Source organism: Bufo bufo, chromosome 9 (genome assembly GCF_905171765.1).
Source record: "Bufo bufo chromosome 9, aBufBuf1.1, whole genome shotgun sequence".
NCBI classification, from domain to species: Eukaryota; Metazoa; Chordata; class Amphibia; order Anura; family Bufonidae; genus Bufo; species Bufo bufo.
In genome coordinates this window covers 104,801,517-104,945,695 of record NC_053397.1, presented here as the reverse complement: position 1 = coordinate 104,945,695, position 144,179 = coordinate 104,801,517, and the positions used below count along the sequence as shown (strand labels likewise).

The window sequence follows — 144,179 nt, the reverse complement described above, 5'->3', positions numbered from 1 at the left end:
CCCCGAGCCTCAGATGGATACATTCCTGCGCAGTCTATTATGCCCTTTTGAAAACCCATGAGTTCAAATATCTTTGCTGAGCTTTTACCAATGGGTTACCCTGACAGTAAAACCACTCTAGCCTCAGGCTCTAAGATGACGCCGCTGACGTTACCTCGCCTGGCTGCTGCATGCTCAGTCCAGTCAGTCCTCCTCTCCTCTTCCGGTCAGAAAAAGGAGGAGCCGCAGCAGTAGAGCGGTAATATGTGTAGGCGGCGCCACGCTGAGCCGCACAGGTCGCATCATCTTGAGTGTGGGCATTAGTGTGGGCATTAGTGTGGGCATTAGTGTAGGCATTTTGCCGGCGGCAGGGTGAGCGGGTGCTGAGCGGACATGAGCGGGGGCACAATAATTGCTGCGCGGTCGCGCACCCGCGCAGCTTAGAGGGAACACTGGTTGCAACTTGCGGTAAAATCTTTTGTGCCGTATTTCGGTGGAAAAACAAATTGTATTCAGCATTCAGCGCTGTAGTAATATGCAGTAAAATGTTTTTGTGACTTATTTTGGTGGAAAAACAAATTGTATTCAGCGTTTAGCACTGCAGTTATATGCGGTAAAATCTTTTGTGACTTATTTTGGTGGAAAAGCAAATTGTAACCAGCGTTTAGCGCTGCAGTTATATGTGGTAAAATCTTTTGTAACGTATTTCGGTGGAAAAACAAATTGTAATCAGCGTTCAGCGCTGCAGTTATATGTGGTAAAGTCTTTTGTGATGTATTTAGGTGAAAAAACTAATTTTATTCTGTGTTCAGTGCTGCAGTTATATGTGGTAAAATCTTTAGTGACTTATTTCGGTGGAAAAACAAATTTTGTTCAGCGCTGCAGTTATATGCGGTAAAATCTTTTGTGACTTATTTCTGTGGAAAAACAAATTTTATTCAGCGTTCAGCGCTGCAGTTATATGCAGTAAAATCTTTTGTGACGTATTTCGGTGGAAAAACAAATCTTATTCAGCATTTAGCGCTGTAGTAATATGCAGTAAAATCTTTTGTGACTTATTTCGGTGGAAAAGCAAATTATAACCAGAGTTCAGCGTTGCAGTTATATGTGGTAAAATCTTTAGTGACTTATTTCGGTGGAAAAACAAATTTTGTTCAGCGCTGCAGTTATATGCGGTAAAATCTTTTGTGACTTATTTCTGTGGAAAAACAAATTTTATTCAGCGTTCAGCGCTGCAGTTATATGCAGTAAAATCTTTTGTGACGTATTTCGGTGGAAAAACAAATCTTATTCAGCATTTAGCGCTGTAGTAATATGCAGTAAAATCTTTTGTGACTTATTTCGGTGGAAAAGCAAATTATAACCAGAGTTCTGCGTTGCAGTTATATGTGGTAAAATATTTTGTGACGTATTTTGGTCGAAAAACAAAATTTATTCAGCATTCAGCGCTGCAGTTATATGCGGGAAAATCTTTATTGACGTATTGCGGTTGAAAAACTAATTTTAAGTCAAGACAGGAGACTCCATTATGCTTAGATCTTTCTTTTTACTCCCAGCAGCAAAATAGTTAATATAAACAGAGAACAAAAAATATGTAAATCAGCATTCAGGAGTAGCCAATGAGCAGGCAGCGTAGGTTATATAAGGTTTAGTCCAACATACCGTAGTAACGTCTTTCTTTCTTGCTGCTGACTCCCAGAAAGATACGTATTTAAAGATTTTCCTCCTATAATTATTATTATTTATATATATATATATATATATATATATATCCAGAAAATAGCAGGGCAGCACTCCTAGCTTCAAGTAGTTCAGGTGCCAGCGTTTTCCCCTGGGTCCTGTGGTGGAGGTACATAGACGACGTGTTCCTTATCTGGACAGGAACCCAAGATGCTCTGTTAAAGTTCCATTTGTTCCTTAATAGTATGGATGAGCATATCAAGTTTACATTGGTGGCATCCAGTGAAAGAGTACAATTTCTGGATACACAGGTGTACATAAAGAACGGGCAGTTACATACAGATTTGCACATTAAGGAAACTGATAAAAATACCTTGCTACAATTTACAAGCTGTCACCCGACTAGGATGATTAACCCTTTCAGGACCAAGCCATTTTTTACCTTAAGGACCAGGCTATTTTTTGCAAATCTGACCAGTGTCAGTTTATGTGTGAATAACTTTAAAACGCTTTTACTTATCCAGGCCGTTCTGAGATTGTTTTTTCGTCACATATTGTACTTCATGACACTGGTAAAATGGAGTAAAAAAATTTCATTTTTTTTAATAAAAAAATACCAAATTTACCAAAAACTTTGAAAAAAGTTTCAATTTCTCTACTTCTATAATACATAGTAATACCTCTAAAAATAGTTATTACTTTACATTCCCCATATGTCTACTTCATGTTTGGATAATTTTGGGAATGATATTTTATTTTTTGGGGACGTTACAAGGCTTAGAAGTTTAGAAGCATTTTTCAGAGAATTTCCAAAACCCATTTTTTAAGGACCAGTTCAGGTCTGAAGTCACTTTGTGAGGCTTACATAATTGAAACCACCCAAAAAAGACCCCATTTTGGAAACTACACCCCTCAAGGTATTCAAAACTGATTTTACAAACTTTGTTAACCATTTATGTGTTCCACAAGAGTTATTTGCAAATCGAGATGAAATTTCAGAATTTCAATTTTTTTGCAAATTTACAATTTTAATCCATTTTTTCCAGTAACAAAGCAAGGGTTAACAGCCAAACAAAACTCATTATTTATGGCCCTGATTCTGTAGTTTACAGAAACACCCCATATGTGGTCGTAAACTGCTGTACGGGCACACGGCAGGGCGCAGAAGGAAAGGAATGCCATACGGTTTTTGGAAGGCAGATTTTGCAGGACTGTTTTTTTTTTACACCATGTCCCATTTGAAGCCCCCCTGATGCACCTCTAGAGTAGAAACTCCATAAAAGTGACCCCATCTAAGAAACTACACCACTCAAGGTATTCAAAACTGATTTTACAAACTTTGTTAACCATTTATGTGTTCCACAAGAGTTATTTGCAAATGGAGATGAAATTTAAGAATTTCAATTTTTTTTGCAAATTTACAATTTTAATCCATTTTTTTCCAGTAACAAAAGCAAGGGTTAACAGCCAAACAAAACTCATTATTTATGGCCCTGATTCTGTAGTTTACAGAAACACCCCATATGTGGTCGTAAACCGCTGTTCGGGCACATGGCAGGGCGCAGAAGGAAAGGAATGCCATACGTTTTTTGGAAGGCAGATTTTGCAGGACTGTTTTTTTTGACACCGTGTCCCATTTGAAGCCCCCCTGATGCACCTCTAGAGTAGAAACTCCATAAAAGTGACCCCATCTAAGAAACTACACCCCTCAAGGTATTCAAAACTGATTTTACAAACGTTGTTAACCCTTTAGGTGTTCCACAAGAATTAATGGAAAATAGAGATTCAATTTCAAAATTTCACTTTTTCGGCAGATTTTCCATTTTAATATTTTTTTTCCAGTAACAAAGCAAGAGTTAACAGCCAAACAAAACTCATTATTTATGGCCCTGATTCTGTAGTTTACAGAAACACCCCATATGTGGTCGTAAACTGCTGTATGGGCACACGGCAGGGCGCAGAAGGAAAGGAACACCATATGGTTTCTGGAAGGCAGATTTTGCTGGATTGTTTTTAGACATCATGTCCCATTTAAAGCCCCCTGATGCACCCCTAGGTTAGAAACTCCAAAAAAGTGGCCCCATTTTGGAAACTACGGGATAAGGTGGCAGTTTTGTTGGTACTATTTTAGGGTATATATGATTTTTGGTTGCTCTATATTACACTTTTTGTGAGGCAAAGTAACAAAAAATAGAAATTCAGAAATTTCATCTCCATTTGCCATTAACTCTTGTGGAACACTTAAAGGGTTAACAAAGTTTGTAAAATCAGTTTTAAATATCTTGAGGGGTGTAGTTTCCAAAATGGGGTCATTTTTTGGAGTTTATACTCTAGAAGTGCATCGGGGGGGGGGCTTCAAATGGGACATGGTGTCAAAAAACCAGTCCAGCAAAAACTGCCTTCCAAAAACCATATGGCGCTCCTTTCCTTCTGCGCCCTGCCGTGTGGCCATACAGCAGTTTACGACCACATATGGGGCATTTCTATAAACTAAAGAATCAGGGCAATAAATATTGAGTTTTGTTTGGCTGTTAACCCTTGCTTTGTTATGGGAAAAAATGGATTAAAATGGAAAATTTGCCAAAAAATAGCTGTTTTGGCACTGTTTTTATTTTTTATTATTTACAACGTTCATCTGACAGGTTAGATCTTGTGCTATTTTTATAGAGCAGGTTCTTACGGACGTGACGATACCTAATATGTATACTTTTTTATTTATTTAGGTTTTACACAATAATATCATTTTTGACACAAAAAAAAAACATGTTTTAGTGTCTCCATAGTCTGAGAGCCATAGTTTTTTCAGTTTTTTGGCGATTGTCTCAGGTTGGGTATCATTTTTGCGGGATGAGATGACGGTTAGATTGGTACTATTTTGGGGGGCATATGACTTTTTGATCGCTTGCTATTACACTTTTTGTGATGTAAGGTAACAAAAAAATAGCTTTTTTGACACCGTTTTTTTTTTTTTTTTTTACAGTGTTCACCTGAGGGGTTAGTTCATGTGGTATTTTTATAGATCAGGTTCTTACGGACATGGCAATACCTAATATGTCTACCTTTTTATAATTTATCAGGGTTTTACACAATAATATCATTTTTGAAACAAAAAAAAATCATGTTTTAGTGTCTCCATAGTCTGAGACCCATAGTTTTTTTATTTTTTGGGCCATTGTCTCATGTAAGGGCTCATTTTTTGCGGGATGAGGTGACGGTTTGATTGGTACTTTTTTGGCGTACATGCGACTTTTTTTATCACTTTTATTACCTTTTTTGGGAAGTAAGGTGGGCAAAATTTCAATTTCCTCATAGTTTTTATTTTTTTATTTTTATGGCGTTCACCGTGCGGGGAAAGTAACATGACCGTTTTATAGATCAGGTCGTTACGGACGCGGCGATACCTAATATGTGTAGTGTATTTTATTTTTTTTATTTTTATTCAGTGATAAATGTGTTTTTTTGAAACTTTATTTTTTTCACTTTTTTGAACTTTTTTTTTGACCCAGACCCACTTGGTTCTTGAAGATCCAGTGGGTCTGATGTCTGTATAATACAGTACAGTACAATATATATTGTACTGTACTTTACATTTGTCTGAACAGATCTATGCCTTTTAGCACAGATCTGTTCAGCACCATGGACAGCAGGACGCCTGAGAGGCGTCCTGTTGCCATGGGAACCTTCCCCGTCTGCTCAGTACTGGTCAGAACTGCGCAGACAGGGAAGGGTAAGCACAGGGCTGAGGGGGGCTCTCTCCCTCTCCCATAGGGGGGCTGCAAAGGCACAGCAGCCCCCCGATGGGAGAGGGAGGGAGCTCCCTGCGCTGTTAACCTTTTCCATACAGCGGTCCGTACGGACCGCTGTATGGAAAGGGTTAAACGGCTGACATCGCATCGCAGATGTCAGCCGTTTATACCAGGGTGCCAGCAATGTGCTGGCACCCTGGTATACCCACTAGACGCCAACGATCATTCAAGGGGAGGCGGGCGGGGGATCGCGATCCCGCCTGCCGCACCGCCCGCCTCCCGCACCTTACCACACCTCCTGCACCGCCTGCGACACTCCCCCTGCACCACCCGCCCACATAATATCATTCAGGGGTGCAGGGGGGGTGAAAAATCTTTATTTGGGACATACTAAAGTTTCTGATCAGAAACTGCAGAAAGCGCTACAAACCGCAGGTCTGAATTGACCTGCGGTTTGCAGCGATCGCCGATAGGGGGGGGTCACAGGACCCCCCTCGGCATTGACCCAAGGTGCCTGGCTGTGTGTAACAGCCGGGATCTCAGCGCTGTCACCATGTCTGCAGACATGGTGACAGTTGAATGCCATGACGTGTATACTCATCATGGCGCGCTAAGTAGCAGTGCTCCATGACGAGTATACTCGTCATAGGTCGGGAATATTTTCATACTCTCTCCTACTCTGATCGCTTCCCTGACAGGAATTGGGGCGATCAGAGAAGGAAAAGCACATAGTCCCTCCCTAACCCCCCCTTACCTGCCCCGATGCGCTGCGATTGGTCCCTCTGCAGTAATGGACCAATCACAGCGATCGCGGGCGGGTCAGAGCACCTATACAGTTCCTGCCGGCTTCTCTGGTTGCCTAGCAACCCCAGCTCGCCGGCTTCACTGAACCTTCAGCGCTTCGCTCCCTGCGCTGACACAGAAAGCCGATCACGTACATGCACGTGGGGATGCGGTGAGGCACCACATTCCCCCACGTACATGTACGTGATGTTGCGTGAAGGGGTTAAATCGCTCCCATATAGTCAGATGCTATGAGGTAAAAGGATAGTAGATGAGGAAGAACATTTAAATAAAGCCTTGGAAAAAATGGGGGACTCCTTCCTAGAAAGGGGATATCCCTTAACATTAGTAAAGGGACATATTAATAAAGTAAAATCAATTCCTCGGGAGGAGGTGAAAAAATCATGCCCCAAGAAAAGTCCTAACCGGATACCATTTGTATCCACATACAATGAGGACAGTTCAAAGGTGGAACAAATCATTAGAAGGCACTGGGGTATACTACAGAGTGGATACCCTAATATGTTGGCTTTTAAAGAGGCCCCATTGATGTCTTATAGAAGGAAACGAAACATTAAAGATAGAGTAGTGAGGACGAGTGTTCCAGAACAAGTACGCTTACGACAGACTTTTTTTAAAACCAAAAACAATGGCAGTTATCCTTGCCTGAATTGTGTAAATTGTAAATTGATGCAAAAAGGGAAGGAATTTGTACACCCATCAACAGGAATAAAATGTATAATTAGACATTACCTTACCTGCGATTCTTCGTGGGCGATTTACATCTTGTGGTGCCCCTGCAAGCTGCTGTATGTGGGGGAGACTACCACAGACGTAAAGACACGTCTGAACAATCACAGGTTCAGTATTAGAAACAGGAGGAAAGACCTCCCGGTATCTAAACATTTTAGTGAGTACAAACACAAAGAACAGGAACTTAGATTTATGATACTTGATCATGTTTCTATGCCAAAGAGGGGCGGAGACAGGGTGTCCCTCCTAAAGAAATGTGAACTTAGGTGTATCCATCGTTTGGACACCCTTAAACCTAAAGGGTTAAACATAGAATTTAGGGTGACCTCAGGAATGATTAACTGAGGTATGTAGTGGGTGGCCCACAATGTGCCGCGACCCAGGTGTATATGATACATTATGATATAAGGATTGTGCAACTTAAGTATGGTATTTTTTATATTCCGCAGTTACTTATTGAGAGTTGTGGACACCTACGGGAGAGATCGCTTATCCAGGTTTTATCCATTTCAGTTACCTTATAATATTAATCGTTACCATTATTATAGAGAGATTTTAATATGTAGTATATGTATGTAAATGCTTATATGTCAAGTATACCGGGAAGTATTCCGGGGGGTTGTATAGGTTGTGGTCAATACTATATCTAGTCCTCAATAAATATAGGTAATGATTATAATGATTTTATAACTTAGGCTGGTGTCATTACAATGCTTTTACTGTTGCCTTAAGTGAATACAGCGCTTGGATGTGTGGATCCAATATAGATAATGTTAGGTGACACAGAGGTGTTGCGTGATGTAATACGGACAATTGACCAGGTTTCCACATATGGCAACTTTGGTGCTCCTTTGGGGTTTGCCCTGTCATACACATAGTGCACAGGGCAGGAGGCTGAGTCAAACAAGTGTCGGGTTTATGATGCACTGCGGTGCGATAGCAGCGCAGGCGTAGTAAGCAGAGAGACACGCCAAGGTAGGGGAACGCTCCATCTTTGACATAGCGCTGTGAGAGCATGTTGCGATATTGGCCAGCCTCGAGTGCCGGGTGATGATGCACTACGGGACGATGGTTGCGCAGGCGCAGTAAGCAGCGCTTCATCTTTGATATAGCGCCGTGCGAGTTATAAGGTAACTGAAATTTATGGATTCCTGTGTTGCGGTTTTCTTACAGGTGTGAATTGTGTTTTTAACCACTATCACAATTTGGGGAAACATGAGTATATATTATATGAAGCACTATGAAATTGAGGAGAATCAGGGAAATTAGATGCACTATACATGAGGGTATTAGATGGCTGCTACACCATGAATTATCACAAGAGAATGAATTGTTTTTTGTGGAGTTTTTATATGCACCAGTATGTAATTAATCAGGAAATTAGCACTGATTACTTCCTGAAATGTTTCTATATATGCACAGTCACTTTATTGTGTGTTTCACTTGGCTTGATAATGGCTCTGTGAGAGAGCTGAAACGTTGCCTGTATCAACATGTGTTAAATAAATATCAAATTTTTTACTTTTTACCCAAGGAGTGCTGCGTTACATTTATTTGGATTATATATATATATATATATATATATATATATATACAGTACAGACCAAAAGTTTGGACACACCTTCTCATTCAAAGAGTTTTCTTTATTTTCATGACTATGAAGGCATCAAAACTATGAATTAACACATGTGGAATTATATACATAACAAACAAGTGTGAAACAACTGAAAATATGTCATATTCTAGGTTCTTCAAAGTAGCCACCTTTTGCTTTGATTACTGCTTTGCACACTCTTGGCATTCTCTTGATGAGCTTCAAGAGGTAGTCACCTGAAATGGTCTTCCAACAGTCTTGAAGGAGTTCCCACTCTCCTTCATGGTCAAATAGCCCTTACTTTCAAAGTTTTCCCAATTTTTCGGCTGACTGACTGACCTTCATTTTTTAAAGTAATGATGGCCACTCGTTTTTCTTTACTTAGCTGCTTTTTTCTTGCCATAATACAAATTCTAACAGTCTATTCAGTACGACTATCATCTGTGTATCCACCTGACTTCTCCTCAACGCAACTGATGGTCCCAACCACGTTTATAAGGCAAGAAATCCCACTTATTAAACCTGACAGGGCACACCTGTGAAGTGAAAACCATTTCAGGGGACTACCCCTTGAAGCTCATCAAGAGAATGCCAAGAGTGTGCAAAGCAGTTATAAAAGCAAAAGGTGGCTACTTTGAAGAACCTAGAATATGACATATTTTCAGTTGTTTCACACTTGTTTGTTATGTATATAATTCCACATGTGTTAATTCATAGTTTTGATGCCTTCAGTGTGAATCTACAATTTTCATAGTCATGAAAATAAAGAAAACTCTCTGAATGAGAAGGTGTGTCCAAACTTTTGGTCTGTACTGTGTATATATATATATATATATATATATATATATATATATATATAGTTTTCACTTATATATGCATTATATTTTGTGCCTATTTGCTTGGCATTTGCCCGCTTCATGATCCTGTGAAGCGCTAGTTAAATTAGTGATTGTTTTCCTATGTTTCTCACATTATTGTATGTATTTGGTCGCACATTCTGTTCTCCCCTATTGGTGGCTTGGTCGTTTAGTTTTTTCGCTGCATTCCTGTTACTTTGCCCTTCTTGTCGTCGTCACTGCTCACTTTCGGTTTACCTCACCGCTCCATCTGCAGTGCGCACACGGCGGCTGGTCCTCAGCCTGCGCGCCCTTTCTCCTCAGTAAAGGATTTCTTCTAACCCGTTCGGTTTTCCTGTCAGCTTCAGCACTACCAGCTGCTTCCAACTCGGCTCATTCTCTATACTTGACTGCCACCTTGTGGTAATTCTTCATAATATCCTTTACATGTATTTCCTATTACTGTGGGCAAATTCATGATCTTTCAGTATTATATATTTTACAAACTAGCTTTTCATTATATTCCTTAACTGTGCATACATATATATATTTTCAACCGACATGTCCGCGGAAAACCTCAATAAAATACCTGAAACTCCAAAACAGGCAAAATCCGTACAATGTGCGGTCAATACAGCCATGTCATCATTACAAAATGTCATCACACAATCTGTGGCTATGGCTATTACCAATACGCAAACTGCGCAAAATTCCAAAGACCCTACTACCCCGTCCGACCAATTTTGGTCCATGGAGGAATCCACTTCCCGTTTAGCGGAAGGTTTAAATAGGGGAAAAACTGCCTTACAAAAGGCACTTTTTTACCGATCCCACTCCAAAAAAGGTGCAAAAATTACAGGATAAATGGGATCAGGACAAATCTAAAGCTTTTTCAAAAAGCACACTTACCACTACTAAAGCAGTTAATGTTGAACCCTCTGCCCCTGAGGTTGTCGGCACGAAGTGGGCACCTAAGGCTTTAAGAGTTAAGCCGGACTCATACAACTCTTCCCCTTCTGAATCCTCCTGTGAAGAGGATAATACTTCTGACAGTGAGAATATGTCTTTATATGAGGACATTTCCGATGAGGGAGTAAAAAAATATCCTAGGTCAGGAAAATAGGTACCATTACAGCAGGTGTCCAAATTAGTTTCTTCATGGCTCAAAAAGCCATTAGAAAAATCTGCAAGAAACAAATTACGATCAGAATGCCCTAGACCCACTCTCCCTCATAAAATGTCGGACACTCCGGACATTGATCCAACCCTTGTAAAATTTTTGTCAAAATCGGGAAAAAAAATCCAAAAAAAGAAGTAGATCGTTCCTTTAGGTCGATCCAAGACAGATTATTAGACGCTGTTGGTCCTTTAACAAAAATCTTAGATTTAGCCGAACAGGCTTCCACCTCGGGCAATCCAGTGGACTTATCAGTCCTGAAAGGTTGGTCTCAAAGGGCAATATGTTTATTGGGCAACACCAATGCAACTATATGCACAGAAAGAAAGAGGTCTATCTTCATGAGATTAGACCCACAACTAGCATACCTTGCCACTGTACATCTTGTTAGATTTGAGTGTGTTTGGACACTCTGTTGCACCTGGTAACTTCCATCACATGGTCTGGCATAGGTGTGGCTCACGGCCTGGCCTCATTCACATTGTACTACCACAGTATTCATGCTGGGCCTTTGTGTGGAGGCTTGGCTGTGTGCTGAATTATATCACCCCCAGACCATGTTCACACCATAGTTAGAGTAGCGGCTAGGACCCTTTGCCATGCTGAGTGACCGTGACGTGGTGCATTGATGGGCTCCGATATCTTCCTGACTGGAACATATTGGCGAAAGTCTCAGCTTTTAATACCTGCATGTATGACTTCCCAGTATAGTCAGTAGCATTTCTGTTTGGTGCATTTCCTCTCTGTGTTTCACTGTACATAATAGCCCAGATAATAACCCATCTTCCGATGGTTTACTCTTCAGAGACTCTTTTGTAAAAGACATAAATAAATATGTAGGGCTATTTTCATCCCTGGATAAAGCCCAAACTTCTTTAAGGCGAGTATTTCAAAGCCGTGTTTTTGGAAGGGCTGGGAAACGAAAGGGCCGGTTTCCCAGCCGAGGGTCCAATGAGAGACAATATTTTAGAGCCCCCTCCCTTTCTCAACAGGAATACTCTACCTTCCCAACCACCTCCTACACCACCACCCCTTTCTTTCCCACAAGAGGAAGACCATGGCGTCCCAGAGGCAATAGAGGATTCCCAAGGTCAAGATCCCCTGCAGGTAAGGAATCTTCTTCTACATTCTTCCAACATTCCCTTGGGAAGTCGGATAAAACATTTTATCCACATCTGGGCTATGATTTTAACAGATGCATGGATATTAAACACTGTGAGAGGTTACCAAATCGATTTTTGCTACAATCCAGACAGACCAGGGTCTGATACAATCGGAAATCAAGGAACTATGTTCCAAGGGCGCTTTAATAGAAATACCCGTACAATCTCCGGGTTTTTTGAGCAACCTCTTGTTAGTGAAAAAGACGGATGGCGGTCACAAACCAGTAATCAACCTAAAAACCCTCAACAATTATGTCAGTTACAGACATTTCAAAATGGAGGACCACCATTTACTGAGAGATCTACTTTTACAAAAAGATTGGCTAGCAAAAATAGATCTGAAAAACGCCTATCTCACTGTGCCTATGCACCCAATATCTAAACCTTGGAAGGGTCACAATTATCAATTCACCAGCCATTCGGCCTATCTTCCGCTCCATGGTGTTTCACAAAATTATTAACACCAGTGGTAGCAACCCTTCGAACACGAGGTGTACGTCTCATCATTTATTTAGACGACATCCTCATCATGGCTCAATCTCTTTCATTAATTCATCTTCATATCCACTGGACGTTAACTCTTTTGACCAACCTGGGGTTTTTAATCAACCACAAAAAATCGGTATTAACCCCATCAAGACAGATGGCCTACTCTCGGCCTCAATCCAAGCATTTTTCCTGCTCCCTTACACAGAGCTCTCCAATGTTTAAAAGCTCAACATTTAAGGGAGAGGTTAGGCTATTCGGATGAAAATAACCCTAACCCCGGATACCAGGGAGGAACTGCTTTGGTGGCTACGACATATCCAGAACTGGAATGGGAAAACTATATTCAATTCCGTCCCAAATATAATTATCGAGTCGGACGCCAGTCGATTGGGTTGGGGTGCTCGGTGTGGCTCCCTTTCCACAGGAGGGAAATAGTCCGAAGAAGAATCTTCCCTTCATATCAATTGCTTAGAACTCTTGGCAGGCTCTTTTGCCCTCAAAAGCTTAATGAAACACAAGTCCCATTGTTGCATCCTTCTTCGGATAGACAATATAGCGGCAGTACAATACATCAACCGCTTGGGAGGAACCAGATCAGAGACGTTAGCCAACATTGCCAAAGAATTTTGGCATTTCTGCCTAGACAAACATATCACTCTGAAGGCAAAATACCTTCCGGGTTTATCCAATACCATTGCAGATTGGAATTCCCAATTTCTCTCAGATTCCAGCGACTGGAAACTAGACCCCTAACCATGTCACAACAATCAACTCTAGTATTAATAACCTGACTCTGGACAACTCAAACCTGGTTTCCCCAGATACTGGCAATGACCATAGATTATCCCCGGATCCTTCCGATTCATCCGTCAATCCTTTTAAATCCGACAGGACAACATCCTTTGATTCTATCGAACCTTCTATACCAAATAGCCTGGTTCTTCTCCGGCCGTCAGGAGTTAATTTCGAAACTTCACAATCAGCTAGCAACATCCTCTCTGACGCCTGGGCTCCAGGCACCCGATCTTCTTACAGATAAGCCTGGAAGATTTGGTCTGACTGGTGCAGTCAACGGTCTTTGGATCCCGTATATGCACCGTTATATCAGATTATAAATTTTCTGTCTGATTCTTTCGACACAGGGAAAGCATATAGAGGTGGATACTTCCATTTTTGGAGCACACTCCACTAGAGGAGCTATGTCTACTAAAGTTAGACAATCCGGAGGATCTTTATCTGACATTTTAAAAGCAGCCAACTGGACCTCCGAATCAACTTTTAAAACTTTTTATTTTTGACCGGAATGACACGTTTACATGGTATTGTTCAATAACCAGTAACTAGGTCTTAATAACTTTTTATAGTCATATCTTAGAACATAAGCTTTGAACTTGCATAATGGAGTCTCCTGTCTTGACTTAAAATTGAAGATTTTCCTAGTTTTAATGAAGGAAAATATAGATTTTATGAAAGACAGGAGACGAACATTATCCCACCCTATTGACCCGACCCTTGTTGTTTATCTTTTCTTTTTTCCTTTTAGTTTAAAACACCTATTATATTCAAGATCGTTTGGTTTTTAACAGGTCATCGAATCCAAATTTAGTCTCTGACTGTATTTACGATGGATGTTTATCTTCCTAATTTTCCTGCTATCCTTCACCATATCATCAAGAAAGAAGGGTGTTACTATGTTGGACTTAACCTTATATTACCTACGCTGCCTGCTCATTGGCTACTCCTGAATGCTGATTTACATATTTGTTTGTTCTCTGTTTATATTAACTATTTTGCTGCTGGGAGTAAAAAGAAAGATCTAAGCATAATGTTCGTCTCCTGTCTTTCATAAAATCTATATTTTCCTTCATTAAAACTAGGAAAATCTTCAATTTTATTCAGCGGTCAGCGCTGCAGTTACAGTTGTGTTCAAAATTATTCAACCCCCAATGCTGTAAAGGGTTTTAGGGAATTTAGTGTACATTTGTAATTGTGTTCAGAATGAAATCTTACAAGGACTTTTTAAAGAACCAAATGCAACTAAAATGACATCAATTGTTTTTGTAATACAGTATTAAATGTTTTTTTTTTGTGATTTCTTCATTGACAAAATTATTCAACCCCTTAAAGACTACCACTCTTAAGAACAGAGGTTCATTCAAGTGTTTTCAAGTGTTTATTGAAGTGTTTATTGAAAACACCTGTGGATGTCAAGGAGCAGCAATCAAGCATAATAAGCACCAATTAGGCAGATTTAAAAGGACTGTGATACTCAGCTCCTTCTAGACATTTACTGGTGTGTTTACAAACATGGTGAAGTCAAGAGAATGGTCCAGGAAGACAAGAGAAGAGGTGATTTCTCTTCACAGGAAGGGCAATGGCTATAAGAAGATTGCAAAGATGTTAAACATACCAAGAGACACCATAGGAAGCATCATTCGCAAATTCAAGGCAAAGGGCACTGTTGAAACGCTACCTGGTCGTGGCAGAAAGAAGATGCTGACTTCGACTGCTGTGCGCTACCTGAAGCGCAAAGTGGAGAAAAGTCCCCGTGTGACTGCTGAGGAACTGAAAAAAGATTTGTCAGATGTGGGTACTGAAGTTTCAGGTCAGACAATAAGGCGCACACTGGGTAATGAAGGCCTCCATGCCAGAACTGCCAGGCGCACCCCCTTGCTGTCTCCAAAGAATAAGAAGAGTCGACTGCAGTATGCCAAAAGTCATGTGGACAAACCACAAAAGTTTTGGGATGGTGTTCTGTGGACTGATGAAACAAAATTAGAATTGTTTGGGCCCATGGATCAACGCTATGTTTGGAGGAGGAAGAACAAGGCCTATGAAGAAAAGAACACCTTGCCTACTGTGAAGCATGGCGGGGGGTCAATCATGCTTTGGGGCTGTTTTGCTTCTACAGGTACAGGGAAGCTTCAGCGTGTGCAAGGTACCATGAATTCTCTTCAGTACCAGGAGATATTGGATGAAAATGTGATGCAGTCCGTCACAAACCTGAGGCTTGGGAGACGTTGGACCTTTCAACAGGACAATGATCCCAAGCATACCTCCAAGTCCACTAGAGCATGGTTGCAGATTAAAGGCTGGAACATTTTGAAGTGGCCATTGCAGTCACCAGACTTAAATCCGATTGAGAACCTCTGGTGGGACTTAAAGAAAGCAGTTGCAGCGCGCAAGCCTAAGAATGTGACTGAACTGGAGGCTTTTGCCCATGAAGAATGGGCGAAGATACCCGTAGATCGCTTCAAGACACTTGTGTCAAGCTATGCTTCACGTTTAAAAGCTGTTATAACTGGAAAAGGATGTTGTACTAAGTACTAAGATTGAATGTCACTTGGGGGTTGAATAAAACTGATAATGATGTGAGCACAGAAAATACATTTGTGGTTATTTCATTATAAATGTTATGTTATATTTGTCTGACTTACAAGTGCCTCTTTGATTTAATTGTAAACAAGATGACTGAAATGATCAAAATCAATGTCAAACTGGCCAAAACACTCAATTTCAGTGGGGGTTGAATAATTTTGAACACAACTGTATATGCGGTAAAATCTTTAGTGACGTATCTTGATGAACTTTGCAACTCTTCCGGGCTAAAAGCTATCTTTACGCTTTGTCTTCTCATTGTCTGTAGCTACTAGAGGCCTGTTCATGACAGGCAGGTTCCCCCAGAAGTATCTTGGTCGATCAACGCTCTGTCATTGTGCCATTCTGTGGCTTCCTCATGCTGCTAGCACCTCCACACTCGGTCATTGGGCCACTCTGTGGCCTACTCATGCTGCTGACACCTCCAGACCTTGTCATTGTGCCACTCTGTGGCCTACCCATGCTGCTGCCATTCTGTGGCTTTTACATGCTGCTGCCACCTATAGACTCTGTCTTTCTGCCACTATGTGGCCTACTCATGCTACTTCCAACTCACCACCATGTCATAGGTCCACTCTGTGGACTTCTCATGCTGTTCCCTCCCTTGCTCACTTCTTGACTGGGCCACTTTTTTGCCTTTCGGCCTGGCTGACATCATCATTTATTTGACACTTATTCTGATCTGTCAGAAGGAAGGAAAAATGAGACGCACAACGGATCCTGTCTGTGTAGCTGCTTTAAGGCCTGTATGGTCCCATCAGAATTGGCTTATAATTTGGTAGCCAAAAGCAGGAGTGGGTTGAAAACATGCAAATATTCAGTTCACGTGTCATCTCTGTTTTAGATCCACTCCTGTTTTTTTTGGCATTAGTAATACTGATGGATTACTGACTAAATGCTGACAGAGTAAAGGCAAATGCTCAACAGACAGGATCAGTTTTTTGAGGGGTTATTGTTGTGATGGATCAGAGGAAGGGCAAAATAATCAGTGACGTCAACACAAACTTACTGCTGACACCCTCTCTACTCTTTCAGGGGGGCTCTACTTTTATAAGCATTTAATAGAACAGGTTCTGTAGACATCTATGTGGAATCATCTGACGAGGGTGTAAAAGAAGTGCGCTTCTTCTTGATGCTAACATCTACCTGTAAGGCTGAGTTGATACTTGAGTTATTTGGTCAGTTTTGGCCCTGTGACTGCCCAAATAAGTGAAGTATGCAGTAATTCTAAGAGAGACACCTGTCATCTGCGTGTCATACTGACTCACATTATTGTTTCACTACCACAGCAGACTCCCTATGCATGTTACTGCAAAGCATAGTGTTCTACACCCCTATAAAGGCTCTCTGCAGCCTGGAAATAGCAGTTTTTTTTAACGTGATTCACCATAATTAAATTCGGAACAAAGCAAATTTTTCCGAAAAATTTAACGAATCGGCAAAACCGAATTTTTGAAAAATTTGCTCATCGCCAAACAAAACTCAATATTTATTGCCCTGATTCTGTAGTTTACAGAAACACCCCATATGTGGTTGTAAACTGCTGTATGGACAGACGGCAGGGCGCAGAAGGAAAGGAATGCCATATGGAAGGCAGATTTCACTGGGATGATTTTAAGTTGCCATGTCACATTTGAAGACCCCCTGATGCACATACTCCAAAAAAGTGGCCCCATTTTGAAAACTACACCCCTCAAGGTATTCACAACTGATTTTAAAAACTTTAACTCTTTAGGTGTTTCACAAGAATTAAATGAAAATGTAGATGAAATTTCCAAATTTCACTTTTTTGGCAGATTTTTCATTTGAATCCATTTTTTTTTACGCTAACAAAGCAAGGGTTAACAGCCAAACAAAACTCAATATTTTTACCCTGATTCTGTAGTTTACAGAAACACCTCGTATGTGGTCGTAAACTGCTGTACGGGCACACGGCAAGGCGCAGAAGGAAAGGAACGCCATATGGTTTTTGGAAGGCAGATTTCACTGGGATTAAAGTTGCCATGTCACATTTGAAGACAAACTAATGAACCCCTAGAGTAGATGCTCCAAAAAAGTGACCCCATTTTGGAAACTACGGGATAAGGTGGCAGTTTTGTTGGTACTATTTTTGGTTGCAATATATTACACTTTTTGTGAGGCAAGGTAACAAAAATAGCTGTTTTGGCACAGTTTTGCCAATATTTTGTTATTTACAACGTTCACCTGACAGGTTAGATCATGTGGTATTTTTATAGAGCAGGTTGTTACGGACGCGACAATACCAAATATGACATATTTGTTGAAATTTGTTTCAGTTTTACATAAAGCATTTTTTTGTGTCTCCATATTCTGAAAGCCATAGTTTTTTTTTTTTGGGGGGGCGACTGTCTTATGTAGGGGCTCATTTTTTTCGGTATGAGATGACGGTTTGATTGGTACTATTTTAGGGTGCATATGCCTTTTTGATCGCTTGGTATTACACTTTTTGTGATGTAAGGTGACAAAAAACTTTTTTTTTTTTTACACAGTTTTTTTGTTGTTTTTTTACGGTGTTCATCTGAAGTGTTAGTTCATGTGATATTTTTATACAGCAGGTCGTTATGGACGTGGAGATACCTAATATGTATGCTTTTTTATTTAAGTTTTACTCAATAACAACTTTTTTAACATAAAAAAAATCATGTTTTAGTGTCTCCATAGTCTGAGAGCCATAGTTTTTTTTATGGCTCTCAGGTAGGGTAGGTAGGGTATCATCTTTGCGGGATGAGGTGACTATTTGATTGGCACTATTTTGGGGTGCATATGACTTTTTGATTGCTTACTATTACACTTTATGTGATTTAAGGTGACAAAAATGGCTTTTTTGACACTGTTTTTATCTTTTTTTACGGTGTTCACCTGAGGGGTGAGGTCATGTGGTATTTTTATAGAGCAGGTTGTTACGGATGCGGCGATATCTAATATGTAATTTTTTTTTTTTTTTTTACATTTAACACAATATAAAGCATTTTTGAAACAAAAAAAATCATGTTTTAGTGTCTCCATAGTCTGAGAGCCATATTTTTTTTAATTTTTTAGGTGATTGTCTTGTCTTAGGTAGGGGATCATTTTTTGTGGGATGAGATGACAGATTGGTACAATTATGGGAGGCATATGCCTTTTTGATAGCTTGGTGTTGCACTTTTATTGATGTAAGGTGACAAAAAAATGTTTTTTTTTTAGCACAGCTTTTATTTTATTTATTTTTGACGGTGTGATATTTTTTTAACTTTATTTTGGGAAAAATACGCTTTTTTTTTTACTTGAAACTTAAATTTTTTTATTATAAAAAAACACTTTTTTCTCACTTTTTTTTTTACTTTTTATTTTTGTCCAACTGTGGGACTTCACCTTTTCAGGGTTTGATCTCTGTTTAAATTCAGTACAATACATTATGTCACATCACGTACATGCACATGGGAATGCCAAACTAATTTAATCACATGGGAATGTGGTAAGGCACCACATTCACCCACGTACATGTACGTGATATTGCGGGAAGGGGTTAAAATAGTAAATAGTTGCAAAATAGTAAAACGTAAAAAAAATGATATGTACAGTACAGACCAAATGTTTGGACACACCTTCTCATTCAAAGAGTTTTCTTTATTTTCATGACTATGAAGGCATCAAAACTATGAATTAACACATGTGGAATTATATACATAACAAACAAGTGTGAAACAACTGAAAATATGTCATATTCTAGGTTCTTCAAAGTAGCCACCTTTTGCTTTGATTACTGCTTTGCACACTCTTGGCATTCTCTTGATGAGCTTCAAGAGGTAGTCCCCTGAAATGGTCTTCCAACAGTCTTGAAGGAGTTCCCAGAGATGCTTAGCACTTGTTGGCCCTTTTGCCTTCACTCTGCGGTCCAGCTCACCCCAAACCATCTCGATTGGGTTCAGGTCCGGTGACTGTGGAGGCCAGGTCATCTGGCGCAGCAACCCATCACTTTCTATCATGGTTAAATAGCCCTTACTTTCAAAGTTTTCCCAATTTTTCGGCTGACTGACTGACCTTCATTTCTTAAAGTAATGATGGCCACTCGTTTTTCTTTACTTAGCTGCTTTTTTCTTGCCATAATACAAATTCTAACAGTCTATTCAGTAGGACTATCAGCTGTGTATCCACCTGACTTCTCCTCAACACAACTGATGGTCCCAACCCCATTTATAAGGCAAGAAATCCCACTTATTAAACCTGACAGGGCACACCTGTGAAGTGAAAACCATTTCAGGGGACTACCTCTTGAAGCTCATCAAGAGAATGCCAAGAGTGTGCAACGCAGTAATCAAAGCAAAAGGTGGCTACTTTGAAGAACCTAGAATATGACATATTTTCAGTTGTTTCACACTTGTTTGTTAGGTATATAATTCCACATGTGTTAATTCATAGTTTTGATGCCTTCAGTGTGAATCTACAATTTTCATAGTCATTAAAATAAAGAAAACTCTTTGAATGAGAAGGTGTGTCCAAACTTTTGGTCTGTACTGTATTTGGTATCACTGTAATCGTACTAACCCAGAGAATAAAGATATGTTATTTATACCGAAAAATGAACACTGTAAAATGTATAATGTAAAAACTCAGTGACAATATTACTGTTTTACCCATCTCCCTCCCAGAAAGAGTTAATAACACACAGTGATGTGTCTTCAAATCTCATGGACTGGCACCTGCTCACTACATTCCTTTTGTGGGCTATTGCCATAGGGATGTGTTCTGTGCAGCCACGGAGGCAAAAGCCCACCAAAGGAGCTCAGGAGCTGAAAACTCAGCAGAGGGTGTCTTCTTGAGATTTGAGGACATGTCACTGTGACGTTGGGGAGAGGTGAGGAAGGCTTGGGAGAAGCAGACACTGGGGAAAAGTAGCAAGCTTGGGCACTTTGAGAGATGGGTACTAGGGATCCTATGTCCATATGAATAAAAGTTCATATGGACATAGGACATTCACTGATCACCCAAATGACATACAGGTATGTTGAGAACACTTATACCATGCACTGATGGCCATTGCTGGTACTTTTATTAGTAAAAAGTCAGACTCCCTCTAAGAAAAGCTGAAAGTATTGGTCATTTGGAAGAAGGATAGCAGTAGCAAACCTTAGCGCCCTCAGTGGTGGTTCACTGTAAGATCATATGGATACGGTGTGGATTTTTGTGTGGGAAAGCCGCAACCTAAGGGTGCTGGCACACAGTGCAGTTCTGACATGCATTCAGGATGCAGTTTTCCATTTAACCAGGTTAGCAGCCTCATTAAACCCTGGTGTTCTGCATAGTGGGAATGATTTAATTAATTTTAGCTACTGTATAATAAAAAACTGCATCCTGAATGCATGCGCCAGCACCCTAATACAGTACCAGCTAAGCAGACGAGATTTTCAAAATCTCAACTACATGGTGCAGAAATTTTCCATGCATAAACTGACCTGCAGAGTGGATTTTTAGATTGCAGCATAATAAACCGTTTGTGCAGATTTTTAGTGCAGATTTCACTCAATGCAACAAAATCTGAATGTAACACATGTAGATTTTGGTGTGAAACAAGCTTGGAAATAATGCGAAATCCACACGAATATCTACAAGGAAGATATGCATAAACTACACAACTGTGTGTATGTTGCAAAAAAGCAAAGGAGTGAAAGATAGACAAATGTTAATACAACCAGGCATATTGTATAGAGAGAAGAAGAAACTGTATAAACCAGGGATGCTAAACCTGCGGCCCTCCAGCTATTGCAAAACTACAATTTAATTATATTCCCCTAAACTATAAGAAGCAATCTCTGTCAGGCAGAGCAAAGACACAAAATTTTAAAAAGGCTAATTTCCCTGGGTTGAGGGCAGCATTTCAGGGCATAGACTTGGAGCAGGTACTGTCACATAATAATACTGAGGATAAATGGGAGAGCATTAAATCCACATTGAGTAATTGCACAAAAAAATGGATTTCTTTAGGTAACAAGTATAAACGGCTTAAATGAAACCCCCCATGGCTTACAGCTACTTACAGAGTCACTGTGGGTAGAGATACATGGAGCTAAAAACAACAATAAATTACTAATAGGAGTTTACTATAAACCACCTAATATACCAGAGTCCACAGAAAATCTACTACTAAACGAGATAGACCAGGCGGCAAATCATAATGAGGTGGTTATTATGGGGGACTTCAACTACCCAGATATAGACTGGGAAACTGAAACTTGTATATCTCATAAGGGAAACAGGTTCTTGGCAATAACCAAAGACAATTACCTCTCCCAACTGGCTCAGGACCCGACTAGAGGGACGGCCATACTGGACTTAGTATTAACCAATAGGCTTGACAGAACAACAGACGTGCAGGTTGGTGGACACCTGGGAAATAGTGACCATAAAGTAATAACCTTCCAATTATCATTCAAAAGAGCGTTTCTACAGGGAGGAACAAAAATACCAAACTTCAAAAAAGCAAAATTTAGCCAACTAAGAGAGGCCATAGGCCTAACTAACTGGGACAAAGTCCTCAAAAATAAAAATACAGCCACAAAATGGGATATCTTTAAAAACATCTTAAAATCTCATTGTGAGAGGTACATACTGTATGGGAATAAAAGGTTAAGGAACAAAAAGAAACCAATGTGGATAAATAGAACTGTAAAGAAAGCAATAAATGACAAAAGAAAGCATATAAATCACTAAAACAGGAGGGTAGCACGGAAGCACTGAAAAACTATAAGGAAAAAAATAGAACATGTAAAAAACAAATAAAAGCGGCCAAACTAGAGACCGAGAGATTAATTGCCAAAGAGAGTAAAACTAACCCTAAAATGTTCTTCAATTATATAAATGTTAAAAAGTATAAATCTGAAGGTGTTGGCCCTTTAACCCCTTAAGGACACAGCCCTATTTCACCTTAAGGACCAGGCCATTTTTTTGCAAATCTGACCAGTGTCACTTTAAGTGCTGATAACTTTAAAACGCTTTGACTTACCCAGGCCGTTCTGAGATTGTTTTTTCGTCACATATTGTACTTCATGACACTGCTAAAATTGGGTCAAAAAAGTTATTTTTTTTGCATAAAAAAATACCATATTTACCAAAAATGTGGAAAAATTAGCAAATTTCAAAGTTTCAGTTTCTCTACTTCTGTAATACATAGCAATACCCCCAAAAATTGTGATGACTTTACATTCCCCATATGTCTACTTCATGTTTGTAGCATTTTGGGAATGATATTTTATTTTTTGGGGATGTTACAAGTCTTAGAAGTTTAGAAGCAAATTTTGAAATTTTTCAGAAATCTTCAAAATCCCACTGATATGGACCAGTTCAGGTTTGAAGTCACTTTGTGAGGCTTAGATAATAGAAACCTCCCAAAAATGACCCCATTCTAGAAACTACACCCCTCAAGGTATTCAAAACTGTTTTTACAAACTTTTTTAACCCTTTAGGTCTTCCACAAGACTTCATGGCAAAAAGACATACATTTTAAGAATTTTGATTTTTTGGAAAATTTTCCAATATAATCAATTTTTTCCTGGAAAAAAACAAGGGTTAACTGCCAAACAAAACTCAAAATGGGTTGCCCTGGTTCTGTAGTTTGCAGAAACACCCCATATGTGGTCGTAAACTACTGTTTGGCCAAACGGGAGGACATAGAAGGAGGGGAACACCATATGGGTTTTGCAAGGCAGATTTTGCAGGACTAGTTTTGTTTATACCATGTTCCATTTCAAGCCCCCCCTTGCACCTCTAGAATAGAAATTGCAAAAAAGTGACTCCATCTAAGAAAGTACACCCCTCAAGGTATTCAAAACTGGGTTTACAAACTTTGTTAACCCTTTAGGTGTTCCACAAGAGTTAATGGCATATGGAGAAACAATTTAGAAATTTCTATTTTTTGGAAAATTTTCAATTTTAACCCATTTTTTCCAGCAATAAAGTGAGGGTTAACAGCCAAACAAAACTCAATATGGGTTGCCCTGATTCTGTAGTTTGCAGAAACACCCCATATGTGGCCGTAAACTACTGTACGGACACACGGCAGGCCGTAGAAGGAAAGGAGTGCCATGTGGTTTTTGGAAAGCAGATTTTGCTGGACTAATTTATTTACAACATGTCCCATTTGAAGCCCCCCTGATGCACCCCTAGAGTAGAAACTCCATAAAAGTGACCCCATCTAAGAAACTACACCCCTCAAGGCATTCAAAACTTGTTTTACAAACTTTGTTAACCCTTTAGGTGTTCCACAAGAGTTATTGGCAAATGGAGATGAAATTTGAGAATTTACATTTTTTGCCAAATTTTTTATTTGCTCCATTTTTTCCAGTAACAAAGCAAGGGTTAACAGCCAAACAAAACTCTAAATTTATTGCCCAGATTCTGTAGTTTGCAGAAACACCCCATATGTGGCCGTAAACTACTGTACGGGCACACGGTAGGGCGTAGAGGGAAAGGTGCGGCGTGTGGCTTTTAGAAGGCAGATTTTGCTGGACTGGTTTATTTACACCATGTCCCATTTGAAGCCCCCCTAGAGTAGAAACTCCATAAAAGTGACCCCATCTAAGAAACTACACCCCTCAAGGCATTCAAAACTTGTTTTACAAACTTTGTTAACCCTTTAGGTGTTCCACAAGAGTTATTGGCAAATGGAGATGAAATTTGAGAATTTACATTTTTTGCCAAATTTTTTATTTGCTCCATTTTTTCCAGTAACAAAGCAAGGGTTAACAGCCAAACAAAACTCTAACTTTATTGCCCAGATTCTGTTGTTTGCAGAAACACCCCATATGTGGCCGTAAACTACTGTACGGGCACACGGTAGGGCGTAGAGGGAAAGGTGCGGCGTGTGGCTTTTAGAAGGCAGATTTTGCTGGACTGGTTTATTTACACTATGTCCCATTTGAAGCCCCCCTGATGCACCCCTAGAGTAGAAACTCCCAAAAAGTGACCCCATTTTAGAAACTACGGGATAGGGTGGCAGTTTTGTTGGTACTATTTTACGGTACATATGATTTTTGGTTGCTCTATATTACACTTTTTGTGAGGCAAAGTAACAAAAAATTGCTGTTTTGGCACCATTTTTATTTTTTGTTATTTACAACATTCATCTGACAGGTTAGATCATGTGGTATTTTTATAGAGCAGGTTGTCACGGACGCGACAATACCAAATATGACAACTTTTTTTAGTTGTTTGTTTCAGTTTTACATAACAAAGCATTTGAAGAAAAAAAAAGATTCTTTAGTGTCTCCACATTCTGAAAGCCATAGTTTTATTTATTTTTTGGGCAACTGTCTTGTGTAGGGGCTCATTTTTTTCGGGATGAGATTATGGTTTGATTGGCACTATTTTGGGGTGCGTATGACTTTTTGATCGCTTGCTATTACACTTTTTGTGATCTAAGGTGACAAAAAAATGGCTTTTTTTACACCGTTTTTATTTTTTATTTTTTACGGTATTCACCTGTGGGGTTAGATCATGTGATATTTTTATAGAGCAGGTTATTACGGACGCAGTGATACCTAATATATATACTTTTTTTTATTTATGTCAGTTTTACACAATGATTTCATTTTTGAAACAAAAAAAAATCATGTTTTAGTGTCTCCATAGAATGAGAGCCATTGTTTTTTCAGTTTTTGGGCGATTATCTTAGGTAGGGTCTCATTTTTTGCGGGATGAGATGACGGTTTGATTGGCACTATTTTGGGGTGTGTATGACTTTTTGATCGCTTGCTATTACACTTTTTGTGATGCAAGATGACAAAAAGTGCTTTTTTTACACCGTTTTTATTTTTTATTTTTACGGTCTTCATCTGAAGGGTTAGATCATGTGATATTTTTATAGAGCAGGTTATTACGGACGCAGTAATACCTAATATATATACTTTTTTTTATTTATGTCAGTTTTACACAATGATTTCATTTTTGAAACAAAAAAAATCATGTTTTAGTGTCTCCATAGACTGAGAGCCATAGTTTTTTCAGTTTTTGGGCGATTATCTTGGGTAGGGTATGATTTTTGCGGGATGAGATGGCGGTTTGATTGGCACTATTTTGGGGTGCGTATGACTTTTTGATCGCATGCTATTACACTTTTTGTGATGTAAGATGACAAAAAATGGCTTTTTTTACACCGTTTTTTATTTTTTATTTTTACGGTATTCACCTGAGGGATTAGGTCATGTGATATTTTTATAGAGAAGGTTAATACGGACGCGTCAATACCCAATATATAAATATTTTTTTTATTTATTTAAGTTTTACACAATGATTTCATTTTTGAAACAAAAAAAATAATGTTTTAGTGTCTTCATAGTCTGAGAGCCATAGTTTTTTCAGATTTTGGGCGATTGTGCTATGTAGGGGCTCATTTTTTGTGGGATGAGGTGACGGTTAGATTGGTACTATTTTTGGGGGCATGTGCCGTTTTGATCGCTTGGTGTTGCACTTTTAGTGATGTAAGTTGACAAAAATGGCTTTTTTATACACAGTTTTTATTTTTTATTTTTTATGGTGCCTATCAGATGGGGTGGATCATGTGATATATTTATAGAGCCGTTCGTTACGGACGCGGCGATACCTAATATGTGTGTTTTTTCTTTTTTTTTCAATTTTTTATTAGAAAATCAGGGGAATGGGGCGTTTTTTTTTTTTTTTTACTTGAAACTTTATTTTTTTATTCCAAACACTTTTTTTTTACTTTTTTTTTTTAACTTTATTTCTGTCCCACTCTTTTAGGGGTCTGATCCTTTCTGCAATGCATTACAATACATCTTTATTGTAATGCATTGCCTGTTAGTGTATGACACTGAGTCATACACTAACTGGTTGCCTAGGAGACCCAGCCTGAGGCTGGATCTCCTCGGCTCCCGTAGAAGGCAGTTCCTGATGCCGTGCAGGGCATTGGGCAGCCTCTGCACGGCATCGGGCTGCCTTGTCACACATCGGGTCCCCGCCACAGCAGCGCGGGGACTCGATGCGATCACTCACCTGCCGCAAACAACTTCTATCTCGCGGTCAGCGCGGACCGCGGCATAGAAGGGGTTAATCCGCCGGCATCGCTGTAAACAGCGATGCCGGCGGATACAGCAGGGGCCCGGCTACCAGGGACTGCCGGACCCCTGCAGTGATCGGGTGCGCACCGCTCCGGTGCCCGCCCGATCATCCCGCCGTACATGTAAGGCGGAATGCATTCTGGCAATGCATCCCCCGCCGTACATGTACGGCGTTCTGCACTAAGGGGTTAAAGAGTAATGAGGGGGGAGTCGCAGAGAGCGATGAGGAGAAAGCAAAGCTGTTAAATATTTTTTTCTCCAATGTATTCACTGAGGAAAATAAACTGTCAGATGACATGCAGAATGTAAAAATAAATTCCCCATTAAAAGTGTCCTGTCTGACCCAGAAAAAAGTACATCAGTGACTTAAAAAGATTAAAATAGACAAATCGCCAGGACCGGATGGCATACTAATGTCATAGCCAGACCCTTATTTCTGATATTTGCGGACTCTATACTGACAGGGAATGTCCCACAGGATTGGCGCATGGCAAATGTGGTGCCAATATTCAAAAAGGGTCCAAAAACAGAGCCTGGAAACTATAGGCCGGTAAGTTTAACATCTGTTGTGGGTAAACTGTTTGAAGGTTTTCTGAGAGATGCTATCTTAGAGCATCTCAACGGAAATAAGCAAATAACGCCATATCAGCATGGCTTCGTGAGGGATCGGTCATGCCAAACTAATTTAATCAGTTTCTATGAGGAGGTAAGTTCTAGACTTGACAGCGGCGAATCAATGGATGTCGTATATCTGGACTTCTCCAAAGCATTTGACACTGTACCACATAAAAGGTTAGTATATAAAATGAGAATGCTCGGACTGGAGAAAACATCTGTATGTGGGTAAGTAACTGGCTCAATGATAGAAAACAGAGGGTGGTTATTAACGGTACACACTCAGATTGGGTCACTGTCACTAGTGGGGTACCTCAGGGGTCAGTATTGGGCCCTATTGTCTTCAATATATTTATTAATGATCTTGTAGAAGGCTTGCATAGTAAAGTATAAATTTTCGCAGATGACACTAAACTGTGTAAAGTAATTAACACTGAAGAGGACAGTATACTACTACAGAGGGATCTGGATAGATTGGAGGCTTGGGCAGATAAGTGGCAGATGAGGTTTAACACTGACAAATGTAAAGTTATGCACATGGGAAGGAATAATGCAAGTCACCCGTACATACTAAATGATAAAACACTCGGTAACACTGACATGGAAAAGGATCTAGGAATTTTAATAAACAGCAAACTAAGCTGCAAAAACAGTGTTAGGCAGCTGCTGCCAAGGCCAATAAGATAATGGGTTGCATCAGAAGGGGCATAGATGCCCGTGATAAGAACATAGTCCTACCACTTTACAAATCGCTAGTCAGACCACACATGGAGTACTGTGTACAGTTCTGGGCTCCTGTAAACAAGGCAGACATAGCAGAGCTGGAGAAGGTCCAGAGGAGGGCAACTAAAGTAATAACTGGAATGGGGCAACTACAGTACCCTGAAAGATTATCAAAATTAGGGTTATTCACTTTAGAAAAAAGACGACTGAGGGGAGATCTAATTAATATGTATAAATATATCAGGGGTCAGTACAGAGATCTATCCCATCTATTTATCCCCAGGACTGTGACGAGGGGACATCCTCTGCGTCTGGAGGAAAGAAGGTTTGTACACAAACATAGAAAAGGATTCTTTACGGTAAGAGCAGTGAGACTATGGAACTCTCTGCCTGAGGAGGTGGTGATGGTGAGTAGGGATCGACCGATATTGATTTTTTAGGGCCGATACCGATACCGATAATTTGTGAACTTTCAGGCCGATAGCCGATAATTTATACCGATATTCTGGGAATTTTCATTTTTGAGAAGAAAAAAAATTCCTACACAAATCTGCTGAAAATTGATAGGTTTATTGTTAATGTGTATTTTTTTTGTTTATTGTTAATGTGTATTTTTTTTTTTTATAAATCTTTTTCATTTATACTTAATATTTTTGTGTTTTTTTTTTTACTAACTTTTAGCCCCCTTAGGGACTAGAACCCTTGTCCTATTCCCCCTGATAGATCTCTATCAGGGTGAATAGGATCTCACACTGTCCCTGCTGCTCTGTGCTTTGTGCACACAGCAGCAAGGTTACTGACTATGGCAGCCAGGGCTTCAATAGCGTCCTGGCTGCCATGGTAACCGATCGGAGCCCCAGGCTTACACAGCTGGGGCTCCGATCGGAGGAGCAGGGGAGAGGGGATCCTGTGGCCACAGCCACCAATGATTAATACTGGGTGGGTGGGGGAGGGGGGGGGCGCACTGCGCCACCAATGTTTTTACTATTGGCCGGGATTGGGATGGGGGTGGGGGGCGCACTGCGCCACCAATGATTAATACTGGGGGACGCACTGCGCCACCAATGAAGATAAGTCTCTCGATCATTCATATACAGGAGGCGGGAGCTGGCTGCAGAATCACATAGCCGGCTCCCGACCTCTATCAGCAGTAGCTGCGATCCGCGGCACCTGAGGAGTTAACTACCGCGGACCGCAGCTATTGCTCATAGAGGTCGGGAGCCGGCTATGTGATTCTGCAGCCAGCTCCCGCCTCCTGTATATGAATGAATGAAAGGCTTATCTTCATTGGTGGCGCAGCGGCCACAGCCCCTCCCCTCCTCTTATGTTCTATCCCCTCATTGGCGGCAGCGGCAGCAGCAGCACAGGGGGAGGAGACACTGCTTCCTTCTCCCCTGTGCTGCGGAGGGAACACAGAGAGCGCTGAGAGCAGCGCGATCCTTGTTCCCCATACGTTATCGGAATATCAGCAAAATAGATGCCGATACCGATAACGTTCAAAATCCTCAATATCGGCCGATAATATCGGCCAAACAGATAATCGGTCGATCCCTAATGGTGAGTACAATAAAGGAATTCAAGAGGGGCTTGGATGTATTTCTGGAGCGTAATAATATTACAGGCTATAGCTACTAGAGAGGGGTTGTTGATCCAGTTATTCTGATTGCCTGATTGGAGTCGGGAAGGAATTTGTTATTCCCCTAAAGTGGTTTTTTTTTGCCTTCCTCTGGATCAACTTTCAGGATAACAGGCCGAACTGGATGGACAAATGTCTTTTTTCGGCCTTATGTACTATGTTATGTACTATGTTACATCCAGTAATATACTCAATTGGCTAATTGTAGATATGGTCCAAGATAAGTTAAATAAGGTAAATGTGAACAAGGCTCCGGGTCCAGATGGATTACACCCAAGAGTGCTTAAAGAGCTCAGTTCAGTCATTGCTGTGCCCCTATTTATAATTTTTAAAGATTCTCTAGGTACTGGTACTGTACAGTGCCAAGTGATTGGCGCTAGGCAAAGTGGTGCCCATATTTAAAAAAGTACACAGGTAATTACTTCACAGGTAATTATAAACTAGTTAGTTTAACTTCTGTTGTGGGAAAAATATTTGAAGGACTATTAAGGGACTATTATATTTTTTGCCCTATAAGACGCACCGGCCCATAAGACGCACCTAGGTTTTTAGAGGGTGAAAATAGGAAAAAAAATATTTTGAACAAAAGGTGTGTTAATAATGGGCAACATGGGGTTAAAGCATGAGGTACATGAACAGTCACTTGCTATAAATGTTATTGGCAAAGTCTTATGAATTTTGACTTCCATCATTCCATGTGCCTCACATTAATAATAAGTGGCCTGTATGCTGTAACTCACATTAACACCCACGTTGCCCATTATTTGAGAAGGTGCGGTTACTTACTATTAATGTGAGGCACATGGGGCCCACTCCAAAAGCATGTGCCCAGCCTGATATTAAAAATAAGTGACCCCCATTCATGTTTAAAACATGGCAGTGGCAAGATTGGGGTTAATGAGTCACATTAACTGGCTGCCTGGTACATACCATATGTTTTTGCCTTCCTAATTTCAGGCAGGCTAATAACTTTTGTACTGGGGGATACCTGCTATGCTGCTGAGTGTACACAATATAAAATATAAGAGCCCTGCATCACAGAAAGAGGATCGTGTTTGTGCTATCGCAGAACCTCATATTCTACACTACATTCTAGCAAAACCTCAGATCGGACACTTCAGTCTAGCAAAACCTCAAATCCGACACTACATTCTAGCAATAGAGCTTTCCCATAGGGATGGGTGCAGTTGGTGTGCATGTACATGGCTCTGGGAGGCTGGGGCAGGTCCTAGGAGGATTGTGGTTGTTGATGTCCCGCCATAGAAGTGCCAGGCTCTTCCCTCTTCCTCAGTAGGTACTGTACATGCCAGGATCAATGTCCGGTACATCGCAGGCTGATGTCCTTATGCAGTACAGTCTGCGATGTATCAGCAACATGCAAACCGCCGGCTATTCAACCGCCCCCACTGTATTTGTCCTATAAGATGCATTATAATTTTCACCCCACTTTAAGGGGGGGGGGAATGCGTCTTATAGGGCGAAAAATACGGTATATACAGGAGTATACAAGTGATAACCAACATGGGTTTACCAAGGACAGAAGTTGTCAGACTAACCTGATTTGTTTTTATGAGGAGGTGAGTAGTAGCCTGGACAGAGGGGTGGCTGTGGATGTAGTGTTTCTGGATTTTGCAAAGGCTTTTGATACTGTCCCTCATAGACGTTTAATAGGTACAGTAAGGTCTATAGGCTTGGAAAGTATAGTTTGTAATTGGATTCAATAACTGGCTGAAGGACTGTGTCCAGAGAGTTGTAGTCAATGATTCCTTTTCAGAATGGTCTGGGGTTATAAATGGTGTACACCCCAAGGTTCAGTGCTGGGCCCTCTATTATTTAATTTATTTATTAATGATATTGAGGATGGGATTAATAGCACCATTTCTATTTTTGCAGATGACACCAAGCTGTGTAGTACTGTACAGTCTATGCAGATGTCCATAATCTACAAGCTGACTTGAACACTCTGAGTGATTGGGCATCAACTTGGCAAATGAGGTTCAATGTGGATAAATGTAAAGTTATGCATCTTGGTAGTAATAATCTCCGTGCTTCATACACTCACCTAAAGAATTATTAAGAACACCATACTAATACGGTGTTGGACCCCGTTTTGCCTTCAGAACTGCCTTAATTCTACGTGGCATTGATTCAACAAGGTGCTGATAGCATTCTTTAGAAATGTTGGCCCATATTGATAGGATATCATCTTGCAGTTGATGGAGATTTGAGGGATGCACATCCAGAGCACGAAGCTCCCGTTCCACCACATCCCAAAGATGCTCTATTGGGTTGAGATCTGGTGACTGTGGGGGCCATTTTAGTACAGTGAACTCATTGTCATGTTCAAGAAACCAATTTGAAATGATTCGAGCTTTGTGACATGGTGCATTATCCTGCTGGAAGTAGCCATCAGAGGATGGATACATGTTCTCATTCTGTTTACGCCAAATTCGGACTCTACCATTTGAATGTCTCAACAGAAATCGAGACTCATCAGACCAGGCAAAATTTTTCCAGTCTTCAACAGTCCAATTTTGGTGAGCTCGTGCAAATTGTAGCCTCTTTTTCCTATTTGTAGTGGAGATGAGTGGTACCCGGTGGGGTCTTCTGCTGTTGTAGCCCATCCGCCTCAAGGTTGTGCGTGTTGTGGCTTCACAAATGCTTTGCTGCATACCTCGGTTGTAACGAGTGGTTATTTCAGTCAACGTTGCTCTTCTATCAGCTTGAATCAGTCGGCCCATTCTCCTCTGACCTCTAGCATCCACAAGGCAGTTTTGCCCACAGGACTGCCACATACTGGATGTTTTTCCCTTTTCACACCATTCTTTGTAAACCCTAGAAATGGTTGTGTGTGAAAATCCCAGTAACTGAGCAGATTATGAAATACTCAGACTGGCCCGCCTGGCACCAACAACCATGCCAAGCTCAAAATTGCTTAAATCACCTTTCTTTCCCATTCTGACATTCAGTTTGGAGTTCAGGAGATTGTCTTGACCAGGACCACCCCCCTAAATGCATTGAAGCAACTGCCATGTGATTGGTTGACTAGATAATTGCATTAATGAGAAACAGAACAGGTGTTCCTAATAATTATTTAGGTGAGTGTATGTCCTAGGTGATGTAACAGTGGGAGAGTCACTTATAGAGAAGGATTTGGGAGTCTTTGTAGATGGTAGATTAAATAATATACAATGTCAATCAGCTGCTTCTAAGGCCACCAGGATATTGTCATGCATTAAACGAGGCATGGACTCGCGGGGCACGGATGTAATACTACCACTTTACAAAGCGTTGGTGCGGCCTCATCTGAAATATGCAATTCAGTTCTGGACACCAGTCCATAAAAAGGACCCTCTGCAGTTGGAAAAAGTACAGAGGAGAGCGACTAAACTGATAAGGGGAATGGAGGGTCTTAGTTATGAAGAAAGATTAAAAGAATTGAATTTATTTAGTCTTGAGAAGAGACATCTAAGGGGGACATGATTAACCTATACAAATATATAAATGGGCCGTACAAAAAATACGGTGAAAAACTGTTCCATGTAAAATACCCTCAAAAGACAAGGGGGCATTGCCTCCGACTGGAGAAGAAAAAGTTCAGTCTCCAGAAGCGTCAAAGCTTCTTTACTGTAAGAACTGTAAATCTGTGGAATAGACTTCCTCTGGACATGGTCACAGCTGGAACAGGAGACAGTTTAAAAAAGGGTTTAGATGAATTCTTAAACGTAAACAACATTAATGCGTATGAAAACGTATAGAAATCTGAGTCTCACTTCCCCACCTATCCCTTGGTTGAACTTGATGGACTTACTGTATGTCTTTTTTCAACCATATCAACTATGTAACTATGTAACTCCCAGCATGTCCAGACAGCCTATAGCAGGGCATGGTGGGAGTTGTAGTTTTACAACAGCTGGAGTGCCGCAGGTTGAGCATCCCTGGTATAAACCATAATTATATAAATAATAGCACTGACTAAAATGATTTTAGTTATGAGACACTGAAAATTTATTTACTTAACTTGAGCTACTATAAAGAAAAAAATACTTTGCCAACAAAAATAACATTTGCATTGTCCGTTTCTTTACAGTACAACAGTTTTTCACATTTTGCAGCCAATCTTTCCAAAACTTTTGATGGAATAGGTGTTCTAGCAATATGTAATAAATATCCAACTAAAGTATGTCACTGGACATCAGTTTGGTGCCCCACTTAAAATGGTGCGGTAAGTACTACCTACCCTCTGAACAGTTCACCAGATTCCAATTCAGATGAACTTTCAACAGTCTGTGGTGTATTCTAAGCAGTAAATGTCTCTCAGCTGACTCCAGGGACTACATGGCTTTTATTCTGGCAGATATACATAAATAGCGTCAGACTATTAGCTGCATGAGCCTCTCAGCCAATTGGCCACATTACCGTGCATCTATCAACCGGATCCCATCAGGATCTAACTGACTGCATCTGCACCCAAAGCAGAGCTTTATTTAGCCATATAATAGATGTCCACACTTAAAGAGGTTAGCCCATCTCCCACATCGCTAGGATATGCTACCAGTGTCAGATAGGTGCGGATCCCATAGGTGAGACTTGAACATAGCTCTATAATGGTGCCCCTAAAGTGAAGGAGTGTGCACCATGTATATGCTGTGTCTTTATTCACTGCTATGGAAGTGCTGAAAAAAGCACACTCAGCTTTTTTCTGGAAATGAGTGGAGAGTGCACTGCACAAGCATGGTCACCTTTGCATTCACCGCTACTGGACTTACGTAAATAGCCACACTAGTGCTCGGCTATTTTCGGCACCCCCATAGAAGTGCAAATGAGGATGGTCTAGGTCTTAGAGGTGGGACCCACACCTATGCCACCAATGTGTGAGATACTCCTTTAAAGGGTATATGCAAATTTGTCATGTAAACAATTCTTAGATATATATTTGTGCACAAGGAGAAGTTTTGGGGCTGATTAGATGCAAATTAGATGCTCAGTGGCTGTTCCTGTGGACAAGAGTTATGGCGATTTCTGTCAAAAGCTGCAGCTCACATATCCTGCTACGACCATTGGTATATCTGCAGTGCTCATAAGGAGGGGGAGTAAAGGGTGCATTACACCTGCTGATAGTAACGTTCATAGTAGTGCTCGTTAGCGATCATCTGGCAGTTTAATACTGCTGCCGATTGTCCGATGAAGGGGCTCGTTCATCAGGTAATGCAAATTTTTTGACAGGTAAAAAAAAAACTTGTTTGTAGGCAGCAGATCGTGGTGTCTAATCACAATCTGCTGCCGGAAAACAATGATAGGGAAGAGTGATCGTTTATCACTGAGGAGGAGATTGCAGCATTTAATAGCAGCGGTCTCCTCCGCTAGCGAGTAGGCGATTGCCGGGAAGGAACGTTTCCTTCCCGTCAATCGCCTGTTAAATCAGGCTGTCTAATACACCCTTTAAGGGCCCATTTATACTGCCAGCTTTTCTTATATTTTTTTATAGCAAGTCGATGAAAACTCATTTAGCTCTATTTACATTGAACAGTTATCATCACTGTATATTACCAAGTTATTTGTTGATGTGATCTTTCCTTCCCATACAATTTTATTACCGGCAGCACATCCCCATTTACACAGGACAATGTTCTGCCAGGAGACAATAACTTTGATGTCCACCTAAAAGGTGGTGATCAGCTGACCAACAATCTTCATTTTTCTTATTTCCCATCTTATGAAGTGATGGAATCTCCTTTGGACATGCCATCCCTTTATGATTGTCACAAGAATGAAGGGGTCACAGCACTGGTTTAGCTCTGTGTCCTCTACACTTAGGATACACACTGCTAGATATCACCTTCATTCTCAGGATCGGTGAGGATTCCAAAGGTTGGGCCTCCACCAATATGCCATCATTTTATCATATGGAAAAACTCTTTAAGATGCATTTCATTAAAGAAAACATGGTTGAAATAGTGAACATGTCCTTACCCTACAGAAAAGTCCTGTATGTGAATGTCCTTTGAAAGAATAGCATAATGTCAAACACAACAAACCTTGACCCTAAATATTTTCTAATATCCCATAAATGCCATCCTTCTATTGAATTATTTTGATAATCCTGGAGACACTGATGTAAAATTGGTTACTTTAAATATACATTGTGTTGGCATGTCCTGAAAATATGGAGTTGAGTCATGTGATTAGACTCTTGCTAAAATGGAAATGTGTTTATTAGAAATCTTTCCCTAGTCACGGGTCAATATTTTGCTCCATAGTAAACCCACAAAGAAAGTAATAAGCAAAACACAAATAACACTTTCTAACGTGTTCATGAAAAGAAAAGACCACAATGAATAAAAAAGATGATGCAAATGTGAGCTAGTGTGCATTCAAGTTACATTGGTCAAATCCTGGACTACAACAATCAACACACAAACCAATACTATGCTAGGGAGGAGGTCTACATAACAGGTGTGACTCTTTTCAGCTCATGCTTTTTATCTAGCTTACAAACTGAACTTCTCTGACATTTGCTATAGTCCTCCATGGTTAGCCTGTGGCCATCTGCATGAAAATCTTGACAGATGGCTTCTAATACAGGCTGAAAATAGTGGTCCTCAAACGGTTCACTTTGACATTAAGAAAACAGCGTCTATATCATATAAAATATAGGATGTTGTCTTTCCAACTGCCTGCAAATAACTCTCCTGGATTTTGAAGGTATGGGTGCAATCCATACCTGTGGGTTTTTTGATGAATTAACATTTGGGGACTCTTGGTTGAGGTTGCTTTCAGAGGTCCTACTGCTTATGAGTGTGCCACGTATTGCTTCTTCTAACACATGACATTGAATGCCAAGCGATTTAGTCGACTTGGAAATATTGGCCATTACTTTCTTGTTTTTTGTGCCAAAAACTGGATCAGTTTGTGTGGACTTATGAACTTGGCCTGGGAAATAATCTGTCATAGTACCAATGGATCGTGTATGACTTGTGCGGCCGGTACCTTTTCTTATGAATCCTCTGCTACGATGTTCTCTAGAAGACTGATGTATTGGTAATTCTATAACCGTCACTGCAGTTTCTTCTGATAAGCTTTGTTCAGAATCAACATCTATCACATCAGAAGGAGAAGCAATGGACACAGATATTGTACTAGAACATAAAAGAGTCGGTGATCGAGCATATAAATGATCAAAATTATCAATGCCTGCAAAGCTGCACATTGGCCTTTCATCTTTTTTGACACTTTTAGATTTCAAAGTTTTATTGATGCACAATTCGGATGGAAATATAGTAGGTATTGCATTTTTCTTTAAACATCGAGTTGTTCCTCTGACTTCGTAGCACTCAAAACTGAAGTGTTTTGAGCAGATACGAAAGGCTCCTTTTGCACTAAGGAAAATCTTTTGAGACAAGGCATCTATGTCTTCAAACTCCTGCGGTGTCTCTAACAGCCATCTTTTAATTATATCTATATCCCTTGGAAAAGAATGTAGAACTAAGTCAGGATCTTTGATCTTCCATGAGCTGTTACATCCATTTACGATGCAGGACGGCATGCTGTAAATAAAGAAAATAACAGTTTTATTACTCTGATTCACACTGTACTTAAAATGCGAACAACAAGTCATATGGTCCAAAGTCTTTAAAGGCAATCTGAAATGCAACAAAGGCAGCTCTAAGGCACTCTGCAACACCTTGCTTCTGCTAGCCACTCCCTCTCTTTCTTGATGGCCAGGATCAGGTTCCTGCACAGTCATCTCACCTAGCCCTGTCAATTAAGAAGAAAGCAGGAACTTATGAATAACCAAGTCTCATCTCAGGCAGCCATGACTCTATTCCAAGCTTGGGATGCGATGATTATACTGCTGGTTCTTGGGAAAGTTAACCCTTAGGATACCGGAGGTTTTTTTCGTTTTTGCGTTTTCATTTTTCTTCCCTATCTTCCTTGATCCATAACTACATAAATAACAAAAAATATAAACAAGATGGGCATCACCGAGACCAAAAACGCCCGTACTATTCAAATATAAAAATAGTTTTTCAATACAGCCAATGGTGTAACGGAAAAAAGGGTCAAAATGCGCAAAATTGCAACTTTTTCATCGCTTCTCTTACCCCAAAAAAATGTAAGAAAATGTGATAAAAAAGTCACACACACTCCAAAATGGTATCTATAAACTTCCAGATTGTCCCACAAAATATAAATATAACTATAAAAAAAGTTATGGGGGTCAGAATATGCTGATGTAAAAAAAATATAAATATATGTATATATATATTATTTCAAAGTTTAAATTTACTTTTACACTATTTAGACATAAAAAAATATATATATGTGGTATCGCCGTGGAAACAAAACCCGTAAAACCGAGGAATTGCTTTTTTTCAATTCCACCCCATTTGGAATTTTTTTCCCGCTTCCCACTACATTGTATGCCATATTAAATGGTGATATTAGAAAGTACAACTTGTCCTGCAAAAAATAAGCCCTCAGCCTGCTATGTGAACGGAAAAATAAAATAAAAAAGTTATGGCTCAAGGAAGATAGGAAAAATGAAAACGCAAACAACCTCCCGTATCCTAAGGGTTAAACTCACTTTTAGATAATTGAAAAATTGTCTTGTAGGCCAACGTAAGGTTTATCTATGACTGCCAAATAAACCTCACCTAACCACATTTGTTTGTTTAGAGGTTTACAAAAAGCCATTGTCTCTTTGCACCTTTTTGATGAAAACTGTTGTTATTCCTCTGAATCTGTAGAAAACAAAAACAAGCAGCAGCGTTTGCCGACAGGTTTGCCTGCCTGGAGGAACCATTGATTTTCCTAAAATAGAGTAGAGAAATTATCACCCTTCCGTTCCCACAACAAAACAGAAGATATAAACTGCACTTCTAGGCACCTGATCCACTGGTGACTTTGTGGTAAATCTGAAGGAATGAGAAGCTGTTACTCCACAGGTATTATACCAAAGGCTGCAGCTCTTTAGATCAGCGCTCCTGACTGTATTTGTAGTATATCAGTTTGCCACTAAGGGCACATTTTATTTGTCCTGATGTGGACCAGTGTAGAAGTGGCAAGTAAGAATAAAACAAGTTATTTCCTACAAATGATTCAGCCCCATACACTCTACATTACTGTATGTTGGCAGCACATCCCCCATCTACACAGGAAGATGAGCCGCCAATCAGTGCACATTCTTTTATGCTTACATAGGAGATCAATCAGCTGACAAACAAGGAAACAGGGGGGAAATTAGATGGGCTGACAATAGGTCCACAAATGTTTCTTTTTTAAAAGGGTTTTCAGGTACTTTTATATTGATGGCATATGTTCAGGATAGGCCACAAATTTCTGATTGGAGAGGGTCCAGGACCCCCCCCCCCCAATAACAGCTGTTCGGCAGTATCCACACCGCTCCCTCCATTGTGCAGTGGATAGAAGGAGCTGGTCACTGCAGTGCTGCACTTATTAAAATGCGTGGGAGCAGCACTGCAGTAACGTTCACTACACAATGGACGGTACCAACACTACTTCAGAACAGCTGATCAGCGGGGTGCAGGGCGTCGGATCCCCACCAATTAGATATTGATGGCCTATCCTATGGTATAGTATAAAACATGCATTGAAAATCCAGGACACTTTAAGTGGAAGTAGAAACACACAGGCAGGTGAAGTATTGTCTTCCCCCTTTTCCCTCTACCATACTGATAATACTAATATTTTGGACATCACTATTCCATGCAGTCCTCCTAATGAACTGTGGCTCTGAAGCCTCCCCTACAGCTATATTAGTTAGGGTCTATTCACACGTCCGCATCCGTTCCGCAATTTTCATGCAGACAGCACACCGTTTGCGGTCCACATCCGCACTTACATTCCGCGGCCCTGCAAAAAAATAGAGCATGTCCTATTCTTGAGGCATGTCTGGCTAGCGTCTCCCATCTCCATTGCAACATAAGGACGACCCACTCACCCCATTTAGCTACTGTGTGTGTGCAGGGAAGGTTTGTCCGTGACAGGGATGACATGGACTCACCTGACTGACACACCTGCAGGGACTGGTGGGTGGGACCACGTTTATACTGTATGTATCCAGGGGGCGCTATGGTGTGTTACTATCCACAAATGTAACATCCAAACTAACACCCGACAGAGGAGCAGGCACTAAAGAAACTGCTGCAGCCCCGACAGCCCCCACTGATCCGGCCTGCTTCTGGCATTAGTGCCAAGATTTGGCCAGATAAATCCTGCTGCAAGCAGCAACTGTGTGTGGCAGAATCCCAGCACTAATGCCGAAAACAGGCCAAATCCCCCCAGGGCCCATTCCAGTTAATGGGCTCCGAAAGTGAAAGGTAGTATCTGGCTATGCCGGACTCAATGAACTGTTTAGCGCTCGTGTGAAACTAGCCTTATATATGTCCTCTTGAGCTAGTATATACCCAATATCCTTACTAATATTGTGGTACAGGAAAACATGGCCTGACTATTTCTGCTGTGATTAGGCAGCCTATCAGCATCTCTCCAGGACCCATAGTCCCCGATTTCTGTGAAAACCATGGCTATCACGTCATGGTTTCCTTAGTAATCAAAAAGGGACAACCCCTTTTGAGCACTGCCGTTCACACTGACTGGTGTTTTCTCACTGAAAAAGCGAAGACCAAAGATTCTACCAGTCTCTAAAAGAAAACTATCTATAAATCAATTCAAGTATAGTACATTGCACACCTATCTTTAGCAGGAATTGCAGCCTTGTGTCTATGAGGAAAATCTCTTAATAATTTTGGATTTTCTTTATTTTTTATTAGGTTCTGTACTACATTGAAAACAAATTCTGATATATCCTCTCCAGAACACTAAAGGGGTTGTTTAGCCTCGCCGCAAACTTAATCTGTGCCCAAAAATTGTGCCCCAAGAACAAAAAGTAAAAAAAAAAGAAAAGACAAACACACTTACCTCTTCACAGTCAATCCATTCCAGCGTCACGTGTCCTGTCCTAATGCAATTGATAACCTGTTGAACGGGGGTTTTATCAGGATAGATCTGATTGGTGGGAGTGCAACACCGTGGACCCCCCGCTAATCAACTGTCTAAGAAGGCAGCAGTGCTCCTGTGAGCACCGCGGCCTTCTCGCTGCTTTTACGAGGTGAGGGACGACATGTTCATTGTTCACGTGGCCTAGGAGCAGCACAGCACTATTCAAGTAAATGGGGCTGAGTGCAATACCAAGCACAGCTGCTATACAATGTACTGCACTGTGCTTGGTGAGCACGGAGAAGTCGGCGGCGCACACAGGAGCGCCTATTCCTTCTCAAGAGAGGTGATCGGCACGGGTCTCAGGTGTCAGACTCATACCGATCAGTATACAAATCTCAGAAAAACCTTTTAACCATTTCAAGATACAGCCATTTTTCACCTTCACAACCAAGCCTTATTTTGCAAATCTTACATGTCACCTTATTTGGGCAGCATGGAGTTTGTATGTTCTTCCTGTCCTTGCGTGGGTTTCCTCCACGTCCTCCGATTTCCTCCCACACTCCAAAAAGACATGCTGATGGTGGGCAGCACAGTGGCTCAGTGGTTAGCATTGGTACCTTGCAGCACTAGGTCCTAGGTTCAAATCAAACTATGTACAACATCTGCATGGAGTTTGTATGTTCTCCCTGTTGCGTGGGTTTCCTCCAGGTTCTCCAGTTTCCTCCCACACTCCAAAGACATACTGATAAGAAGCTTAGATTGTGAGCCCCACTGGGGGGCAGCTTGATGCTAATGTCTGTAAAGCGATGCGGAATATTGTAGCGCTAAATAAATTTGTATAATAAATACGGCAATAACTTTTGAGTTCTTTTATTTATCCAAGCCATTATGAGAATTCTTTTTGTGGTAAACTTGTGTTATGTTTTACCTTTATTTATAAAAAAAAATTAAAATTTTGCTGCTCAGCGGTGTACGGAGCACGGGCTGTAGACACTTTATGAATAGGGCCGCAGCAGCAGTGCGTACAGGCAGGGGCGCATATTGCTGCTCCTGCCCGTGCCTCCCGGAGGTTTACTAACTCCTGGCATAGCACATGAGTACTCTGTAACCATGTGCAATGCCAGGATTAGCTGAGAGGGCTCCTGTTTCTGCCTGCTCTGCTACGCTAAGAGCTGACATGCAGGACTCTTAGCGAAGCAGGCAGAAGCTTTCATAAATGTTCCTCAATAAGTTATTTTCTGATGACACATTCCCTTTAACCCATTACTGACCAGCACCGTCTTTAACGAGAGGAGTGACACCATAGATGCGGTATCGCCGGTTGCGGACATTTAACCCTTCGGATGCTGTGGTCAATCCTGACGTCATCCGAGCTTGCGAAAACCCTGAAGCGCACGCTTCGGGGTACGCTCCATCTCCCTCCGGCAGCGATCGGACGAGCCGGAGCATGTGTGCAGCAGAGCAGCCCCTGTCATAGAGAATGACAGGAGGCTTCTGCATAGTATTTCCTATGGAGCACTGCTACATTTCTCATAGACTAATGCATTGGAGTCTATGAGAATAGCACACTAATAATTGCTTGTTACGGTTCCCTATGGAAACTATAAAAAAAAGTGAAAAAAAATACTAAAGTCTTTAAAAATAAATAAAATTAAAAAAATATAAAAATTCTAATAACTCCCTTTCTCCAAAATAAAAACAACCTAAAAATATAAAAAAATACACATCATGGGTATCACCACGTGTGAAAATGATGATTACACTTACCGGTAATCTGATTTTCCAGACCTCACGATAGCACCACAGAGAGAGGATCCACCCCAGGGGCAGGAGACCTGCAGAATAAAAAGGTGGAGCCTCTCTTCCACCTCAGTGGTTTACAGAGCGTGAGAGTGACTCCAACCCAAGTTAGTTTAACCAATATATAACATTTACATACTTTTTTTTTTTTTTTACTACACCCAGTGCAAAAATAGGAACCCATGAAACACCAGGGAGGGAATGAGGAAGGGTGCTGTTGTGGGGTCTGGAATATCCAATTACCGGTAAGTGTAATCATTTTTCCCTTCCCCTATGACAGCATCACAGAGAGAGATTACAAAGAACACCCCTTCCTTACGGCGGAGCCAACACTTGTAGAACCTTAGTACCGAACAGAAGATCAGATGCAGAATTAAGTTGGAGCCGATAGTGTCGGTAGAAGGTAGAAGGAAAGGACCACATAGCCGCCTTACATATTTACTCAATAGAGACATTGGATCTTTCTGCCCAAGAAGTGGAGATTGCCCGCATAGAATGTGCTCTAATAGACAGAGGCAGAGAAATTCCAGACGAAGTGTAAGTTAGGGAAATAACTGTCTTAATCCATCTGGCTAGCAAGCTTTTAGAAGCTACCTTGCCCTTATTTACATCTGAGAAAAGGACAAATAGAGCAGAGGATTTTCTCCAATCTCTGGAGACTTCTAGGTAAAAGACATCTCTAGACAGTGGAACTCCCTTTCTTTCTCGTTTTTTGGGATCATCAAAAAAGGTTGGAAGCACTATCTCCTGGAGTATATTTTGATGGAGCCTATGGTAAAAAGGAAGGATCTGGTTTAAGACTACCCTATCATCAAAAATAAACAGAAAAGGGGGGTTGATAGAGATAGCCTGGATCTCACCAATTCTTCTTGCAGAGGTTAAAGCCACCAATAGAACTAACTTGAATGTAAGAAGCTTTAAAGAGCAAGTTGACAAAGGTTCAAAGGGGGGCCTGGTCAAGGCATTTAGTACTAGATTTAAGTCCCATGGGGCCATACTGGGTGCTTTAACTGAAAGCATTCTGTCTACTGCCTTGAAGAACCTTACTATCCACGGGTCAGTGGCAAAGTTACTATAAAAGAGGGCAAAAAGAGCAGATACTTGAACCCGAAGGGTGCCCTTTGCTAGCCCCATAGACAATCCCTTCTGAAGAAATTCCAGGACCTGAAAGACCGTAGTCTCTGATCGTATTGAATCTGATCCCCCCAAAAAATCTAAGAATTTTTTCCAAATCCTGGCATAGATCGACACAGTCACAGCTTTTCTACTTTTTAACAAGGTAGATACTAGGGTTTCTGAAAACCCCAATTTTATTAATAGCGCCCTTTCAAATTCCAAGCCATAAGGTGCAGACCTCCGACATTCGGATGACAAACTGGACCCTGCGTGACAAGGTTCGGGATCTCTGGAAGGATCCAGGGGTCGGTTATCGACATGGATCTTAGAAGGGAGAACCATGCCTTCTTTGGCCAAAAGGGGGCTATAACAATCATCTTTGCACCCTCGTCTCTGATTTTTTTCAGAACTAGAGGAATCAGCTGGAAAGGAGGGAATGCATAACCTAAGGGGAAATTCCATTTTAGAAGTGGAGCATCTGCCCCATACGGGAACTCCCTTGGATTGAGAGAACAAAATGTTTTCACTTTTTTGTTTGCTCTGGTGGCAAAAAGATCGATGGAAGGTAGTCCCCACATCTTGGTTATCTCTGAAAAGACTATCGGATTTAGAGACCATTCCCCCTGTCTTAACTGATGTCGACTCAGGAAATCCGCCTGGAAGTTCTCCTTGCCTCTTATATGGACAGCAGAAATGTGACTGACCTTCCCTTCCAAGCTTTGAAACAAAAGAGTTGCTTCTTTCATGAGGGAAATTGACCTTGTTCCCCCCCTGATGATTTATGTAAGCAACTGCTGACTGATTATCTGACATTATCATTATGTGTTTTGAACGAATAAAAGGCATTGCATCTCCAAAGCTAGTCTTACAGCTAGCAACTCCTTTCTGTTCGAGGAAAACGTTCTCTGCACTGGAGACCACCACCCCTGAATGACTTGGTCAAGAAAATGTGCCCCCCACCCAAAGGGGCTGGCATCTGTTGTTAACACTACTGGATTGGCATGATTCCAAGTAACTAACTCCCTGATTCAGATTCGACTCTTGGTCCCACCAGGTCAGATCTTTTAGAGTCCTTTTGGAAATCACTATCCTTGACTCCAATGAGTTTCCACTCTTTTTTAGTACAAAAAGGATCTCTGTCTGTAGACCCTGAGCATAGAACGGAGCCAATGTGACCGCAGGAATACAGGAGGTTAGCGTCCCCAATACTGACATTGCTTTCCGAATAGATAGATTCTGTGAGGATCTTAGCATATTTATTTTTGCTTGTACACGAGAGATCTTTTCCTCGGTCAGGAAAACTTTCTGGGCAACCAGGAGCAGACCCAAGAACAAGTCTTCGGTATAACTCAGTATTTCTTTAAATTTATCAGCCAACCTAATTCTTTTAAAATGTCTGTCACCTTCTGCACTGCCGCCACACAGTCCTGATGAGAGCTTGCTATAATCAGAAAATCGTCTAGATAAGGTAGGAATAGAATATTGACCTTTCTTATGAATGAGGCTACTTCTGCAATCACCTTTGTGAAAATTCTGGGAGCCATAGAAAGGCCAAACGGAAGCGCCTGAAACTGAAGGTGACGAATTTACTCCCTGATGACTACTGCAACCCTGAGGAACTGTTGATGCAAGGGGTGTATGGGGATGTGATAATACGCATCCTTCAGGTCTAGGACTGCCATAAAACAATTTGGACCATTTTGAACTTTCTCAGATGAAGGTGTCTGTTTAACTGCTTTAACCGCTTTACGTCCGCCCATAGGATATAAACGTCCTATGGGTGGATGTCTATTTCTGAAAGCACGTTTTAGAACGTCCTTTCAGAAATAGCAGCTGCACGCTAATCGTGCAGCTGCTGATCGGGTTGCCCGCTGTCAGTGACAGCAGGGCAACCCTAAGACAAGGCAGGGACAGTGCCCAGGTGTCCCTGCCTTCCGGATCGCTGAAAAAAAAAAAGTGAATCAAATGTCCCCCAGAGGTCTTGTATGACCTTATGGGGGACGAAAAGTGTAAAATAAAAAAAATAAAAATAAAAGGTTGAAAATAAAAAAAAGTTTCACATGTAAAAAAAAAAAGTCCCCAAGTAAGGAATGAAAAAAAAAAGTTAAAAATAGAAAAAATAAAAAAAAGTATACATATTAGGTATTGCCGCGTCCGTAAAAACCAGCTCTATAAAAATATCACATGACCTAACCCCTCGGGTGAACACCGTAAAAAAAAACAAAATAAAACTGTGTCAAAACAAGCAATTTTTGTCACCTTGCATCACAAAAGGTGCAACACCAAGTGATCAAAAACGCGTATGTCCCACAAAATAGTACCAATAAAATCGTCACCTCATCCCGCAAAAAATGAGCCCCTACATAAGAAAATCTCTCAAAAAATAAAAAAACTAGAGCTCTCAGAACATGGACACATTAAAACATAATTTTTTTGTTTCAAAAATGCTATTATTGTGTAAAACTTTAATAAATGAGAAAAAGTATACATATTAGGTATCGCCACGTCCGTAACAATCTGCTCTATAAAAATGTCACTTGACTGAACCCCTCAGGTGAACGCTGTAAAAATAAATAAATAGAAACTGTGCTAAAACAACCAATTTTATGGTCACCTTGCCCCATAAAGTGTTATAATGAATGATCAAAAAATCATATGTACCCAAAAATAGTACTAATAAAACTGGCACCTTATCCCCTAGTTTCCAAAATGGGGTCACTTCTTGGGAGTTTCTACTGTAAGGGTGCATCAGGGGGCTTCAAATGGGACATGGCATCTAAAAACCATGTGGAGTTCCTTTTCTTCTGCGCCCTGCCGTGTGCCCATACAGCAGTTTATGACCACATCTGGGGTGTTTCTGTAAACCGCAGAATCTGGGTAATAAATATTGAGTTTTGTTTGGCTGTTAACCATCGATGTGTTAAAGAAAAAAATTGATTAAAATGGAAAATCTGCCAAAAAAGTGAAATTTAAAAATTTGATCTCCATTTTCCTTTAATTCTTGTGGAACGCCTAAAGGGTTAACAAAGTTTGTAAAATCGGTTTTGAATACCTTGAGGGGTGTAGTTTCTACAATGGGGTCATTTATGGGGGTATCCACTATGTAGGCCCCACAAAGTGACTTCAGACCTGAACTGGTCCTTAAAAAGTGGGTTTTGGCAATTTTCTTAAAAATTTGAAGAATTGCTTCTAAACTTCTAAGCCTTCTAACGTCCTAAAAAAATAAAATGACATTTCCAAAATGATGCCAACATAAAGTAGACATATGGGGAATGTTAAATAATAAATATTTTATGAGGTATCACTTTCTCTGTTTTAAAAGCAGAGAAATTGAAATTTAGAAAATTGCGAATTTTTCAAATTTTTGGGTAAATTTGGGATTTTTTCATAAATAAAAGGTGAAATATTTTGACTCAAATTTATGACTATCATGAAGTACAATGTGTCACGAGAAAACAATCTCTGAATGACTTGGATAAATAAAGGCGTTCCAAAGTTATTACCACATAAAGTGAGATATGTCAGTTTTGCAAAATTTGGCCTGGTCAGGAAGGGGGCAAATGGCCCAGGTGGCAGGTGGTTAAGTTTACAATAGCACAAAGCGAGTTGTCCGGTTTTTGTACTAGAAAAAGAAGAGAGTAGTATCCCTTTCCGCGTTCTTCCACTGGAACTGGGGTTAGCACCTGTTTTTCTAATAAATCTAAAACCTCTGACTCTATTGCCGACAAACCTGAAGATGATGCCTGAGCTTTTGTGACTATAAATCTTTGAGGGGGTTTTGTATGAAAATCTAGGTATAAGGCTTCTCCTATGAGCCTTTGGACCAATCCCCCTGCTATCTTTTCCCATACGGAAAGGAAGAGCTTTAAGCTTCCTGCCACTGCACTTCTGGCGTCACTGCTGGGACGTTTTTTTAGGCTGAGAGTAAGAATTTCCAAACAAGAATCCTGTCCTCCCAAAACCTCTGGACCTATAATTCTGTTTTTTGTCGCTAACTTGACCTCTTCCTCGAAATCCAGCTGAGGAACGAAATTGGCATCTGGATCTGAAAAAGGAGGTGGAGGAAAACCCCGTTGCCAGACACCGCCAGCTCTCTGAGAAGGTCTGGCAGACGTTCTTCTGTACCTCTTGCATGATGTTCTTTGTTTTGGTTTCACTTTGTCATCTCCTTTCCTTCTCCCAGCTGTCATCTATTTACACTGATCACCTCCCTTTATATTCCCTCCTATACTGCCTTACTTTGCGGTTTATACTACTTCCTGGATTGTGTTCACTGCTGGAGGCTGCAACTGCTGATTTCTCAGATGTCTTTTTCCCTTTATTTGTGTTTTCTTGCTGGCTTGATTCTAGGTGACCCTGACTCCGTCCGTATTAAGTGCAGGGAGCCGGTGGTCGTGTCCCCTCACTATTATAGGGTTTTCAGGTGTCACACAGTCTAGGTACGAGGGCATGCAATCGTCTACCATAAAGACCTTTGCATGGGCATAGCAGTCAGGGAGAGCTCTAGGGGTTTTATAGGGCTCACCCATATGTTCCTTAGTTTGGGATCAAGTCAGTCGGATGTTTATTTATAACTTCCAGTTTTCTGCAACACTGTCCGTGACATTATAAACCGCCAATACCGTCTTAAGCATGGATCCGGTTTCAGCCTTGATTGACCGCATGCAGGGTCTTTCACTGGAGGTAGCAGATCTCCGTAAAACTGTGTCTCAGATTCAGGTGACCGGTTCTGCTTGTGTTCATGGAGTTTGTTCCAAGCCTAAGATCTCGCTTCTGGATACGTTCTCCGGGGGTAGTGAGAATTTTGTTCGCTTTAGAGAGGCTTGCAAACTCCATTTTCGCCTACTTCCCCATTCCTCTGGTGATGAGGAGCAGAGGGTGGGGATCATCATCTCGCTGCTCAGGGATAACGCTCAGTCTTGGGCCCTTTCGCTGCCGGTGGGGGCACGGCCCCTCCGATCGGTGGATTCATTTTTTGTAGCCCTGGGGCAGATATATGATGACCCGGATCGTATTGCTCTGGCTGAATCTAAACTGCGTCTTTTATGCCAGGGTAAACAGTCCACAGAGATATATTGTTCCGAATTTCGGAGATGGGCAGCTGATACTGGTTGGAATGATGCTGCACTCCGAAGTCAATTTTGCCATGGTCTATCGGAGGGATTGAAAGATGCATTTGGCTTTCATGAGAGACCTGCCTCATTGGAGTCTGCCATGTCTCTATCTATTCGTATTGACAGGCGTCTTAGGCCTCATGCACACGACCGTATTTTTTTGCGGTCCGCAAAAACGGGTTCCGTTTTTCCGTGACCGTTTTTTTCGTCCGTGGGTCTTCCTTGATTTTTGGAGGATCCACGGACAGGAAAAAAATGTTGTTTTGGTGTCCACCTGGCCATGCGGAGCCAAACGGATCGACACAATATGGTACAATTTCAAACGGATCCGTCCCCCATTGACTTTCAATGTAAAGTCAGGAGTTAATATACCATAGGATCTGAGTTTTCTCCAATCCGATGGTATATTTTAACTTGAAGTGTCCCCATCACCATGGGAACGCCTCTATGTTAGAATATACTGTCGGATAGGAGTTAGATCGTAAAACTCAAATCCGACAGTATATTCTAACACAGAGGCGTTCCCATGGTGATATACTAAAAGAACTGTGTATATGACTGCCCCCTGCTGCCTGGCAGGTGCTGCCAGGCAGCAGGGGGCAGCCCCATCCCCCCTGTAGGTAACACATTGGTGGCCAGTGCGGCCGGCCCCCCCTCCCTCCCCTGTAGTTAACTCATTGGTGGCCAGTGGGCCCCCCTCCCTCCCCTGTAGTCAATTCTTTGTTGTCCAGTGCGGCCGGCCCCCCTCCCTTCCCTGTAGTTAACTCGTTGGTGGCCAGTGGGCCCCCCCTCCCTCCCCTGTAGTTAACTCGTTGGTGGCCAGTGGGCCCTCTCCCCTCCCTCCTAATTAAAATCTCCCCCCCTATCATTGGTGGCAGCGGAGAGTAGCGATCGGAGTCCCAGTTTAATCGCTGGGGCTCCGATCGGTAACCATGGCAACCAGGACGCTACTGCAGTCCCGATTGCCATGGTTACTTAGCAATTTGTAGAAGCATTATATTTACCTGCGAGCTGCGATGTCTGCGTCCGGCCGGGAGCTCCTCCTACTGGTAAGTGACAGGTCATTAAGCAATGCGCCGCACAGACCTGTCACTTACCAGTAGGAGGAGCTCCCGGCCGGACGCAGACATCGCAGCTCGCAGGTAAGTATAATGCTTCTACAAATTGCTAAGTAACCATGGCAACCGGGACTGCAGTAGCGTCCTGGTTGCCATGGTTAGCGATCGGAGCCCCAGCGATTAAACTGGGACTCCGATCGGTACTCTCCGCTGCCACCAATGATAGGGGGGGAGATTTTAATTAGGAGGGGGAGGGCCCACTGGCCACCAACGAGTTAACTACAGGGGAGGGAGGGGGGGGCCCACTGGCCACCAACGAGTTAACTACAGGGGAGGGAGGGGGGCCGGCCGCACTGGCCACCAACGAGTTAACTACAGGGGAGGGAGGGGGGGGCCCACTGGCCACCGAGTTAACTACAGGGGAGGGAGGGGGGGCCGGCCGCACTGGCCACCAATGTGTTAACTACAGGGGGGGGCTGCCCCCTGCTGCCTGGCAGCACCTGCCAGGCAGCAGGGGGCAGTCATGTACACAGTTCTTTTAGTATATTCTAACCTGGGAACGCCTCTGTGTTAGAATATACTGTCGGATCTGAGTTTTCACGAAGTGAAAACTCAGCTCTGAAAAAGCTTTTATGCAGACGGATCTTCGGATCCGTCTGTATTAAAGTAACCTACGGCCACGGATCACGGATGCCAATCTTGTGTGCATCTGTGTTCTTTCACTGACCCATTGACTTGAATGGGTCCGTGAACCAATGTCCGTCAAAAAAATAGGATTAGGTCATATTTTTTGGACGGACAGGATACACGGATCACGGTCTCGGCTGCAAAACGGTGCATCTTCCGATTTTTCCACGGACCCATTGAAAGTCAATGGGTCTGCGAAAAAAAACGGAAAACGGCACAACGGCCACGGATGCACACAACGGTCGTGTGCATGAGGCCTTAGAGAGAGAGGAGAGACCACTCCTTCCTGTCATATTCAGTCCAAGAACAGTGGGGCGGTCTCATTCAGTGCGCAGGGGCCTCAGTTTCTCTCAATTCCCTCTGAGCAGGAGGCCATGCAGCTGGGTTTGCTTGCCTCTGATAGTAGAGGATTCAGCTCTCAGAGGAGGGTTTGTTTCTGTTGTGGGGGTATAAATCATTTGGCAAATGTTTGCCCCTCTTGGAGATTCAGGGAGTTTTCTGAGGGTAATAAAGAAACAAAAAGAAAAAAACCCTCTAAAAACTTTCCATCTGTTACTATCGGCAAGGTTGATGCGGAAATTGAAGGTTTGCCGTTTGCTTGTAGTTCCCGTTTTGTCCTACCTGCCAGGGTGGTGCTAGATAGCAAGAACATTGTTTGTGAGATTTTTGTAGATAGTGGAGCAGCTGTCAATCTCATTGATAATCAATTTGCTATAACATATGGTTTCCAGGTATGCACTTTGGGAAAGGATATACCTGTTTTTGCTATCGATTCCGCTCCACTTTCTCAAAAATCATTAAAGGGCATAGTTCACAATATCCGTTTGACTGTGGGTGATGCTCATGTTGAGGATATGTCATGTTTCGTCCTAAGCGGATTACCTACACCTCTAGTGTTGGGGCTACCCTACCTCACTAAACATAACCCCACCATTGATTGGCAAGCAAGGCAAATAAATGGCTGGAGTGACTTTTGCAGAGAGAATTGCCTCATGGCGTCTCTTTCAGAGGTTTCTACCAAGACTCTACCATCTTTTCTCTCTGAATTTCCGGATGTGTTTTCAGAGAGTGGTGTCCAGGAGCTGCCCCATCACCGGGAGTACGATTGCCCTATTAATCTCATCCCAGGCGCCAAGCTGCCAAAATCACGTTTATACAATCTCTCCCAACCTGAAAGAGTCGCTATGCGTACTTATATCTCTGAGAGCCTGAGAAAGGGACACATCCGACCCTCGAAGTCACCTGTTGCCGCTGTTTTTTTTTTTGTTAAGAAAAAAGATGGTTCTTTAAGACCATGTCTGGATTTCAGGGAGCTGAACTGTATCACAATTCGTGATCTTTATCCGCTTCCTCTGATCCCGGACCCGTTTAACCAGATTGTTGGGGCTAAAGTTTTTTCTAAGTTGGATTTAAGAGGGGCATACAACCTAGTCAGGGAAGGGGACGAATGGAAGACGGCCTTCAATACCCCTGAGGGCCATTTCGAGAATTTGGTTATGCCCTTTGGTTTGATGAATGCTCCAGCCGTCTTCCAACATTTTGTGAACAGCATTTTTTTATCATTTAATGGGGAAATTTGTACTGGTGTATCTAGATGACATTTTGATTTTTTTCTCCTGATTTCAAAAGTCATAGGGACCACCTACGTCAGGTCTTGCTCATTCTGCGGGAAAATAAATTGTACGCTAAACTGGAAAAATGTGTGTTTGCGGTTCCGGAGATTCAATTTCTGGGTTTTCTTCTCTCCGCTTCTGGTTTTCGCATGGACCCTGAGAAGGTCCGCGCTGTGCTTGATTGGGAGCTTCCTGAGAATCAGAAGGCGCTGATGCGGCTTTTGGGTTTTGCCAATTATTACAGAAAATTCATTTTGAATTATTCCTCTGTTGTTAAGCCACTCACTGATATGACTAAAAAGGGGGTAGATTTTTCCTCCTGGTCGGTAGATGCGCTTAAGGCCTTTTCTAGTATGAAAGAGAGTTTTGCTTCCGCTCCTATCTTGGTACAACCTGATGTCTCTCTACTTTTCATTGTTGAGGTGGACGCTTCTGAGGTGGGTGTGGGTGCGGTCTTGTCTCAGGGTCGCTCTCCTGTCAAATGGCGACCGTGTGCCTTTTTCTCAAGGAAACTCTCCTCCGCAGAGAGAAATTACGATGTGGGAGATAGGGAGTTGTTGGCCATCAAATTAGCTGTTGAGGAATGGTGCCATTGGCTAGAGGGAGCCAGACACCCTATTACCGTGTTTACCGACCATAAGAATCTGGGCTACTTGGAATCGCCAAGCGTCTGAACCCGAGACAGGCCAGATGGTCTTTATTCTTTTCTAGGTTTAATTTTGTTGTCACGTTCTGCCCTCGGGTTAAAAATGTGAAGGCTGATGCCCTGTCACATTGTTTTCCAGGAGGGGGGAACTTTGAAGACCCGGGTCCCATATTGGCTGAAGGGGTGGTTGTCTCTGCTCTTTATCCTGATTTGGAGGCAGAGGTTCAGGCAGCCCAGGCAGAGGCTCCTGATCTTTGTCCTCCTGGGAGTTTGTTTGTGCCTCTCGCTTTACGACACAAGGTTTTTAAGGAGCACCACGATACTGTCCTTGCTGGGCACCCGGGGAGTAGAGCCACAGTGGATCTCATTGCTCTGAGATTCTGGTGGCCGGCTCTTCGTAAGACGGTTGAGGGATTTGTGGCAGCCTGCGAGATCTGCGCTCGTGCCAAGGTCCCTCATTCACGGCCATCGGGTTCTCTCCTCCCGTTACCCATTCCTTCCCGTCCTTGGACGCATTTGTCCATGGACTTCATTACGGACCTGCCTCGTTCCTCGGGGAAGACTGTGATTCTGGTAGTAGTATTAGCAAAATGGCGCATTTCATTCCTTTTCCTGGGTTACCCAATGCTAAGACGCTGGCGCAAGCATTTGTTGATCACATTGTCAAATTGCATGGCATTCCTTCAGACATCGTTTCTGATAGGGGCACGCAATTTGTTTCCAGATTCTGGAAGGCCTTCTGTTCTCGCTTGGGGGTTCGGTTGTTGTTCTCTTCTGCTTTTCACCCGCAGTCGAATGGCCAGACCGAACGCGTCAATCAGAATCTGGAGACATATCTGCGCTGTTTTGTGGCAGAGAATCAGGAGGATTGGTGTTCTTTTTTGTCCCTTGCTGAGTTTGCTTTAAATAACCGTCGCCAGGAGTCCTCTGATAAGTCACCATTTTTTGGTGCATATGGGTTTCATCCGCAGTTTGGGACATTCTCTGGAGAGGGGTCTTCTGGTTTACCTCATGAGGAGAGATTTTCCTCGTCTTTGTCATTTATTTGGCAAAAGATTCAGGGTAATCTGAAGAGGATGAGTGAGAGATATAAGCGTGTGGCGGATAAGAGACGTGTGCCTGGACCGGACCTGAATGTGGGTGATCTGGTGTGGTGTCTACAAAGAATATCAAACTGAAGGTTCCCTCCTGGAAGTTGGGTCCTAAGTTTATTGGGCCTTACAAGATCTTGTCCGTCATCAATCCCGTTGCCTTCCGTCTTGATCTTCCTCAGACTTGGAAGATCCATAATGTTTTTCACAGGTCCCTATTAAAACCGTATGTCCAACCCACTGTACCCTCCTCTTTGCCTCCTCCTCCGATTGTTGTTGATGGTAATCTTGAATTTCAGGTCTCTAGGATTGTGGATTCTCGCTTTATCCGCGGTTCTCTCCAGTACCTCGTTCATTGGGAGGGTTATGGTCCTGAGGAGAGGATGTGGGTCCCAGTGGCGGACATTAAGGCCACTCGTCTCATCAGGGCTTTCCATAGGTCCCATCCTGAGAAGGTGGGCTCTGAGTGTCCGGAGTCCACTCGTAGAGAGAGGGGTACTGTCACCGCCAGCTCTCTGAGAAGGTCTGTGTCACGGATGGTGTACAGGAAACAAGACAATACCATATAAACAATGTCTCTCTGGATCCACAACTAAGGAACAAAGGGAGACCCCTGCAATAGACCTGCCGCTCTCCCTTACTGCTCAGCCTATGCGAACACCCCAAAGGTGGATGGCCGCATATCCACGTTCCTCGGCTATCTATTACCTGAAGACCCTACAATAGTGAAGGGACACGACCACCGGCTCCCTACACTGACACGGAGGGAGTCAGGGTCACCTGGATCCAGAAAAGACAAAATCATAAATACATAAACAGCATTTATCTTGCAGACGAATGACGACTGACGACTGGGAACAGGGAACTGGGAACAGCATGCACACACACTCCAGGAAGTTGTATCAGCCGCACACTACTGCATTATGGGGAGGAACTTAAAGGGTAGCGATCAGTCTAACTGCATGACAGCTGAGATAGACTAACGAGATGAGAAACTAAACCAAAACAAAGAAATTCAAGGAGGAGGATCTGAGAAGCTCCTGTGAGCGCTTCTCAGCTGTCTGGCTGTGACAGTACCCCTCCCTCTAGGAGTGGACTCCGGACACTCAGGGCCCACCTTCTCAGGATGGGACCTATGGAAAGCCCTGATGAGACGAGAGGCCTTAATGTCCGTCACTGGGACCCACATCCTCTCCTCAGGACCATAACCCTCCCAATGAACGAGGTACTGGAGGGAACCGCGGACAAGACGAGAATCCACAATCCTAGAGACCTGAAATTCAAGATTTCCATCAACCATAATCGGAGGAGGAGGCAAAGGCGAGGGTACAATAGGTTGAACATAAGGTTTCAATAAGGACTTATGAAAAACATTATGGATCTTCCAAGTCTGAGGAAGATCAAGACGGTAGGCAACAGGATTGATGACAGACAGGATCTTGTAAGGCCCAATAAACCTAGGACCCAACTTCCAGGAGGGAACCTTCAATTTGATATTCTTGGTAGACAACCACACCAGATCACCAACATTCAGGTCCGGACCAGGCACACGTCTCTTATCCGCCACACGCTTATATCTCTCACTCATGCTCTTTAGATTATCCTGAATCTTTTGCCAAATAGATGACAAAGACGAGGAGAATCTGTCCTCATCAGGCAAACCAGAAGAGCCCTCTCCCGAGAAAGTCCCAAACTGCGGATGGAACCCATATGCACCAAAAAATGGTGACTTATCAGAGGACTCCTGACGACGGTTATTTAAAGCAAACTCAGCAAGGGACAAAAAAGAACACCAATCCTCCTGATTCTCCGCCACAAAACAGCGCAGATATGTCTCCAGATTCTGATTGACGCGCTCTGTCTGGCCATTCGACTGCGGATGGAAAGCAGAAGAGAATGACAACCGAACCCCCAAGCGAGAACAGAAAGCCTTCCAGAATCTGGAAACAAACTGCGTGCCCCTATCAGAGACTATGTCTGAAGGAATCCCATGCAATTTGACAATGTGGTCAATAAATGCCTGCGCCAGCGTCTTAGCATTGGGCAAACCAGGAAAAGGGATAAAATGCACCATTTTGCTAAAACGGTCCACCACCACCAGAATCACAGACTTCCCCGAGGAACGAGGCAAGTCCGTTATGAAGTCCATGGACAGATGTGTCCAAGGACGGGAAGGAATGGGCAAAGGAAGGAGAGGACCTGATGGCCGTGAATGAGGGACCTTGGCACGAGCGCAAGTCTCGCAAGCTGCCACAAAACCCTCAACCGACTTACGAAGCGCAGGCCACCAGAATCTCCGAGCGATGAGATCCAGTGTGGCTCTTGCCACCGGGTGCCCAGCAAGGACCGTGTCGTGGTGTTCTTTAAAAATCTTGTGTCTCAAAGCGAGAGGCACAAACAACCTCCCAGGAGGACAAAGATCAGGAGCTTCTGACTGGGCTGCCTGCACCTCTGCCTCCAATTCAGGAAAAAAAGCAGAGACCACCACACCTTCAGCCAAAATGGGACCCGGGTCTTCAAAATTCCCACCTCCCGGAAAACAACGTGACAGGGCATCTGCCTTCACATTCTTAACCCCAGGGCGGAACGTAACAACAAAATTAAACCTTGAAGAACAAAGACCATCTGGCCTGTCTCGGGTTCAGACGCTTGGCTGACTCCAAGTAGGCCAGATTTTTATGGTCAGTAAACACAGTAATAGGGTGTCTGGCTCCCTCTAGCCAATGGCGCCATTCCTCAAAAGCCAACTTGATGGCCAACAATTCCCTATCTCCCACATCATAATTTCTCTCTGCGGAGGAGAGTTTCTTTGAGAAAAAGGCACACGGTTGCCATTTGGCAGGAGAGGAACCCTGAGACAAGACCGCACCCACCCCTACCTCAGAAGCATCAACCTCAACTATGAAGGGTAACGAAATATCAGGTTGTACCAGGATGGGAGCGGAAGCAAAACTCTCCTTGATATTAGAAAAGGCCTTACGCGCCTCTACCGACCAGGAAGAAAAATCTACCCCCTTTCTGGTCATCTCAGTGAGTGGTTTAACAACAGAGGAATAATTCAAAATAAATTTCCTGTAATAATTGGCAAAGCCCAAAAAACGCATCAGCGCCTTCTGATTCTCAGGAAGCTCCCACTCAAGCACAGCGCGGACCTTCTCGGGGTCCATGCGAAAACCAGGAGCGGAGACAAGAAACCCCAGAAATAGGATTTCTGGAACTGCAAACACACATTTTTCCAGTTTCGCGTATAATTTATTCTCCCGCAGGATGAGCAAGACCTGACGTAAGTGTTCCCTATGAGTCTTGAAATCAGGAGAAAAAATCAAAATGTCATCCAAATACACTAATACAAATTTTCCCATTAAATGATAAAAAATGCTGTTGACGAAATGCTGAAAAACGGCTGGGGCATTCATCAAACCAAAAGGCATAACCAAATTCTCAAAATGGCCCTCAGGGGTATTGAAAGCCGTCTTCCATTCGTCTCCTTCTCTGACCCTAACCAGGTTGTATGCCCCTCTTAGGTCTAATTTGGAAAAGACTTTAGCCCCAACAACCTGGTTAAACAGGTCCGGGATTAGAGGAAGCGGATAAGGATCACGAATAGTGATACTGTTCAGCTCCCTGAAATCCAGACAAGGTCTTAAAGAACTATCTTTTTTCTTAACAAAGAAAAAACCAGCGGCAACAGGTGACTTCGAGGGTCGTATGCGTCCTTTTCTCAGACTCTCAGAGATATAAGCCCGCATAGCGACCCTCTCAGGTTGGGAGAGATTGTATAAACGAGATTTAGGCAGCTTGGCGCCTGGGATGAGATTAATAGGGCAATCATACTCCCTGTGCGGAGGCAAACCCTGAACTCCACTCTCAGAGAAGACATCCAAAAATTCAGAGAGGAAAGGTGGTACAGTCTTAGTAGAAACCTCAGAAACAGATGTTATGAGGCAATTCTCTCTGCAAAAGTTACTCCAACCATTTATTTGCCTCGCTTGCCAATCAATGGTGGGGTTATGTTTAGTGAGCCAGGGTAGCCCCAACACTAGAGGAGTAGGCAAACCGCTAAGGACGAAACATGACACATCCTCAACATGAGCATCACTCACAATTAAACGGATATTGTGAACTATACCCTTTAATGATTTCTGAGAAAGTGGAGCTGAATCAATAGCAAAAACAGGAATATCCTTTCCCAAAGTGCATACCTGGAAACCATGAGTTATTGCAAATTGATTATCAATGAGGTTGACAGCTGCTCCACTATCCACAAAAAATGCTCTTGCTCTCTAGCGCCACCCTAGCAGGCAGGACAAAACGGGAACTACAAGCAAACAGAAAACCTTCAATTTCCGCCTCAACCCTGCCAATAGTAACAGACGGAACATTTTTAAAAGATTTTTTCCTTTTTGTCTCTTTATTACTCCCAGAAAACTGCCTTAATCTCCTAGAGGGACAAACATTTGCCAGATGATTTATACCTCCACAACAAAAACAAACCCTCCCCTGCGGGCTGAATCTTCTATTGTCAGAGGCAATCAACCCCAGCTGCATGGACTCCTGCTCAGAAGGGGCTGACAGCGACTGAGACCCCTGTGCACAGAATGAGACCGCTGCACTGTCCCGGGACTGAGTATGACAGGATCTCTCCTCTCTCTCTAAGACGCCTGTCAATACGAACAGCCTGAGACATAGCAGAATACAAGGAGGTAGGTCTTTCATGAAAGGCAAATGCATCTTTCAATCCCTCTGAAAGACCATAGCAAAATTGACTTCGGAGTGCAGCATCATTCCAACCCGTATCTGCTGCCCATCTCCGAAATTCTGAGCAGTATATCTCTGCGGATTGTTTACCCTGGCATAACAGACGTAGTCTAGACTCAGCCAGAGCAATACGATCCGGATCATCATATATCTGACCCAGGGCTAAAAAGAATTCATTCACTGAACGAAGGGGCCGTGCCCCCTCCGGCAGCGAAAAGGCCCAGGACTGAGCGTTACCCCTGAGCAGCGATATAATGATCCCCACCCTCCGTTCTTCATCACCAGAAGAATGGGGAAGAAGGCGAAAATGGAGTTTGCAAGCCTCTCTAAAACGCACAAAATTCTCACTACCCCCGGAGAACGTATCCGGGAGCGAGATCTTAGGCTCAGCACAAACTCCATGAACGCAAGCTGAACCGGTCACTTGAAACTGAGAAAAAGTCTTACGGAGATCAGCTACCTCCAAAGAAAGACCCTGAAAGCGTTCAGCCAAAAGTGAAACCGGATCCATGCTTGAGACGGTTTTGGTGGCTGATAATGTCACGGATGGTGTACAGGAAACAAGACAATACCATATAAACAATGTCTCTCTGGATCCACAACTAAGGAACAAAGGGAGACCCCTGCAATAGACCTGCCGCTCTCCCTCACTGCTCAGCCTATGCGAACACCCCAAAGGTGGATGGCCGCATATCCACGTTCCTCGGCTATCTATTACCTGAAGACCCTACAATAGTGAAGGGACACGACCACCGGCTCCCTACACTGACACGGAGGGAGTCAGGGTCACCTGGATCCAGAAAAGACAAAATCATAAATACATAAACAGCACTTATCTTGCAGACGAATGACGACTGACGACTGGGAACAGGGAACTGGGAACAGCATGCACACACACTCCAGGAAGTTGTATCAGCCGCACACTACTGCATTATGGGGAGGAACTTAAAGGGTAGCGATCAGTCTAACTGCATGACAGCTGAGATAGACTAACGAGATGAGAAACTAAACCAAAACAAATAAATTCAAGGAGGAGGATCTGAGAAGCTCCTGTGAGCGTTTCTCAGCTGTCTGGCTGTGACAGTCTGGCAGACGTTCTTCTGTACCTCTTGCATGATGTTCTTTGTTTTGGTTTCACTTTGTCATCTCCTTTCCTTCTCCCAGCTGTCATCTATTTACACTGATTGCCTCCCTTTATATTCCCTCCCATACTGCCTCACTTTGCGGTTTATACTACTTCCTGGATTGTGTTCACTGCTGGAGGCTGCAACTGCTGATTCCTCAGATAAGTCTTTTTCCCTTTATTTGTGTTTCCTTGCTGGCTTGATTCTAGGTAACCCTGACTCCGTCCGTATTAAGTGCAGGGAGCCGGTGGTCGTGTCCCCTCACTATTATAGGGTTTTCAGGTGTCACACAGTCTAGGTACGAGGGCATGCAATCGTCTACCATAAAGACCTTTGCATGGGCATAGCAGTCTGGGAGAGCTCTAGGGGTTTTATAGGGCTCACCCATATGTTCCTTAGTTTGGGATCAAGTCAGTCGGATGTTTATTTATAACTTCCAGTTTTCTGCAACACTGTCCGTGACAGTCTAGTTCGGGCCCGAACAAAAACTCGCCCTGACACGGTATACTACATAATCTTTGTTTTGAAGACAAGTCAACCCCCTTCCAATTCTTTAACCAGAGAGCTCTCCAAGCTGAATTGGAAAGGGAGGAAGCCTGCACTAACAGTTTTACTGAGTCTACTGAAGCAGCCGCCATAAAATCTGCCACTTTTTGCAAGGTCGGGATAGAGGCTAAAATCTGTTCTCATGGGCATCTATTCCTAATTTGGCATTCCAATCGTTCTAACCAAATAATCATTGACCTGGCCTAACAGTTGTAGTAATGCTAGGTCTAAATGCGGAAGCAGCCGCTTCCCATGTACTCTTAAGACAGGAATCAATTTTCTTATCTAATGGGTCTTTTGCAAACCCCATATCTTCGAAAGGAAGGGAAGAATTCCTTGATATTTTGGAGATGGCTACGTCAATCTTGGGAGCTTTATCCGATGAAGAAGAAGGTTCTTCATTAAAGGTGTACTTCCTTTTGAAACTTCTGGGAGTAAAAGCTTTCCTATCTGGTTTCTTCCATTATTTATTAATGAGGGCCATAACACTCTTTTGTAAGGGGAAGCATCTATGCCTTTTTTCTTGAAGCCCTTCAAATATGGAATCGACTATAGATTTATTATCTTTCACGTCTTCTAATTCTAGTGTAGAACGAATAGGCTTTAATAATTTATCTGTGTCTTCAACAGGAAATAAACTCTTTCCCTCCATATCCTCTCCAGAGGATGAAGAATACGGAGAAACGCCTGTCTCTTGCTCTTGTTCACTATCGGCTGCAGACTCTACTTCTGATGACCAGCCTTCTGTATATTTTTTTGACCTCAGATCTGATGAGTGACTTTATATTTTTCAAAAAGCTAGGAGAATCCTCCATCACAGTTTTGTCAATACTTTGTTGGCAAAGCTTCTTAGTATAAGAGGAGGATAAGGGACAGCTACATAAAACACATTCTTTATTCTTTCTTTTTGCCAAAACCTTTTTAGGCCTTGTCTAAAAAGAAAATAAATAATCACAATATCAACTCGGTATCAAGTTTGGGCACTTACCCCTCTTATTTCAGATTTTAAAAGTTACCGGCGCAGGGATCTCTCCTTCTGCCGGGTCGGGTCTCTTTTCTTCTTCCATGGTATCCCACTAGGATAATCTTTCTATGTAAGAAAAGTAACCATCATACTTCTTATAATCATGGAGGAGACAGGATCTAAACACTGTCTCTGAGGACCCAGGAATACAGAGAAACATACAATTTTGTGTGATCCAGAGGGAAGGCAGGAACCAGTCAATCACCAGGTAATTTTTTCAGTCCAGGACCACGCCGGCCACTGCCGGTATTGGCTCCTTATCACTGCCCTTTCCCCCGGAAGCTATGCGCAATTAAGACGCGAATTCCGGCTAAACCAGAAGTACGTCACGTGGAACGCATGTCTTACCGAAAGTGACTTCCACCTTTGTTTGCGCCGACTCCACGTTTGAACCGCATGTTGGGAAGGCACCAGAAATCCTCAAATGGTATCTGGCCCCATGCGGTGTAAAGCATCACCCCCTCTGGGGCTGCTTCCTTACTTCTCCTGATGTTGCGTGGCCTTACTCCCCTGGAGGTGCACACGCACCTACTGCAAGAATCTGACCAAGGCCCTGGACCCCACTAGCCCAACATATGGGCGATAGACCCCAGCAGGTATTTACCATCTAGCCCTACAGAATATCTCTCCAGACCAGTGGTACCTGAAAGAAAACTGCAGGTCTCCCGCTCCAGGGACAGGAAACCACTGAGATGGGAGAGAGGCTCCACCTTTTTATTCTGCAGGTTTCTTGTCCCTGGGGGCGTATCCTCTCTCTGTGGTGCTGTCGTGGGGGAAGGGAAAAATGCCCATACTATAAAAATATAAAAATATTTTCCCCATTTGTCCAACAGCGAAACGGAAAAAAGTCAAAATGGCTGATTCGCCATTTTTGGTTGCTTGACTTCCCACAAAAAATTTAATAAAAAGTGATTAAAAAGTAGTACAATAATATGTAGTGGATGGCACTCCTCATGTAGTTTTCGGTGCTCAGTGGTAATGATCAATATAGATATAGGTAAAGACCACGGCACTCGTATTTAAAGTAATCAGAAATAGTTCATTTATTGTCCACACATTGGACACATTTACTGTCCAGCAACCCTATTTTTCACATTAAGAAAGAAATAATTTCCTTACTTGACATCATCTCCAGTTAGGTACAATTGATAAACTCACCTATACCTTTCTTATCAATGATCACCCGGTTACTCCCGTCTTTTACATACTGCCCAAGATCCATAAGAATCTCACTAATCCTCCAGGCCGAACCATAGTTGCATCCACAGACTCAATTCTCTCCCCACTTTCCATATTTCTAGAAAGAATCCTTACTCCACTCATCAAAAATACCCAGTCTTTCCTATTAGACACGACACATTTTTTATCTGTCATTTCCTCATTACAGAACATTCCCTCTGATAGTCTATTAGTCACATTAGACTTTAACAGTCTGTACACTTCTATTGCCCATGAGAAGGGCATTGAAGCTGTTTCCTCCTTGCTCTCTACTTCCAACTATTCACTCAACGCCCAGGCTTTCTGTTTAACACTTCTAAAGGTTTGTACTACAAAATAACTATTTCATGTTCGGCGATGATTACTATATTCAGAAGCGCGGAACCGCAATAGGTGCTAATGTGGCGCCACCATACGCAAATGCCTTTATGGCTAAATTTGAGGAGGATAAAATTTACCCTTACCTCCCTTTTCAACAGTTCGCACGGATTTGGTATGGTTATATCGATGATATCTTTTGCGTGTGGACTGGGGACACTGATTCACTTTCTCACTTCATTGACTATATCAACAAACAGGACCCGCATCTCACCTTCACTTCTCATATAGACCAACATAATATAAGCTTTCTAGACACACTGGTACTCAAGATCACTGGATCACTAACTACTGACCTCTACAGGAAATCTACAGATCGTAACACATTGCTACACTATTCCAGCTGTCACCCTCAAAATACCAAACACTCTTTACCCCGGTCTCAGTTTAAACGTGTATCCAGGATTGTAGCTGATCCTTCCTTCCGTAACCAACGCCTTAATGAAAATTCACAGACAGATGCTATCCCACTAGCCTTTTGGAAGAAGAACTCACTTTGGTTAAATCGGCTCCCTCTAGATCCACTAAACCTGCATCTCCACCACGCATCCCTTTTATCACTACCTACCACCTTTTTGCTCCGAAGATACAAACCATAATTAAAATACACTGGGCTCTATTAGGGCGATCCTACCCAATTGTCTCTAAATTCCAAAATCCTATCCGTATGTGTTATAAACGCCCGACTAATCTTAAAGATAAACTGGTACACGCTGACATAGGTCCACTCACACCCAAACTTCGACAAACTACCTTAATACCTCGTAAAACAGGTACCTACCCGTGCCTCCACTGCGCACAGTGTACCAATGTCATCAAGGGTAATAGGATTGTACACCCCCATTTGGGCAAAATTTATCACCCTAGAGACCTCTATACATGCAACTACTCTTTTTTGGTGTATCTTATTAAATGCCCCTGTGGTCTAACTTATGTAGGTGAAACAACCCAGTGTGTCCGTGACCGTATTTCCAAACATAAGTCCGATATTCGCTGCCAAAAAACGGAACTTCCGATCCCACATCATTTTCTATCCACAAAACACCAAATCAATCAACTTCAATTCCAGGTTTTGGAGCATGTGTCATCAGCACGACGAGGAGGTAATCGAATCGCACGCCTCAAAGAGCGAGAGGCATTTTGGATCTTCGAACTAAAAACTTTGTCTCCCATGGAATGAATAGGGACTTTGACTTCCGTATTTGATCTCAATATTTTGTTTATATTTTGTTTATGCATTGATTGTGTCTTTGCTTTTGCCTATTGTCTTCATTATTGTATATCTAGTCTTGAACATATTCATTAATTCTCTTCTCCTTACTTTTCACAGAGAAAATGACCCCCAAAGCCTCATCATCTCAGGTAGTATATATTCTCACATAGTTTAGAGCTATAGTAGCATTGGCCTCTATGTCCCTTTGTTGTCTGTAATCTAATATTGTCTATCTATAACCGATGCACATATTAACAACAAGCCCTTTGTTATACAGCGACAATGCGCCTGCATATTCCATCTGCCTCCAGCGCCTGCGCATTAGGCCCCGATCTCGGTACACTCTCAGTCTGGAGCCGGGTGATCCTGCGCATGCGCGAGTGACGTAATCACTCTTGCGATATCTCGGCAACAGCGTATGGACGGCGGCGCCTGCGCAATGCTCTCCTCTACCTCCGTTTAAATACCCCGATCTCCCGCTTGACACACAAGTCCACCCGATGCCTCCAGACCCTCATTACTAAGGTTTGTCTGTCTTGCTATAGATCGCCATTATCGCTGTGCTCTTTTCTGCAGCCCCTGCTCTGCCCTTTATTATGTACCCTCATAATGAGGATTATATTGCAACTATTGCAGCGCATGTCGTCACCATTATTGTGCATTCTGCTGCAGTCCTTGTCTTGCTCCTTAGTATATATCCTCATGCTGATGCTCTTAATGAAGATTACACTACAGCTTGTACACCTGATACGCCTTTAATTAGGTCAGCAACGGGTATTGCATTGAATGTTTTGTCTTTGATATAATGCAGAAAGTTGCATAATTCTCAGCTTCCATATGACTATTGATATATCCTAACTACTGCTCCCCTATATAGGTCTTGCACCTAGTCTACCTGGATCAAGATGAGCTTGTCCGCACCTTGGAGCCAATTTACATATATGTATATATATCTGTTTGTCATATCTCCTCTGCCCTGCATTGTTATATGTAATCGCACTATACTATAGATATCTCTGCATCAATTCATCACCGATACTCTGTTATATTGCATGGGCATAGTGAGTTCATGGAAGTTTTTATTTTTTGTCACAAGTTAGCGGAAAATTATGATTTTTTTTTTTTCTTCTTACAAAGTCTCATATTCCACTAACTTGTGACAGAAAATAAAAACTTCCATGAACTCACTATGCCCATCACGAAATACCTGGGGGTGTCTTCTTTCCAAAATGGGGTCACTTGTGGGGTAGTTATACTGCCCTGGCATTTTAGGGGCCCGAATGCGTGAGAAGTAGTTTGAAATCAAAATGTGTAAAAAAATGGCCGGTGAAATCCGAAAGGTGCTCTTTGGAATGTGGGCCCCTTTGCCCACCTAGGCTGCAAAAAAGTGTCACACATGTGGTATTGCCGTACTCAGGAGAAGTTGGGCAATGTTTTTTGGGGTGTGATTTTACATATACCCATGCTGGGTGAGAGAAATATCTTGGCAAAAGACAACTTTTCCCATTTTTTTATACAAAGTTGGCATTTGACCAAGATATTTATCTCACCCAGCATGGGTATATGCAAAATGACACCCCAAAACACATTCCCCAACTTCTCCTGAGTACGGCAATACTAGATGTGTGACACTTTTTTGCAGCCTAGATGCGCAAAGGGGCCCACATTCCTTTTAGGAGGGCATTTTTAGACATTTGGATCCCAGACTTCTTCTCACGCTTTAGGGCCCCTAAAATGCCAGGGCAGTATAAATACCCCACATGTGACCCCATTTTGGAAAGAAGACACCCCAAGGTATTCAATGAGGGGCATGGCGAGTTCATCAAATTTTATTTTTTTGCCACAAGTTAGCGGAAATAGATTTTTTTTTGTTTTTTCTCACAAAGTCTCCCTTTCCGCTAACTCGGGACAAAAATTTTAATCTTTCATGAACTCAATATGCCCCTCAGCGAATACCTTGGGGTGTCTACTTTCCGAAATGGGGTCACATGTGGGGTATTTATACTGCCCTGGCATTTTAGGGGCCCTAAAGCGTGAGAAGAAGTCTAGAATATAAATGTCTAAAAAAATTTACGCATTTGGATTCCGTGAGGGGTATGGTGAGTTCATGTGAGATTTTATTTTTTGACACAAGTTAGTGGAATATGAGACTTTGTAAGAAAAAAATAATAATAATTTCCGCTAACTTGGGCCAAAAAAATGTCTGAATGGAACCATACAGGGGGGTGATCAATGACAGGGGAGTGATCAGGGAGTCTATATGGGGTGATCACCCCCCTGTCATTGATCACCCCCCCTGTAAGGCTCCATTCAGACGTCCGTATGTTTTTTACGGATCCACGGATACATGGATCGGATACGCAAAACACATACGGACATCTGAATGGAGCCTTACAGGGGGGTGATCAATGACAGGGGGGTGATCAGGGAGTCTATATGGGGTGATCACCCTTCTGTCATTGATCACCCCCTTGTAAGGCTCCATTCAGACGTCCGTATGATTTTTACGGATCCACGGATACATGGATCGGATCCGCCAAACACATACGGACCTCTGAATGGAGCCTTACAGGGGGGTGATCAATGACAGGGGGGTGATCAGGGAGTCTATATGGGGCGATCACCCCCCTGTCATTGATCACCCCCCTGTAAGGCTCCATTCAGACGTCCGTATTATTTTTACGGATCCACTGATACATGGATCGGATCCGCAAAACACATACGGACATCTGAATGGAGCCTTACAGGGGGGTGATCAATGACAGGGGGGTGATCAATGACAGGGGGGTAATCAGGGAGTCTATATGGGGTGATCACCCCCCTGTCATTGATCACCCCCCTGTAAGGCTCCATTCAGATGTCCGTATGTGTTTTGCGGATCCGATCCATGTATCAGTGGATCCGTAAAAATCATACGGACGTCTGAATGGAGCCTTACAGGGGGGTGATCAATGACAGGGGGGTGATCAGGGAGTCTATATGGGGTGATCAGGGGCTAATAAGTGACAGGGGGGGGGGGTGTAGTGTAGTGGTGTTTGGTGCTACTTATTACTGAGCTGCCTGTGTCCTCTGGTGGTCGATCCAAGCAAAAGGAACCACAAGAGGACCAGGTAGCAGGTATATTAGACGCTGTTATCAAAACAGCGTCTAATATACCTGTTAGGGGTTAAAAAAATCGCATCTACAGCCTGCCAGCGAACGATCGCCGCTGGCAGGCTGAAGATCCACTCGCTTACCTTCCGATCCTGTGAACGCGCGCGCCTGTGTGTGCGCGTTCACAGGAAATCTCGGCTCACGCGAGATGACGCCAATCGGCGTTAGTGTAGCCTGGGAGCGCCGCAGCAATGACGCCTTTCGGCGTTAGCGTAGCGTAAAGTGGTTACGTTTTTTCCCGCGTGGGGTGAAATCAGTTTTGGATGCATTTTTCACGCACGTGAAAGAAAACTGAAGAATAACAATCTACATCTCCTAGCAACCATCAGTAAAAAACGCAATGCATCCGGATGCAATGCGTTTTTCACGCAAGTCCCATTCACTTCTATGGAACCAGAGCTGTGTGAAAAACAGAACAAGCTGTGATTTTCCCTGAATGCAGAAATGATGCACGACAAAATTAATTGGTCAGGATTCAATTAATTGCTTCATGCATCGCACCCGGATAGAAAACTCGCTCATGTGAGAGAGGCCTCATTCAACTTTTTCGGGGAGGTGAGGCGACGAAAAAATAGTGAATTTGCATTTATTTTTATTTTTTTCCTGTTACATAGATCATGGTCCAGGATAACTGGATTTTTGTACTTACCGTCAAATCCTTTTCTCATTGGATTCATTGGGGGACACAGCACCATGGGTAAATACCCAGCTGCCACTAGGAGGCTGCTACTAGTAAAGAAGAAAGTGTTGGCTCAGTCCAGATGGGCTATACCATTTGCACAACCAATAAACTAACCAGTTGATATTAAAGCAGTAGGAGCACCAAAAAAAAAAATGAAAGCTAACATGTCCTATACCAGGAAGAGGACCATTAACCAAAAATCCCGGGCAATATGTAAATATATATATATATATATATATGTTTGTATGTATGTTGTTTTATTATATAATAAGTGATATGTTGCTTTATAATGTAATACAACTGATTGTTGAAGATGTATGGAATTTGAAATAACAATAAAGACTAATAAAAAATTAAAAATTAAAAAAAAAGAAGAATCCCGGGAAACTAGGTGAACTGAATGAAGAAAAAACAACAATGGTGGGATCTGTGTCCCCCAATGCGAAAAAGGATTTGATGGCAAGTACAAAAATCCAGTATTCTCGTGAATGGCATTGGGGGACACAGTACCATAGGGCATCCCAAAGCAGTCCCCGAGGGTGGGAAGAGACAGCCATGTGACATAACTCTTGCGACCCAAACTGACGTCAGCAGAGGCCAAGGAATGAATGTGGTAAAATCTGGAGAAGGTGTGAACTGAGGCCCACGTGGCGGCCTTGCAGACCTGGGAAGCAGAAGCCTGGCCGCCCAGGATGCCCCGACCACCGTAGTGGAGTGAGAGGTCAACCTGAAAGGGGGAACACAACCCTTTGCCACATAGGCTTCCTTGACAGCCGACCAAATCCAATGAAAAATGGTGGCCTTGGAGGCTTGTAAGCCATTACGTGAGCCCCCAAGGACGACAAAGAGGGAATCAGAGCGACAGAAGGACTCCGTTAACTGTAGATACGGCCGGAGCGCTGGGACCACGTCAAGACGGTGGACAGACTGCTCTCTGGGATAAGTGGAGTTGGGACAGAATGAAGGCAGTACAATCTCCTCATTAATGTGGAAAGAGGAAACCACCTTGTGGAGAAAGGAGAGAACCAGGCACAGGACAACCTTGTCCTGGTGAAAAACAAAAAAGGGGGAGCGGCATGAGAGCACCGCCAGCTCAGAGACTCCTTCAAGGGCTCGAAGGGTGAGGACTGAAGGGAATCTAAGACCAGATTCAAATCCTATGATTTCACGGGACAACGGAAGGGGGGGCACGATGAGCCACCCCCTGAAGGAAGGTTTTCACTTGGGAGCGAGAAGCCAAAGGCCTTTGGAAAAGAACAGACAAAGACGAGATCTGACCTTTGAGAGAGTTCAAGCGTTCTCAAGCCCGGCCTGAAGAAAGGCAAGAATCCTAGAGACAGAAAAAAAGGAGGAGGGTGAACACCGCCGGATTCACACCAGGCAAAATAAGTCTTCCAGGTACGATGGTAAATCCTAGCCAACTGGGGCTTACGTGCATGAAGCATGGTTTGGATGAGGCCGCGGAACCCAGAAGGGACAAAGGAGGATGGGGTGCAGAGGCAGACACCATGGAGCGTCATCGAGTGGGAAGATGAGATCTATGTACCACGCCGGGACCCGATCCATCTTGAGGCGTTTCAGTACTCGAGGAAGAAGTGGAAAGGGGTAATAGGTACAGGAGATTGAATTTGGACCACGGGATGACCAAGGCGTCCACTGAAACAGCCTGAGGATCCCGAGACCTGGCTACTTAAACAGGAAGTTTGTGATTCAGACGAGAGGTGAAAAAATCAGTCTGGGATTGCCCAATGCTGACAGAGCTGTTGAAACACCTCCGGATGGATAGACAACTCGCCAGGGTCAAGGCGTTGGCGACTGAGGAAGTCGGCTGCCCAACTGTCAACTCCGGGGATGTGGACAGCAGAGAGAGCGAGAACGTGTCTCTCTGCCCACCACAGAATGCAAGAGGCTTTCCTCAAGACTGCTACGCTTCTGGTGCCCCTCTGGTGGTTCAAATAAGCCACTGCAGTGAAGTTGTTCATCTGAATCCAGACAGGATGACCACGGAGGAGGGGAGTCAAACAAGTGAGAGCTAAGTAAATGGCCCTGAGCTCTAGGATGTTGATCTGCAGGGAGCTCTCCGGTATCGACCACTGACCCTGGTCTGTGAAAGACCCAAAGACTTCCCCCCCAATCTAACAGGCTGGAATCGGTGGAAATCACCTGCCGATGGGGGGGGGGGGGAATGGAAGGATCTGCCGAGGGAGACGGAGACTTGCTCCACTGGGCGAGAATTGAGAGCTGAAGGGACCAGGTGTGGAATTGGGCATAAGGGATTGCCTCGAAGGCAGCAACCATACAGCCCAGAATGCACATCCACGTCCTGATGGATAGAGGAGACGACTCGCGAAGGCGAGCCACCCCTGACTTGTCCTGGGGGAGGAACAACCATCCGAGGAGAGTGTCGAGGACCATGCGCAGGAATTCCATCCTCTGGCTGGGGACAAGGGAGAACTTGGAACAATTCACCCTTTAATAATCTAAAACTACCCTCGAGAAAAAAACAAAACAATCAATGAATATTTACCCCTCGACGCTTTCCTAACGGTCATCACTGATAAACTAAGGTCATTACGTGTGCACAACTGCAATAGATCTATCCTCACTACAGATGAGTCAGAGGCCTTATGTACATTGCAGGAAGTAAAGACTATAGTCATAAAACCCTCAGATAAAGGGGGCAATTTTGTGGTCCTAGATAATGATATCTATAGGGGCATGTGTACACGCATCCTTAATGACAAAGCATGTTATGCAAAATTAGATTTTAACCCTACTGAGAGCTTCAAAAATGAGTTGGTGGTGATTCTCAGAGAAGCTAGGAAATAACGTCTAATCAGTAAAATTGATCATGGCTTCCTGTTGCCTGAATACCCAGTACTACCAGCCTTCTATAGCCTACCAAATTTACACAAAGGGGTTAATCCCCTCAAAGGTAGGCCCATAGTGCTGGGAGTGGGCAGTCTTACAGAAAAATAAGTGTCTACGTTGACAAAATATTATGTCTTTTTGTAACCAGTCTACCATCCTTTGTTAGGGATTCTATGGACGTACTCAGATGTCTCAGTGATGTGTATTGTGATCAGGGAACCCTTCTAGCCAGTTTGGATGTGGAGGCACTCTACAGCTTCATCTCTTACGAGAAGGGATGTGAGGCTGTGAGGGCCTTCCTGACAGAAAGGGGTTCACATCTTTCCCTACACAATGACCTTGTTATAAAGCTGTTGCGTTTTATATTGAGCCATAATATTTTCACATTTGACCGTTGTGTCTACCACCAGCTCAGGGGAGTGGCGATTGGGAGCCCACGTGCCCCGAAGTTTTCCAATCTCTACCTGGGCTGGTGGGAGAAGGAAATAGTTTTTGGTGAGGGGATGGATCAATTGACATCATAAATTACGTTGTGGATAAGGTTCATCGACGATGTTTTCATCCTGTGGAAGGGCACCAAGGTAGAGCTTGACGGATTTGTCTTCGCTTAATGACAATGATTTGGGATAGTTTTTCACCAGTGAAATTAGCGAAACACAACTGACCTTCCTTGATCTCTCGGTCAATATTGACCAATCTAGAAATATCACAACAAAAATGTTCAGAAAACCAACAACAAATATCCTGCTTAGGCTACTTTCAAACTCGTGTTTGGTGCCGATCCGTCATGGATCTGCACAAACGCATTCGTTCAGATAATACAACAGTCTGCATCCGTTCAGAACGGATTCATTTGTATTATCTTTAACATAGCCAAAACGGATCCATCTTGAACACCATTGAAAGTCAATGGAGGACGGATCTGTTTTCTATTGTGCCATATTGTGTCAGTGAAAATGGATCCGTCCCCATTGACTTACATTGTGTGTCAGGATGGATCCGTTTGGCTCAGTTTTGTCAGACGGACACCAAAACGCTTCTTGCAAAGCGGAATGGAGGTGGAACGGAACCAAACTGATGCATTTTGAGCGGATCCTTATCCATAAAGAATGCATTAAGGGCAAAACTGATCCGTTTTGGACCACTTGTGAGATCCCTGAACGGATCTCACAAACCGAAACCAAAACGCCAGTGTGAAAGTAGCCTTAGTTGTGACAGTGGTCATCCGAATACACTTAAGCAGTGTATTCCCAAAGGACAATACCTCAGGGAGAGGCACAATTGTTCGGAATGGGCTGAATTTAGATTGGCAGCCAATGACCTTCAGAGAAGATTCAGACAAAAGATACCCACAGTAGCCATTAAAAAAAGCTTATCCGCATGCGGTTGCATGTGATAGGGAAAATTTATTGCACCCCAAAAAACGAGTGACTGAGGATACGAAAATGAGAATCATTGGCACATATGATCAGGCATGCAAGGAGGCGAGTGAGATTCTCAAAGATCATTGGGGCACTTTAAGATCTGATTCAGATATCGGGCACCTAGTTGCAGACTACCCATCGATTACTTATCGGTGTGGTTGTAATCTCAGAGCAAACTAGTGCACAGTGCGTTCAGTACCCCCATGCAGCATACATGGTTGTCAAATAAACCAGCCAGCACCTTTAAGTGTGGTGGCTGTGTTGCATGCAAGGCGATTAAAAAGGCAATGTGGTAGTGAGCTCCACTGAGGGATGGAGGGACACTATCAGATCCTTTTTTAATTGCAGGACTGTTGGGGCAGTGAATTTGGCTAGTTGTGTCTGCAATAAGCAGTATGTAGGCAAAACCAAGCGCCAGTTCCGGAGGCGAATAGGGGAACATTTGCTGGATATCACCTAACAAGCGGATACCCCAATTGCGCAGCATGTTCAGAGATATTATCCTGACATGGATAATTGCATCAAATTTTAAGGCATAGAGCATGTCAGGGTACCTCCAAGAGGGGGAGATATTTATAATCTCTTTCTACGCAAGGAGGTGCAATGGACGTTCACCATGCAAACGGTGAAGCTCCTAGGACTCAATGAATTTATCTCCTTTACATGTTTTATATAAACATAATCAAGCCAAAGGTTTTGATGTCTTTCTTCCTATGTAATGTAGCCATATCGTTGCAGGGAGAGGTTACAATGTGTTATGAGTAGGGCAACACATGGTTACACTCAAGTGTCCCTGAGGGATTATTTCGATTATCCCTATGTGTTTGTTGTATGAGACATGAACACATACAGTCAGGTCCATAAATATTGGGACATCGACACAATTCTAACATTTTTGGCTCTATACACCACCACAATGGATTTGAAATGAAACAAACAATATGTGCTTTAACTGCAGACTGTCAACTTTAATTTGAGGGTATTTACCGTACATCCAAATCAGGTAAACAATGTAGGAATTACAACAGTTTGCATATGTGCCTCCCACTTGTTAAGGGACCAAAAGTAATGGGACAGAATAATAATCATAAATCAAACTTTTGCTTTTTAATACTTGGTTGCAAATCCTTTGCAGTCAATTTCAGCCTGAAGTCTGGAACGCATAGATATCGCCAGACGCTGGGCTTCAACCCTGGTGATGCTCTGCCAGGCCTCTACTGCAACTGTCTTCAGTTCCTGCTCGTTCTTGGGCCATTTTCCCTTCAGTTCTGTCTTCAGCAAGTGAAATGCATGCTCAATCGGATTCAGGTCAGGTGATTGACTTGGCCATTGCATTGCATTCCACTTCTTTCCCTTAAAAAAACTCTTTGGTTGCTTTTGCAGTATGCTTTGGGTCATTGTCCATCTGCACTGTGAAGCGCCGTCCAATAAGTTCTGAAGCATTTGGCTGAATATGAGCAGATAATATTGCCCGAAACACTTCAGAATTCATCCTGCTGCTTTTGTCAGCAGTCACATCATCAATAAATACAAGAGAACCAGTTCCATTGGCAGCCATACATGCCCACGCCATGGCACTACCACCACCATGCTTCACTGATGAGGTGGTATGCTTAGGATCATGAGCAGTTCCTTTCCTTCTCCATACTCTTCTCTTCCCATCACTCTGGTACAAGTTGATCTTGGTCTCATCTGTCCATAGGATGTGGTTCCAGAACGGTGAAGGCTTTTTTAGATGTCGTTTGGCAAACTCTAATCTGGCCTTCCTGTTTTTGAGGCTCACCAATGGTTTACATCTTGTGGGGAACCCTCTATATTCACTCTGGTGAAGTCTTCTCTGGATTGTTGACTTTGACACACATACATCTACCTTTTGGAGAGTGTTCTTGATCTGGCCAACTGTTGTGAAGGGTGTTGTCTTCACCAGGGAAAGAATTATTCGGTCATACACCACAGTTGTTTTCTGTGGTCTTCCGGGTCTTTTGGTGTTGCTGAGCTCACTCGTGCGTTCCTTCTTTTTAAGAATGTTCCGAACAGTTGTTCTGGCCATGCCTAATGTTTTTGCTATCTCTCTGATGGGTTTGTTTTGTTTTTTTTCAGCCTAATGATGGCTTGCTTCACTGATAGTGACAGCTCTTTGGATCTCATCTTGAGAGTTGACAGCAACAGATTCCAAAGGCAAATAGCACACTTGAAATGAACTGTGGACCTTTTATCTGCTCATTGTAATTGGGATAATGAGGGAATAACACACACCTGGCCATGGAACCGCTGAGAAGCCAATTGTCCCATTACTTTTGGCCCCTTAACAAGTGGGAGGCACATATGCAAACTGTTGTAATTCCTATACCGGTCACCTGATTTGGATGTTAATACCCTCAAATTAAAGCACATCTTGCTTGTTTCATTGTGTGGTGTATAGAGCCAAAAATGTTAGAATTGTGTCGATGTCCCAATATTTATGGACCTGACTGTAGTTGCATGTGGCCCATCCTATAGGCACTATATGTGTCTGTTGTACACATAGGTTACTGGAGGTCAATAATAGCATACTGATGTAGAGGCACCCTGCATGTCTGTTCTGCATAGTGGACATGGGATTAATAATAGCATGTTGATGTAGAGGCACCCCGTTTGGGTGCATTCACACGACCGTATAAATGGATCCGCATCCGTTCTGCAAATTTGCGGAACGGGTGCGGACCGATTCATTTCAATGTGGCCGCAAAAGATGCGGACAGCATCTTTTATTCCGTTCCATGGCCCCGCAAAAAAGATAGAGCATGTCCTATTATTGTCCGCATAGGCATTCTCTATATAGCACTGGCCATGTGCAGTCCGCAAAATGCGGAACACACACGACCAGTATCCCTGTTTTGCTGATCTGCAATTTGCGTACCGCAAAACACTTACTGTCGTGTGAATGCACCCTGTCTGTACTGCACAGGGGGTTAATGATGGAATGCTAAGGGATATAATGGACAGCACAATAGATACATCTAGCCCCCTGTAGCTTCACAACAGACATATATTAACTTCGCAGGTTGCCCTTACTGGATATTCATAATGTGGACGCTGATAACTTTGGCCTTTTAAGTCTTCTGCTCTATTGGGATTAACAAGCCTTATTTGTTTAAACGGTCACTTTTTCATGTATACCGCCGATTGATGACTTTCAACGGCAGTCCTTAACCCCTGTACTCCTTGCGATGTATGTGGGCGGGTGGGGGAGCGATGATTGGATCCCGCTTAGCTAGCCCAGCCCAGGGGGCTTGATTAGTTAGTTTTAATGAGCAGCAGTAGGCGCCCGCGCTACGACCAGATTAGTTGAGAGATTTATATAGCTGCATGCGCATTAGTGTTTTATGGTAGTCTGCAGGGGTGCCAGGAATAGCCCGAGGTCACTCAGGTCAGCTGTATCTAATAGGCGTGAGGACAAAAATTTCAAGGGTTACTAAATTGGGACACGCTGCTGCGTCAAATATTGGCAACAGTGACGTTTCAGGGCAGCCATTTTCCTGGGGACTCCATGAACATAATAAGTATTGCTTTTGGCTAAGAGTCCAGTTAAAGAAAGTGTGCTCACCAAATATATAGCACATGGACATACAACTATGGTACAGATGACAGAGGTGGTGTAGTAGATATACCATTTTGACATCACACCACCTTGTCTCTGATGCCCAGCCTGATAAGGATTTTTGTGAACTATCACTCTTTTTAAATGAGTATCTAATAAAGTATAATTTTAGCGACAACCATTCAGGCAGTTATCAACGAATCACTAGCCACCCGAACTTGGATAGCATGGACAAGGTGATGTGGAGGCTGGACAGGTTGTCCTCCTGGGACGAAGCCTTCACCAGAAGATTGTCCAGGTAGGGTATCAACGCAACCCCCCTGGTACTGAGGAGTGCAATGAGGGGAGCCAACACCTTCGTAAAGACCCTAGGAGCGAACGCCAAGCCAAAGGGCAATGCCACAAATTGAAAATGAAGAGAACCTACAGCAAAGTGATGGTGCCTCTGATGAGACAGAGCTATGGGGACGTGCAGATAGGCGCTGCGCTCCAGGAATCCTGAAAGGAAAGCAACTGACCCCCCCATTCGAGGGGGCGACTTAGTAACATAGTAACATAGTTTAGAAGGCCGAAAAAAAAACATCTGTCCATCCAGTTCAGCCTGTTATCCTGCAAGTTGATCCAGAGGAAGGCAAAAAACAAAACAAAAAAAAAACATGAGGTAGAAGCCTTGTACAAACCTTCTTTCCTCCAGACGCAGAGGATGTCCCCATGTCACTGTCACAGTGCTGGGGATAAATAGATGATGGGAGAGATCTCTGTACTGACCCCTGATATATTTATACATAGTTATTCGATCTCCCCTTTTTTTAGAAAGTGAATAACCCTAATGTTGATAATCTTTCAGGGTACAGTAGTTTCCCTCCTCTGAACACTCTCCAGCTCTGTCTGCATTGTTCACAGGAGCCCAGAACTGTACACAGTCCTCCATGTGTGGTCTGACCAGTGATTTGTAAAGTGTACCTCAAAGTTATTTTTTTTGCCTTCCTCTAGATCAACTTGCAGGATAACAGGCTGAACTGGATGGACAAATATCTTTTTTCAACCTTATAAACTATGTTACTATGTTAATAGTTTGGGGCAAATGATCTTTATTTTTTATTGTTTATTTTTATTATGGGAAAGGGGGTAATTTGAATTTCTAAAAACTCTTGACTTTTTTTCCCCCTACTTATATTAAGTCACCTTAGGGGACTTGAACCTGTGATTATTAGATTACTTGTCCCATAGTCGGCACTAAATTACCATTGCAGCCCATTAAACATTCAATACCTTCCATAAGAGAATCACTGTGGTCAGCCTGATAGCCTCTAGAAGGCTCGAGGCTACCAAACAGAATGAATGGCTCCCTCAATCACCGTGCACAGGAGCCGTTTGGGAAAAGCTACCAGGGAAATGTCTGAGATCGCAGACATTAGCTCTTCTATGTGAAGCATCAGAAACCTGTTGGCTATGGTAACCACTCTGCTCAGGAGCGGGTGCCATGTTTAAATACCCAATTTCCACTGTACAAGTACAGCGGAGGTCTGGAAGGGAGTAAAGTAATGCCACCGATACACCTCCACTGATATCCAGGTTACAACTCAACATACAATGACCCTGACGAAGAAGCTTGTTAAACCCTGGGTTGGGCATTCATGGGATGATATTTTATATGCCGATTTAATCCTGTGATCTTGTGAGTATAATAAAATCCTGTGGTTCAGAGCATTGTCTGGCCGTACTTCACCATTTGGTCTTGTTTTATCTACTCTGAAGAGTGGATGAAGAAGGAGCATTGGTTGAAGAGACGCAGGAAGTGGGAACAGCGACTAATTACGTGGTGGACTGTGATTAATCAGGAGGTCCTTTGTGGAAATCTTTTCTCTGTGGAGACTGCTGGGAAAAGAGGGCTGCGCGGATCTGGTTTTTTATGTTACGACTGTTGACTGAAGGTGACCTACTTTATACAGATTTCGCTGCGTCTGTTTTTGACTCTTAGGAGGACTATATTGCACTTTATTTGTCAACAAACAAGTCAAGATACAATGTCAATTAGCTGATCAGAAGATTGCATAGCCATGACATTATTTTCTGGAATTGTGAAAAACTGAGTTTTAATTAATGTGGCTAAGGCTACTTTCACACTGGCGTTTCTGGGTCCACTTGTGAGATCCGTTTCAAGGCTCTCACAAGCGGCTCAAAATAGATCAGTTCAGCCCCAATGCATTCTGAATGGATAAGGATCCGTTCAGAATGCATCAGTTTGCCTCCGTTCAGCCTCCATTCCGCTCTGGAGGCGGACACCAAAACGCTGCTTGCATCGTTTTGATGTCCGTCTGACGAAACTGAGCCAAACGGATCCGTCCTGACTTACAATGTAAGTCAATGGGGACGGATCCGTTTTCACTGACACAATATGGTGCAATTGTAAAATGGATCCGCCTCCCATTGACTTTCAGTGTAAGTCAAAACGGATCCGTTTGCATTATCATGAACAAAAATTGTAATTTTTGTTCATGGTAATGCAAACGGATCCGTTCTAAACAGATACAAGCGTTTGAATTATCGGTGCGGATCCGTCTGTGCAGATACAAGACGGATCCACACCTAACGCAGGTGTGAAAGTAGCCTAAGGCTACTTTCACACTGGCGGTTCTGGGTCCGCTTGTGAGATCCGTTTCAGGGCTCTCACAAGCGGCCCCAAATGGATCAGTTAAGCCCCAATGCATTCTAAATGGATAAGAATCCGTTCAAAATGCTTCAATTTGGCTGCGTTTGGTCTCTGTTGCGTTTTTTAGACGGTCACTAAAACGCAGCTTGCAGCGTTTTGGTGACCGTCTGACTATGCGGAGCCAAACGGATCCGTCTTGACTTACAATGTAAGTCAATGGGGATGGATCCGTTTTTCACTGACACAATATTATGCAATTAAAAACGTATCCGTCCCCCTTTGACTTTCAGTGTAAGTCAAGACGGATCCGTTTTGACTTAGACTTTTTTTTAATGAATAATGCAAACGGATCCGTTATGAACAGATACAAGCGTTTGCATTATAGGTGCGGATCCGTCTGTGCAGATACAAGATGGATCCGCACCAAACGCGAGTGTGAAAGTAGCCTAAGATGTATGGAAACCTACAGCATTAACTGTATATAACCTGTACATACACTACTCACAAAAAGTTAGGGATATTTGGCTTATGGCTGAAATTTCAGGATGAACCTAAAATGCACTATAACCATTACAGGTGAACTTAATGTGACCTTCTCTAAACTTCTGAATGCACATGTCCTACTGTTCAGTGTTTCAGTACTTTTTGCACAACTTGCTGTTCTCAAACAAGGAGCTTAATAGCAAAATTCTGGTGTTTTATCCATGAATTGCTCAATAAATTTCCTGGTTCAATTAGAATTAGTATTTAAACAGTCCTCCTCATCATGCTGTTCACATTTTGACATCATGAGACCAAGACAACACATAATAATTGGTCAACAGTACATAGCCATTGCGAGGTTTCAAACAGGATGTTCTCAGACGGAAGTGGCCACTGAGCTTAGAGAGTCACATAGTATCATCAGCAGATAGCAACAGAGATACAGAGAGACTGGAAGAGTCACAGAAAGGCATAGAAGTAAACGTCCTTTGGCCACATCCCACACTGATAACCGCTTAATTGTGAACAATGCTCTGCGGAATCGGATGATGAATGCTACACAACTCCAGGCACATTGAAGGGAGGTGAGAAGCACCCAAATGTCACGTCAGACCATTTAAAACCGTTTACATTAGTGTGGTCTGCGTGCTAGACAACCTGTAAGGGTGACTGACCACAGCGACATCGTCTTGCATGGGCCTGGGAGCATCTACAATGGACGAGGGACCATTGGGACTCTGTTTACTGATGAAAGTCGATTCACGCTGAGCAGAAATGATGGCTGCCAATGATGTTGGAGACGTCAAGGAGAGTGGTGGTGGTGTTACAGTGTGGGCAGGTGTGTCTAGTCAATACAGAACTGCCCTACACTTTGTGAATGGTACAGTGACAAGCCCATATCACTGGAATAACATCATTAATCCAGTCATTGTGCCTCTTCATGAACAACACAGGCCTAATTTCATCTTCATGGAAGACAATGCGCCAGCTCATTGAGGTTGCATTAAGGAATGGCTGCTGGAGACCGGGGTACGTCAAATGTTGTGGCCTGCACTTTCTCCAGACTTGAATCCCATTGAAAACCTATGGGATCAGATGAGTCACCGTGTAAAGGCTCGTAAGGCTGGGTTCACACGGACGTGTCCGGATGCGTCCCGATGTAAAGGACGCCCGATAGTATCAGGGATGGGGAGTATTGGGCAAAACATAGGCATCTATGTGGACAGGATCATTCAGCCATTCGTTACAGCATTGCCATCCTACATACGAGATACCTCTGACCTCCTTTTGAAATTGAATGGCATTTGTCTGGATGACTCAATGATCTTTACATCCATAGATGTCGAGGCGCTTTATAGTTCCATTAGACATGACTTGGGCTTGAATGCGGTGGAATACTATCTATCAATGCGTGACAATAGATTGATAGCACACAATAAGTTTGTCCTGGATCTTTTGAACTTCAGCCTTACAAAGAACTACTTTGTCTTTGACGATCGCCACTACCACCAGCTCAGGGGTACCGCGATGGGCATTTCTTGTGCGCCGTCGTACGCAAATCTACTCCTGGGCTGGTGGGAAGCCAATTACATAGGGTCTGAAGAATTGGAAATGTGGCAGGACAAGGTAGTTCTTTGGCTGAGGTTCATAGATGACGTGTTCGTCCTATGGAGGGGTACAGAGGAATCTTTTGCAGATTTTGTTATGACCATCAATGACAATGACCTAGGCCTCAAATTTACATCAACATGCGGAAAAAATGCATTACCATTTCTTGATGTATTGATCGAAAGAGGAATAAACCAGAGCATTGTCACCTCTGTGTACCGAAAAAGTACTGCTGGCAACAGCCTCCTCCGTTGGGACAGTGCTCACCCATTCCTGTTACAGAAGGGAATCCCCAAGGGCCAATACTTCAGACTTCGGAGGAATTGTTCAACAATGAAAAAATAAAAAAAAACAGGCAGCAGATTTGAGAGTCAGATTTAGGGAGAAAGGTTATCCAGATGAAATTCTACGCACAGCTTATGAATCTGCGTGCAGTGAGAAGCGGGATCAACTCCTCATCCCTAAAAAACAGAGATCAATAGGCACTATGGATCAGAACAATATCCGGATTATCGGCACCTTTGATAGTGGACATCAGGCAATAAAACGTGTCCTATCTAGACACTGGGATATCCTAAAAACGGACCCAGATCTATATAAGGTTTTAGGATCATACCCACAGATCACCTTTAGAAAGGGGCGTAGTTTGAGGGTCAGATTGGTTAATAGCCATTTTCAACCACCAGGGAGACCAGGAAACTGGCTCTCTAGAAAACCCATGGGAACTTTTAAATGTGGCAGTTGCACTGCATGTGGCCATATTAAAAAAACAAAAACGTTCACGTGCTCCCATAACAACAAAGAATACACCATCAGAGACTTTATAAAACTGTCTCACCACTGGTATGGTGTACCTGGCCCAATGTACTTGCCCACTTGGGCAAGACAAAACGGGAATTCAGGAGACGCGTAAGGGACCACGTGAATGATGTCTTGAATGAAAAAGACACATCAGTGGCACGCCACATTGTACAACACCATGGAGGCAATACCAGCTGCCTTCAGTTTATAGGAATACAACATGTCCCCAAACCAAAGAGAGGTGGCGATTGGGACAAGATGATCCTGCGAGCCGAAACAAAATGGACATACAGGCTAAATTCTGTGACACCGCAAGGCTTGAATGAATTAATTTCATATAAGCCTTTTTTGTAAATATCTAGCCATAATCCATTATCTGCTCCTGCTAGAATACGCCTGGATCTCTCAAATTGCCCATTCTGCTAAACCAGGGTGTATTGAAGGCAGAAGTTTTATTTAAACCTGCCCCCTTCAAGGGCTATAATTGATTTTGCTAACTCAAGCTGTAGCAATCTTACTGCCCTCTATTACTCTGGATTGCTGTAAACGTAGCAACTGATCTATATACACAAAGGAACCTGTGACCTGCAAGGACCTTAAATCCTGCAAACCTATAGTATTCATTCCGGGAATCGTCTGATCCTGGATTTATCTGAATGGGAGTTCTGGGAGTGAGTGCTTATGTGCACCCTCCAGACTACACATAATGCAAACTTTGATTGTTGATCTCCTTGCCTGCGTCTGTGGACGCATGTACCAAAAGGGTTTTTACTTTTAGCCTGCAAGGACCTGTCGGGGACGCGGTGATAGATCCCCATAGTAACCGAGACGGCACCCACCAACGTCACTTCCGGTTTAAGACAGAGCGCTGCTACTGGGCGAGCTTCAAGGTAACGGCCCAGCATACGTGCACGTCTGCCTTGGATGACATGACGCATTAGGGGGAGGTGCCCAAAAAGCACTCACCCAGCAACCATTGGTTAATTAACCAGGTGGGCTGGGTTGAGACGCTACAAAAAGAGACACTTTGAACTAGTTTGTTGCCACTGCCTTATATACGTGCGGGAGCGCTGCCACTGCACTTGGCGCCCCGGCGTTTCATTCTATGTCCCTGAAGAACCACTACTCATTGTGGTGAAACGCATCGGACATTTCTGAGGAAGAAACTTTACTTGCCAGGGTTTAGCAGCAATAGATCCGAGGTTCCAGCGGTTGTGGGTCGTCCTTTTAAGGACGGGTGCCCGGAATACAGCCTGTTAGGGTTCTCCCAGCTCACCACGACTAGCTTATGCAGGGATAGAACCTAGGACGAGCAACCTGCTAAAATACTGTACCACAGGCGACCCCTCTGATTAAGGGCTCATTCAGACGGCCGTATGCTGTCCGCAAAAATACTGAATGCTATCCGTTTTTTTGCGGATCCGCAAAAAAAATGAAACATGTCCTATACTTGTCCGTGAAAATCAGGACATGGCCCCATTGAAGTCTATGGGTCCGCAAAAATACTGAATGCTATCCGTTTTTTTGCAGATCCGTTTTTTTGCGGATCCGCAAAAAAACGGATAGCATTCAGTATTTTTGCGGACAGCATACGGCCGTCTGAATGAGCCCTAACTTGCAGCTTGAACCACAAGACCTGAGCTGCTAGTTTCACCTGACACACTTCCAATAAAGCAGTGCAACACCAGCATTGTTTTAATATAAGTGTCACAATATTCTAAATATAGACAAAATAAAAGTTATGTTTTAATAACTACAACAAGGTACACTCAGCTCAATAGTAAAAATCGTCCCGATGTATTGCGGCAAACCCGCGCGGGTAGGAACGCAATTGCAGTCAGTTTTGACTGCGATTGCGTTCCGATGTTCAGTTTTTATCGCGCGGGTGCAATGTGTTTTGCACGCGCGTGATAAAAAACCGACTGTGGTACCCAGACCCGAACTTCTTCACAGAAGTTCAGGTTTGGGTTAGGTGTTGTGTAGATGTTATTATTTTCCCTTATAACATGGTTATAAGGGAAAATAATAGCATTCTGAAAACAGAATGCTTAGTAGGTGATCAATTGAGGGTTAAAAAAATAAAATAATTAACTCACCTTCTCCTCTTGATCGCGTAGTTACCGGTCTCTTCTTTACTTCTTTAAATGATGAGCTGTGGGCTAAAGGACTTGTGATGTACCATGTGATTGGAGCATGTGATCTGATGTCACCACAGGTCTTTTAGCCCACAGCTCATCATTAAAGAAGTAAAGAAGAGACCGGTAACTACGCGATCAAGAGGAGAAGGTGAGTTAATTTTTTTTTTTTTTTTTAACTCTCAATTGATCACCTACTAAGCATTCTGTTTTCAGAATGCTATTATTTTCCCTTATAACCATGTTATAAGGGAAAATAATACAGTGAATAGACTGTCACCTAGCAACCAGGCGTGAAAATCGCACCGCATCCGCACTTGCTTGCGGATGCTTGCGATTTTCACGCAATCCCATTCACTTCTATGGGGCCTGCGTTGCGTGAAAAACGCAGAATATAGAGCATGCTGCGATTTTCACGCAACACACAAGTGATGCGTGAAAATCACTGCTCATCTGAACAGCCCCATTGAAATGAATGGGTCGGGATTCAGTGCGGGTGCAATACGTTCACCTACCGCATTGCATCCGCGCGGAAATCTCGCCCGTGTGAACCCAGCCTAACTCTATACCCCAGAACCTCAATGACCTGAGGGCCGCCGTTCAAGAAGAGTGGGATGCCAGTCCTCAGCATGCTTCTACTTAAATGCCCTACTTTCATGATATAATATCACTATAGCGTGAACATTTTATGTTTTCCATAAATTTTGCCCGAAATAAAAATATCCCTAAATTTTTCAAAGTAGTGTATGTACAGTAAGGGTCCCTACACAGGAACTTCACTTGTGGTTTTTGTCTCATTCCTTTTGCATTTTTTTCACACAGTGGCCCAGATTAACAAATGTGTCTGGGCAAAAAAAATGTCTAAAAACTGGCAAGTCTAGGGTACTACATTTTTTTCCCTGACATGCTTGACAAGGGGATAAGGCTTATCTGAAAGGGGTTGGGGTTCATGGGAAAGGGGCTGGGCCTAAAATGCACTATTTTGCTCAAACCTGTCTCAAAGTAAGCCAACCAATAGTTGGTATAGAGTCAGAACAGTGTCAACCCCTGCTCCATCCTGAGCCCCTGTGAAAATACTGGTGCAGGTCTAGACAGCCTGTCTAAGGCCTGTTTCACACTTGCGTAAAAGAGATCCGGCATGTGGTTCAGTCTGGAAACAGTCTGGGTGTATTTAGGTATGTGTACAGGCTATACAGATGACATGGTGGTATATACTATATGTACATGATATACAGGTGTATTTAAGGTAAAAAAATACAATGCAACAGCTTTCTGCAAACCAAATAAAGTACAAAAAACTATTCTAATGCTAATGCTATTCTATGCTTATTATGTAAATTAGAGATGCTTAGCAAACACAATTTGTACAAAATTATTTGGGCCCGTCTGCCACACGTCAAGGCGATCTCTGTAAGACGAGAACCTAACACTAAATTCTACCTGTTATGTGCCATGACACCTGCCATACAATTCAGGGAGTGTAAGTTCCACATGCATGCTGGGCCCCCCTTAATTTTTGCCATATTTGGTACCAAAATGGCCTCCATTAAATCCAGGGAATGCAGGTACCAACATGCATGCTAAGCCCACTCCCCACCTCTCCCGGTGCCAAATGGCCACCAACAAATACAATGAGAGTCCACCCTATACAGGTGTATTTATGCATGTACAGGTGATACAGATGACATGTTGAGATATATATAAAGAAAAAAGTCAGCAGCACACCATTAAGATAAAAAAAAAAACAGGTGTGGTTTATTCACCCAGTGTCATGTAGCGACGTTTCAACCGCTTGTTGCGGTCTTTCTCAAGCTATGTGCACATGTGTTACAACAACAGTATATAATGGTGTGTCAATTCATAATACAAAAAGTCCAATTAGCTTTAAAGGGACACTGACAGGCCAAATCAGCATATATAGTTAGATATATGACATTACAGGTCTTATAGAGTCTTTTAAAAGCATATAAGTATCCCCCCTGTCCACCTTATAAAGAGCGAAATATAAAGTTTTATAACCTGCTTGTCCGGTCAGCAATCTGCCCAAGGGGCGGCGTTTCATGTGAAAATGCGCCCAGCCAGCCTTCCCAACTGCCGTTCTTAAGCCCCGCCCAGCTCATCATTATTCACTTCGCTGGGCGGCGGCTAGAACTCTCCCCAGTCCCAATCCTGCGCCTGCGCCCCGCCGTGGTTAGATCGCGCATGCGTACACACACAGCCTGCCTGCGTCTTGGAGGCAGCTGCAGCCTCAGCCATGCACTGTTCAGAGCAGCGCTTCAGAGCGCTGCTCACTCACATCGTCAAAGGGGTTAATAGTGCGTCCCAGAGGATTGAATTGCCCATGCGCAGGATCGGGACTGGGGAGAGTTCTAGCCGCCGCCCAGCGAAGTGAATAATGATGAGCTGGGCGGGGCTTAAGAACGGCAGTTGGGAGCGGCTAGCTGGGCGCATTTTCACATGAAACGCCGCCCCTTGGGCAGATTGGTGACGAGACAGGCAGGTTATAAAACTTTATATTTCGCTCTTTATAAGGTGGACAGGGGGGATACTTATATGCTTTTAAAAGACTCTATAAGACCTGTAATGTCATATATCTAACTATATATGCTGATTTGGCACAAAAAGTGCCGCTTGAGGTGGGCTAAAGCACATTTGGACAAGCCAGCTTCATTTTGGAATAAGGTGCTGTGGACTGATGACACTAAAATTGAGTTATTTGGCCATAACAAGGGGCGTTATGCATGGAGGAAAAAGAACACAGCATTCCAAGAAAAACACCTGCTACCTACAGTAAAATATGGTGGTGGTTCCATCATGCTGTGGGGCTGTGTGGCCAGTGCAGGGACTGGGAATCTTGTCAAAGTTGAGGGACGCATGGATTCCACTCAGTATCAGCAGATTCTGGAGACAAATGTCCAGGAATCAGTGACAAAGCTGAAGCTGCGCCGGGGCTGGATCTTTCAACAAGACAACGACCCTAAACACTGCTCAAAATCCACTAAGGCATTTATGCAGAGGAACAAGTACAACGTTCTGGAATGGCCATCTCAGTCCCCAGACCTGAATATAATTGAAAATCTGTGGTGTGACTTAAAGAGAGCTGTCCATGCTCGGAAGCCATCAAACCTGAATGAACTAAAGATGTTTTGTAAAGAGGAATGGTCCAAAATACCTTCAACCAGAATCCAGACTCTCATTGGAACCTACAGGAAGCATTTAGAGGCTGTAATTTCTGCAAAAGGAGGATCTACTAAATATTGATTTCATTTCTTTTTTGTGGTGCCCAAATTTATGCACATGCCTAATTTTGTTTAAACAATTATAGCACACTTTCTGTAAATCCAATAAACTTCATTTCACTTCTCAAATATCACTGTGTGTCTCCTATATGATATATTTAACTGACATTTTTTATCGTAACAACCAACGATTTATACAGGAAAATCATGACGATTAACAAGGTTGCCCAAACTTTTGCATCCCACTGTATATATATATATATATATATATATATATATATATACATATATACACACACACACTGCTCAAAAAAATAAAGGGAACACTTAAACAACACAATGTAACTCCAAGTCAATCACACTTCTGTGAAATCAAACTGTCCACTTAGGAAGCAACACTGAGTGACAATCAATTTCACATGCTGTTGTGCAAATGGGATAGACAACAGGTGGAAATTATAGGCAAATGGGATAGACAACAGGTGGAAATTATAGGCAATTAGCAAGACACCCCCAATAAAGGAGTGGTTCTGCAGGTGGTGATCACAGACCACTTCTCAGTTCCTATGTTTCCTGGCTGATGTTTTGGTCACTTTTGAATGCTGGCGGTGCTTTCACTCTAGTGGTAGCATGAGACGGAGTCTACAACCCACACAAGTGGCTCAGGTAGTGCAGCTTATCCAGGATGGCACATCAATGCGAGCTGTGGCAAGAAGGTTTGCTGTGTCTGTCAGCGTAGTGTCCAGAGCATGGAGGCGCTACCAGGAGACAGGCCAGTACATCAGGAGACGTGGAGGAGGCCGTAGGAGGGCAACAACCCAGCAGCAGGACCGCTACCTCCGCCTTTGTGCAAGGAGGAACAGGAGGAGCACTGCCAGAGCCCTGCAAAATGACCTCCAGCAGGCCACAAATGTGCATGTGTCTGCTCAAACGGTCAGAAACAGACTCCATGAGGGTGATATGAGGGCCCGATGTCCACAGGTGGGGGTTGTGCTTACAGCCCAACACCGTGCAGGACGTTTGGCATTTGCCAGAGAACACCAAGATTGGCAAATTCGCCACTGGCGACCTGTGCTCTTCACAGATGAAAGCAGGTTCACACTGAGCACATGTGACAGACGTGACAGAGTCTGGAGACGCCGTGGAGAACGTTCAGCTGCCTGCAACATCCTCCAGCATGACCGGTTTGGCATTGGGTCAGTAATGGTGTGGGGTGGCATTTCTTTGGAGGGCCGCACAGCCCTCCATGTGCTCGCCAGAGGTAGCCTGACTGCCATTAGGTACCGAGATGAGATCCTCAGACCCCTTGTGAGACCATATGCTGGTGCGGTTGGCCCTGGGTTCCTCCTAATGCAAGACAATGCTAGACCTCATGTGGCTGGATTGTGTCAGCTGTTCCTGCAAGACGAAGGCATTGATGCTATGGACTGGCCCGCCCGTTCCCCAGACCCGAATCCAATTGAGCACATCTGGGACATCATGTCTCGCTCTATGCACCACAGACTGTCCAGGAGTTGGCAGATGCTTTAGTCCAGGTCTGGGAGGAGATCCCTCAGGAGACCGTCCGCCACCTTATCAGGAGCATGCACAGGCGTTGTAGGGAGGTCATACAGGCACGTGGAGGCCACACACACTACTGAGCCTCATTTTGACTTGTTTTAAGGACATTACATCAAAGTTGGATCAGCCTGTAGTGTGTTTTTCCACTTTAATTTTGAGTGCGACTCCAAATCCAGACCTCCATGGGTTGAAAAATTAGATTTCCATTTTTTTATTTTTGTGTGATTTTGTTGTCAGCACATTCAACTATGTAAAGAACAAAGTATTTCTGAAGAATATTTAATTAACTCAGATCTAGGATGTGTTATTTTTGTGTTCCCTTTATTTTTTTGAGCAGTGTATATATATATATTCCACCATGTCATCTGTAGATCCTGTCCATACACATACATACTCCCGTATATTCTCTACATACAGTATACACCCATCATGTCATCTGTATAGCCTGTACACATACATAAATACACCCATATATCCCACCATGTCATCTGTATAGCCAGGTATCATGTACATATATACCATCTCGCGGCCTACTCATATTCCAGGTAACTTGATCCCTTTACTTGCTCCTGTATATGGGTTTAATCTCCTGCTTTAAACACAGAGGTCTCTTTCCATGGGACTTCCCTCATATGCGCTCTCTCTCCACAGCACTGAGCTCTAACCCTGTAGCAATTCCATAACAACAAACACTCCCCCTTTTTTCTTTCCACTGATTTGAACAATATTTGCGGGTATCATGACTCCCACCCCATTAATCATGTATTCTCCTTGATTTTCATAATGCCCTGGACCTATGGCTCTCCTTCACCCCCAATGAACTCTCTCTCTATTTTTGGGCCACAACTTGCCCCAATTTTTTTCCACACTAACCTCCCCTGTGACCTCTCCTTTTTAACACCAACCTCCCTGGTTTCCTTTTACTTTTCTGCCTTTTGCCTTTGATATATTTACCAACCATGTATACATGTAAGACTACATGCACACGACCGTGGTTTGGTTCCGCATCCGAGCCGCAGTTTTTGCGGCTCGGGTGCGGACCCATTCACTTCAATGGGGCCACAAAAGATGCAAACTGCACATCGGTTGCTCCGTTCCTTAGCCCCACAAAAAACAAAAAAAATAATAGAACATGTCCTATTCTTGTCTGTTTTGCGGTCAAGGATAGGCATTATTACAATGGATCCACACAAAAAACAAAAGGCTGCCATACGGACATCATCCGTTTATATTGTGGACCGTAAAACACAAACGTTCGTGTGCATGTAGGCTAAGACAGATATATAAATACTTGTTAGGCTACTTTCACATCTGCGTTTTCAATTCCGCTATTGAGATCCATCATACGATCTCAATAGCGGAGGAATACGCTTCAGTTTTGTCCCCATTCATCGTCAAGGAGGACAAAACTGAACAAAACCGAATGCACCAGTAGGCATTCCATTCCGTTTGGTTTCGCTCCCATTGTGGACAGAATAACGTTGCAAGCAGAGTTTTTCTGTCCGCGATGTGGTGCGGAGCAAGACGGATCTGCCCTGACACACAATGTAAGTCAATGGGGACGGATCCGTTTTCCCTGACACAAGAGACATTGACTTTCAGTGGTGTTCATGATGGATCCGTCATGGCCATAGAAGACATAATACAACCGGATCCATACATGACGAATGCATTGGGTTGTATTATTGTAATGAAAGCGTTTTTGCAGATCCATGACCGATCTGCAAAAAATGATAATTTGAAAGTAGCCTTATTCTGATTGTTACACATATCATGTTTTTCTAACTAGTGGGGTGACAGGAGGGGGGGAGCAGGGTCACTAGTGGGGTGATAGGAGGGGGGGGAGCAGTGTCACTAGTGGGGGTGACAGGAGGAGGGGGAGCAGGGTCACTGCTCCCCCATCCTTCTGTCACCCCACTAGTGACCCTGCTCTCCCCCTCCTCCTGTCACCCCACTAGTGACCCTGCTCCCCCCCTCCTCCTGTCACCCCACTAGTGACCCTGCTCTCCCCTCCTCCTGTCACCCCACTAGTGACCCTGCTCCCCCATCCTCCTATCACCCCACTAGTGACCCTGCTCCCCCATCCTCCTGTCACCCCACTAGTGACCCTGCTCCCCCCTCCTCCTGTCACCCCACAGGAAAGAAGCTGAACATACTCCACTGACTATGATGGGATCTGTTCAGTTTCCTTTCGGGATCCTGTCTTTTTACTGGACACAAAGGTGCTGCATACAAGGCTTTTAGGCCTGGCAAAACCCGGCCTGGAACTTGGGGGTAAGTCACCCACCCAGCACTTTGACTACTCCCAGTAAGATCCGTCCCGGATCAGCTATAGAGCCATACTAAGTATTGAGGTGTCCAACAGCAACTGCTGCTGACACATAAAAAACGGCTCTTACTCCACAGAGGCCAGGAACCTCGGTGACACGTACCCATCATCCACGATGATTCCTTGTACCTTCTTACAATATATATATATATATATATATATTTTTTTTTTTTTTATATACAGGATATATGAATGTATTTATGTATACAGGTTATACGGATGACATGGTGGATGGATACAGTGGGGAAAATAAGTATTTGATACACTGGCGATTTTGCAAGTTTTCCCACCTACAAAGAATGGAGAGGTCTGTAATTTTGATGGTACGTACACTTCAACTGTGAGGAACTGAATCTAAAAAAAAATAAAAAAATCTATAGAATCTCATTGTATGATTTTTAAATAATTTGCATGAAATAAGTAAGTATTTGATACAATAGAAAAACTGAACTTAAAGGGGTATTCCCATCACATACAATGGGGACATATGGCTAGGATATGCCCCCATTGTCTGATAGGTGCGGGTCCCAGAGGTGGGACACGCACCTACAAGGAGAACGGAGCAGGGAGAGCTGTGGCTGTAGGTCTGTCCACCACTAAGCGCTGCTCCCATACAAGTGAATGCGCTGCCCCTGCTCCCAGTCATTTCTATCCATTGCAATTACAGAGGTCAGACGTTTCCTGTAGTTCTTGACCAAGTTTGCACACATTGCAGCAGGGATTTTGGCATACTCATCCGTACAGATCTTCTCCAGATCTTTCAGGTTTTGGGACTGTTTCTGGGCTACATTGAGCTTCAGCTCCCTCCAAAGATTTTTGATTGGGTTCTGGTCTGGAGACTGGCTAGGCCCCTCCAAGACCTTGAAATGCTTCTGCCGGAGCCGCTTCATAGTTGCCCTGGTTGTGTGTTTCAGGTCATTGTCATGCTGTAAGACCCAGCCACAACCCATCTTCAATGCTCTTATTGAGGGAAGGAGGTTGTGGGCCAAAATCTCGCAATACATGGCCTTATCCATCCTCCCTTCAATACGGTGCAGTCATCCTGTCCACTTTACAGAAAAGCACCCAAAAAAGTATGATGTTTCCACCCCCATGCTTCACAGTTGGGATGATGTTCTTGGGGTTGTACTTCTCCAAACACGGCGAGGTGGAGTTGATACCAAAAAGTTCTATTTTGCTCTCATCTGACCACATGACCTTCTCCCATGCCTCCTCTGGATCATCCACATGGTCATTAGCAAACTTCAAACGGGCCTGGACATGTGCTTCTTCTATTTTCTAATAATTTTGCCAATAGTTGTTGCCTTCTCACCAAGCTGCTTGCCTATTTTTCTATAGCCCATCCCAGCCTTAAGGAGGTCTACAATTTTATCCCTGGTGTCCTTAGACAGCTCCTTGTTCTTGGCCATGGTGGAGAGGTTGGAGCGTGATTGACCGACTGTGTGGACAGGTGTCTTTTATACAGGTAACAACAGGTGCAATTAATACAGGTAATGAGTGCAGAGTAGGAGGGCTTCTTAAAGAAAACCTAACAGGTCTGAGAGCCAGAATTCTTGCTGATTGGTAGGCGATCAAATACTTAATTTGTATTTTATTGTATGAAATACAAATTAATTATTTAAAAATCATATAATGTGATTTTCTGGATTTTTTTTTGATTTGATTTTGTCTCTCACAGTTGAAGTGTACCTATGAAAAAAATTACAGACCTCTCCATTCTTTGTAGGTGGGAAAACTACGGTGTATCAAATACTTATTTTCCCCACTGTAAATATATTTGTGTATGTACAGGATATATGGATGTATTTATGTATGTATACAGGCTATACAGATGACACGGTGGTATATATGTACATGTAAACTTATTGAGGAGACAGCACACCAGGAATTTTAATAATGCTTTTTTAATTCATTAATATTCAGACACCAGTGGTAATTATTTTTACATTTAGGCCTCATGCACACGACCGTTCCGTTTTTTGCGGTCTGCAAACCGCGGATCCGCAAAAAATGGAAGCCGTCCGTGTGCCTTTCGCAATTTACGGAACGGGCGGCCTATTGTAGAAATGCCTATTCTTGTACGCAAAACGGACAAGAATAGGACATGCTATTTTTGATAAATTTCAATCTTTATCAACGGAGTCCGTAATAGATATTTGTATTTGGATGTTGTATAACATTCAGAGTTTCAGGTGGGTAGTTCTCTTATTCCAGCCAGACGCGTTTTCGAGGTAACGACCTCTTCCTCAGCCACTGAGGAAGAGGTCGTTACCTCGAAACGCGTCTGGCTGGAATAAGAGAACTACCCACCTGAAACTCTGAATGTTATACAACATCCAAATACAAATATCTATTACGGACTCTGTTGATAAAGATTGAAATTTTTAAAGATCCTACAGGCTCATTGAAACGCCACCACCTGACCTCCGCAGTATCACGTGCAACACCATATGATAGCACGTATGGCTGGAATCACGCCAGAGTCCGCCGCGCACTGCACCTGTGAAAGATCGTATCGGAGGATCACGTGGGACGCCGAGGCTTGCGGACAATATAGTCTGAAGTCTGAAACCTAACCGACATTTAAGAGCCGTAACAGCCGACCATAGAACGTTCGGGGAGGTAAGAGGCAGTGCATCAGGGGGACGCCCCAGAAGCCAGTCCTATTACAAAAATACCTTTGAACTTAAATACAAGTGGCATTGTCTATCCTAGTATTGATACTCTTGACATTACACTTTTGATACCAGATTGTGACCACACGTTTTTTTTTCCTTTCAGGGATAATCCTTGAGAACCTTAAATCAAATTTTTGGGATCAATTGATTGAACTATAGTTTGTGTAATAATATAGATTTTTTTGGAGCAATATCCTTGGGAGCACAACACTTCCACTATATCTATTTTCACTATATTATTGTATCAATTTATATTTCACAAGGTTTTGATATATATTCACTAATGTGCATTATTGTATCAATTTATATATTTATTAACTGGGATCCTTTAAGCATATTTAGAAGCTGTTTTCATCACTAGGTTATTCTATTATTTATAGCCCTATTTTATCAATTGCCCTTTTATACAATTACCAGCTAGGGGCTACAAAGGTACCTTAGTTTTAATCTGAATATAATCTGTTCCTACCAGTTAGGGGTTATATCTATTTATATAATATTCAATGTATCTAGAAATATTTTAAATACCATTATATTATCTAATAAATAGCATACTATACCATTTATGTCAGTTGGTGAGTGCCTGTTTTTACTATATACAATTATCTGTTTATTTTTGTTTATCATAGTCTAGATACGGGTGAGCCTCGATATACTTGCTATTTTCTATATTACCTTTACACATAGATACATCCCTATGTCCTGTATATATATACACATACCATGTCTTCTGTATAGCCTGTACATACACCATGTCTTCTGTATAGCCTGTACATACACCATGTCTTCTGTATAGCCTGTACATACACATAGATACATCCCTATGTCTTGTGTATGTATGTTTCATGCCCCGCCCTGACTATGTGCGGAGGTCGGCCAGAATATCAGCACGAGTTTAGGGTTTTGTTTTGGAGCCGTGCTGGATCCGCCTCTCATCAGGTGCACTGGGTGGGGTCATTAGTTTAAATAGCACTCCAGCCCAGTGCTCTGAGCGGATTATAGGAATCACTTTGGTCTTGGAAGCTAGGAAGGAAGGTTGTCTGTTCCAGCTCAGAAAGATAAGTGTGGTTTCAAGTTTGATTGTTTTGTGTCATCTCTCCCATCCAGGTTCTGCGCGAGCAGGCTGCTCCTATTTCCCCTCTTCACCATCTCAGGGAATTTAGGGTGTTTCAGCCCAGGCACGGGGACACATCATACCTACCACCAAGGTCTGCATGTGGGCTGAGCAGTGCAGGGAGAGAGGTCAGGGATTAGCTAGGAGGTGACCCTTCCCCTGCCTCTCGCCTAGAGCCTGGTTGGTGGTTTATCTGTAAGTCTGAGTGCACGTCCGCCGCGACATTATAATCCGCCCAAAACTTTGACTGTCATTACTCAGCGGTTTTGTGATGGCGTCAATTGAAGCATTAGTTGACCGCATGCAGGGGCTATCCCTAGAGGTTGCGGAGCTGCGAGGTTCGGTCGCACAGTGTCAGAGTGCTCTGGCATCAGGAGGAGGTCAAGTTTGTGTGGAGCCTAAAGTGGCTCTTCCTGATCGATTTTCAGGGGGTACGGATGACTTTGTCCGTTTTAGAGAGTCCTTCAAATTGTACTTTCAGCTGCGTCCATCGTCGTCAGGTGATGAGAGTCAGAGGATAGGTATAATTATTTCTCTGCTTAAAGGGGACGCGCAATCCTGGGCCTTTTCTCTGCCACCTGGTTCTCGGGCGCTCCGGTCGGTGGAGGAATTTTTTAAGGCTCTGGGATTAATCTACGATGACCCAGATCGGGTCTCAATGGCAGAGTAAGCGATTACGTAATTTGTTTCAGGGGGAACATACTGCAGAGGCTTATTGTGTTGAGTTTAGGAGATGGGCTACTGAATCAGAGTGGAATGATCCCGCGTTACGTAGCCAGTTTTGTCAGGGGTTATCTGAAAGATTGAAGGATGCCCTTGCTTTTCATGAATACCCAGACTCTTTGGAGAACGCCATGTCTTTAGCAGTACGGCTAGACAGACGCATCAGAGAGAGGTATAGGGCTCCCCCTGCGCAAGGTATCCCTTCTGTGAGTGGTTTCATCTCTACTGCCTCCCCGGGTGATGTTACAGGTAACACGGGGGTAGCGGAGGAACCCATGCAATTGGGTCAGATTTCTTGCCATTCTGATAGTAGAGACTTTAGGAAATTGCACAAACTATGTTACTATTGTGGAAAGAGTGGTCATTTTGTTTTTGCTTGTCCTTATGTTAAACCGCAGGTGGTAGAGAAAAAAAAAAAAAAAAACTTCCCTGACACTTGGTAGCATGAATGGTGTGGTGGAGCAGGCAGGTATGCAAGCTTCCTGCAGTTCCCATTTTCTCCTTCCAGCTATGGTGGCGCTGGAGTCAAGAAATGTTTTTGTTGAGGTGTTCCTTGATTGTGGTGCTGGGGTAAACCTAATTGACTTTCTTTTCCTTCAAAATCTAGGACCAAGTACTTGCACTTTAGAGAACGAGATTCGCGTTTTTGCAATTGATTCTTCCCCTCTTTCTCAAAGGAGCCTTACTCACATTGTTCATGGTATTCACTTAAGGGTGGGTGATTCACATGTTGAAATTATTTCTTGTTTTGTCATGAAGGATTTGCCAGCTCCTATAGTTTTGGGGTTGCCATGGTTGACTAAACGTAACCCAATTATAGACTGGCAAGCGAGACAAATCATCGGTTGGAGTGAGTTTTGTTCGGATAATTGTCTTGGCACATCTATCTCTGGTGTGTCCATTCCGGCTTTACCTCAGTATCTCTCAGATTTTGCGGATGTCTTTTCAGAGGGTGGGGCTCAGGAATTGCCCCCTCATCGTGACTATGATTGTCCAGTTAATCTCATCCCAGGGGCTAAGTTGCCAAAGTCTCAACGTTACAACCTTTCTCAACCCGAAAGAGAGGTCATGCGAAAGTATATCGCCGAGAGTTTGGCAAAAGGTCATATTAGACCATCTAAGTCTCCAGTGGGAGTGGGTTTGTTCTTTGTGAAGAAAAAGGATGGATCACTGAGGCCGTGTTTGGATTTCCGGGAATTGAACCGTATTACAGTCCGGGATCCATATCCCCTGCCTTTGATCTCTGATGTTTTGGAGCCGTGCTGGATCCGCCTCTCATCAGGTGCACTGGGTGGGGTCATTAGTTTAAATAGCAATCCAGCCCAGTGCTCTGAGCGGATTATAGGAATCACTTTGGTCTTGGAAGCTAGAAAGGAAGGTTGTCTGTTCCAGCTCAGAAAGATAAGTGTGGTTTTAAGTTTGATTGTTTTGTGTCATCTCTCCCATCCAGGTTCTGTGCGAGCAGGCTGCTCCTATTTCCCCTCTTCACCATCTCAGGGAATTTAGGGTGTTTCAGCCCAGGCATGGGGACACATCATACCTACCACCAAGGTCTGCATGTGGGCTGAGCAGTGCAGGGAGAGAGGTCAGGGATTATCTAGGAGGTGACCCTTCCCCTGCCTCTCGCCTAGAGCCTGGTTGGTGGTTTATCTGTTAGTCTGAGTGTACGTCCGCCGTGTGTGTGTGTGTTATATATATAAACACACACACAGTCTTTTGTATAGCCTGTATATACACATAGATACATCCCTATGTCCTGTGTGTATATATATATATATATATATATATATATACCATGTCTTCTGTATAGCTTGTACATACACATAGATACATCCCTATGTCGTGTGTCTGTGTGTGTGTGTGTATATGTGTAATATATACACACACACACATACAGTACAGACCAAAAGTTTGGACACTCCTCATTCAAAGAGTTTTCTTTATTTTCATGACTATGAAGGCATCAAAACTATGAATTAACACATGTGGAATTATATACATAACAAACAAGTGTGAAACAACTGAAAATATGTCATATTCTAGGTTCTTCAAAGCAGCCACCTTTTGCTTTGATTACTGCTTTGCACACTCTTGGCATTCTCTTGATGATCTTAAAGAGGTAGTCCCCTGAAATGGTTTTCATTTCACAGGTGTGCCCTGTCAGGTTTAATAAGTGGGATTTCTTGCCTTATAAATGGGGTTGGGACCATCAGTGGCATTGAGGAGAAGTCAGGTGGATACACAGCTGATAGTCCTACTGAGTAGACTGTTAGAATTTGTATTATGGGAAGGAAAAAGCAGATAACAGTCTACTCAGTAGGACTATCAGCTGTGTATCCACCTGACTTCTCCTCAATGCCACTGATGGTCCCAACCCCATTTATAAGGCAAGAAATCCCACTTATTAAACCTGACAGGGCACACCTGTGAAGTGAAAACCATTTCAGGGGACTACCTCTTAAAGCTCCTCAAGAGAATGCCAAGAGTGTGCAAAGCAGTAATTAAAGCAAAAGGTGGCTACTTTGAAGAACCTAGAATATGACATATTTTCAGTTGTTTCACACTTGTTTGTTATGTATATAATTCCACGTGTGTTAATTCATAGTTTTGATGCCTTCAGTGTGAATCTACAATTTTCATAGTCATGAAAATAAATAAAACTCTTTGAATGAGAAGGTGTGTCCAAACTTTTGGTCTGTACTGTATATATATATATATATATATATATATATATATATATAGTGGATGAAAAACGGACAGCACTCCAGGTAAAAGTAGATGGTGTTTATTCACCCATGTGGATGGCAACGTTTCAGCTCATACAAGAGCCTTTGTATATACATATACACACACACACACACACACACACACACTCTTTTGTATAGCCTGTACATACACATAGGGATGTATCTATGTCGTGTGTGTGTGTGTGTGTGTGTGTGTGTATATATATCCTGTACATACACATAGATACAGCCCTATGTCGTGTGTGTGTGTATATATATATATATATATATATATATATATATACACACACACACACACTGTCTTTTGTATAGCCTGTACACACATAGATACATCCCTATGTATGTATGTATATATATATATATATATACAAACAAACACATACATACACCATGTCTTCTGTATAGCCTGTACATACACATAGATACATCCCAATATCCTGTACCTATATACCCACCATATCATCTGTAGAACCTGTATACACATACATACCCCCATATATCCTGTACATACACCCGTATCTCGTGTACATGCAGTATACAGCTTGTGCACTCACCTCCCAGTGACATATCACAAGTTTCCCTCCCTGTGCACCGCCTGCCTTTGTGCTGCTCTCATTGCACATCCCGTCCTTCCCTTTCCGCACCTTCTCTCCTCCCCTCACACTGTGCGGTATCTTCCCGAGCTCCATTGCGGATGCTGCTGGGCCCGCGCCATATTGTAAGCGGAGAGCTAGCCGTCAGCCCCTGCCTTCATCCTCCTCTCCAGCCCTGGCACACCTCGGCCGCCGAGCGCTCGGTGAGTATGGCTTCCTTCTCCCTCTGCCTCCATATTGTATGGCATCCCTGGTGAGTGGCCTGAGGACGCCGATGTATGCGGTGCTGGGGGCGCCATTGTCTGCTCCAATGGGACATGTACAGGACATTGACAGAGGGGGACACCGATTAATCCAGGTCCTAGATGTGTATGCTGCAGCTCTCGTTACAGTGTGTCATCTTCAGTACAGCGACTCTGCGTGTTATTACCACACTGCACCATGCCCCCCAGTACTGACAGCTCCACCAGTGCCCCCCCAGTACTGACCGCTCCACCAGTGCCCCCCCAGTACTGACAGCTCCACCAGTGCCCCCCCAGTACTGACAGCTCCACCAGTGCCCCCCAGTACTGACAGCTCCACCAGTGCCCCCCCAGTACTGACAGCTCCACCAGTGCCCCCCCAGTACTGACAGCTCCACCAGTGCCCCCCCAGTACTGACAGCTCCACCAGTGCCCCCCCAGTACTGACAGCTCCACCAGTGCCCCCCCAGTACTGACAGCTCCACCAGTGCCCCCCCAGTACTGACAGCTCCACCAGTGCCCCCCCAGTACTGACAGCTCCACCAGTGCCCCCCCAGTACTGACAGCTCCACCAGTGCCCCCCCAGTACTGACAGCTCCACCAGTGCCCCCCCAGTACTGACAGCTCCACCAGTGCCCCCCCAGTACTGACAGCTCCACCAGTGCCCCCCCAGTACTGACAGCTCCACCAGTGCCCCCCCAGTACTGACAGCTCCACCAGTGCCCCCCCAGTACTGACAGCTCCACCAGTGCCCCCCCAGTACTGACAGCTCCACCAGTGCCCCCCCAGTACTGACAGCTCCACCAGTGCCCCCCCAGTACTGACAGCTCCACCAGTGCCCCCCCAGTACTGACAGCTCCACCAGTGCCCCCCCAGTACTGACAGCTCCCCCAGTGCCCCCCCAGTACTGACAGCTCCACCAGTGCCCCCCCAGTACTGACAGCTCCACCAGTGCCCCCCCAGTACTGACAGCTCCACCAGTGCCCCCCCAGTACCGACAGCTCCACCAGTGTCCCCCAGTACCGACAGCTCCACCAGTGTCCCCCAGTACTGACAGCTCCACCAGTGCCCCCCCAGTACTGACAGCTCCTCCAGTGACAGGCTGGTAACATGTCCCCCAGTACTGACATCTCCACCAGTGACAGGCTGGTAACATCTCCCCCAGTGCCCCCCAGTACTGACATCTCCCCCAGTGCCCCCCAGTACTGACATCTCCCCAATTGCCCCCCAGTACTGACAGCTCCTCCAGTGACAGGCTGGTAACATGTCCCCCAGTACTGACATCTCCCCCAGTGACAGGCTGGTAACATCTCCCCCAGTGCCCCCCAGTACTGACAGCTCCACCAGTGTCCCCATCAGTACTGACATCTCCCCCAGTGACAGGCTGGTAACATGTCCACCAGTGCCCCCCAGTACTGAAATCTTCCCCAGTGTCCCCCAGTACTAACAGCTTCACCAGTGTCCCCATTAGTACTGACATCTCAATCAGTGACAGGCTGGCAACATGTCCACCAGTGCCCCCCCCAGTACTGACAGCTCAACCAGTGTCGACAGCTCCCCCAGTCCCCCCCCCCCCCCCCCCCCCACTACTGACAGCTCTACCAGTGACAAGCTAGTAACATGTAATTACTGGGGGACACTGGTGGAGATGTCAGTACTGGGGGATATCTCCACCAGTGTCCCCCAGTAATGACATTTCCACCAGTGACATCTGGTAACATGCTCTCCAGTACTGACAGCTCCACCAGTGTGTCATCCTCTAACATGGGCTGCGGTGACCGCCTGTGACAAGCTAGTAACATGTCCACCAGTGTCCCCCAGTACTGACAGCTCCACCAGTGTCCCCCAGTACTGACAGCCCCACCAGTGACAAGCTAGTAACATGTAATTACTGGGGGACACTGGTGGAGATGTCAGTACTGGGGGATATCTCCACCAGTGTCCCCCAGTAATGACATTTCCACCAGTGACATCTGGTAACATGCCCCCCAGTACTGACAGCTCCACCAGTGTGTCATCCTCTAACATGGGCTGCGGTGACCGCCTGTGACAAGCTAGTAACATGTCCTCCAGTTATCCAGTTAGGGATCGACCGATATAGATTTTTTAGGGCCAATACCGATAATTTGTGAACTTTCAGGCCGATAGCCGATAATTTATACCGATATTTTGGGAATTTTCATTTAAAAAAAAAAAAAATTCATACACAAATCTGCTGAAAATTAATATGTTTATTGTTAACGTGCATTTTTTATTTATACTTAATATTTTAGTGTTTTTTTTATTTTTTTTAATAACTTTTAGCCCCCTTAGGGACTAGAACCCTTGTCCTATTCACCCTGATAGATCTCTATCAGGGTGAATAGGATCTCACACTGTCCCTGCTGCTCTGTGCTTTGTGCACACAGCAGCATGGAGCTGACCATGGCAGCCAGGGCTTCAATAGCGTCCTGGCTGCCATGGTAACTGATCGGAGCCCCAGGATTACACAGCTGGGGCTCCGATCGGAGGAGGGGAGAGGGGACCCTGTGGCCACTGCCACTAATGATTAATACTGGGGGGCGCACTGCGCCACCAACGTTTTTAATACTGGGATGGCAGAGGGGGGCGCACTGCGCCACCAATGAAGAGAAATCTCTCATTAATTCATATACAGGAGGCGGGAGCTGGCTGCAGAATCACATAGCCGGCTTCCGACCTCTATGAGCGGTAGCTGCGATCCGCGGCACCTAAGGGGTTAACTACCGCAGATCGCAGCTACAGCTCATAGAGGTCGGGAGGCGGCTATGTGATTCTGCAGCCAGCTCCAGCCTCCTGTATATGAATTAATGAAAGACTTATCTTCATTGGTGGAGCAGTGGCCACAGCCCCTCCCCTTCTTTTGTCCTCCTTCCTCTCATTGGCGGCAGCAGCAGCACAGGGGGAGGGAGACACTGCTTCCTTCTCCCCTGTGCTGCTGAGGGAACACGGAGAGAGCGCTGAGAGCAGCGCGATCTATGTTCCCCATACGTTATCGGAATATCGGCAAAATAGATACCGATAACGGTCAAAATCCTGAATATCGGTCGATCCCTACCCCCAGTACTGACAGCTCCACCAGTGTGTCATCCTCTAACATGGGCTGCGGTGACCCTGCTGTGACAAGCTAGTAACATGTCCCCCAGTACTGACAGCTCCCCCAGTTCCTCCCACTACTGACAGCTCCTCCAGTGACAAGCTAGTAACATGTAATTACTGGGGGACACTGGTGGAGATGTCAGTACTGGGGGATATCTCCACCAGTTTCCCCCAGTAATGACATTTCCACCAGTGACATCTGGTAACATGCCCTCCAGTACTGACAGCTCCACCAGTGTGTCATCCTCTAACATGGGCTGCGGTGACCCTGCTGTGACAAGCTAGTAACATGTCCACCAGTGTCCCCCAGTACTGACAGGTCCACCAGTGTCCCCCAGTACTGACGGCTCCACCAGTGTCCCCCAGTACTGACGGCTCCACCAGTGCCCCCCCAGTACTGACGGCTCCACCAGTGCCCCCCCAGTACTGACGGCTCCACCAGTGTCCCCCAGTACTGACGGCTCCACCAGTGTCCCCCAGTACTGACGGCTCCACCAGTGTCCCCCAGTACTGACAGCTCCACCAGTGTCCCCCAGTACTGACAGCTCCACCAGTGTCCCCCAGTACTGACAGCTCCACCAGTGTCCCCCAGTACTGACAGCTCCACCAGTGTCCCCCAGTACTGACAGCTCCACCAGTGTCCCCCAGTACTGACGGCTCCACCAGTGTCCCCCAGTACTGACAGCTCCACCAGTGTCCCCCAGTACTGACAGCTCCACCAGTGACAAGCTAGTAACATGTAATTACTGGGGGACACTGATGGAGATGTCAGTACTGGGGGGACATCTCCACCAGTGTCCCTGAGTAATGACATCTCCACCAGTGACATCTGGTAACATGCGTTTGTGTGCATGAGCCCTTAACATACATACAGCCCATAGTGAAGGTAGACACTTCAGGAGCAGCTCCTGCATGGCTGTCATCCCGAGGAGAAAGAGCTGGTAGCAGCATCACTGGAAAATATGTGTAACTCTGCAGTCAGTCAGTGAACGTAGCTCACACTAACACTTCATGTCCATTTACCTTTCAGTGATCATGTCTCAAGCTGTTCAAGCCAACGGTGCTCAACCCCTGAGCAAAACATGGGAGCTCAGCCTTTACGAACTGCAGAGGACACCACAGGTAGTCGTTCACATACCTTCCAGAAGCTTGGGCGTCTATGCTTCTCTCGGGGGGCGTCTATGCTTCTCTCGGGGGGCGTCTATGCTTCTCTCGGGGGGCGTCTATGCTTCTCTCGGGGGGCGTCTATGCTTCTCTCGGGGGGCGTCTATGCTTCTCTCGGGGGGCGTCTATGCTTCTCTCGGGGGGCGTCTATGCTTCTCTCGGGGGGCGTCTATGCTTCTCTCGGGGGGCGTCTATGCTTCTCTCGGGGGGCGTCTATGCTTCTCTCGGGGGGCGTCTATGCTTCTCTCGGGGGGCGTCTATGCTTCTCTCGGGGGGCGTCTATGCTTCTCTCGGGGGGCGTCTATGCTTCTCTCGGGGGGCGTCTATGCTTCTCTCGGGGGGCGTCTATGCTTCTCTCGGGGGGCGTCTATGCTTCTCTCGGGGGGCGTCTATGCTTCTCTCGGGGGGCGTCTATGCTTCTCTCGGGGGGCGTCTATGCTTCTCTCGGGGGGCGTCTATGCTTCTCTCGGGGGGCGTCTATGCTTCTCTCGGGGGGCGTCTATGCTTCTCTCGGGGGGCGTCTATGCTTCTCTCGGGGGGCGTCTATGCTTCTCTCGGGGGGCGTCTATGCTTCTCTCGGGGGGCGTCTATGCTTCTCTCGGGGGGCGTCTATGCTTCTCTCGGGGGGCGTCTATGCTTCTCTCCGGGGGCGTCTATGCTTCTCTCGGGGGGCGTCTATGCTTCTCTCGGGGGGCGTCTATGCTTCTCTCGGGCGTTTGTTTATCAGTCTCATATCTTTTAATAGGAAGCAATTACAGATGGCTTAGAAATTGTAGTGTCACCGAGGAGCCTGCACAGCGAGCTGATGTGTCCCATCTGCCTGGACATGCTGAAGAACACGATGACAACCAAAGAGTGCCTGCACCGCTTCTGTGCCGACTGCATCATCACCGCTCTCCGAAGCGGGTAAGACGCACAGGGATTTGTCCTGCTCCAGTTACTGGATATTAGCTCCACTTTTCTTGTTTTTAATTTTTGTTTGACTCTGTATTGTATTAAAGGGGTTGTCTCACTTCAGTAAGTGGCATTTATCATGTAGAGAAAGTTAATACAAGCCACTTACTAATGTATTGTTATTAACCATATTGTCTCCTTTGCTGGCTGGATTCATTTTTCCATCAGATTATGCACTGCTCGTTTCCATGGTTACAGACCACCCTGCAATCCAGCAGCAATGGCCGTTTTTGGACAATATAGGAAAAAGTGCCGGCCTCTCTGGGACCATGGGAGCGGACATAGGCTGTTTTTTGTTTTTTCTATAGTGTGCAAGCACAGCCACTGCTGCTGGACTGCAGGGTGGTCGTAACCATAGAAACGAGCAGTGTATAATGTGATGGGAAAATGAATCCAGCCAGCAAAGAAAGCAATATGGATAACAACAATACATTAGTAAATGGCTTGTATTAACTTTCTCTACTTGATAAATACTATTTGCTGAAGTGACAAAATCCCTTTAAGCTTCAGATGATTGACCTGGCACCTAACTTTTTTGTCTAGAAATGCTGCCCCTTTTTTAAAAAATTTTTGGCACCCCCTACTAAGGTGAATTTCTGACTTTTTTCCAGTGACTCTTATCCTTGCATATTTAACCTCTTGCGGACACATGACGTACCGCGGTGATCGGAACTGGGTGCCTGCTGAAATCAATCAGCAGGCACCCTGGAACAATGCGTCTAACCTGTGGTTTGCTGCGTTTCCGGGTTATGGTGATCGGTGGTGTGATAATACACCACCAATCACCATCCTGCGATCCTGAGAGGTGATGGTGACATCACCTCTCAGGATCGCTTCTGATTGGCTGCAGGGCTGGTGGGAGGTTCAAATTATTGCAGCTCATCTCTCCTCCTCCTTTCTGTGTCCGGGAGCAAGGAGGCTGCAATCGGATCTGGGCCCAGCAACCCACCATCTGTGCCCAGCACCCCCTTCTGACCCTACACAGTGCCATCTGGCACTAAAAGGTATTTAGGGAAAGGTTAGGGACAGGTTAGGTTAGGCAGGGATATTCAGGGAAAGTTTACTGGGGGAAAAAAATTTTTTTTAAACTGTTGCATCACCCTAATCGGGTGCCTGGGGTCTGTGTGACCCTAGACCCCCCCCCCCCCCAGGGGTGCTGCAGCTTGACACACACACACACACACACATTTTTGGGGGCGCAAGCAGTTTATTTTTTATTTTTTCTGCATATGCTGACTGTGGCCGGCACTCTTAGCGTCCGGCCACTGTTAGCGCATCACACACCCCACCGCTGATCAGCGAGTTTGAATTTATTTATTTTTTTCACCTTTCTGGGCCTTTTTTATTTTATTTATTCATTTATTTTTTCTGTTAGTTTTAGGGATAAGTCCGCGAACACCCGTGCCCCCACACACACGCACACTAAATAAAGATTTCCACACACACGCAGACACACACTCCCCTATGGCCCACCGGATGTTCTCGGCCGAGGAGGCATACGCCCAGCTTGCCTCCGACTCCGAAAGCCCCAGTGAGGACGAGGATGACCCCACTTTCCTTTTGTCATCCGCGTCCTCCTCATCATCTAGCGATGATGATGAGCCCCCAAGGCGGCGGAGCAAGGGAACCGCCATGCTAGGGACCCTGTGGCCCACACTAGTACGAGAAGCTCTGGGGCTCGTACTCTTTTTCCGGCTCACCAGATAAGTTCACTGGAGCACCCTACCTTGCTACTTGCAATTGTACCTCAGAGCATTTTGAGCCTGCGATTCCTGATTTTGTTGGCCAAGCAGGAATCCAGATTCCCACAGTGGGCTTCACTGAATATGACTAAAATAGTCTTTTTTTCAGTGACCACCTTGTAAATCTTATGGTGGAGCAAACGAACGTGTTCGCCCAACAGTTCATTGCTCAACACCCGGGCTTCTTTTTGGCTAGGGCCGGTGGCTGGACTCCGGTCAGTGCAGCCGAGATGAGGACGTTTTGGGGCCTCGTGCTGCACATGGGCCTAGTCAAAAAACCCAGTGTCATGCATTACTGGAGTGGGGACGTCCTCTACCAGACCCCACTTTACAGTACGGCCATGACACATACCCGGTTTGAGGCCATCCAGAAATGCCTGCATTATGCAGATATTGCAGCATGTCCCCCCCCCCCCCCCCCCCCCCAAGGTGATCCTGCCTATGACCGCCTGTACAAAATCAGGCCGGTCATCGATCACTTCGGGGCAACATTTTTGGAGGCCGATGTACCTGGAAGGGAGGTCGCGGTTGATGAGTCTCTCATTGCTTTCCAGGGGAGACTCATTTTCCGCCAGTATGTTCCCTTTAAGCGGGTGAGGTATGACGTGAAGCTGTACAAACTTTGAGAGTACCTCAGGGTACACTTAAAAGTTTTGTGTGTACGAGGGGCGAGATTCCCGTATTGAACCCCCAGAATGTTCCCCCACTCTGGGTGTTAGCGGGAAACTTGTGTGGGACCTTATGCACCCACTGCTAGATAAGGGTTACCACCTGTATGTGGATAACTTTTATACTAGTGTCCCCTTGTTCCAGTCCCTTGCCGCCAGATCCACGTCTGCTTGTGGGACCGTGCGGAAAAATCAACGCGGCCTCCCTACCCACCCCCTCCAGGTACCTATCCCCAGGAGTGAGACCTGTGCCCTTACCAGTGGAAACTTGTTGCTGGTCAGATATAGGGACAAGAGGGATGTCCTTGTACTATCCACGGTAACGTCATCACCCCTGTCCCTGTGCGAGGTACCGCGGCAACGGTCCTCAAGCCCGATTGTATCGTGGACTACAGTCGGTATAGGGGAGGAGCTGATCTCTCTGATCAAGTCCTCAAGCCATATAATGCCATGCGCAAAACCCGGGCATGGTAAAAAAAAGTTGCCTTGTACAACTCTTTTGTGCTGTCCCGGAGCGCTGGCAACACAGGGAAATTCCTCCAGTTCTATGAGGCAGTCCTCAAGGACCTGATCTTTTCTGAATGGAAAAGAGCAGGCCGGAGTACCTCGGGAACAAAAATAAAAAATAAAAATAAAAAATGACTTAGAATATGGAGATACTAAAATGTTTTAGTTTTTTTTGTTTATAAACGGATAATATAGTGTAAAACCTAAATACATTTAAAAAAGTAGACATATTAAGTATCGCCGCGTCCGTAAGAATCTGCTCTATAAAAAATACCCCATGACCTAACCCCTCAGATGAACACGGCCACAAAAATAAAATAAAAACTGTTCCAAAACAGCTATTTTTTTGGGCAAAATTTAGATTTTAAACAGTTTTTTTTTCCAGGAACAAAGCAAGGGTTAACAGCCAAACTAAACTTAATATTTATTACCCTGATTCTGCAGTTTACAGAAACACCCCATATGTGGTCGTAAACTGCTGTATGACCAAACTGCAGGGCGCAGAAGGAAAGGAACGCCGTATGGTTTCTGGAAGGCAGATTTTGATGGCCTTTTTTTTTTTTTTTTTTGACACCATGTCCCATTTGAAGCCCCCTTGATGCACCCCTAGAGTAGAAACTCCATAAAAGTGACCCCATCTAAGAAACTACACCGCTCAAGGTATTCAAAACTGATTTTACAAACTTTATTATCCCTTTAGGTGTTCCTCAACAGTTTATGGCAAATGGGGATGAAATTTCAAACTTGCCTCACAAAAATGTAATATAGAGCAACCAAAAATCACGTGTACCCTAAAATGGTACCAACAAAACTGCCACGTTCTCCCGCAGTTTCCAAAATGGGGTCACCTTTATGGAGTTTCTACTCTAGGGGTGCATCAGGGGGGCTTCAAATGGGACATGGTGTAAATAAACCAGTCCAGCAAAATCTGCCTTCCAAAAACCACACTGCGCACATATCCCTCTATGCCCTACCGTGTGCCAACTACAGTAGTTCACGGCCACATATGGGGTGTTTCTGCAAACTACAGAATCGGGGCAATAAATATTGAGTTCTGTTTGGCTGTTAACCCTTGCTTTGTTGCTGGAAAAAATGGATTAAAATGGAAAATTTGCCAAAAAATTATCTCTATTTGCCATTAACTGTTGTAGAACACCTAAAGGGTTAATGACGTTTGAAAAATCAGTTTTGAATACCTTGAGCGGTGTAGTTTCTAGAATAGGGTCATTTTTGGGGGTTTCTATTATGTTAAATGACTTCAGACCTGAACTGGTCCTTAAAGTGGGTTTTTGAAAATTTCTGAAAAATTTCAAGATTTGCTTCTAAACTTCTAAGCCTTGTAACATCCCCAAAAAATAAAATGTCATTCCCAAAATGATCCAAACATGAAGTATACATATGGGGAATGTAAAGTAATAACTATTTTTGTAGGTATTACTATGTATTATCGAAGTAGAGAAACTGAAACTTGGAAATTAGCTAATTTTTCTAACTTTTTGGTAAATTTGGTATTTTTTTGTAAATAAAAATGTTAGTTTTTTTTACTCCATTTTACCAGTGTCATGAAGTAAAATATGTGCCGAAAAAACATTCTCAGAATGGCCTGGATAAGTCAAAGCGTTTTAAAGTTATTCACACACAAAGTGACACTGGTCAGAGTTGCAAAAGATGGCCTGGTCTTTAAGGTGAAAATGAGCCCGGTCCTTAAGGGGTTAAAAAAATAATAATCCTGAGGGAAATTAACATAGTGAACCATACCAAATTTGTAACTGCCAGGCCCCCCTCTCCTTCTGATTGACATGTTGGGTTCCTGCATGGTCATCTTATTTGACCCTGTGAGAAGAAGCAGGAGCATTGAGGGTGCACATAGTGGTCTGGATCTTCCCTCAATACACTTAAAGGGGTATTCCAGGATTTTTATATTGATGGCCTCTCTTCAGGATAGGCCATGAATATCTGATTGTTCAGATGATACTGTGAAACAGCTGATCAATGGGAGTCAGTCCTCAGGATAGGCCAGAGGTCTGCAACCTTCAGCACTCCAGCTGTTGTTAAGTTCCCATGCAGCTGCACGCTGGGAGCTGTGGTTTTACAACAGTTGGAGCTCCACAGGTTGCTGATCCCTGGGATAGGCCATCCATCGCAAAATCCTGAAATAGCCCTTTAACTGCTCATTTGCATACTAATTAAAAGTACTTTTACTCCAGACTGACGCACAATCCTGCCAGACCATTCCAGGATGCATCATAAGCGTAAGGCTACCTAAACATATGGGTATGTGTATGCAGAAAATCTGCATGAAACCTGCACCAAAACCATATAAAATGTGCATTCGTCTGCATTATTTATCAAGTTTTTTTTGTGTGTTTTTTGGTGCGGGTTTTCTTTTTATTTTAACAGCCCCATCGAAGTCTGGGGACTACACTATATAAGGAGCAGAATCACACAAATAATTGACATGCTGTGGGTTTAAAAATTTGATTTGCACAGCAGGTCAGTTTCAACACTTAAAAAATATTCAAAGTGTGCATGATGTTAAATCTCATTCACTTTGCTGGTACTCTAAGGCTAGGGCTACACGACGACGTGTCGCACGTCAATTTTTATAATGATAGTCTATGGTGTCGCACTGCGACATGCTGCGACACGACAGTAGCGTCGCAGCATGTCGCAGTGCAAAACCATAGACTATCATTATAAAAATTGTGGCGCTACATTGTTTCAACATCAATGTTGCAGTGTAGTTGTGCCCTATCGTCCTGTAGCCCTAGATTAAAAGGCACTTAAAACAGGCCCAAAACATTGCAACATGAAACTAATGCATAATGGTGGCGGATGGAAAATGAAAAGCGTTTTTCCTGGATTTTTTTAAGTGATGACCTATACTTGACAGGCCATAAGTATCTGATCGGTGGAGGTCAACACCCTGGACCCCTGCTGATCAGCTGTTTTGAGAAAACAGCAGCACTCCTGTGAGCAGGGGCGGACTGGGAACTTAAAGTGGCCCTGGAAAAAATACTAAAAGTGTCCCCGTTTTGTTGTGGGGTCCAAACTTATGGAAGGCAGGGCCAGCAATACCATACTGTGGCACATTATACCACCCCAACAGCACCAAATACCATAGTCCATCACAAAATACTTCTGGTGGCACAAAATACGTACCCAAAAACTTCCACTGCCCAGCTGTGAAGAAGGCCCAGGCGGCCCCCTGGGCATCGGCCCACCGGAATATTTCCCTGTAAGGTCTATGGCCAATCCACCCATGCCTGTGAGTGCTGAGGCCTTCCCTCCGCTTACCAAGAACAGCGCCGTACATTGTATAGTGGCTGTGCTTGGTATCACGCTCAGCCCCATTGACTTCTATGGGGCTCAGCTGCTTCTAGGTCACTTGACACATGAACGTGTTGTCACTGGCCTAAGGAAAAGCAGAGAAGGCCGTGGCGCTCACAGAACAGCTGATCAGGGGGGGTTCAGGGTGTCAGACCCCCACCGATCAGATACTGATGACCTATCAAGGATAGGTCATCAGTTTAGAAATCTCGAAAAACCCTTTTAAGGATAAATCTATTGTCTAATTGCATCAGAATCCGAGTGCGGTCCTTTTACTGTATGAACTTTTGGATTTCTAATCCTACGGCAGAAGGAGCTAATTGGCACATGCACCAACTATAGACCGTGCCGTTGCGTCTCTTATTGGAATAATATTGCTTTATTTCCCCGCTTTGTTACTTTTTAAACCATTTTAAAATCATGCATTTGTCTTACTTTCCACTGAGGATTTTTGATTCAATCCTATTCCAACAGAAATAAAGAATGTCCAACATGTCGTAAAAAACTGGTATCCAAAAGATCACTACGGCCAGACCCAAACTTTGATGCCCTTATTAGCAAAATCTATCCAAGTCGAGATGAATATGAAGCTCATCAGGAAAGAGTTTTGGCCAGAATCAGCAAACATAACAATCAGCAAGCGCTAAGCCACAGTATTGAGGAAGGTCTAAAGATACAAGCAATGAACAGGTAATGTGGACGATAGCGCATGCGCAGAAACATATATCATATGAGGTTTATTAAGCTACGTATGTAAAACCTGAACCAGAGAGAAGGCTGCATACTGTAGGCACTATGGCATAATCGTAAAGGGGTTGGATCATCTCATAGATTGATGGCATATCGCTACGGTATTCCCTCAATGTCAGATAGGTGCAGGTCCCACCTCTGAGACTCACTCCTATCTCCAAAGGCGGGTCCCCGAAGTGAAGGAGACCATTACACATGCACAGCCACCTCTCCATTCACTGCTATGGGACTGCCAGAAATAGCCAAGCCAGAGTTCAGCTATTTTCAGAGCTATCATAGCAGTGAAGAGAGGGTGACCGTGCTTGCGTGATGTGCTCTTCTCCACTTCAAGGGGCCGGTTCTGGAGTTAGGTTGCCGGCAACAACTCTGGGACCCACTGCTATCTTAAATTAAGGGCATACCCTAGCGATATGCCATCAATTTCTGAGATGAGACGACCCCTTTAAGCTATGAATACAACTGTCAGGTCCCACAACAATAAATTGAGATAGTCTAGTGTGAGGTCATCGAAAAGCAGATCTTCACTTTAGAATGAACCCTACCAGCAAAGCAAATAGCATTACAACATGCTTCATTTTAAACACAGTTGTGATGTGAATTTTTAGCATGCTGCGCTATCTTGTGTGGTTTATGTGATGCCGGCTCCTGCCTACTCAGCCAAGAGGCAGCGTTATTGGTAACAGGTTTGCTGCATTATAATCGGACAGTCCCATCCAGGACATCTTGAAGTAAGGGTAGACCATTTCATCACTACAGAGTGTTGCAGTGATGCTGGAGAGTGTCTGTGGGGGCATTTTATGGGGCTTTGTGCACCAGTTTTCTAGTGTAAAAAGATGCCAATTATGGCACACACTATTTTTTCATAACAGTTTGAGACATTTTATTTTACAACTGCGTTTGAAAAGTTCTTCATGGCTAGCGATGTAGGTTAGATGTACACCAGACTTTTTAAAAAGTTGCCCAAAATGCCACAATCTTACCCCCGTGGTGGCGATGGGGTAACTGTATAATAAATGTAGCTATTTTAGCAGTTATCGTATGTAGCCATGTATGTTTTACATCTCTATTAACTGGGAGTAAATCAACAGGTTTGTAATTTTATGCTGTTAAAAATTCAGATTTTGGATATTTTGCTTATCATATAGATTTCTATAAGGGACAATGCATGTAACATTGCATGTTTGCTGACCCTTTTTGGTCCTACCTGCACTCCAGCATGGCACGTTGAGGTGCACTTTGAGCACTTGTGCTTGAGGTTCTGCAATGCTTCTCAGACAGATATCACTATTGGTATTCACTATATCCCCATGTGAGATGAATGCACGGGTAATTACTAGAGGTATCTTCTGTTTTGTGCTGTGTACAGGGAAAGGAGAACATTCTAATCTGCTTACCAGTTTCTTCTTCTGGAAAATATACAAACTGCAGGAGAAGAACATTATGGTAAGCCAATTTAGAATTTTCTCTTTTTAGTATTAATATAGTTAATTAGGTGCAGCAAACGATTTACTGTAACCATTAAATTTACTTGTCAACTGTATCTGAAATGCTTACAAAGTATTTGCAGAACATATTCCAAGGTGTAGAACAGGGAGTTCTTCAGTGTATCACTCTTGGTGCCCACTGTCTGTTTTAGGCTAGGGCAGCTGTGTCGGCATTCTTCTTTTGGGCCAATCCAGCTTTGCTGAAACGCATGGAGTGAACTCAGAAATGGGTTTATGATAAGTCATCTTAATAAGAAATGCAAACATTGTATTAATCATTATTAACTTGCAGGTATATCTTAAAAATACCTTCATATTGAAGATGCACTGCTGTGAGGGAAAAGGGCTGGGGACCCTCTTCCAGAAAATGTGATGCTTTTGGTCTTATAGCCACATTGTCTATAGGCTTTGGATATGCATGTGTCTGAGGGTCTTGAGAAGAAGAGCATGGTCTGAGCTCATGGGCTGTGCAATCATGTGACCAAAAGAACTGCCTGGCGTGGGCAAGATATCCTGGTGTGCAGAGCTAGCTTTGAATAGGGACACCTTTGTTTTAATGCAGGATGAATTATCATAAAGTGGCCAAGTCGATTAAGAGTGGATTCACACGTGGCATAAAGTTTCACCAGCTGTGAATCCACCAGACCCTTTTTTCAGAATTTGTTTCAACCTGTAGACAATGGTGTGACGTTTTCATTTCAGGTTACAAAGAGGTAAAAAGCAGCAGGTGGATAATGGGAGTGGGCCAGAAGACAACGCGGACAGTTCTCACTGCAGTAATGCTTCTGTGCACAGCAATCAGGAAGCGGGGCCGAGCAACAAGAGGACCAAGACATCGGATGATTCAGGGTTGGAGCTGGACACCAACACTGAAGCCGTTACACTGGATCCAGCCCTGGATGGATCCAGTGAGATAGAGTTGGTGTTTAGGCCGCACCCTACTCTGATGGAGAAGGATGATAATGCTCAGACTCGGTAATTACTAAATGCTGATATCATAATGTGAACAGTGTCAGTGTAAGACATCAATTTAGAAATGCTGATTTAAAAGAAAAAAAAAATCCTATCTTTTTACTGTCCAAGCTGTCTCTCCCGTGTCTGCACTCGTTTAGGGGGTGCAAGATTAAACAGTGCCAGAAAGCCATCTGTAGATGAGGTTGGTGATCTTAAAGGGGTTTTCCCATAAACATAATGTTATTACTAGAGATGAGCGAATTTCTGCTTACGAAATTCGTTCACACTTCGTTTGGTGGTAAAAGGTGAATTGCGTTATGGATTCCGTTACCACGGACCATCCCGTGCATAACGGAAACGGGACGGATCCGTTATGCAGCCCATAGACTTCTATTATGACGGAATGAATAATGGAATGCCTCTAAAGGCATTCCGTCATAGAATTGCGTTATGGTCTGTGGTAACGGAATCCATAACGCAATTCACCTTTTACAACCAAAGTGTGAACGAATTTCAAAATATGAAATTTGCTCATCTCTAGTTATTACCTATCCAAAGGACAGGTGATAAAGGTATGATCACAATGAACGGCGGGTCTCTGAGGCCCCTTTGTAAATGGAGGACCTACCTTCACTTCTATGGGACTGCTGAGTACAGTACTCAACTATCTCGGACAGTCCTGTAGGTATAAATGGCGCAGTTGTCACGCACACAAACTACTGCTCTGCTCACACCAGGGACTTGGAAACCCCCGTGGTCCTTTGGTTTGGCAATAAATGTTCTTTATTGTAAAGCCTCTTTAAATGTAGATTTTATTTTTCATTTTTTACTTAAATGGGTACTGAGCAGTAGACAGTATAAATGAAAGAATTATTATATATATTTTTTTTTACTTATTTAAATTATTTACATGACCAGTGCAGCCAGTCACCAGTCTCAGCGGTCACATGTGTGGGAGCAGCACACAACCGCTGAGGCCAGTGCATTGCAATGGTAGGACACCTAGGGCTGTTTCACACCAGCAAGACCAATGCGGGAATTGCGCTCCGTGTATCAGCATGTTCTTCTGTTCTGGACTGCAGGACCACACAGCATTATACTGATTTATAATGCTCTGTGCCTCTACTTGACCTTACTGATATAGAATCATAGTGACATCCAGTGATGGCCAGTTCACATGGTTCGCCCGCGAACATATGCGGGCTGCCATCTTTTTTCACAAGTCCGGCGAGGCACAGGTCTGAAAACAAGTGCAGTCTGAAAACAAGTGCAGTCAGCGGAGCAGGCAGTTCCAAGAACAGCCACCGGGGGCCTTCATCGGGCTGTTCTCGGAACTGCCTGCTCCCGGTGACCGCATTTGTTTTCAGACCGGCTCGCGGCACAGGCACAGATAAGGGCTTACCTGTGCCTCGCCGGACTTGTGAAAAAAGATGGCAGCCCGCATATGTGGGAGCAGCACATAACCGCTGAGGCCAGTGCATTGCAGTGGTAGGACACCTAGGGCTGTTTCACACTAGCAAGTACAATGCGGGAATCACGCTCCGTGTATCAGCATGTTCTTCTGTTCTTAACTGCAGGACCACACAGCATTATACTGATTTATAATGCTCTGTGCCTCTGCTTGACCTTACAGATACAGAATCATAGTGACAGCTTTATGTCAGTATGATTCTGTAGAAATAAAGTCAAGCAGAGGCACAGAGCATTATAAATCAGTATAATGCCGTGCGCTCCTCCAAATCCAGAACAGATGATCACGCTCACACATGAAGCGTCATTCCCGCAATGGACTCGCTCGTGTGAAACAAGTGAATAAGGGTTTTTATTTATTTTATACTGCCCCCTGCTCGGTGACCTCAAAAAAGCTTTTAATATATAAGTTTATGACAGTTTCAAGCTCTTAGTCCTCAGAGAATAAATTTATTTTTTTAAATATAGGTCAGGCTGCGTTCACATCTGTGCTTGCATTTCCATTGGTGTGTTTATAGTTATAGTAGCAGAACAAAAAAATCATGGAAGCGCCGTACCAATCCCATGACTGACCCCACTGGCACCTGACGGTTCAGCATGTCATTGGACTAGACGGCGGAGCATGGGGCACTATTTTGCCAGCATTTTTGGTGGAATGTCTGACTAAGGCCCTGACAGAGCCTCGGATGCAGATGTGAACCAAACCCGAACTGTATATTTTTATCTGATGTTAAGAAACTGTTGCATTGTTTCCAATGGCTGAAGTATTACTATTATCACAGGATCCATCGACAGTCATGTTTTCCATGTGCTGTGGGTATAGTGCTCTATCTACAGTCAGCTTGTAGAACAGGAAGAGCTGAGAAGATTAATATGATTCAGTATAACTTTTATTCCCCGGTGATCTAACCACATCAATGTGATCCTCCTGCCATAACAGTCGCTGGAAGATTGGGCAGCATTCACTACAATTCCCGCCAGACTTCTCGGTGCATAAACATTTTTGGTAATAAAGCCTTGCTTCTATTTTAAAAGGTACATAAAGACTTCTGGAAATGCTACCGTTGATCATTTATCCAAATACTTGGCCGTCAGGTTGGCTCTTGAAGAATTTCGAAGCAAAGGAGAGACAAACCAAATGAATCTCAACACTGCCAGTGAAAAACAGTACACCATATATATTGCTACAGCAAACGGACAATTTACAGTGAGTATTACACCATTATGGAGGCCTCTATGGTTGAAGCGTAATTAGGAAACCAAGCTTTATAATATTTACATAGAGGAAAGGAGCTCTCGTCTTAAAAATTTTTTTAAAGGGTTTTCTGACTGTTTTAAAAGAGGCTTTCATCGCTGTAAAATGTATAATCGCCGTTACCCCACTTCTCCCATATAGTCATATAGTGTCCGCAACAGTATTGCAAGTTTTTGACCAAGTACCGTACTAAATATATAGGAGAAGAAGGATGGGAGGATTGCTGTGGTACTGAGGGTGGTCTTCTTTAAAGGGGCTTGGTCCATGAAGAACATTTGTCCACAGGATGTGACAGTGTATGAGCGCTGGGAGTGCCCTGTGTGAATGGAACAGCGGTCTTCATGTGTGGTTACCCCTAAATTCTGTGTCTTAGACTGCAGATTAGTGCCTGATTATTTCCAGCAGCACCCTAGAAGTGAATGGAGCAGCGATCACACATGCGCAGTTCTGCAAGTTGCCGCGAACCTGGAACTGCAAAAAAATTCAACAGTATTTCTGGGGTCACAGCAACTTGTGATGGGTGTTGTGACCAAGATCACTGTGTAGTCCTCGCCTTATAATTAATGCAGAAATGTATGTACATACGTGCACTTGTGTATTCATTATACCAGTATGGGTACTGCCTGTGTAGTTACGTTGTCTTCTCTGGGTATCAGTGGATGTGGATGTATATACCTGGACCATCACATTTCCCAGAAACCATGACTGATTAAGCCTGTTTCCTTCTAGGTGCTAAATGGTTCCTTTTCCTTGGAACTAGTCAGTGAAAAATACTGGAAGGTGAATAAACCAATGGAACTTTACTACGCACCCACTAAGGAGCACAAATAGCGTGGACGCATTCAGAGGGGGGCTCTTCCGTGCCCCGAGGATTACTATGATGTGGACTTCTCGAGACCTGACGGACATTAGTCAGCTTATTTTGTGAGAGTGTTTTTGCAGGTGGCCTCTTGGAGCAAAGGGACTTCTTTGACACAAGGACCATGGCTATATCCAAGGATGCTTCATGTTATATGTATTTATTTATTTAGTAAAATGTTGGTACCTGGTAAGTGTGCGTTGTATGGACTCAAGTATAGGAGGGCACGTCTGATGTAAACTAATGCTAGCGATGTAACAGTTCTTGGTCTTGGAGCACAATGACTGTATCAAGTGGGGACATATGCTACAACGTGTCCATAAACCTGTTGAATATTACATTAATGTTCATTTTCTAAACTGCTCACATACGGCCTCCATTTTATATCTGCAGCAATGAAACGGTCAGAAGAGGCTTATGTGGCATCTGGTTTAAAAGATAACTGTCGTATTTATTTATTTTTTTGGGAGTATTGGATTGTGGTAATTAATATAACCTTCGTGGCCCTATTTCAACTTTTCACTGTGTATTCAATTACCCCTTAATTCCACATTTTTGTTCCCGGTACTGCCTACTTTTACCTGTGCTTAAAATAGGGTTGCTAGGCATGGTCTGTGTATCTGTTGAAGGACGGAGCACGCTGCGTGCAGGGTCAGATTACAGACAGCCAGGGACTGTAAGTAAATGATGAAAGCCAGGTCCTCCCCAGCAGCTGATAACAGTGCCTGGGCTGTGTGCACTTCTCCCTCTCCCTGCGCTTGGCAGACGCTCCCTCACTCAGCAGAGCTGGAGAATGCAGAGTTGAAGCAGCGCAGACCAGGGAAGGGAGATCTGCCATCTGCTCAGTGTATAAATAAAAGCAACATGTGGTAGGAGGACCCCTTTGTGCTGCAGGAGATTAACCCTTTTGGGGGAGGGCTCTGGTTACTGACACTTTTGGGGGCTATTGTTACTGGCTAGTGAGGGCAGGCGGGATTAGCCTCAGGGTGAGGGCAGTGGCGGCCATCTTAACTGAATAGTGAAATTGCAGTTTTATGCAGACTGGTTGCTAAGGGCTGAATCTTATTAAATATGGGGTAAGTCAGTCTAATAGTAACTGATTCTGGAATATCATGTTATTAGTAACTACATATATGAAAATTGAAATTAGGGTCTAAATGTGACAGTTATCCTTTAACGCAGGAATAGGCTGTTAACAATGGCTTTCTGTGCCATGATTATGTAAAGGTCCTGTACGCATCTGAACATTTGATATTTTACCCTTGTGAAGGTCTGAGAACTATGGATTCTAAGTAGCCTGCCGAAGTCAGTATAATGTATATATCCATTGTAAATAAAAACTATTTTGAGTTTGCATGAGTCACTAATGCAGATGATCTTTTTAGGGCCCATTCACACAGTAGATTTTGATGCTGTCAAAATTTGACATGTACACAGCGGCAGAAAACACCACAAACTCTGCCAATGACCCCCTCCGGGTTGGCTCTACTGAATGGAGCTAAACCGTGAGCAGACACCCGCTGTCTGCACACTGTGCCATGAAGGGACATGTCGAGGCTTTAAACCGCTGGCCCACGAACTGCAGAATCGGACACCACATGGCTGCCAGTTGAATTTTGTCACTGTGTCCGCACCAAAATTCTTCAGTGTGAACAGCCTCTTACTGTTTGTGCTTTTCATGTTGGTAATGCACTGCAAAGCATTAGGCAGGTATCACACACATTTTGATGTGATTTTGTTGTGGTCAGATGTTTGATTAAAGGGGTCGTTTAAGATAATTAGAAATCTGAGCAATGCCCCAAATACTTTAAAATAAAAAATGATTGCATACTCTGTTTCTCTCTGGAGCCATTCTCTGTGCCGCGGGTCCAGTTCTTCTGCCGCTGTTTGCTTACACGCTGTGGCGGTGATATGCAGGTATATGGCATGTCTCCACTCTAGTCAGTCACCGTCATCAGCTGCTTCCTGTTCAGACAAGACTTGCAAACTTACTGTAAAGCAACTGGCTACCCATTGCTGTGTCTACCAGCCAATAGTGAAAGGGATTCATTAAAAGAAAAAAGCAATGTAAATCTTTACTAATTACTTTTTATCGAAGCCTGCCTACATAAACTAAAAAATGTATACTATGCTCCCCGCCACTCTGATCCTCCACGCTGCCTCCACTGTTTCTATGTACCAGTCCCCACTAGTGTTGAGCGAAGCGAGTATTGGATGAAGTCGCTTTGTAAAACTTCAGAATAATACTGTACGGAGATCCGTCTCTGTACATTATTAGAATGTATGGGCTTCACTGAGCCGAGGTACTAGTCGGAACCGAAGCTCGGCTTAAAATTTTTAAGTTGTTTTCCATTTTCAAAATCAGCTACTGAAGTTATTTAACGACATCGCAGAGCCCATACATTCTAATACTGTACGGCCACTGATCTCCGTACAGTATTGTTCAGAGGTTTTGAACAAAGCGACTTCGGATGAAGCGTCTGCAGTGTGCTGTGTTGACATCAGGTGCTGCATAATCACATGTTCTGCTGCAGCCAATAACTGGCTTCCATGGTGATGTGGCCACTGCTGAAGCCATTGGCTGCAGCAGAGCATGTGACCATGCCCATGCAGCTCTTGATGTCAACACTTGCGGGGACCAGATCATGGACACAGTGGAGGCAGGGAAGAGGACGGGAAGCGGGTAACTATGAATTTTATTTTGACAGAGGCAGGCTACCCGGAGGGGCTGTATGTGTGAATGCAAACATCCGCAATATCTGTCCTGGACTTTACCCAGACTTTTTCTCCCCAGAGCTCTAGTACTAACTCCAGGTTTTGTCAGAGTAAATGTATGTGTGAAAACGGCATTAAATGTCCCAGAAAATCACAGTGAGCCATGCCTAAAGTTCACACCCCTTGCCTAGGGACCTGGAACATTTCCTCTGGAGTGAGAACGCACCAGACATAGAACATCTCCAGGGTGATGGCTCCATGTGTGAGAGGCAAACTCTAGTAAATCTCCGGAACTGATAATCCATAAATATTCTAGAGTTTAGGTGTGAAAACAGCTATAGATAAGTGGGGGGTTGAGTCAGCACAACCTGCCTGCAGGTGCAGATCACTATGGCGAAATACATATACAAACGGAAAATGCAAATGTGATCGCACACTGCATCCAGCACTCTGCCCTCCATGCTGGATGAGACATTGGTTTATATTTTGGCCAAAGCATAGTAAGCCACTCACCGCGTCAAGGTCGTCTCAATTGAGTGGTCCCTAACTCTTGTTCCTTCCTGTTCATGGGCCATGACAGCCACATAAAATCCAGGGAATGCAGGTCAGCATGCAAGCCAAGTACACTTTGCTTGTAACCCCGTCCGGTGCCATTACAGCTTTCATCGGATCCAGGGATGCAAGTACCAACATGCATGCTGAACCCACCATATACTTCTCCTGGAGCCAGATGGCTAATGGTAGGTTTTATATAAGCAGACTCAGTTTTATACTGACTTTAAAACCAGCCTCCAGGACAGATTGACTGGTCAGGTGTGCTTGACTCAAAGGAGATCGCCACGCCTCCAATATATGCTACAAAGAAAAAAAGTGGGGGGTTGAGTCAGCACAACCTGCCTGCAGGTGCAGATCACTATGGCGAAATACATATACAAACGGAAAATGCAAATGTGATCGCACACTGCTTCCAGCACTCTGCCCTCCATGCTGGATGAGACATTGGTTTATATTTTGGCCAAAGCATAGTAAGCCACTCACCGCGTCAAGAGACGACCTTGACGCGGTGAGTGGCTTACTATGCTTTGGCCAAAATATAAACCAATGTCTCATCCAGCATGGAGGGCAGAGTGCTGGATGCAGTGTGCGATCACATTTGCATTTTCCGTTTGTATATATATTTCGCCATAGTGATCTGCACCTGCAGGCAGGTTGTGCTGACTCAACCCCCCACTTTTTTTCTTTGTAGCATATATTGGAGGCGTGGCGATCTCCTTTGAGTCAAGCACACCTGATCAGTCAATCTGTCCTGGAGGCTGGTTTTAAAGTCAGTATAAAGCTGAGTCTGCTTATATAAAACCTACCATTAGCCATCTGGCTCCAGGAGAAGTATATGGTGGGTTCAGCATGCATGTTGGTACTTGCATCCCTGGATCCGATGAAAGCTGTAATGGCACCGGACGGGGTTACAAGCAAAGTGTACTTGGCTTGCATGCTGACCTGCATTCCCTGGATTTTATGTGGCTGTCATGGCCCATGAACAGGTAGGAACAAGAGTTAGGGACCACTCAATTGAGACGACCTTGACGCGGTGAGTGGCTTACTATGCTTTGGCCAAAATATAAACAAATGTCTCATCCAGCATGGAGGGCAGAGTGCTGGATGCAGTGTGCGATCACATTTGCATTTTCCAGCTATAGATAAGTGTAATCATGGAAAACCCCTTTAAAGGAGTTGTCCAGGATTTTGAGGATAGCCCATCAATATCAGATCTGCGGGGGTCCAGCACCCAAGCTGATCAGCTGTTAGCTTGTAGCACCAGCACTACACAGCTCTGTCCATTATGTAGTGTGCAGAGCTGGTCACTGCAGTTACCAGCAATGTCCACTGCAGGGTGGACAACCCTGTGTAGTTCCAGTGCTAGTGCTACAAGCTGGATGGTCTATTCTGAGGACAACCACTTTAACACTTTATGTAAAAATCCCCTTGTAGATAAATAAGTGGCTCAATTCATTTATATACGCTCATTGTACAAAAAAGTACCCAGATAGAAATGTTGTATTGCTGCCAGTTGTGGCATGCAGCTATCTCTCGGGCAGATATGTAAATGATTACAGCTGTGGTCTGACGTTGGGTCAGCCACTGACCACTACCCATTGGATCAGTAAGAATGGAGGTAAGTTCCCCGGCACAGTCCCAGAAGCGTCACAATTTTTTTTGCATCAATGGTGGATCTCTGGTCCTGAGGGGGATCGCACCCAGCTTATTTCTAAGTGTGCTGATTTTTGCTTTTTACATTTAATTACTTGACCCTAAAAGATTTTCACCATGTCTATGGAACAAGCTTCTGGATGTGAACACCCTGATGTTTTCTCCTATACCCATGAGGATGAGGAACTGATACTACAGAACACGGTGAGAGATGTCTCCTTCCTTTCTACTTTTTCTGTTACGTATCTAAAGGAGTATAAAACTGAATCCAAACGCCTGATTAATTTAGAGGTACATTTACTAACATTAAAGGGAACCTGTCTCCGGGATTTTGGGTATAGAGCTGAGGACATGGGTTGCTAGATGGCCGCTAGCACATCCGCAATACCTGGTCCCCATAGCTCTGTGTGCTTTTATTCTGTAAAAAAAACGATTTGATACATATGCAAATTAACATAAGAGTCATATCTTACTTGTGTGACCAGAGAAGAGTCATGTTTTCAAGCTCTGACTCATCTCAGGTTAATTTGCATATCTATCAAATCGGTTATTTTTACACAATAAAAGCACACGGAGATATGGGGACTGGGTATTGCGGATGTGCTAGCGGCCATCTAGCAACCCATGTCCTCAACTATATACCCCAAATCCAGGTGACAGGTTCCCTTTAAGTAAATATCACCATCTACATAAAATACCTAGAGGGATGCATTCCTATCTTAGACCGGATTTTTTTGCTAATAATCCAGATTTTTGTGCAAAATTTATTCAGATATCTAATAAATACTCTTTTGACATTATTTAATTCAATGTCGAATTTTTACAAAAAGCCTCTGTGGAATTTAAGATCAAATATACTGAGGAGAAATTAAAGGATGCACTATCGTCTGAAGATTTTGAGAACTAAATTGCTCTTCTCATTTTGATAAGTTTAAAAGTGAATTGCAGACCACGAAACTTCGCAAATGGATGGGAGACATGGGGGATTACACCACTGGTTTTGTTTATAATTGGCAAAGGGAATTGAGGAGGAATCGGAAACTGTTGGATAGAAATGGATCAATACTCCCTCACGTTCTGGAATGTCTAATACACAGACCCAGCTGCAACCATCACAGTCCACTGGATCCATTACATCCACTCATTTTTTGAGGAAAAAGTCTGGAACCCACCGAACCAGACGTGGGGCAGACGACAGCAAAAATGGCGGAAGAGAGAAGTCGTCCAAAGGTCGGAGAGGGATGAACCATCGCCGAAATACATGGTGATAAATATCTCTTCCCCTTCTCTTACAGATGCCCAGATAGCGGTCTTAAATAAGGGCTTATCTTATTGTCCTGCAACTAAAATTAACTGGTTTGCGTTGGAGATGATTTGTATAGGTTTTTCTGCTCTGTGAAACGTAACCCTTAGGATACCGGAGGTTTTTTTCCGTTTTTGCATTTTCATTTTTCTTCCCTATCTTCCTTGAGCCATAAAGTTTTTATTTTTCCTTTCACATAGCTGTATGAAGGCTTATTTTTTGCGGGACAAGTTTTACTTTGTAATGCCACCATTTAATATAGCATACGATGTAATGGGAAGCGGGGAAAAAAATTCCAAATGGGGTGGAATTGAAAAAAAAAGACGCAATTCCTCCACCGTTTTACGGGTTTTGATCCCACGGCATTTCCTTTGCTTAAAAACTGACTTGTGCCCTTAATTCACTGGGTCATTACGATTACAACCATACCGCATATGTATAGGTTTTTTTTATGTCTAAAAAATGTTTTTCCCTCACTGTATTCTGAACCCCATGATTTTTTTTATAGTTATATCTACAGAGCTGTACTGAGGAAGAATTAAAGCATTTTTTGAATCAGATTAATCCGGGGGTGAAATTCACATTGTCTTACTCCTCTGAGAGGAGTTTCTGGATACCATGGTTATCAAAAGGGGACAGGAGCTTACCACTGATTCATATGTCAAAGAGACTAACAAAAACACAATTTTGAGGTTCGATAGTCATCACTCTAAAACCATGGTGAGGTCCCTCCCTTACAGTCAAATGATGAGCGTTAAAAAGATGGATCAGGATGTAGTGGAGACAAGACTTAGGGAGATGGGTGACAAATTTATTGATAGGGGTTACCCAAAAAACTAGTAAATAATTGTCTGGAGAAGATCCATTGATAGGAAACAAATATTGAAAGGATTGGTATTTCTTTTGTCTCTGGTTACAGTGAGGACAGTAACCAAATGACTTCTATTCTTAGGAAACTGGTCGATTTTTCAGAAGTAATTTTAGGGATATACAGTACCAGAATTTAGGACTCCTCCTTTATGTTCTTACCAGAGAAATCATAATATAAGAGATAAAGTAGTAAAGACGGATGTGGATTTTACCAAGACCCGCTATTGCCCAAATTATGGTTCCGCTTGGGTGGGATGTTATCCCTGTTATAATTGTGTTAACTGCCCCGTTATTTTAAGAGGGGATAGTTTTATCAATCCTTCCTCTGTTAACTGACATGTGACTCCTGTCATCTATGGTATGAAACCACATGGGGTCTCAAAATTAGTTTCAATCAGCACAGATATTGTATCAGAAATAAAAAATTGGATTTACCGATATCCAAGCATTTTACTGAGACTAAACATACATAGTGTTGAGCGCGAATATTCGAATAGCGAATTTTTTTAGCGAATATCGGCACTTCGCTAATTCGCGAATATTTTGAATATAGCACTATAAATTCGCTATTTCGAATATATATATTTTTTTATTGTTAGATTTTTTTCTTTCCCACTTCCCAAAAGTAGTTCTTACCTGTCCTGAGGCTTCCTGGCTGCTCCAGTCAGTGCCCATTGCCGCTTCTGCCGACTTCCGTGCTCATGGAGCGTCCCCATCACCATGGGAACGCCTCCATACTAGAATGTACTGTCGGATGTGAGAATTAAGTTAAAATCGCAATGCGATTAATATAACTTGAAGTAATCGCATTGCGATTTCAACTTAGACCTGGTTTATTATGGTTGGCTTGGTAGAATTAGCGAAGATGACGAATATGACGAATGTATTCGTCATATTCCTCAAAACGAAGATAACAAAGTATTCTCCATCTTCGTTTTAGCTCCATATTCGTCAACTTCGCTAATTCTAGCAATCAAATAGGAAAGTTGACTATAGAGACAGCTGTGTTTAATTCGCTATGCGATTATATTACTTTGCTTTTTTTTAAATAAATAGAATAATTATAATAATTATCAAGTATTATAATTAGTTTATTTATTTTTAAAAAAAAGCTAAGTAATATAATCGCATAGCGAATTAAAAACTTAGCAGTCTCTAGTCAACTTTCCTATTTGATTGCTAGAATTAGCGAAGTTTACTAATAGGGAGCCAAAACGAAGATGGAGAATACTTCATTATCTTCGTTTTGAGGAATATGACGAATACATTTGTCATATTCGTCATCTACGCTAATTCTAGATATCAAACCAATAGAAAAGTTACCTTTAAATTAAAATCCCAATACGCGATTATTTAAATCACATATTAATCACGATAATTAGAATAATGACGAATATTCGATTTCGACGAATATTCAAGCGAATATTCGCGAATTTCGTCGAAATCGAATATGGCACCTCCCGCTCATCACTAAACATACACAGAAGGATCTCAGGTTTAGGATTCTGGAACAAATTCCAATATCTAGAAGGGGAGGTGATAGGACATTAAAATTAATGAAAAAAATTCTATTGGCTTTATACTCTCCAAACCCTTAAACCCAGGGGTTTAAATGTGGATTTTAAGGTAACAGGTTAGACGATGGAGGGGCTCTTGGGACCGTAGGTCTGTTGTTGTCTATTCTTACTCCATCATGGATATGGGAGATATATCTGTCCTCTATATTCATTATGTTCTTTTCTCTTTTTTTATTCTAGGGAGAATATACTTTGTGAATACATGAAAGAGAACATGACAGGCTCATCGACCTTTGGACTCCAGGACCTTTTACTTTTTAATTTATATTGTCCCCCGGTCTTATTATCTTTCTTTTTCGTTTCTTGGAGGACCTCACCATGGGCCACATTTTACATTATTTTGGACATCTTGATGGGGAGTTCATGCTTCCTCTTCCCCCTGTCCCTTTATTAAGAGACATGGATTTGAGGGATCGTCGACTCCTTCCTTATTATATTGATTGTTTTTTTAATATTAAGCCACGTATAGCCTGACTAGGATATCCCTTGATCTGGGGTGATGTTTTAGACCACAAAAATGTGTCACTGAGTCATCTTCCCCTAACAGGGAGGCAAGTTTTTCCTCAAGTATATCAGGATTTCTCCTCACCCCCCCCCCCCCCCCCCCTTTGGACCTGCTTTGGACATCCAAAATGATGGCAGTGTACCTGGTACGGTCATGTAGGATGAGACGGGAGACACATAAGGGTGCCTCTAGTCTTTTCCTCGGCTTTGGGATTGGTGGGTTCACCCAGCTGTTTATGGATGTAAGCTAATTGACAAGTTCGTGGCGTCAGTCATACTTAGAAAGCAAAGTTACCTGTATTTATGATCTTCAAGGCGGGGCAGTGAAGCGCTATGGGTATTGGATGCATGCGCAGCCATTATTGGCAATACTAACTGAGTGGTTATTGGCCATCTTGGTTTAGGTTCTCCTTACTCTGCACCTCTCGCGAGAGTGAGTATACATATCTGTCCACATGTAGCCCTGGGCTAGGTGAGCCCTGTACATGAGTCACATTGATATGAATTATCCACTGATGAATTACACAATAGTTATGTCCTCCTTGTGGCCCCTCACAGTAGTTATGCCCACCTTTTGTTTCCGTCATAGTAGTAAGCCCACCTTTGTGCCTGTCACAGTAGTTAGGCTTAACTTTGTGCCCCTCCACATTAGTTATACCCACCTTTGTGCCTGTCACAGTAGTTATGTCCTCCTTGTGGCCCCTCACCTTTGTGCCCGTCACAGGAGTTATGCTCATCTTTGTACCTCCTCCACATTAATTATGCCCATTTTTGTGCCCCCTCACAGTAGGTATGCCCATTTTTGTGCCCCTCACATTACGTATGCCCAGTTTGTACTCCCTTACTGTGGTTATGCCTGATATGTGCCCCTCATAGTAGTTTTGCTAGGTTAGGTGCCTCCTCCCAATAGTTATGACAGATTATGTGCCCTTCACAGTAGTTATGCCAGATTAGGTGCCCCTCACAGTGGCTATGCCAGCTTAGATGCCACATCACAGTAGTTATGCCAGATTTGGTGCCCCTCACAATAGTTATTCCAGATTAGGTGCTCCTAACAGTGGCTATGCCAGATTATGTTCCCCCTCACAATAGTATATACCAGATTAGGTGCCCCTAATAGTGGTTATGACATATTATGTGCCCCCTGCACGCGCGTGAGAAAAATCGGCATGTTTGATACCCAAACCCGAACTTCTTCACAGAAGTTCGTCTTTGGGATTGGTGTTGTGTAGATTTTATTATTTTCCCTTATAACATGGTTATAAGGGAAAATAATAGCATTCTTAATACAGAATGCATAGTAAAATAGGGCTGGAGGGGTTAAAAAAAATAATAATAATAATTTAACTCACCTTAGGGCTCTTTGACACTTGCGTTGTGTTCCGGCATAGAGTTCCGTCGTCGGGGCTCTATGCCGGAAGAATCCTGATCAGGATTATCCCCATGCATTCTGAATGGAGAGAAATCCGTTCAGGATGCATCAGGATGTCTTCAGTTCCGGACCGGAACGTTTTTTGGCCGGAGAAAATACCGCAGCATGCTGCGCTTTTTGCTCCGGCCAAAAATCCTGAACACTTGCCGCAAGGCCGGATCCGGAATTAATGCCCATTGAAAGGCATTAATCTGGATCCGGCCTTAAGCTAAACGTCGTTTCGGCGCATTACCGGATCTGCCGTTTAGCTTTTTCTGAATGGTTACCATGGCTGCCGGGACGCTAAAGTCCTGTTTGCCATGGTAAAGTGTAGTGGGGAGCGGGGGAGCAGTATACTTACCGTCCGTGCGGCTCCCGGGGTGCTTCAGAGTGACGTCAGGGCGCCCCACGCGCATGGATGACGTGATCGCATGGATCACGTCATCCATGCGCATGGGGCGCTCTGATGTCATTCTGGAGCGCCCCGGGAGCCGCACGGACGGTGAGTATACTGCTCCCCTGCTCCCCACTACTACTACAGCAACCAGGACGTCCTGGCTGCCATAGTAACACTGAACGCATTTTGAAGACGGATCCGTCTTCAAATGCTTTCAGTTCACTTGTGGTGTTACGGATGCGGCGGGCACTTCCGGCAAATGGAGTACACGACGGATCCGGACAACGCAAGTGTGAAAAAGACCTAAATCCACTTGTTCGCGCAGCCCGGCTTCTCTTCTGTCTTCATCTTTGCTGTGCAGTAGGAATAGGACTTTTGATGACGTCACTGCGCTCATCACATGGTCCATCACATGATCCATCACCATGGTGATGGATCATGTGACGGGCCATGTGATGAGCGCAATGACGTCACCACAGGTCTTTTTCCTACTGCACAGCAAATATGAAAACAGAAGAGAAGCCGGGCAGCGTGAACAAGTGGATTAAGGCGAGTTAAATTATTATTTATTTTTTAACCCCTCCAGCCCTATTGTACTATGCATTCTGTATTAAGAATGCTATTATTTTACCTTATAACCATGTTATAAGGGAAAATAATAACGATCGGGTCCCCATTCCGATCGCCTCCTAGCAACCGTGCGTGAAAATTGCACCGCACTTGCTTGCAGATGCTTGCGATTTTCACGCAGCCCCATTCTCTTCTATGGGGACTGCGTTGCGTGAAAAATGCACAAAATAGAGCATGCTGCGATTTTCACGCAACACAATAGTGATGCGTGAAAATCACCGCTCATGTGCACAGCCCCATAGAAATTAATGGGTCCGGATTCATTGCGGGTGCAATGCGTTCATCTCACGCATTGCACCCGCGCGGAAATCTCGCCCGTGTGAAAGGGGCCTTAGCTACCATCCGTGAAAATCGCATCACATCTGCACTTGCTTGCGGATGCAATGCGATTTTCACGCAGCCCCATTCACTTCAATGGGGCCAGCGTTGGGTGAAAATCGCAAAATATAGAACATGCTGTGATTTTCACGCAACGCAAAAGTGATGCGTGAAAACTACCTCTAATGTACACAGACCTATTTAAATGATTGGGTCCGGATTCTGTGTGGGCACAATGCGTTCGCATCACGCATTGCACCCGCGCGTAATTCTCGCGGGTGTGAAAGGGCCTTAGAGACCGCCATAAAAAGGGCATATGGGTGGTCACTAAGGGGTTAAAATCCCAATAACACAGCAGGTCTGGCAGCCTACGATCGACTCTAATACGCTGCACATTGCTGGCTGATGGCCCACTGCATAATAAAATGCAATTAGCAAACATACAGTAGTTTTGACAGGATTTCTTTGAAATACAGACTGTTTAATTACATAGAAGATTTACAGAAAGAGGCTACAGCCAACAGCATATTGAAGCAGGATCTCAAAAGGTCCATAGATCCACACACAGGCAAATCTGTTACAAACTCACAAACAGCGCAACACGAATGTGGAGCAAGTAGGGTTAATCACTAGCTACAATTTAAGATGGAAGGAGGTAAAGCAAGCATTTTCTAAGTACAGGCATTTGTTACTTGTTGGCCCCCATCGATCTAGCTACATCTCTGGTCAACCCTCTTCGACATATAGTAGATCAGAGAATCTTAAAGGAAATGTGTCATCAAAAATGTAATGTTTTTATTTTCTATTGGCAGATTTTTATTCTATTTCCTGAATATTATTTTGTCTGAGCTGTTCTTAACAGCATTTAGAAAGTACTGTATTAAGAAAATTGCTTTACAGCAGCCCCATGGTCCATAGACACAATGGTCAGGAGGGGACCTCCTTGACTTCTTTGGGAAAGTTTTCTAGGCATGCTGTGTGACCTATGCAGAGGTCATTGTACAAGGAAAGAATAGGTAGGCTTTGATTATCACCTACTGTGACTTGTGGAACCTGTCTTATCTATACACAGAGATGATATCATCACAGGCAGGATGAGGAATTGATAGGGTCCTGATCTCCTCGGGGTGAAGCAACTAGAGGAGGTTTTTTTTGTCCAAAAGGAGACAAAGTGGATATTTAATGTAGACAATGTGACGCTGAAAGGACTCAATGAAGGTATTAGTTTTACTGCAATCCTGTATGTTCCCTGGTTTTGGTCATCATTTGGATTATTGTGTTTTAATTTTCTTTATGTATATTTTTAATTGGTATTTTTTACTTTTTTAATGTATATTTGCTATTATCTCTTATAGTTTATCTTGTATATCTCTTATATAGCAGTTTAGTCATCATTACATATCATGACATCACATTTATTAATCTATTTGTATTCTTTTGATAGCACTCCAGTGGTTATTACTGTATACCGGTAATTTATATACTACGATGTTATATATATTTTTTAATTTACATCTATATTTACTAGTTTTTTTTCTTTATTATATCTTTATTACTTTTTTACAAACATCCTACAAATTCTTCAGGTTTTTTTTTACATTACATACAATAACACCAACCCCCCTCCCTGGCCACCACTTGCACCAAAATAAAAAAAATAAAAAATAATAATAATTCTCTCCCCTCCCCGACCCCCCCCCCCGTCACTTCCACATCTCCCCGACCCAGCTACCCCGCTGTATTAAAATCGTGATTCAATAATTCTATAAAGGAACACCTAATGTTAAAACTTTCAGAGTACAGTGAGGTGTGATATATATTAGGTTCTCATATATATTCAACTTTCCACTGTTGGTTGTTGCTACCAGCAACTCAGGAATATAGTCCCAGTCAACATTTATTTGTATATATACCTATCATGGTGCATCACCCATGAAGGTACTTGGAGCAAAGGAACAGTTTTGTGTGTTGATGTATCACTGGTTTATGACAGAAATTGATATAACTGTCACTACCATCACTTTTCCATGTGGCAATTGCACATTGTGCAAATATGTACCTAGAGTAAAGAAATGTAAGAATCTGACTGATGGACGTGAATATCTAATTAGAGATTTTTTTAATTGCCGCAGCAGTGGCATTATTTACGTGGCGTCGTGCACTTGCCTGAAATTAAATGTGGGCAAAACAACACAGGAACTTAGACGGAGACTATTAGGACATATTAGTGCCATAAATACAGAGAAGGACACTTCACTTTATAGACACATTACGTACACCCATAGTGGTAATCTTGAAGTCCTAAAATTTTGGGGATTGGCCAAAATCAAATTGGGACCGAGAAGTGGCAATTTGGATCAGAAGCTTCTTCAGGAAGAAGCGAAATGGATCCATAGACTACAGACCCTTAGCCCTAAAGGCCTGAATGAGGGCTTTTTGTACACTGCCTTCATTTAACATGATAATATTGTACCACTAAGAAAGTAATATAGATATATGATTCCATAAAAATTCATAATAGGGGATCATTACAGACCCTTGTATACTTGCAAAGAAATATGGTTCCGTCCAGTACATTAACAGCCCTGATCGATTTCATCGTTACAGTAATATCATCTAAATCCCCTAAGTGCAACAGAAATAGCTGCACGATGGCAATAGGACCTATAGGCATATTAATCTCTAGATAATTCATATAAGTGTTATATTTTATCCCACAATGAATAGGATTGGCCCCGAAAGAAGGACCATAACAAAGGCGGAGCTTCGAAGGTTATTCTGACAGTAGGGACACTGTCATTTTGTTGCCTATCCCCAGAAGAACAAATCACTGTTATGTCGTCTAGTAAAACCTTAGATAAAAAATATTACCAATATTCGGCCACTGCTAGTAAAAAAGAAAAGAGCGTGGATAATTATAGGAGATATATCTCCATTGTATCACGCTGTTCGTCAAGAACATAAAATGTACAGAGATCATCACAAAGTGACATGATCATCATTTCAGTGTGACTGTATAAAGCCGATATCATATGTTATTCTATTGCGACTATGTTAAGCTGCAATTATATTATAGTGGTAGGTTGTGGTGGCTCACTAGCAAGTAGTTAAGGTATGGTGCTGCAAGCACAGCTACTCAATCTCTGTAACAAACAGATATGAGGAGCTGTCTGATCGGCATTTTTTAGATCATACCCCAGCACATCACAGAGCACGAATACGGCACAGAGAAAGGACACCTCCCAATCACAGTTTAGAATCACCGACACATCACTACAATTTAAGACCCAAGAGCACTTATCAATACCAGAACACAGGGAAGGGACAACATCACATATCACAGAGACAGGATCACCATGCACCCCAAAAGATGAACCACATAGAACAAGTAAGATACCAACACTCAAGACACAGAGGAGGGTCAGAAAGACAAGACGAAGTAAGAGGAAGAGACACATATCACAAAAGACATCACTAGCAACGGATCTCAGCGCAATAATTAACTTAAGTTCAATTACCCTGACTAAAACCCAAAATAATCTGTTAGAGAAAGGTCTGAAGTTTGCCCCCACCAATAAGATGGATAAATTCTCTACGTATATAGGAGTACAAAAACGAATAAGGAATATCTGCCTCAAAAAATATTTTATCAAAAATCCAATTGTGAGGAATGAGAAAGTGATATTTAATGTAGACAATGTGACGCTGAAAGGACTCAATGAAGGTATTAGTTTTACTGCAATCCTGTATGTTCCCTGGTTTTGGTCATCATTTGGATTATTGTGTTTTAATTTTCTTTATGTATATTTTTAATTGGTATTTTTTACTTTTTTAATGTATATTTGCTATTATCTCTTATAGTTTATCTTGTATATCTCTTATATAGCAGTTTAGTCATCATTACATATCATGACATCACATTTATTAATCTATTTGTATTCTTTTGATAGCACTCCAGTGGTTATTACTGTATACCGGTAATTTATATACTACGATGTTATATATATTTTTTAATTTACATCTATATTTACTAGTTTTTTTTCTTTATTATATCTTTATTACTTTTTTACAAACATCCTACAAATTCTTCAGTTTTTTTTTTACATTACATACAATAACACCAACCCCCCTCCCTGGCCACCACTTGCACCAAAATAAAAAAAATTAAAAATAATAATAATTCTCTCCCCTCCCCTCCCCCCCCCCCCCCCCCCCCCCCCCCCCCCCCCCCCCCGTCACTTCCACATCTCCCCGACCCAGCTACCCCGCTGTATTAAAATCGTGATTCAATAATTCTATAAAGGAACACCTAATGTTAAAACTTTCAGAGTACAGTGAGGTGTGATATATATTAGGTTCTCATATATATTCAACTTTCCACTGTTGGTTGTTGCTACCAGCAAGGTGAAAAAGCATCCTAGAACTACACGGGAGGAGTTAGTTAATGACCTCAAATTAGCAGGGACCACAGTCACCAAGAAAACCATTGGAAACACATTACACCGCAATGGATTAAAATCCTGCAGGGCTCGCAAGGTCCCCCTGCTCAGGAAGGCACATGTGCAGGCCCGTCTGAAGTTTGCCAATGAACACCTGAATGATTCAGAGAGTGACTGGGAGAAGGTGCTGTGGTCTGATGAGACCAAAATAGAGCTCTTTGGCATTAACTCAACTCGCTGTGTTTGGAGGAAGAAAAATGCTGCCTATGACCCCCAAAACACCGTCCCCACCGTCAAGCATGGGGGTGGAAACATTTTGCTTTGGGGGTGTTTTTCTGCTAAGGGCACAGGACAACTTATTTGCATAAACGGGAAAATGGACGGAGCCATGTATCGTGAAATCCTGAGCGACAACCTCCTTCCCTCTGCCAGGAAACTGAAAATGGGTCGTGGATGGGTGTTCCAGCACGACAATGACCCAAAAAATACAGCAAAGGCAACAAAGGAGTGGCTCAAGAAGAAGCACATTAAGGTCATGGAGTGGCCTAGTCAGTCTCCGGACCTTAATCCAATCGAAAACCTATGGAGGGAGCTCAAGCTCAGAGTTGCACAGAGACAGCCTCGAAACCTTAGGGATTTAGAGATGATCTGCAAAGAGGAGTGGACCAACATTCCTCCTAAAATGTGCGCAAACTTGGTCATCAATTACAAGAAACGTTTGACCTCTGTGCTTGCAAACAAGGGTTTTTCCACCAAGTATTAAGTCTTTTTTTGTTAGAGGGTTCAAATACTTATTTCACTCAATGAAATGCAAATCAGTTGCTATCTTTTATTTAAAGTTATTTTTTCGATTTTCCTTTTGATGTGCTATCTGCCACTGTTACAATAAACCTACCATTGAAATGATACTGTTCTGAGACTTTTCATTTCTTTGTCATTGGACAAACTTACAAAATCAGTGAGGGGTCAAATAATTATTTCCTCCACTGTATATAGGACGTACCAAGAGGCCATTCAAAAAAAGAGTGGCCGAACATATTGCCAACATCAGGAAGGGGTACGATAAACATTCCCTATCTAAACATTATAAAGAGATGCATAATCAGGATCCATCAAGTCTGGTGTTTACGGCACTGGAGAAGGTGGAGAAACACTGGAGAGGCGGTGATTTTATTAGACAAATGTCTAGGATAGAATCCAGACGCATTTATGAATTTGGATCTCTACAACCGAAAGGCCTTAATTCGGAGTTGGAAATTTTTGGATTTATGTAGGTTGGATGTCTCGTGGCCGACGGCACGTCGCATGCTAGGCCGTCTATCGGCGCTGCGACGTGTCCTTGGCTCCGAGATACCCACCCTTCTTTCTCTATCAAATCCGAATAATTGTATCAAACTCTAGGATTCCTATGAAACTTTCAAGATTCCTCACATTTATTATTTATTGTTTTATATTCTTATATTGATATTTTAATCTTGAAAATTTGTTTAATAATATTTTATTATAAAAAGTCATTTTATAAGTGTTGGCAATCAGATATCAAGTTTATATTTCACATAATGATATATCACACCAATTGGGACATCTGGGCCAAAAAACGCATGTGTCCCCAAAAAAACGCATAAAAAACGCATGGAAACTGCAAGAGGGGGAAAAAAATAAATTAAAAAAATATATATTATTATTTTTTTTTTAAAAATCAAGGCTGTATAGAATTATCCCTTGATTATGTGGGAGGATTCCCTTGCAAACTGGGAGTAGCATGAACAACAGGTGTCCGAGATTTGGGAAGCAATCAAAGGAATGGATAAAAATGGAGGCAGAGCAGGCAGACACTTGACCACTGAGGAAGGGAGAGTGAATCTACCCGTAACGCGTATGGTGAAACAAGTGATGTACCTGTATTGAAAAGCCTCCGATAATATTGTATGGCCATACAGAAGAAAATCTCTACAGTAAAGGATTAACTATTCTTATCGTCGAAAGCTGCACCAAAGGAAATTGCGGAACAGAGTGGCAACTCCTGCGATCTTTGGAACTCCTGCGAAATTTAAACCAGCTTGCTGTATGGAGCGACTGAATAAGCCGGCAAATATTTAAAGCTCCATTGAAGCAATAGGGAGACAGCAGACGCTAGACGGTAAGCCAAACATCGATTTAAAGTTTTCTCCAATCCAAAGCTCATATCGAGCTTAAAAGGATATGCTATAAGAGACTTTTCACATTATCAGGATTCCTGTGGACACTTTATGAACATATTGCACTCCCAGTGAATACACCTACAACATTTTCAGTGACATTCAGTTTCCCAAATTGGGATAGAGCGCTAGAAGATAATACCCCCTCTTTCCCAAATAACAGCATATACTTGAAGTTTCTTGGTGTGATATATATTATTGAATTTATCGACACTATTGAGTCATATGAATATAGTGTTGATCATATCTACCACAATATATGTGATTGTAATGTTGTATATTATTGCTACATTGTTCTTATAAATTTTATTACTTGTATTTTATGGGGATATAATAAATATTTTCTGCACATGTCAATTTGGTTGCCAAGTGTATGAGTGCTCGCTCATTACTCTATTACTACATTTGCAATTATATTATACTCCACAGACATTTGAGGACAATAAACCATCTGGAATCAGAAACCGAGAATCTTACCTTGGGTGACAGCGGATCGCTGTGATGGAAGGAGTCTGAAGAGCGGCTTGGCAGAGTGACGGCTGACGTAATCTGAGGGGAGGAGGCATCAGTGTCGCAAAGCCTGTGACGGATCTAAGGGAAGCAAGCGCATAGTATGTGAGTAAAATGACGCGCTCTGAACTGATAGGAAGGCGCACCTGCCATTGTGGGATAATAATGTTACGATAGGCTGTAGACAGCAGATGGGCGGACATTTGCAATGCACAAATAGAGGTCAATGAGAGCGCGTGCATGCTAAGGACCCCACTTCCCCTGACGAGGCCACGCCAGTGGCGAAACATGTCGGGAGGGGTGCTATAGTTCAGTGCTAAGTTTTAGTCAGAATACAGTGAGAAGGCAATAAGGAGCAACAGGAACAGTCTTAGATGAGATAGGAACAGACAAACGGCAGAGTGTTAATACCAATCAAGCGAAGATCTAGCTGATTAGGAATATCAGGCAGAGTAAAGAGTTAACAGAACATAGGCGAGACCTTTCAATCCAGCCACATTGTTGCAATCAAGTGCCAACATACAGTACTAGCAACACAAGAAGGTCACCATATAAGTATTGTCAATTGTTGCAAAAAGTTGCAACCATCTCTAAATGGTCACATGCTAGATATACTGAGTGTCTCGAACAGTTGAGACGTGTGGTCGACTGTAAACAAGCGGCCACGCAGTAGCAACATGTTAGACTGAGGGGGTACAAAATAAAAACCATAAACTCCTACCCTGCCAACACTCCACTGCAATGTGACGGTAGTGACCGTTTTATATCAATTTCTGTCATAAACCAGTGATACATCAACACACAAAACTGTTCCTTTGCTCCAAGTACCTTCATGGGTGATGCACCATGATAGGTATATATACAAATAAATGTTGACTGGGACTATATTCCTGAGTTGCTGGTAGCAACAACCAACAGTGGAAAGTTGAATATATATGAGAACCTAATATATATCACACCTCACTGTACTCTGAAAGTTTTAACATTAGGTGTTCCTTTATAGAATTATTGAATCACGATTTTAATACAGCATGAATAAAGATATATTTTAGTATTAGTTAGAGACCCCTAAAGGGATTTTTTTGGTCTGTTGACCGAACATTACATTGATATACTAGGTGAAATTCCTCTCAGTGAGACTCTGGTGAAGTTCTCCCATTCATTGACCGTGGGGACAACACTGCCCCCCGAGTGTCGAACAATACAACTCCTGGCCTGGAATAAGAGTTTAGATGCTATCTCTCGATGTTGAGAGGTATCCACTCCTTCCATCACCCCCAAAATACAGTTTTCAAATTGCCTAGGTACTTTAAACCGATGATATTCCTCTATTTTTTCGTTAACCTTTGCCCAGAACTCTTGAATTTTTACACATGTCCAAAGTATATGTGTATCGTCTACTCCTATCTCTCAACATTTTTGACAACCAAACGCCTTAGATTTGTAACACTTCATTAAGATCTTGGGAGAGTAGTAGAGACGGTACAATATATTAAATTGAATAATTCTATGCGAAAAATTCTTTGAGACCCTGCTTTTTTCCTGTATAGCCATTTCCCAAAACTCTTCCCGCTGGGGATTTAAAACCCCTTGCCATTTATACATTAAACTACTAACTGCTCTACTCTTAGATTTTTGGTGTAGCAAGCTTTCGTGTATTTTGGAAGCAAATTTCCTCCCTGGTGTCAATTCCATAATTTTAACTAGTGGTGGCGGTAGATTAGCAATTTGTGTACCTTTTTCCTGTCATCTTACTCAATGCTTGTTTTAGTTGTATATAGTAAAACCTCAAATCTATATTATTTAATCAAAACTTATCTTTAAGGTCTTCTTATGGAATTATGTCCCCTTCATCTCATACCTGTCCCAGTTTGTATATTCCATATTTCCACCAGATTTTCTGTTCAATTAACTTTAGTTCTGTAAGATAAATGTTATCCCACAGTATAGTATCGGTATGGGACCCACTCTGCGACCACAGTTCTCTAGCTTCCTTCCAGACTTTAGCCATCAACTCGAATAGTGGTATCTTTTTATCTTCCTGTTGCAGCAGAATACCTGCTTCCAATATTTGAAAGATGTTAAAGAGGACCTTTCACTAGTTTAAAAACTAAAAACTAACTATATCAGTGGGCAGAGCGGCGCCCAGGGGTCCCCCTTCACTTACTAGTATGTCTGGGCGCCGCTCCATTCGCCCGGTATAGGCTCCGGTGTCCGCAGCTCCCTCTGTTCTACTGGGCGGAGTTTTTGTATTAGGGTTGTCCCTTGCTGCAGCGCTGGCAAATCGTAGCGCACAGCTCATAGCCTGGGACACCACCACTCTGGTTCTCCTTTGTATCTGGGTCCACAGCCATACGCTGACCGCAGCCACCAAACAGTAAGTTGCCATTCCCCCTATCGTCCTGCCTTATGGATGAATGGTGGTGCTTTAATGGTCATTATTCTTATGTGGTTTTCTTTGTCTTTTTCTGTTATGCTTTAGGCTCAGCCACACACTGACTGTAGCCATTAAACAGCTACCCCCCTGCCGTTGAGCCATACGCCAGCTGGGACTATCATCATTATGCCCCGTGTCCCCTGAAGAATCTTGGGGCTTATGTTGAGAAAACGCGTCGGGACACTTAAGTATATTATTTTTGCATGTAATTTGATTGGGTTCGGTTGGGATGGCTTTTCCAACAACCTGAATCCATTTTTTCTAGCCACAACTGGTATTACCCAATGGGCACTTGGTCCTTTCATTGCTGTCTAGGGCCTTAATAGGGCATCCAGCGTAGGACCAGAGTTCCAGCCGGGGTCACCCCTTGCAGGGTTTTTTGGACCCTGTCCCTTGGATATACTAATAGGGTGGACTAGGACAAGTAGGGATCCATTAGGGTCAGTGTACATACTATACCAATACCCTGTACTTTTCCCGACTTGATACATTCTTTGCTAGCCCACCATTAGCATCAACGGTGATATCTCAGCCGCATACGGTACCCCTCTAGGAACCAGGCTGAGTGTTGTATTTCTTACATGTTTGTTTGTCTGTAGGGGCCTTTTTATCTCCTGTGTGATTAAAAGTGACGTTTTAGTTAGTTACTGCCCCCACACAATAATTTATTCTTACCTTTGGAGCAGTGTTCAGGTAGGCTCTACTGCCTATCCTGTCTGACCCTCTTTTTTGTCTTCACTCATAGGGGTATGGCAGGGTTTTTGACCACAGGCCTGGACAAGAATATATGGATGTCTGAGGCCAATGTGGTTTTTTCAGAACAACTTTTTGTACAGAAGAAAATACACCCCAACCCTTAATGGTGCTTTTTCTGAACTAACTAGACTGTACAAGGAGCACATTAGCTCCTGGTGGTAGGTGCAGGGGCTCGAACATTATATAAAACAAGGGATTGTACCTCGAGGCCTCCACATTACCCTCACCCCAGCCCATCGTATTAGGAATCCGGAGTTTCTCAAAAAATGGGAAAAGGAGGCTACATCTAGCTCACTGAAGCTGATGCAGCTACTTTTGGATGAGGAGAGGGTGGTCTTGGAACGGGCAGAGCATAGCTTAACCGAACAGATTGAGACTACAAAAAAATTTCACTCAGAACCTGAATTCCCCAACAAAGAGGTACAATTACAAAATACTGTGGAACGTTACCAGTGCCAGTTGAAAGATCGTAAGCACAAACAGTTTAATTGGGATTTCCAGGATTTCAGAGACAACAAAGTGTACCAGTTCCTAACCAACCCTCCTGTTACCCAGAACACCGACCTCTCATCCACAGATACGGAAGCTTCAGATACAGAGAAGGAAAGATACTCTAAAAATAGAGGCCGTGGGCGTGGGTCTTATAGATCCAGGGGACGGGGTAATCACCCTAGGTATAACCCACAGAAAATCCCCCTCAGGCCTCACCCATTGCTTCCTCTGGCTCCCCTTTTTTAGACCAGGGGGCACACTATCCATTGAGAAGCCGGAACACCCAACAGTCGGTACCACATCCCTAGTTTCCACTGATAAACGGGTTATAAATCTATCCTCCCGCCCCCTGACGGCAATTGAGTTAAGGCTTCTTGGACGAGGACTCTCCTTCGTTCCAACTAACAAGTTTGACATCTTTCGTTGGACGCGAGATCTCCATCTTTTTGCTCGTAAACTCAAGTGGCATAAATTTCATAAATTGAAAGATAAGAAGGAAAGCCGTGAATTAGGCATCCCTGTAGAAATTCTGAAGGACGTCCACTTACTTGTTAATTTAGACCACTTGCCAACCAACGCCGAAGGGGTGGGCCCCTTCACTTCTCTAAAGAATAAGAGTACAAAAACACACTACCTCTGAACTCTCCACCCTTCGCTCGGCCCCGCCCAGATTCAATTGCAGTAAGGAAGAGAGGCTGGCCATCAAAACCCTTGAGACCGACAAGAATATTATAATAAAACCGTCGGACAAGGGAGGCAACATGGTTATGATGGATACATCATCCTACAGAGAAATGTGTCTTGCTATCCTAAGGGACCAAACTGGTTATGAGATTCTCTCCACCAATCCCACCAGTAGGTTACAGGGGATACTAAGACACATTTTTTACACAAGCCAAAACCTCCAATCTGATTAGTAGTGATGAATTTAATTTTCTTTACCCACATCATCCAGTAACAGCCACTTTTTACTGCCTGCCGAAGGTTCATAAGGGGACCTCCCCCACTAAGGGACGACCGATCGTCTCGGGGGTGGGCAGCCGGTTGCAGAATTGCGGGATCTATGTAGACAAAGTGCTGCGTCCCTTTGTACTGGCGTTGCCCTCCTACGTGAGGGACACAGGTGACCTGTTGGGCAAACTCGAGGACATCTGTGTAGAACCACATTGGTTCTTGGCCTCCATCGACGTGGAGGCTCTCTACTCCTCTATTCCGCACGAGAGGGGTTTGGAGGCCACCAGTCACTTTCTTAAAATGAGGGGGCGACAATTTATGTTGCATAATGCCTTTATTCTTGAGCTGTTGGACTTCATCCTTTCAAGTAATTTCTTTCTCTTTGACAATCGGATTTACCACCAGCTCAGGGGCACTGCTATGGGCAGTTCATGCGCGCCATCATATGCAAATTTGCTCCTGGGCTGGTGGGAAGAATCCGTGGTTTTTGGTGAACCATCACGGTGGTTTGTGGACTACATCGCTCTCTGGTCCCGCTACATTAATGACATCTTTTTGTTGTGGGGCGGGCCAGAGAGCGAATTTGACAGACTTGTCTCCGAGCTAAATGTCAACGATTTAAATCTGAGATTCACCTCAGTTATTGTTAAGGACTGTCTTCCATTCTTGGATGTTGTTCTCTTCAGAGATGAGAACGGTGGTTTATGTACGTCTATCTACCGGAAACCCACTTCTACCAATTCCCTCCTTAGGTGGGACAGCTGCCATCCTGTCCCTCTTAAGAGAGGGATACCCACCGGTCAGTATCTTAGACTGAAACAAAATTGTTCAGAGAAAACTGACTGCAAGTGTCAGGCTAGGGATTTGAGGAATAGGTTTCAGGAGAGGGGGTATCCTGATAAGACCCTGAGACTGGCCTATCAAAAAACACAAGCACGTACACGCACTGAATTGCTCTTCCCCACGACCAATGCAGTGCATGAGTCACAAGATACCGTTCGGGTCATAGGCACATACGATGCAGCGGCATCCCAGGTTAGGAGGATCCTGGCACGTCACTGGGACACCCTTTTGATGGACCCAGACTTGGCGGAGGTCCTTAATCCTTCCGTCTCAGTGACTTTCAGGAGGGGCCACAATTTAAAAGATAGGCTGGTACACAGCCACTTTACCCCTCCAGAGAGATCCCGCACATGGTTGGACGTGCCAGTGATGGGCTGTTATAGATGCGGTCACTGTAGCTTCTGTAACTACCTGTCACAAGGAAAAACTTTTAGGGGTGAACCCAATGACACGACCTATCATGTGCGGGATTTTATAAACTGCCGCACAACTGGCGTAGACTACTTAATAACTTGTATCTGTGGACTGCGCTACGTTGGAAAGACCTTCAGAGAACTGCACAAGCGCATGGGCGAGCACATTAGTGACATACGAAACAACAGGGATACTCCCATAGCGCGACATGTGCAGAGCTCTCATAACGGCCGCACTTCATCTATTAGTTTTATGGCAATTGAACATGTCAACAAACCCCTGCGAGGTGGGAACTGGGACAGGCATATTCTTCAAAAAGAATGTTTATGGATCTTTACTTTAAATACGATTACCCCCTATGGCCTCAACAAGCAATTGAATTTCGGTTGCTTCTTGTGATCATCACTGTTCTTGCCGGTCCTGTGGCCCTTTGCCCTGCTAATCAATACTTCCCTTTATTTTGGTCTGCTTAGAGGGACACTTTATATATATATATATATATATATATATATATATATATATATATATATTGTTGTATCCCTCAGCACACATGGAGGAGGCTGTTTGGAGTTAAGGTTTTTAATGGCCAGTGAGAAGTTTTTCCTCCTCCTTTCCCCCTCCCCTATGTGTTAAAATTGATACCGGGTTTATGCCCTTCCTGTGGTCATGTCTTTACCAGTATGACCAGTAGGGGGCACCCTTGCATGATGCCATGCAAACATAAAGCGTTGTGATGCATGGCATTTCTGACGCTGTGGTCAGACATGTTATTCTACCCATATAGCCCTTACCGGGCCCTGGGACACTACCTGTCTGTCAGCGCATAATTGAAAACATGAGCGAGCGCAGCCGGTTCTCTCTCCGATCACGTGACCGCCAGTATGATGCTGCTGTATGTGACGTCAGCTGTTTTCGTCCGGTCACGTGATGCGGAAGTCTTTGCCGGCTTACGTTCCACCTAGGCCTCATGAGATACATTGGGGCTTCTCTTTGTGCATGCGCGGTCACGTGATCTTCGTTCTTTCGATCACGTGACCGCTAGGATGAGGCGCATTGACTGACGTCATCAGCGGACGACAAGTGACGCTGATTGGCAGGTATGCGTCTCACCTGGCCCCTTTGCCTTTTATTTTACCCAGACGGACACCACCACTCTGGTTCTCCTTTGTATCTGGGTCCACAGCCATACGCTGACCGCAGCCACCAAACAGTAAGTTGCCATTCCCCCCATCGTCCGGCCTTATGGATGAATGGTGGTGCTTTAATGGTCATTATTCTTATGTGGTTTTCTTTGTCTTTTTCTGTTATGCTTTAGGCTCAGCCACACACTGACTGTAGCCATTAAACAGCTACCCCCTAGCCGTTGAGCCATACGCCAGCTGGGACTATCACCATTATGCCCCGTGTCACCTGAAGAATCTTGGGGCTTATGTTGAGGAAACGCGTTGGGACACTTAAGTATATTATTTTTGCATGTAATTTGATTGGGTACGGTTGGGATGGCTTTTCCAACAACCTGAATCAATTTTTTCTAGCCACAACTGGTATTACCCAATAGGCACTTGGTCCTTTCAGCGCTGTCTAGGGCCTTAATAGGGCATCCAGCGTAAGACCAGAGTTCCAGCCGGGGCCACCCCTTGCAGGATTTTTTGGACCCCGTCCCTTGCATATACTAATAGGGTGGACTAGGACAAGTAGGGATCCATTAGGGTCAGTGTACATACTATACCAATACCCTGTACTTTTCCCGACTTGATACATTCTTTGCTAGCCCACCATTAGCATCAACGGTGATATCTCAGCCGCATACGGTACCCCTCTAGGCACCAGGCTGAGTGTTGTATTTCTTACATGTTTGTTTGTCTGTAGGGGCCTTTTTATCTCCTGTGTGATTAAAAGTGACGTTTTAGTTAGTTACTGCCCCCTCACAATAATTTATATTTTTTATATGGCCAAAAATGAAGTAGAGTTCCAAGTCCGGTACTGATAATCCACCCTCCTTCTCGTGAATGCACAGTATTTGTGCCTTTTATCCTCGGTTTTTTCCCTCGCCATATTAGATCCGTTAGTAAACTGGTTATTATTTTAAAAACTGTTTTTGGGATTATCACCGGCGTATTCCACAAGATGTAGTTTAGGCCAGGTAGTAAACACATCTTCACCAGTGAGATACGACCTACCATCGAGACTTATAGTTTTTTCCATATCTCTATTTTTTTTCCTGATTTCCTGTATTGTTGGGGCCACGTTTAACTGGACGTAGTCCCTGGGGTTTGGGGTAATATGAATACCTAAATACTTAACTGGTTCTTTAGTCCTCTTAATTTCCAGTGGCCCCGGTCTGAAATCATTCAGGGGTCAA

General features: G+C 43.5%; 2 protein-coding genes and 1 long non-coding RNA gene across 7 annotated transcripts; 1 reads left to right on the top strand and 2 right to left on the bottom strand.

Moving 5' to 3' along the window:
* Positions 1–35,511: 35,511 nt before the first annotated feature.
* LOC120979060 lies at positions 35,512–98,401 on the bottom strand. Of its 2 annotated transcripts, none has more exons than XM_040407584.1 (2): positions 98,307–98,401; positions 35,512–37,168 (listed from the first exon to the last, which is right to left on the bottom strand). In XM_040407584.1, exon 2 carries the CDS (start codon positions 37,165–37,167, stop codon positions 36,259–36,261), a length of 909 nt encoding a protein of 302 aa, XP_040263518.1. In that variant the 5' UTR covers position 37,168; positions 98,307–98,401; the 3' UTR covers positions 35,512–36,258. The 2 variants fall into 2 exon arrangements, with proteins under 2 accessions (XP_040263518.1, XP_040263519.1); XM_040407585.1 differs by lacking the exon at positions 98,307–98,401 and adding an exon at positions 61,128–61,172.
* RNF2 (ring finger protein 2) lies at positions 98,344–117,270 on the top strand. 4 transcript variants are annotated; one of them, XM_040407582.1, is made up of 8 exons: positions 98,344–98,552; positions 101,295–101,296; positions 102,735–102,829; positions 103,614–103,774; positions 110,544–110,759; positions 113,006–113,278; positions 115,763–115,934; positions 116,712–117,270. In XM_040407582.1, the coding sequence occupies exons 3-8, from the start codon at positions 102,740–102,742 to the stop codon at positions 116,811–116,813; spliced, it is 1,014 nt and encodes a 337-aa protein (XP_040263516.1). In that variant the 5' UTR covers positions 98,344–98,552; positions 101,295–101,296; positions 102,735–102,739; the 3' UTR covers positions 116,814–117,270. The 4 variants fall into 4 exon arrangements, with proteins under 4 accessions (XP_040263516.1, XP_040263517.1, XP_040263515.1 ...); XM_040407583.1 differs by having other exon boundaries at positions 98,346–98,552; positions 102,735–102,826; XM_040407581.1 differs by lacking the exon at positions 101,295–101,296 and having other exon boundaries at positions 98,435–98,548; positions 102,735–102,826.
* Positions 117,271–125,959: 8,689 nt separating this feature from the next.
* On the bottom strand, positions 125,960–127,158 carry LOC120979032. The gene is made up of 2 exons (XR_005774228.1): positions 127,010–127,158; positions 125,960–126,978 (listed from the first exon to the last, which is right to left on the bottom strand). It is a non-coding gene; the product is annotated as an uncharacterized LOC120979032 (long non-coding RNA).
* Between the last annotated feature and the right edge of the window lie 17,021 nt (positions 127,159–144,179).

Coding starts and splice junctions, on each gene's coding strand:
- LOC120979060 (XM_040407584.1), bottom strand. CDS start 37,167: ATGCCGTCCTGCATCGTAAATGGATGTAACAGCTCATGGAAGATCAAA.
- RNF2 (XM_040407582.1), top strand. CDS start 102,740: ATGTCTCAAGCTGTTCAAGCCAACGGTGCTCAACCCCTGAGCAAAACA. Junction 102,830..103,613: donor TGCAGAGGACACCACAGGTA/GTCGTTCACATA, acceptor ATCTTTTAATAG/GAAGCAATTACAGATGGCTT. Junction 113,279..115,762: donor GATGATAATGCTCAGACTCG/GTAATTACTAAA, acceptor CTATTTTAAAAG/GTACATAAAGACTTCTGGAA.